Genomic DNA, 144,179 nt, shown 5'->3' on the forward strand with positions numbered 1-144,179 from the left:
CTACAATGTTCGTGGCGTGTAGAACGTGCCGTTCCGACGTCGCTCCCCTCATACGCCGGCCGTTTGATTCGACTGTTGATGGTGGCGACGACGCACGGTTGGAAAACGGTAAGCTGCTGCTGCCAAACATCATTATTATTAGTTACAGCTCACGGAGGTAGGAGGGTATCGAGTACAACATCTCCATATCAACCAAGCAGGAGGACGATCCTCCGCCAAATCGCGCGTTGACTCGAACTCGGACTGTCGTCGTCGCCGTCGCAATGTAGATGTGTTGTGCTTGATGCTGCTGCTATTGTTGTTAATGTTCGGTGCGTTGTTTAGGTATCGCCGTGGGCATTCCAAGTCAGTTTCGAATGGTCAGTTGCGCGGAACTTAGCTCTTCATTATCTTCGATTATCTGTATTGAGGTACGGATGTTCCGGGGAAAACGCGCGCGAGTTATCCATACTTGGTAGCCGAAAATTGTTTGCGAAAAGGTTCAACCACCCGGAAACGACCACGTGTGATGGGGAAATTGTTTCCCATTAATCTTGTGTTTTGAAAGAGGTTGCCACTAAGAAGAAAAAGATCACATGCGTTTCTGCCGGCAGCCAGATTGGTTTCCTGGCAAAAACCGATTGATTTTCTATTAATCGCCGGTGAAGCGAGAATGATTGATTGTCCTTCCGGGCGTAAAGGATTCCGACAGCAGTCATTCAGTGTCTGGAATTGAAAAGGCAAAAGTGTATGAGTGATTTGGTATTTGGCGGATTTTTATGGTGCAAGATGACGGGGATATGAAGAATAGATTTTCCGTCGAACATAAAAGATATTTTACGAGTGCGTCGATCCGGTTCCAAAGCATGACATGGTATTGCATAGTACAGTGTGGCATAGACGCAGGAATAATTCGTGGATGGAGTTGCTGAAAAACATATCTGATATCATCAAAGAATGAAATAATTTTTTATTAGCTGATAAGGAAAGCGCTTACTACCAAAACAGTTTCCATGGATTTAGGTGGTTTTGAAGTATAGTTCACTTTAATAAAAAATTGAAAAACGGTTTTGAAGGGAGAATAAACGTGCTCACCAAATCTCATGCAAAGTCATGTATCGTATTTACAATTGTGCTCATATGAACACGATCTGTCACCATGGCGAATTTGAATCACTGAAGCCACTGAAACAACAGCGGTCAAAGTAAAATATATATGCAATAGCAATAAAAAAAATAGCGAATATGATTCTCAAACACACGTCTGTTGTGCTAAGAGTATTGTAATCACAGTTTTGGGGAACAGAAGAGATTTCTTTTTTATATATAACAAGTAGATGACCAGAAGGACTACTCATTTAAAACTGTAAAAAAATGAGAGGTCAATTTTAAAATGGGCAAACTATTTTTTTTCCACATTATATCATAATTTGAAACAAAATTATTCAATGTACAATTCCCTATTTGTTCAATAATGATAAGCAGGCTCAGTATTTCTGTTTAACGTTTTTTTAGATTTTATGAGCACCTAACCCGATTTTATGCTCTACGAATCTGTTGAATGACAAGCTTTCAAAACTATTACCTCTATATTATATACGCACTTAACAAAGATAGGCAACATTGAATACAGTACGATGAAGAAAAAACAAAAACTGTACCCTCATTTGAAACAAAACATACCATTTGCGTGGATAAAGATTTGGCGATGTTCATGTTTTGTTTTTCCAAAAATATCTTACACACACTCGCCGTGAAAGCGGATTCTTTCATCTGTCATCAAAATCCGTGCCATCCACAAACAATACCCCACCCGTCCCCAAGAGAAAAATCCCATCCACTGCATGCATCTCGAGAGAAAATTCACCCAAAGTGTATTAACAACCTCGCCTGAGGCCACCAAGCCATCCGGTCTCGCTGCTACCTCCATGGCGAACCACCAACGAAATATGACGCGACAACCACCACAACGATATCGAAGAAAAAAGGACCTTTAGACTCCGAAAGACGTAAAGCTGAGGCTGCAAATGGCACAACTTTGGTAAAACGATATCGCAATAAAGGGATTAAGGATTATCACACTTCCGGTGTCTGTTGGGCGGCCGCCCAGAGGACGATGGCTTTTGTGCGATGGTTCATTGTTTGATTTATAACTCACTCTACTGCGATCCTAACGGGGATGGTGCCGAGGTGTTTGAGGGATTTTTTTTCAGTTGCTAAGTGAAGTAATCGTAACGAAGTGCTGCAGACAAAACGATAAGCATTTGATTCGTTTTTCTGGATTCGAATGATAGTGAGACTATGTGCGCTGAAATTCTGAAACGATAGAGATAGCGTCAATACTAGTTGGAAGTTTAAAAAGTGATTTCATCGGTTAGAGAGCCATTGTAAACTGAAAGCAGAGTGAAATAAATACGACGGAAACAATGTTGGTTTTGAAAAGTAGTAACATAACTAAGCAAAAGAAACAACTCGGACACAGAGATTTGACGCACAAATAATGGTGTTCTTGTTTGTTAGTACAAGGAAGGATTGGTGTTGCTCTGCTACAATACAAACAGTGGATGATGAAGGTGGAAATTTATTCGTTCAGGAAAACTTTATGGGTATTTGCGAGAAACAATATTCTGGGACCTTACTTACTTTGGGAAAGAACCTTAATATCATTTGTTGCAAATTATCTGAGCGATGCAAGCTTTATTATATTTAAATTTTAGCAACTTCAGTGAAGAATCAAGATGTTCAATGTACAAATAGCAGAAAGATGCTAACAGTGTTGGGGAAAACCTAAAATATCAAAGCTCATTGATCGCGAGTTGAAACTCACGGAACAAAAAAATAAAAATCAGTTTGTATCATTGCAGGATTTTTAGTCAAAACAGTGGATGTACATTCTTCGCGTAGAATAATGGATATTATTGCACGTTAAAATAAACTGCGGCTCAATCGGCTTCAAGTTCTCCTGGATGCAAATAGATTTTTTGACAAATCTAAGTGAAATGATACGATTTTGCATAACAAATTTGAGTACGATAGTTTTTTGCTCGTTCGTGTGTGCTGAATGCATGAAATTCGTTCGTGATGCATGAAATTTGGAAATGCAATAACAAAACTGATGCAATGTTCCTCCAGTTTCCTCGCACGTTTAGGGTCCCCCAGGTCCGATTCCACCGCGTACAGCCAGTTTTCGTGGCCTTCCTCGAAGTCGCCGGTCCCTATCTGGTTCTCTGTTGAATATTATTTTTTCGCTATTCTTTCTTCCGACATTCGCACTAAGTGACCAGCCCACTGAAGTCTGCCGTATTTTATACGATTCACAACATTTTCTTGTTTATATACTTGGTACAGCTCTTAATTCATGCGCCTGCGCCACACACCATTTTCTAGTTTCTCTCCGAGTATTGTACGCAGGACTTTTCGTTCGAAAAACCCGAAAGCTCTCCGGTTCGCCTCTTTTAACGTCCATGCTTCGTGTCCATAAAGGGCCACTGGTAGAATCAGAGCTTTTTACAGAGCGAAATTCGTTTCCGTCTGCCTGTTGAGGGACCTAAGCTGGTCACGTAATCCGTAGAAGGGCCTATTCGTCTTTTCACTATAAGGAAAACGTCATTGTCACATGTCACAAGCGTTCCAAGGTAAACAAATTCTTCAACAACAAACACATCCCATCAAGCACAACCTCTGCACCAACACCAATAGGTCTTCATCTATCTCTATCTGCCACCATGTACTTTGTCTTGGTAGAGTTAATGGTTAAGCCTATCCTCGCCGTCTCCCTCTTCAGTGGGACAACAGCCTCCACTACTGCTCTGCGATCGATTCCAATGAGGTCGATGTCGTCCGCAAAGCGATCGTGTGATGATAGTGTCGTTCCTCTGCACGCCAGATCTCCTTATGGCGCCCTCGAGTGCAATGTTGAACAATAGATAAATTCGAAAATGCATCACCCTGCTTCAATCCGTCTAGGATCACAAACGAGATTGACACTTCGTCTGCAATCCAAATACTTGAATTCGAGCCATCCTGCGTTGCACGTATCTGTTCATGGTCTAATAAGTTTCGCCAAAAAATCTTGCTAGGACATTATCTGCCACAGCTCATTTCTTTTTACTGAATCGTACGCTGCTTTGGGCCCTCCTTAGCCGTGCGGTAAGACGCGCGGCTACATAGCAAGACCATGCTGAGGGTGGCTGGGTTCGATTCCCGGTGCCGGTCTAGGCACTTTTCGGATTGGAAATTGTATCGACTTCCCTGGGCATAAAAGTGTCATCGTGTTAGCCTCATGATATACGAATGCAAAAATGGTAACCTGGCTAAGAAACCTCGCAGTTAATAACTGTGGAAGTGCTTGATGAACACTAAGCTGCGAGGCGGCTCTGTCCCAGTGTGGGGATGTAATGCCATTAAGAAGAAGAAGAAGACGCTGCTTTGAAATCAATGAACAGATGGTAAATCTGCAAGTTGTACTCCCGAAATTTATCAAGGATCATCCGCAGGCTAAACATCTGATCCGTCGTTGATCGGCCCTCACAAAAACCTGCCTGGTATTCGCCGACGAAGGACTCCTCAAGCGGTCTCAGTCTGTTAAACAGGATACGCGACAGGATTTTGTATGCCGAGTTCAGATAGGCGATCTCTCTGTAATTAGCACACTCTAGTCTGTGCCCTTTCTTATAGATTGGGCACGTGAGGCCATCTAATCTGGATAATGTGGTGGAATGACTGATGCAGGTGCTCACTTCCGTGTTTGAGAAGCTCGAACGGGATCTCGTCCTTCCCAGCAGCTTTACTGTTTTCCAGCTCGTTTAGAGTCTTTTTAACCTCGTCCTGCGTTGGTGGTTCCACAGCTTGACCATCGCCGACTATGTCCATCCTGCTCCTTAATACACCTTCATTTTCACCGTTCAACAAATCTTCGAAGTGCTCCTTCCACCTGCCTGAGCAGCACAAGTCAGACAAAAATGATTGCAGCAACTTAATTATGACTGAATCCGGTTACATATGAGTTGCAGTAACCTTTGTGGAATACGTATGTTGCTAGGGTGGCTGCCCCCATAGTCTTGTCTGTTAGCAAATTCCCCTCTCGGTCATTGCACATGGCGCGCACCGGCGCAGTCTTATGCCTCGCGCCATTGACAGTTGCGTAAAACCTCCACATATCGTTTCTATCCATGTTCTCCTGCGCTTTAGCTGTCACACTCTCTTCGTGTTTCCTTTTTTATGCGGTGGATTCGTTTCTCTTCTGCCCTTGCTACACTGTACCGCTCTCTGTTGGAACGGGTACGAGCCACTAGTATTTGACCCCTAGCAACATTTTTCTCGTCCGTCACTCGCTATCATTCCTCATCAAACCAACCATTTCGTTGGCATCGCTGTGCAGTGTCTAACACTTCCTGCGCTGTTGTAGTCACAGTTTCGTGGATATTTTCCCACAATCTGTTGACGTCGCCAGATCAGGTGGCATCTCCTATCCGCTCGTCCAGTTGCTGGTGGTACTGTTCAGCAACTCCTTCAACTGATAAGCGTTGGATATTGAAACGCATCGTTCTGTTGTTTCGTGCATTCGTGACTCTGGAAAGTCGCGCCCGAATTTTGCAACTATAAGATAGTGATCCGAGTCGATGTTCGGCCCTCTGACGGACCTTACATCTATAACAGCCGGGAAATATCGTCCGTCGACCAGCACGTGGTCTATCTGTGAGCAAGTGTCTCCACTCGGATGTTGCCAGGTGTGTTTGCGGATATTCTTACGTGCGAAGTAGGTACTGCTTATTGTCATCCCTCTAGCAACAGCAAAGGTTACAAGTCGCAGACCATTATCGTTGGTAGCGGAATGAAAGCTTTCCGTACCAATGACAGGGCGAAAGAAACTTTCTGTTCCGATCTACGCATTTGCATCCCCGATGACATTTTTTACATCGTGTGTTGGGCCCTCTCCGTAGGCCTTATCAAGGCTCTCAAAGAACTCATCCTTCACGTCATCAGGCTTATCGTTTGTTGGGGCATAGATGCTGATCAGGCTATAGTTGAAGAATTTGCCCTTCATTCTCAACACGCAAATGCGGTCGCTTATCGGCTTCTACCGGATAACACGCTTCATCTGCTTCTTTTTCACCATGAAGCCAACACCTCGTTCTGCTCTGTCACCGCCGCTAGAGTAGATGTGGTACTTCAATGAAGTGTTCGCTATGGGTTCCACTCCCCGGAATTCACGTTCTCCAGTTCTGGGCTACCGTATTTCCTGGATTGCTGCGACATTCACGCCGACCTTCTGCAGCTCACGAGTCAGGTGCCCAACACTTGCGGGTTCATTCAAAGTTCTCACGTTCCAAGATCCGACTTTCCAATCGTTGTCCTTTATTCGTTTCCGGGTCTGTTGCCGTTGAATCAATCCGTTTGCTCTACTTTTGCCTTTCTTGGTAACTGTAGAATCTTCGGTAGGCTACCTTACCAGGGTTTCGCTACCTACATCGCGTTCAAGGGGCTGCTTTCTCAATGCTGACAGGCAGAGATGCATCCTGAACAGAACATGAGCCAAGAGCGTGCCTTGGTGTTCAAATTTTTGAACTCTGAAAACAGTTCAGTGTGCACTGGGTTGGTACGCAAGCAAAACGATCATAATAACTAAGATTCCTTAGATTTGGAACTATGCAAAACCATACGAGCATGCTTGTTGTTTTCTATCCGTTAGATGCCCACGTGTTCCATTACTAGCCGAAAAATGAGTAGCATGCCGTCGCTTGAGTTTGTTTTCCTAGGATACAAGTTGCTAAGTTCGGTCAGTGCTCTTGAACAGTGTGCAGTGTTCAGAACGTTTTGAACACGAACACGCGTTCTCGTGTTCAGATGCATCTCTGCTGACAGGATGCAACATGGTGTGCACAGTTTAGTTTAGAGTCCCTCGTTGGCACTCGGACGATGATCAGCCGCCCCTAACATGGGGAACAGACGCTGTTGTGAGCCGCTCCTAACCTGGAGAACAGGCGCTCGATCAGATTTGCACCTCCGGAGAGGAGCAAATCTCCCCTTCCCTGTCAGCATACGACCATAGTTCTTACTGGGGTTGGTTACCCGATCTTCCCTAAAGTTGCTCGTATCCCGGCCAGCGCCACAAGGAGGTAGGGATAGGAATTGCTGGGTAAGAGGCTATGGACCGCAAAATGGGGTCTATTTTATACCTTCAGGTATGCGAAGTACCAATGGTACGCTCTACCCAGCATTTGCCGTGCCAAAAAAAGAAACAAACTACACAAAGCAGTCAGTGGCCTAAAGGTTAATTGACAATCATCGGGAGAAGAAACTGCTCAGGGAGATCCGAAGATGTGATACGTTACTCTCAAAGTCTCAATAATCGTTGAAGATAAGCTCCTGTTCAATGATTGCGACGATTTATTGATTCTCACATAAAGCTGCTCAAGTCCTTCACGAAAAATTTGATACACTCAAGATAGAATGTCAGCATTCATTTTAACGAGAGGTTGATGTTGTATACGTGACAATATAGTTAGTTAACTATTTGGATGCATTTTTCTATGTGATAATAATCGATACATGGTTGATTTAAGCTGCTGTGTGTAGTAGTTCAAGACACCCCATAATGCCTCGGGATAAAATATCTTATCGGTATTCCCACATATTATAGCGTTTGAAATGGCCAAACTTGATTCAGGTTAAATTTCAAAAAGTATTTGAATAACAGACTGGAAGTTATTGAAAACTGTATTTTCAACATTTTAAACTAATGATTTTGCGAGTCAATACGTTTATGCAACACTAATCTACTACGTACCGCTGATCTCCACGGATCGTATTGGATGCGTGATACATACGTTGTTCCTTATTCGGAATTTACGCGTACTTTAGAATCTACGCGTTTTTTTACGCGGTTTAAATATACGCGATATGTATCCCCCGTGGAAAAACCTACTCCAGTGTATTTGTTTAGCTCAAACATATTGCTCGTTTATTCCCTAGTGTTTGATGGCCATGAAAAATTAGTTATATTTGAAATGACAATTGTCATATTTACCGAATTTCCAGAGGTTCCGAATCTTTCAGAGGGTTAAGCCCTCAGTCCACTGTTTGTCATAATGACAAATATTTGTCAAGTTGATCCGGACATCTACCAAACCGATTAGAAATCGACATGAATATCAGGTTGGCTTGACAAATATTTGTCATTATGACAAACAGTGTACTTACAGCTTAAGAAAATGTTAGATCGGAATTCAATAATGCCTTTTATTTCAATAGCCAATGCTACATCAGTTTCCTCATTCACATTGCCACATTCATATCTATCCAAATCGCTTCATTATAATTGAGTCTATGGGTTATTATGAGGTGTTTTGTGAACTCTCGTTAGATTATTAAAATGGATGTGTTTTCTAGAAGCAAATGTGTTTGAAGTTGAAGTGTTTAACGTTTTGTCTGAATTGTTGCAAAAATGTATCTTTTTGCAATTATTTTCTTTTATACTAATTACTTAAAACAGAATATGAATAGTTTATGAGACATGAATAAAAGCAACATAATAAATCCCTCTGTTAGCATGGTGCTTCTCAAAGTCATCACTGGTAGTAACATTTATGTTCCAGTCGACCTAGTCCTCGAATAGATAATCTAGCCTTTATATATGCATCCCATACATGTTCCAACAACCACTTTGTTTCCATGGATAAACACATTCCCGTGCACACCGGAGCCAACATTCTTCATTAGGCTTCGTTAGCATCTTTCTCCCGCACATAGAAGAACATTGCAATCCGATATGGTTTACCAGCGGCACCCGCATGCCGGTGCCTGTACCTGCCGGTATCATAGTCACAGTATACCAGCGGAAATCGCGAGGAATGTTCCGAGTGCAACCGCGATCGGCAAGACCAGCAATAGCGGGGTAATAACGTTCCGTTTTATTGCCCATTTGATAGGCAATAATCATAACTTCACCGCGCATCGATCGGGTTGTGCGCCCATCGGGAGAGTGACGCGAGCACACAAAGTATCCCTAACGGACGGTTTGATGGCTGGTTGACAAACAACAATGACGAAATGAATGCTTGAAGTTTAAATGTTATTCGATTCATATCAAACTGGTGCAAACTGGTGGTGTTCGATCGGAACAAAAACAGATTATTCGGTGGTTTTGACAGTTGAATAATGGAAAATACCGCAGAAAATCGGTGAAATAATTACCGAACAAATCTGCTGTTGAGATTTCGGTGAATTGAAGCAAAATTCACCGAAATCTGTGAAATGATTTAAGTGTGTACGAAAAAGCTATTTGAAAGTATTTTGCCTGAAAGGCATATCAGTTTCTTTATAATTTTACCTTTTGAGATTGATAAAAGGCCTCAATATTTTGTTTTAATATCAACAACTCAAAACAAGTAAAAGAATAACTAATTTGAATGATATTTCGACACATGAAATTGAACCAGGACCACATGGTAATCAACACGCTCAATTTATCTGATCCTACTATTGAATGTACAACTTTACAATCACTTTTATTGAAAGTGATATATCCAGTTTTCCGCGAGCGGTAATGGCCGCCAGCTTGCCTGCGGGCTAGTCTCTGATTTGACGTTTCTGGAGGTCAACTGCACCCACCATTCGAGCATTTTAATCAATGTTGTATATAAAAAGGCTTGAATTTACTGAATCAGCACCTTCTTATAAGCCACATCGGTCAGAATGCTCGGAGCGGTGGGTGCAGTTGACCTCCAGACACGTCAAATCAGAGACTGAACCGCAAGCAAGCTGGCGGCCATTACCGCTCGCGGAAAACTGGATTGATGTTCGTTAAAAGGTTTGGGAGGGGGTGGGAACTACCAAATGCTACGCATAACGCGAATCTCACATTGCATAGTGAGAAATAAGAAGTGAGACGGCTCACTTTTCAATCATCTTTTTCCACTCCTCATTTCACACTTCTCAATTCGCACTTCTAACTTATCACAGTGCGAAGGAAGAAATTATTGAGTGAGAAGGGAGAATGAGACGTTTCACTTCTCACTTCGCTCTACTGACTTTGAGGAGGAATTTTTCACTCTATTTTCTCATTTCTCACTTCACACTGTCATAAGTGAGAAGTACGAAGTGAATAGAGAAACGTTTCGCTTCTTACTCCGATCTACTTACTTTTCACAGTGGGAAGTGAAAAGTTGTATCCCTGAAGGAATTTCCGAAAGAATCCCTAAATGAATTTCTAAAAGTATTCTCGATCGGATTTCTTTCAGATTTTTGGGCACAGTTTAACCATCACCAGATAGTGATCATAGTCGATGTTAGCGCCACGATATGTCCTGACGTCGATAATGTCGGAGAAGTGCCGTTCATCAATCAGAACGTGGTCGATTTCTGATTCTGTCTGGAGTGGTGATGATTCGGGAGGCTGTGTTGGAAGTAAGTGCTGCAAATGATCATATTCTTGGAGGCAGCGAAATCAATTAGTCGTAGGCCGTTTTCGTTCGTCAGCCGGTGAGCGCTGAACTTCCCAATAGTCGGTCTAAACTCCTCCTCTTGGCCAGCCTGCGCGTTCAAATCTCCTATGATGATTTTGACGTCGTGGCTTGGGCAGCTGTCTTACTCACGTTCCAGCTGCGCGTAGAATGCGTCTTTATCATAATCAGTGCTTTCGGAGTGTGGGACGCCATATTGAATGAATTATGAATAAACGAATGACTAAAAAAACTCCTCTAGAGAATTAGAAATTTTCCATAAACAATAAAGAAATCAGGGTATAAGAAATAAATAATGCGAAATTTCCATAATTAATAAAGAATACCCAAGTAACAATTTCAATGCTTGTTGGATTTATTTAATTCTTATAGCGGATTTATGACAGCAATCACCAAGACTAGATGTTAAGTTTTATTGGTGTTCTTATTGCTATCAGTAAAACTTTCATAAATCTGCTGAAAAAGCTTCAAACGTCAAGTACTGATTAATCTTATGGGCAGCTCTACGGTTGTGACGGAGAGCATAATAAGTCGTATTCTCAAAACATGATCAAAGCCATAATTTTTGGCCGTAATGTGGTCGAATAAATAACCCCAATAAGAATATTTGCATTGCAACGAGTTTATTACGGTGTTCGATGAGAGCAACATTTTTTCTGTTCGATATGCATGATGGCCATATTGAAAATAGAAAAGCATCTCCAAGTCAGTGAAATTCTTTACTGAAATTCACTTTTAGACAATATTTACACGTCGTAAAGAAGTTTTTTAGCAATTGATTATAATTACAAACATATTGGTGAGGAAAATCAATAGATTAAGTGGATATTTGGGATATCGATGTTATAAATATGTCCAATTTTATGGCCCAGAACTACATAACTTTGTCAGCGCATAGTGCCCAATCTCATTTTTTACTAGGTTTCAAAATAAAACTGAACGCGCAGCTCGTTTCAATGAATATATTTTGAAGAAAAAACCTTCATAAATATATTTTGTTGTTGTCATTTTTGTCTACAATCCATTTTGTTATTATTTTTGTGTGATGTTTTTTCTTTTTTTTTTCAAAGCAACCATTTTGACAGCTGCCACAACCAATTTCCTTTTTTTGTGGGTGGCTTGAAAAGGGTTTCCAAATACTCTCATAATAAGTTTATAGTGGTTATCAAGAGTGGGCCACTTGGTTATATCTTACTCTTATAGTGGTCATCACAAGGTCGTCGTGTGGTAGTGGGCTTTATTGTGAGTTCTTATAATTTGATCTTGAAAACCATTCAAAGAGAGGAATAAAACACTTAAAATGTTACTTGGGTAGTCCACGAAAAAAAAAATATTAGCACTTTTAAAATAAAAAATTGCAATAATAAAAGAAGAATTTTCCGTAAAGAAATAAAAATGTTTCATACAATATTTCCATAAATAAATCAATATTTCTACATAAAATCTTTCTGGGCTTTCAAAAGCCGTTCAAAAGCCAAAAAGGATTCCGTTCGGAAGACCAAAATTAAACCGTTCGGAATCCTTTCGAAATTATTTCGCAAGCCTAAAATAATTACATTCTGAAGTCCAGAAGAATTCCGTTTAGAGGCCAATCATGATTCCGTTCTGAAGCCCTGAAGGATTTCGTTCGTAATCCCAAAAGGATTCGGTTCAGAAGCGCACAATAGTTACATACATTCAGAAGCCTAAAAATACTCCAATCGGAAGTTCAAAAGAAATCCTTTCGGAAACCCAGAAGGATTCCGTTCAGAAATCTAAAAGGCTCCATCGGAAGTCCAAAAGAATTCCATACAGAAGGCCAAAAGGAATCCGAGCGAAAGCGCAAAAGAATTCTGTTCGAAAGCCCAAAATAATTTTGTTCAGAAGTGAAAAAGAGTTTCTTCCGAAATCCCAAAAAGATTCCGTTTCGAAGCCCAAAAGGATGTAATTCAAAATCCTACATAGAAAAATTGGGCTGTTGGAACGTACTTCTTTTGAGCATACGAACGGAGATATTTTTGGGACTTCCGAAAGAAATCCTTTTGTACTTCCCAGCTACATCCATTAGGGCTTCTGACAGGAACTTTAGAAGGATTACGGAAGCTTAAAATAATTCCATTCTAAAGCCCAGCAGGATTCCATTCCAAATCCAAATTATTCCGTTCAGAAGCCCAAAAGAATTCCGCTCGGAAGCTAAAAAAAATGCCACTCGGTATTCTTCCTAGAAGAATTGGGCTCTCGGAAAGTTCTCCTCTTGGGCTCACGAACGGATATCTTTAGAGCATCCGAAAGAAATCTATTTGAACTTTCGTACGAACTGTTTATGAGCCAATGAAAGAAATCCTTTAAGGATTCCGTTCAGAATCTCAAAAGCATTTCGTTCAAAAGCCCAGAAGGTTACGTTCGGAAGCCCAAAAAGATTCCGTTTATAAACTCGAAAAGATTTCATTCGGAAGCCCAAAATAATTTCGTTAAGAAGCCCAAAAGGCTCCGCTCGGAAGTCCAAAAGAATTCCGTTCAGAAGCCCAAAAGTATTCCAATCGAAAGCACGAAAGAATTCTGATCGGAAGCGGAAAATAATTCCATTCAGAGGCCCAAAAGAATTCCGTATAGAAGCCAAAAAAGATTCCGTTTGAAGGCCCAAAACGATTCCGTTCGGATGTTCAAAGACTTCCGTTCAGAAGCCAAACGGATTTCATACGAAAGTCCAAAAGAATTTAGTTGGGAAGCTCAATGTATTTCATTAAGAAGCCCGGAAGTATTCTGATTGGAGCCCCAAAAGGATTCTGTTTGAAAGCTCGAAGAGATGCCATTCGAAATCATCGAACAAAATAGAACTGTCTGAACGAATTTCTTTTAGGCTTACCACCGAAGATCTTGTGGACAACCGGAAAAAAATCCTTTTGTACTTTTGAACGGAATCCTTTTGGGCTTCAGAAAAGAACCCATGAGAAATTCCAAGCCCAAAAGGATCCACTTGAATGCCCAAAAGGATTTCGTTCGGAAGCTAAAAAGGATTCGATTCGTAAGCCCCAGAGGATGCTGACCCGAAGTATAATATAGTCCTATTTGGAAGCCCTAAAGGATTCGATTCGTAAGCACGAGCGGATTCCGATCGAAAGCCCAAAATAATTTCATTCGACCGCTCAAAAGGATTCCGTTTAAAACCCAAAAGGATTTCAATCGAAACCAGAAAATATTCTGTTTGGAAGTCCGAACTGAGTCTGTTGAAAAGACAAAAACCAAAACAAAAATCCAATCAGAAACCCAACCAAAAGGGATTAATTTTGGAAGTTAAAAAAATTCAGTCCGGAAACCTAAAAGGATGGCTTTCTATTCTTAGAAAAATTGGGCTTTCAGAATGTACTTCTTTTGGTCATGAATGGAGATCTTTCGGAGTGGAGTCCTTTTGGACTTCCGAAAGGAATCCTAGAAGTATTCAGCTTAGAAGCCCAATAGACTGCGCTCGGAATTCGAACAGGAATATGTTTGGAAGCCCAAAAGGCTCCGCCAGAAAGTCTAAAATAATTACGTTCGAAATCCCAAAAGAATTCCGTTGAAAATCCCGAAAAGCTTCACTAGGAAGTTCAAATGGATTCCGTTCGGATTTTCCAAAAAACAAACTTTTCGGAAACTCAAATGGATTCTACTCAGAAGCACGAAAGCGTCCGTCTTAAAAGCCAAAAAGATTTCGAAAGCCCAAAAGGATTTCGTTCAGAAGCCCCAAAGAGCTCCACCGAGTCGAAAAGGAGTCCGTTCGAAACCCAAATATATTATGATCAGAAGCCCAAAAGAAGTTCGCAGAAGCCAAAAAAGTCCGCCCGAAAGTCCAAATGGATTCTTTTCAAAAGCCAGCTAATTTCTGAACAGATTTCCGAAGGGATTTCCAAAGCAATTTCAATGGAAATTCTCAAATGATTTCCGTGGAAATTTCTGAATAGATTCACGAAGGTATCAATACAATTTCTTGAGAGTTTCTGAAAGAAATTTTACGAAGGAATATCTAAACGAATTCCTGAAAAAAAATCCGAATAAATTCCTAAAAATTAATGCAAGAGAATTTCTGAAGAAATTTTCTAAGGAATTTTTAAATAAATTTTCGAAAGAACTCTTAGAGTAATTTCCAAGAAATCCTTGAAGGACTTTCTAAAGGGATTCAGAATTTTCTTAGGAAATTCCCAAAGAATCTTTCAGAACAATTTCTTAGGATAGTTTTCTAAATTTGAAGTTTTCCTAAATAAATTTTTGAATAAATTCCTCAAAAAAGTTCCTACGCAAAGGAATTTTGAAAGGAATTTATGGAGGATACTCCGAAGGGAATTCCTGCAAGATTTTCTAAGGAATAAGGAATTTGTTAAAGAAATTTTCGGAACAATTGTTCATGAGCATCACAGCAATTGTACAGAAAGCCATGTAAATAATGTTAGTAATTAGCCATCTATTCTCAATGTACACGTTTCGAAAGATCATGTATATTCAGTCAATAATGGTGCTGTCCACGTCCTTGCGGGCATAGACGATTGGAAGGATAATTAATTCGACTCTCGTTTCTAATGGGATCAAGGACACCTCTGCATTCCCATCGTTGTCTTGAGATTTAGGGGAACTGTTTCGTTTTCCATCTCAACGAAATCGATCTTATGGTAAAACAACTAGCAATCGAACTATTTGCATGGGGAGTGAGAGTCATCCACCTTACCTCTGCTTCATGCTTACTTCTTGTAGATGGGATTATCTATGTTGATCAGTTTATTCAGTTTTTCCATTTTATGGAATGGTTGTCAAAAGAACGATATTATTATTGTTAAATTCATGCGATGCAGGATTGAAACCAGTGTTGTGCTTAACCCGTTTCGGTCTGACCAAAATTGAAATAACCCGTGTAGGCTCATTTTTCGTCCGATTGGCATGAAATTTTCAGGGAAAAAGCGTCAGATGTTCCGGGAACCTGGTTCCCTGGGGTATCCCTGGGGTGGTGGACACTTTTCAAGTGTACATAACCCAGTCTTGCGACATATCAAACTTCATGGTTTTGGAAGACATTGCTAATAGATGAGTTTTTGGGAGGTTTTGGACACATTGGCCACGTCCGGAAGTGTTCCCGGGAACCTGGTTCCCTCAAGAAAGTGGACAAATCTCGATTAGCACCGAAACCCATCTTGCGACATATCAAACTCCATGATTTTGAAAGACAAGCTCAATAGATGGTTTTTTTTAGAGATTTTGGACACATTGGCCACATCCGGAAGTGTTCCCGGGAACCTGATTCCCTCAAGGAAGTGGAAAAAATTCGATTAGCACCGAAACCCATCTTGCGACATATCAAACTCCATGATTTTGGAAAACAAGCTCAATAGATGAGTTTTTGAGAGGTTTTGGACACATTGGCCACATCCGGAAGTGTTCCCGGGAACCTGATTCCCTCAAAGAAGTGGAAAAAAATCGATTAGCACCGAAACCCATCTCGTGACATATCAAACTTCATTATTTTGCTGGACTTTCAAAGACATCGAGTTTGTTACGTCACAAGATGAGTTTTGGTACTAATCTAAATTTATTTACTTCCTTGAGGGAACCAGGTTCCCAAGAACACTTCCGGGCGTGGCCAATGTGTCCAAAACCTCTAAGAAACTCATTTATTGAGCTTGTCTTTCAAAATCATGGAGTTTGGCATACCGCAAGATGTGTTCCGGCGCTAATCGAAACTTGTTCGCTTCCCTTAGGGAAGAAGGCTCCCGGGAACACTTTCGGATGTGGCCAATGTGTCCAAAACGTCTCAAAAACTCATCTATTGAGCTTGTCTTCCAAAATCATGGAGTTTGATATGTCGCAAGATGGGTTTCGGTGCTAATCGAAATTTGTCCGCTTCCCTGAGGGAACCAGGCTCCGGGAACACTTCCGAACGTGGCCACTGTGTCCAAAACCTCCCAAAAACTCATCTATTAGCATTGTCTTCCAAAACCATGAAGTTTGATATGTCGCAAGACTGGGTTATGTCCACTTGAAAAGTGTCCACCACCCCAGGGATACCCCAGGGAACCAGGTTCCCGGAACATCCGGAACCATGTCCTGGTGATTCAATTGTATCAAAACCAGAGCATTAGTGATTAATCATAGATTTAATCATGATTAATGAATAATGGGTTATTTAATCATTATTCATTAATCATAATCATACAAAAAATACGATTCAATCATTAATCACTAATCGTTAATCATAGATTTTTGCATTTAATCATTAATCACTAATCATATTCATGATTATTTTGAGTTTATTCATTATTCATCAATTTTAATCATTGCATACATCGCTTTTATTCATTAATCTTTAATCATAATCATACAATTTCAAAGGTAAAAAACATAATTTGGTCGAACGGTTACTTGATTATTGATCACTATGCAAATCATTTAATTTGATTATTCATAATCATTAATCATTAATCATATCGATCGTTAATCATTAATCATACCCATATTATGTCTACGTTTAATCACGATCGGTAATCATTAATCATACTTCAAACGTTTTATTCATTAATCATAATCGTTAATCATTGTCAAACATTAATTTAATCATTAATCATAATCATTATTCATTGTCAAAAATGAATAAATCATTAATCATAATCTTAAATCATAGAGTTGAATGATTTAATCATAACAAATTTAATCATTCATTGAAAGCTTTATTCATTAACGCTCTGATCAAAACTAACTTCTGATGCTGGTCAATGATGATTGACCACGTTTGCATCAGCATTCTGGTCACTTTCGTTCATTTATCAATGGTTTTAAAAAATGGCCCATTTTTGACTGCATCTGACCCAGGACCCCCCTTAATATATGCCGGATGGGCACCATGGTCAAATCAAGTCATGTACCAAAAAATAGACATGATGACGCTTCTTCCCTGAAAAATTTCATGGCAATCGGACGAAAAATGAGCCTACACGGGTTATTTCAATTTTGATTTCTAGGTCAGACCGAAACGGGTTAATCATTATCAGACGATCATGATTGCAATTTTCATGTGAAAACTAGTCACGTGAAAACAGTAGGCGAGTTGTCGCCGGCGACAACTTCTCAAATTTTGTACTCAAACGATAATAAACACAGAATTTTCATTCAATCATTAATCTTCACTAATATCAACTAATTGTCAGCAGTTCCGTTATATCTTCTATTTGGCGTTATGGTTTCATGGTAGTAAGGAAAAAGAGTTCAAAATGTAACGGTAAATGCTTTAAATCAAGATACGATTTTCAAACGATTCTTAATCGCTGGCGAGTTTTTATCACTTGATAATTTAAAAGTAAAATCGCGGGTGAGTTTGATCATTTTCGATTTTTCAAAAATTTGATTTTTCCCATCCCTGAGTGAAACACCTGTTAAGTTCAATTGAATAAAGTTGAAACAGCGTTGAAATAACAATTTTGAAGATTGAAAAAAAAACTATAGCCGCGTTGTTTGATGCAACAATCGGAATAGTTGTTTCAATCGTACATAATTCTTCTGCGTGTTTACAGCTGAACAAATTACAAAAATTAAAAAAAAGTTAAATTCCTTTTCATTGCATTGCCTTATGCATGCACTTAGCCTTATCTTTATTACTTGCAACATGTTGCATTCGACGCGGAATCCTTCCTATTTTTTAGCAATTGAAAATTGCATTCCAGAGTTGTTAAAAAAAGTTTTTTTTTGGAAAAAAAAATTCAAAACCGAAACAATTTTTTTTTCAAAAACTGCTGCAATGCATTCAAATGAACGCAAATAAATGTGAATTGATGCAAATAACTGAATCCATCTCTGCAATTTTGACCACTCTTATGGGCATTTCTTGTTACTCTTATGTGTTTACTTGTTTTATAATTCGCGCATCATCACCGCTAGGTGGATTATTCTGGGTTTGTATGTAAAAGTGCTTAATTAGTTGATTATCAAATTTCTACTACCAAAAGTTAATTCGTTTTTAATTAACAGGTTTTACATTTTTGTGGAAATATTTTATATTTATTTTTCTATACTTCGCCATGCTAAATTTCAGTGACGTCACTCATGTTTGTAGGTATGCACGGCAGCGAATTGACTCTTCTACTTGTATCATTGTGTTATTCATGTCTTAAAGTAGTGATTTTTCGTTTTTCGTTTGTAACAAGTCATCTGATTATAAACGATATTCTAATTGCAATATTAATGAGAGTAATGCGATTTTGTGAGTAAAATTCGGGCGCGATGCTTTTCTGCAGTATCGCTAAATGCTGTCGAAATGCTGAAGAGTACATATGATTAAAAAGACTAAGGCACATCATAAATTGAAACAAATTATTTCTAAAATTAGGGCCATTTCTTTGTTGATTGTAAAGTAATTGTAAAGAATGTAAAGTAATAGTACAATACAAATAAAAAAAACTTGTTTTTTGTTCTTAAAATCGTGGGTAATTGATCCCTTTCATCTTTCATCTTCATTAGCTAAAGTTTTCCAAGCCAGAAGTTCACGGGGTTTCTAATAATTACCTCTCTGGCGGACCAATCCAACTGGCTGTGGTACAATTGTGTGGCCTCCATTCATCTTCCATTTTGTCATTCATTCGGACGGTGAAATTTACGATAGATCGGGAAATAAAACTCCAAGAGACTAATTACACAATTATATTCCTGCGGAAAGGCACATGCCCTCGGTGAACTTTGTGAGTTGTGAGCGTGATCCCAGCTATTGAGTAGCTTCACCGAGACCGAGAGGGGTCAGAGCCCGGCTTGGTCAGGCGAAAATGTTTACAAAGTCAGAAAAGTTGGTGCCACAGGGAAAAATTCAATGTTTCCTCTAAAGTTTGGTATGTTTCGTGTCAGCCCCAAGTTCGTTGTACCATGCCTCGTACTTGAGGCAAGCCAGCCAGCCTGTAATCAGCAAACGAATCCCAATTGGCGTCCTTCGGGCGGAAATTTGATGCCCCTTTGAAGTGATTGTCGGTTGTCGTACGTACAGAACCAAGGCTGAACCGAGGGATGTTCTTCGGTGTCAAAAAGTGAAAATGCCAAACGAGACCAAATCATCGTACTTTTCGAGGGGGGTGCTATCAACTTCAAACAGGTCGTTGTAGTGATATTCTAGATGATTGCATGTGATGGGCTGAAGTAAACCTTTCCACTTTGTGTTTTCAAACGCAGCCACGATGAACAAATTACAATCATAGGGAGTGAAAAGTGAAAAAAAATCCTCTCATAGTGGAACGTTAAACCCAGTGGAAGTGAGTGAGCGTTGATAGTGTAAAAAAAGACCCACTTTAGCTGGGACCATCGATTAAAAACAGCAACGGCAATAGCAGCACCTTCATCGCTGAGAGATGGTTCAGCGGATCGACATTTCCACCATCGGAGGCGAGAAAATTCTGGTAACGTACCTTAAACTGTATTAGAAAACTTTATTCTTTATTACGTGAGTGGGAAAATTGATTCTGGTTTTTCATGTCCTTAAATTTATATTCGAGGGGTGTGTGATAGATTTTGATTGTTGTCTTTACGATCAAAATTTCTCGTTTTTGCAAAATATTTATAATTTTCAAGTTACTTGTTTCCTTTTTCATACAACAAAATGGAGAGATTATTTTCGGAAAGATTCTATATATTAAGACGATATATGCGTGTTTCCTTGCAACTAAAAGTTGCAATGCATCAGCGGTTCAGTTTCCTGTTTAGAGAGATGTCAAGAAATCACTATATCGCTTACCCTTATCAAACCAACAATTAAAAGTTCACCGCCACCACCGGGGTCACGTGCTGCTGGTGTCGAAGCTTTTTCGCAGCACTCAATCCCGAGGGCCATGCCCAGTCGTGTGAAGTGCCGAGACACTTTAGGTTCGAAACCATGAGCTATGACCGCAGTAGTCGGTGAAGTTTTTAGCAGTTTTGGCACGTTTCGTGTGACGCTGTAAAGCGAATCCGACGAATTCCGATGAACGGCGGCGTTGACTACTTTAGCCATTGGCTGGTCGGTCGTGAGTTTCCCTAAAGAGCAGTGAAATAGGAATGCGATTCGAAGCGACGGCTTGGGGGGAAGGTGGAACTGATTTATCGGTTGGCGGAGTTTGCTAAGTGATGAAGGTCCATATTGAATATTTCCGATTCGTTCGGGTTGATGTGATATATTTATTGGCAGCAGTTTGGCATTGACTTTAATGGCCAATTGTATCACTGATTGTAATCCATAAACGGTCTAAAGAAAGATAACCAACATAGAAAATGCAACATTTAAGGTTTGATTTTCTGATTAACATTACACAAGTATGTAAGAAAATATTTATCTAGCGTTGCTTTTATTGCATATTGAATGGTTCTTATTTTTTCCATAGCGATAATATTTTTATGCCCAGGGAAGTCGAGAAAATTTTCAACCTGAAAATTTTCTAGACCGGACCGGGAATCGAACCCGGGTGACTGGTATTATCTTGCTTCATAGCCGCGCATCTTATCGCACGGCTAAGCAGGGCCCGTTCACCTCATTAGATATTAAAAAATTGCAGGGGTTTAAGGTAATTAATTTATCTTATCCTATTACAGTCGCGTCTCCACATCTCGATATTGAAGGGACCATCGAGATAGGGAGAGATCGAGGAATGGGAGGAAAATTGGAATGTGTACTAGATCCAAAAAAGCCCGTTGCTATGAAAAACGACAACAAAACAAATGCCGTTTCTTGTTGTTGATCTGTTTGTTATTGTCCAAAGATGGTCTAGTAGCCAAAAAATTAGAACATATCGACATAAGGAGAGTAAATATGAACAAAATATGATCAGAGAGATATCGAGATAGGAAGGTTATCGAGATATAGAATGCCCAAATGTATGTAGATTGAAGGGACCGAGGAAACTATGGACATAGGGAGAGATATCGAGATATTGAACATCGAGATGTACACGGAAGAAATAAACTACCCAATAGTGAATTCAATTCACCCAACCTCGAACATCCGTACGGGAAGCTTAAATCGAGTAAATGGGGTCGAAGAAGTTTGCCTTTACTCCCATGTTAAAAAAGTACCCAACGGAAAATTTATTTATCCATCTGGAGGTTTAATTCACTCAATTTTGAGTTCAGGCAATAAACTCAAAGTTGGCTTCTCGTATTGAACTGGCGATTGTTTCTCTCTTATGTTTTTGACAAAAAAAGAAAAAGTAGATGAAAGAGAAGAGAAAAAATAACTCAAAAGTAAGTTAAAAAAACCCAACGCGGGGTATTTTATTTCTTCCGTGTAGAGAGTTGACTGTAATATACTTTACAGTAAGATTTGAAGCAGAGCCGTGGCGTGGACTTCCAGCGCCTTTGGCGAAACCTTTATTAGGCGCCCCTTAATCAGATGTAAAAAAACGTGCTATGAGTAGGAAGATTTTTTTTTTTTTGCGAGGAAGGTCTAATGAATTTTTGCTTTACGAATTCCTAAAGCCTCTATAACCTGCATATGTTTCAAAAGGTAGAGTGTAAGGGCCATTAAAAGACCAGAACATTTCTAGAAACCCGCTGAAGTTTAACGATGTTCTGAAAGATTTAGTAAACTAACGCAAGTAAAAAAAATAGATCCAGAAGTGTGTGGATTCACGGCAAAAAAAAAGGATTTAATTAAGAAAATAAATTAGCTCTCAATTTGTGCTTGCTATTCGATTTTGATTACTATCGAACCTTGTCACATCAAGAAGAACCCTTATATGAAGTGGATGACCATCGGAATCGCCATTAGCCATTTCGATGACGAAAAATTTAATTTCGGAGTGGCTTGGTTTGCAAAAACTACTGATCTTTCAATGAACTTCAACTTTGGAGTAAATTGGTTGATTGTGAGAATAGCTATTGGTCCAAGTCGTATCAAGAACAAACCAATTCCGGAGTGGGTTGATTGATGGCCAGAATAACCAACGGGCCCTGTTCAGATCAAGGTATATGTGTTTTTGGAGTGGGTCTGACGATAGTTCGGTGGCACTGTTTGTTTTGGATGAACCAATAGACTTCTACTTTAAAGAAAGTCAGTTACTGATCTCCCTCCCTCTCCCTAATCTGATTTAGCCATCGTTACTGAAATCCCTCGATGCATATTCTCATATTCAGCATACCATCATTTCAAATACTTTTCCGCTAAAAGCTTTACCAGTTTATAAAGATTATACTGGATCAAGTGCGATCGCATAGTTTGTCAGCATAAAATGAGGGAATTTATCTCAAATTCATACAAATTTCTTATCAGAATATCCGTACATCTATTATTAGATAACGGTTTGCATTTTTAAGTCGCGAACAAAAACTATATGTATTTGATTTACGCTTCGCCTTTGGCTTATTGAAGTCCTTATCTGGGGCTCCTTCCCCAGAAGCTTGTTTCATGCTCCTTCCCATTTGCATTTCCTGTTCCTTCCTTTTCCTTCCACTTTCTTTTCCATCAAGTAAATAATGAAAAAGACATTCCTAAATTAGGGGAGCATGCCGACGTTTTGATATATTGAAATGTTATGACCCCGGGAGTTCCCAGAAAGGGAATAGCCTAGACCCCAAGCTGCTGGTCTGACCAACGGCAGCTTCCGGGGTGGGCGCAAAATGCCTCCTTTCTCCCAGGTGCCAAGGACTTTATTCTTTACACTTTACCTTTATGGTTTATTCCGCGGTATGGGCGGCGATGAGATACAGTGACAATGGCTTGGTCAGTTAGCAGTGGCAGATGGCGTTAGGTACTGGCGCGACGTGTAGCTTGATGGTCGTTGGTCAGATGGTCGTCAGATTCAGATTCAGTCAGATACTCGACGATCTTATGGCCGAGGTAAATTCCGGAATTTTCATCCGTTGATGGAAGGCGATAACACGGCGTTAGTTGTCACGATACGTGAGAAAAGCTGGGACGAACAATAGCTGTCCTGTCGTTATCAGGACTCCGTATGACAAAATGGCGTTCATTGCGTGGTACCGCCCGTAGAAAGTACCTTCAGTAATACGAGAAGTCCCGGCACCTCTGGGCAGAATGTTAGCAACCTCGGTGATTCTCACTTGGCAGGTCTTGCCAAGCTCGGGGACGATCGGCTTCTTCACTACGCACCGCTCACTGGAAGTCGTCTGCCGACCGGATAGCTTTGGTCCACGGAAGTCGTCTCGCAGAACTGGGGCCAACAGTTGTCAACCCCAGAAACGAATAACCAAACGTTGGCCAGCCAAATGGTAATTCATCGCTCCGGAGGTGCACTTAGGCACGCGGAAAACTACCAGCAACAGGACGCCGATTTGCAAGATGGCGTTCTCGTGTTAATAACATCTACAGTTGGTGAGAGGCGTCGAAAAGGCGCAATCACCACACACGCACGTAGCTGGATTCCCACTTAGTTCGTTCCCAAACGTCAAACTATCGGACTGACTATTTGGGCTGATTTACCACTTATCATCAAATTCCGAGTTTCACGAGGAATGGAATAAACTTCAAAGATGCGAGTTGGCTGTAGGTTTTTAGAATCTCGTACCTCTACTGATCGCTTTATTCCTTTCTTCATCGAAGACTCTGGAGCACATATTTTTGATAACCGTATTCATTTGCCACCCACTTTGCCCGTTTTAAAATTACGTTTAGACACTAACTTGACAAATTATTTCCCTGCATTCCAACACCATACACAAGGTGATACCATTCGGTAACAACCTGTATCAGTTATTGTCGGAACAGGGCCTTCCGAAAATACCTCAAATGATTGATTATGTATGTAGTCCCCGAGAGAATCGTAATAAAAGGTTAAATTTGTATCACTTTGAACCAGTGAATTTTTGAATAATTTGCCATCATTTCCTATAGCGGAATTCTGGATTTTAGCGCCCCCCTAAGGCCAGGCGCCCTTGGCGAGGGCCAACCCGGCCAACCACACGCTACGGCGCTGCTTTTAAGCCAATGAGATGAAAAGTAGGCTTTGGAAACAACATAAATCAAAAACAAATCGCCACCCACCAAACGCGGAATTTCAAGTGCCATTTGTTTTCGTGTGGAACGTATTTGCACCAAAAGTAACGGTGCTTTAATTACAACTTGCGAATCATAAAGTAAGATAAGCGAAATTTGAAGAGATCGCTTCTCAAGGTGCGTATTGAATTATTTACAGTGGTAGTATAGTCAATCAGTCTGTTTTAATTTAAATATTTAATTTAAAAAAATAGCTGAACGGGGGCTCTCCTTAGCCGTGCGGTAAGACGTGCGGCTACAAAGCAAGACTATGCTGAGGGTGACTGGGTTCGATTCTCGGTGCCGGTCTAGACAATTTTCGGATTGGAAATTGTCTCGACTTCCCTGGGCATAAAAGTATCATCGTCTTAGCCTCATGATATTCGAATGCAAAAATGGTAACCTGGCTTAGAAACCTCGCAGTTAATAACTGTGAAAGGCTTAATGAACACTAAGCTGCGAGACGGCTCTGTCCCAGTGTGGGGATGTAATGCCAATAAGAAGAAGAAGCTGGACGGATTTCGATTCGGGAGATGTTGATGAAACTTTCTGGACATATAGACTTTTTTTTTACAATGTTCTGAAACTCAGATCAGCTGAAGATTTGAAAAATGTATATGAGGTACCTAACCACTTTCCTTCGATGAGACTCGAACCCTTGACTCTCAGTACGCTAGACTGGTGCTTTCAACCAACTAAGCTACGAAGGACCTCCTTCGGCATTCGCACCTTAGCGGCTACTGAATGAGCCCGAGATTCCCAAATCGGACGCATAGTCCCAAATCAAAATCTTCCACATAATGTCCATATTCACATCTGAGCTTCAGAACATTGTAAATTAATGTCCAAGTCAGGTGGTCTAATGGTGGAAAATAGGCAATAAACTTTGGTTGAACTGATATAGACTTCGTCAAAATAAGCCACTTTGTATACTCAGCTTTTCCAAAAAATGGTTTGGATTATCTTTTAAATATAGCTTTTCTTTCAATTTTGAGTTTTCCAATTATTTTTATTCGAAATTTTAACTGATAATCAATCAAGAATTGTTAAAACAGCCTTAAGAAAGTTTATCAAATGAAATAACTTCTTAACAATTAATGAAATGAACTGAAATTACTGAATCTCAAAATTCATTCAAATTATAATAAAAGACATTTCTTGGAACTTTTGTCAAATGGGCGTAATTGTAATTGACCTTGAAATTAGAAACGGCTAATACTCTCTCTGTTCAGCATATTTTGTTCAACTGAAGTTACTTTCAGATAGAAAGGAATCTATTCTTTCTGTTGGACACATTAGTTGACGAAAATAGTTTTAGTGAAGCGCACATTCGTAGTTCCAAATTCCAAAATTTGAGTTATCACGAATTTATTTATCTGAAATCTGTAGGTATACAATAAATGAGACGTACGTTTACCCATTTTTGAACAAACTTTACAAGCCACTCATGCAATATTCACCAAAAACGTTTGCTCATTTCACTTGCTTGCTTGTGGACAACTTCTGGAAACTGAAACGCAAATAGGCTGGCAATGAATAAAAATTAAGAGTTTGTTTTAGAATGCAATTTCAACTCATAAAATACCAATTTTCATAATTTCCGGCTGACAAGGCCTCCCGGAATGATTTGTCTATGAAGAGATTGAAGGGTACAAGGGTTTATGTCACATTTTGGGGAATTTGTGAATTGAAAGGGAAAATCAGCAACATAATGATTCTTTCAATTCGTTCTCAATTTCTATGGAATAAAATAATAATAGAACGATGCAGTTTGTTTTCTCGAATCTTATGTTTTGTGACATAACCCTCTTTGCATTTTACTGCCTCAATTCAGTTTAATATCCAACCAATCTGTTCGAGTAGAATAACATCCTGCCTGAATAAAAAATTTGCTTGTTAGATTTCCGTTTAAAATGGAATGTAACACACTAACCGGATAGCATATGAAATGGTTCACGGGACCTTGAATGGCATCCAACGTATTTTCGGACAAGACGAGCAAACATCCTGCGTAGGCCACGTGTACGGAAGGTCCTTCATTCGAATGTTTATTGGCTGAACGAGAGGAATCCTTTCGGATGGAGCTCCCACCCGGTGGATATCCTACACCACAGGCAGCAGGGGGTCAATGTCGGTTAGGTAGATTTTCAACGTGACGACAACACGCGACTGATGATGGGGATTATGATGGTTTATCGGAAATGAATTGTGGCATCGTGCCGAGGTGAATTTAAGGCAGTCATATAATATAATGACAATTGGTTAAACGTTGGTTGGTTGGTTGGATGATATCGTGTGCTTCGTTACGTGACATCGCGATAATAGAATCAATATGCGGGTGGCGTCTTAGCTTCGATTGGTAGAGCGGTGTGGTGTGACTTGAGTACCATTTGTCACTTCCAGGTATTAACCCTCTTTTCTTGGCTGATGTGTCTTGATGGGTGCGTTATGTGGGAGGTAAGGCAGGGGAATAGATATTATGCAAACTGAAGTTGTTTACGATTCGTGCGACCTTCGGCGGGTTGTTTTGAAGTTCATGACTGCCGCTATATGGGAGGAAGAAATTTAATATCATGTGGCATATTAGCTTCAGGTGTAGACTTCAAGAACCATTATAGTTGTAATGGTAAGCATAACATGATAATGAAATGGTGGTTGTTTTAGATGCGGTGGAGCCCTGGAGTAAAATGTTTCATACGTAAGATTGAAAATCGCAAAATGTATCAGGTGATAATTTGTTGGGAAAATCTAACCACAAATATATATAAATTTGAGTTATGGTTCATCTCGAGTGTGTTGTGTGGATTTTCTACGCCAACCCACAGCTGCTCCAGTAGACTGGAAACGGGTGCGGGATCCAAACAGTACGTAAAGCCTGTCCACGTTAGATTTCGGACAGTTCGAAAATGCTCAATCGATTTGTCGCCGTTTTATTAATTTAGACGTGAGGTAAAACATGCTGAAAGCAGCACATAAACCGGAGATATTGAGCTGCCATGTCTCTGTTGTCTCCGTGGTTTGTAAAAATGTTTAAAAATCGCGTTGGAAGCTGGGTGTCCGAAAAAAAAATTCATTTCAGGATTAAGACCGATCTTGAATGAAACAAGCGTCATGTTAGATGTGTCTTTTTCCTTTGGAACCAAACGTATAATGTCGATCAAATCTTTTGAGCACAAACAGCTTGATACAATATTTTTCATATCGTCGTCAGTGATGAGCGGGTTCAAACGCGACAGGTGCAACCAAAACTTTTTTGGTGACATTGTGGGCATCAATAATTGGTCGTTCTTCCCGACGGCGCTTCACACTCAGTCTGGGCCAAGATGGAGTCAAATCCACAGATTGATTGTATTGAGGCTTAGCAGCCAAAGTATCCACTTTTCTGCTCAGTTCAGTCACATCATCATGCAATTGCTGAACTTGAGAGGGCAAGGAAGCTAGCGGAGGCAGTTGCATCGTTTGATGTTGATCAGCAACATAGCGACGTATAGAACGGCCCGGCCGTTCAGCTCATCTCTGCAGGATTGACAAATAAATAGCACAACAAAATGAATGATACAACAAAGCCACAAATCGGCCATCTTGGAAACCACGTGCTTTTTTCAGTCAATTTTCAAGAGCACGGATTGAAGGAACCATAATACACATAGTGGTGATACAATCGTAGAATCATTTGCAATCAGCATTGAATAAAGATTCAATTTTCGTATTACTAACTTGTTAATTTTTATTTCCTGTCATTATGAACATATTTCTTCATTGTATCCTATGAACTTTGGTTTCAAATTTGGGATAAATCAGCAGTTACTTTCCAATTTATTTTCCCTCTGCGATTATCATCGCACTTCACTTCTTCTCACCGCGTAGGGACATATTTTTAAACACTTTCCACACAGGAGGACCCCGAAATGTTGATGGGATGCTTTTCAAACTTCGGTAGTGAGTAATTATAAGGAAGTTTTTATTAAAAATCCACGAAAATTGTAACCAGCCTCCACATTAACTTCTATCTCTTGTTAGATTCCATCGTACGCTAGTCTGAGACGTGCTGCGAACGGTCATATTTGTAGAGGACCCGAAATCAATTAGTCGTAGGCCGTTTTCGTTTGTCAGCCGGTGGGTGCTGAACTTTCCCAAAATAGTTCTAAACTTCTCCTTTTGATCAATCTAAGCGTTAAAATCTCCTACGATGATTTTGACGAGTCGTGGCTTGGGCAGCAGTCGTACTCGCGTTCTAGCAGTGCGTACACGTAAAGAAAAAACCTTATAAATTATGGCAAAAACCTATTCGAAAATACTAATACACTTCTTTATGCCACCTAATGAGTAATCCCATTCCAAGAAAACTAATAAACATATTCAAAAGTTAATGAAAAGTATAAGTTTTGGAATGTATGTGGCTTTTGCAATGTGTAAGTTTTTTCTAATACTTATTACTAAGCGTCTTCTTTGGCAAAAAAGTATTAGAAATATTAATAATCAATAACATTTTTTGTTTACGTGTAGAATGCGTCACCATCATTCATCAGTGCTTCCGTAGTGTGGGCTATGAACGTTAAATATGTTGAAGTAAATAATAACTTTCCTTCCAAACGGTGAAGCTGTTCCATAACTCCGCTTCCAAATCACTAAAGAGTTCATGGACTTCCTCACAGCGAGACCGTTCTAGGCAAGGGTTGATCTGAGCAGTTATTTCCATACAAACTTCGAATCTGTGCACAACCAAATTACATAGAAATTTACTAAAAAATCAGGAGGATTATTAAAATGGCAAATGCAATCGCCGCCTCTAACATGGGAACCAGAGCTGTTGTTCACCGCCCCTAACATAGAGAACAGACGATCGATCAGATTTGCACCTCCGGTTCTCACCAGGTTTGGTTACCCGAGTTTCCCTAGAGTTGCTAGTACCCCTTCTGATACCACCAAGAGGAAGGAATTGGAGTTGCTGAGCATGAGGCTAAGGACCGCGAAATTAATCTTTTAGGTACGCGAAGAACCAACGATACGCATTTGCCATTCTCCGAGATAACTCTTCCCTCGGTTTGTATTGTACAAACAATATATGTGGAGCTGTTAGTTCGGAGAATGAGTTGCGAGAGTTCTGCTGTGTGCCCAGTGTTGGGAATTTGGGCTCAGCAGTACTCGTTAAACTATGGAGACGAGCTCGGTGGTCTAGTGGCTATCGCTTCTGCCTTATAAGTAGGAGGTCGTGGGTTCAATTCCAGGCTCGTCCCTTTCCTACTTTGTATTTCTATCTTAGTTCTTTCTGTGTTTCACGCTATACCAAAACGATTCCTACTGTTATAACCTTCCACACAATCCCAAAACCTCCCATGGCACCTATGAGAGGTCGTAGAGTTCTCTGCATCTTTCTTAAGTAGGTATCCAACAAACCATCCTTCCCATTCCTCAGCATTCGCAAGGACGTGGCCAGGACAGATATCGGCTATTGGAGAGTACATTGCTTCCATCTAAGAGTTAGTGATTAGTCCCAAATCAATATCAGTGGTAACGGATGAAAGTGATGCTACTCTCGTACAATAGTCTTGACTTGTATCACCTTCGAATTTGTGCGAACTGCTAAATGCTAATGCTAATGCTAGCAGTACTCGTTTAACTATGGAGGACGACGAAGATCCTATGCAGCTTAGTAGGGAAAGCAGCTGTCTGTGGTCGAGGGTTCAAAGCCCACGGAATGATGGTATCATGCCATTAGGCTGTAGGTCATTAGGCCAATGCCGAATTAAAACTGATAAAAAAGTGTACAGTCAGCTGTTCCTTTTTATCTTCTTTCCTCCTTATTTCTTCTAATTCCTTCCCTTTTCACCTTTCTTCTTTCTCCCTTCCTCCTTTTTTCTACGTTTTTCATTCTCCTTTCTTCTTGCTTTCCCCTTCCATCTTCTTTCTTCATTTTCTGATTTTTTTTCTCCCTTCTTTTGCGTCCTTCATGGGCTTTGTGGCCGTGCGGTTAGCTACGTCTGTCGTCTAGACGCATGTACTATGGAGTGTGGGTTCGATTCCCGCCCTGGTAAGGAGGAAACTTTTCGGTATCGAAAAATTCTCCACTGGTACGTCCTGTCCGTTGTCTCTCACGCTAAGTGTTAAATGTTCAGTCTGTACGACCTCTGGTCGAAGACGGTGTTCCTGTATTTTTTCTTTCATCCTGCTTGGTTTTTCTTCTTTCTTTTTCATTATTCCTATTCCATCTTTCTCTGCTGCTTCTCTTCTATCTTCCTCCTTCTTCTTTCTTCCTTCTTCCTTCATCCTTCTTTCTTCTTCCTAATTCTTCTTTCCTTTTCACTTTCTACTTTTTTTCTTCCTTCAATTTTCTACTTTCTCAAATCTTCTATCTCATTTCTCACTTCTTTCTTCTCATTTCTTCCCCCTTTCTTACAACTCACATCTCACGTCCCACTTCCCTCTTCTTACTTATCATGTCTCACTTCACATTACTCTCTTCTCATTTCTCATTTTTTTACCTTGTCACTTATCACTTACCACTTACTCAATTCTTACTTTTCACTTTTTTTCTTTTTTTCACTTTTTATCTTTCACTTTTCACATTTAATTCACTTTTCATTCCCTTTTCATGCAGTTTTCATTCACTTTTCACTTATCACTTTTTAATTTTTAATTTTTCACTTTTCGCTTTTCACTTTTCACTCTTCCCTTTCACTTTTCACTTTACACTTTTCATTTATTATTTTTAAATTTTTATTTCTCACTTCTCATTAGGCCTAATGACCTTCGAGCTAAAGATTCAGTATTCCGAAGGAAGCGGTCACCTCCAGAGGTGTGCGTGTGTCCGAAAATTGGCAGGACGGTTTTTCACTACGTTGGTTTTTTAATGATTTTTCCTGATTTTTTTTGCGGATTCGTTGAAGACAGTAACGGGAGAATCTTTTGAATTTATTCCCCAAAAATTTCTTTAATATTTTCAAAAATGTTCATTTGGAAATTTTTTTCAGATTTTCCACGGAAGCTACTTCTAAGTTTAAGAATTCTTTTTAAATTCCATAAGAAAATAATTTGATTTCCATAATTTCCATAAAAAAAAAAGTTGCGGTTAAGTTTCTGTTGAGTATTCTTCGAAATTTACACTTAAAATTCCGGATTTCGCGGAAGACTCTCAAAAGTTTGGATTTCAACGGAAAGTTACTTAAAATTTCCATAGGTATTTTTTTCAATTTTTATGGAAAATAGTTCGGAATTTCCAAGGGGAAATATTTGGAATTAGCAACAAAATTCTTCAGAATTTCCACCTGCAATTTATTTTTTCACGAAATTTTTTCCCGGATTTTTTGAAGAATTTATTTGGTTTTCTACGGAAATTCTTGATTGGAAATCATTTTTAAAAACTAGGAAGGGTCTTTTGTTCGAAAATCACGAAAGCCTCTTGTCCGAATAATAAATTAAGCTAGAATTCATCTAGCCGAATTGCATTTGGCCGTAATGAACGTTTGGGCGAAACGATTATACGTTGGAAACGGGCCTACTCACTTTTCACTGTGAGAAGTGAGAAATAAGTTGAGAGAAGTGAGACGTCTAACTTTTCAAACCTTATTTCTCACTTTTCAAATGACCTATTCAGGCAAATGTCCTGCTCGGCCAAATGACATGTTCGGTCAAGTGATCTGTTCGGCCAAATAACTTATCATTCGACCAAATATCCATTTCAGCCATATTTCCTATTCGGCCTAATGGTCTGTTCGGCCAAATGGTATATTCAGCCAAACAACTTTCGGCCAAATGGTGTATTCGGCCAAACGACTTTCGGACTAGTGGCCTTCGTTCAAATGGCATTCGGCCAAAAGACATTTTGCGAAAAGCCACTTGTGCGAATGCCTTCTTCTTCTTTTTCTTCCTATTGACATTACATCCCCCATTGAGACATTGCTGCCTTGCAGCTCAGCGTTCTTTAGGCAGTTCCACAGTTGTCAACTGCGAGGTTTCTAAGACGAGTTACCATTTTTGCATTCGTATATCATGAGGCTAACACAATGATACATTTATGCCCAGGGAAGTCGAGAAAATTTCCAATCCGAAAATTTCTCAGACCGGCACCGGGAAACGAACCCAGCCACCTTCAGCATGGTCTTGCTTTGTAACCACGCATCTTACCGCGCGGCTAAAGAAGGCCCCCATGCGAATGCCGAATAACACGTTAAGACGAAAGTAATCTAGCCAAATTCCATTTCGCCGAATTGCACGTTCGTCCGAAATGGTTGGATCAAAAATGGTTTGACCGGAAACGATATACAGCCAAAGGAACATTCAATCTAGCTGGTGATTTGGCTTGTTTGCCCTAACAGTTCATTTGACTGAACATACCGCTTGGCCGAAAATGCCGTTTTGTAGAAAAATGTCGTTTGGCTGAAAGAGCCATTAGGCCCAAAAATGTCCTTTCTGCAAAACAATCATTTCGCTTAAGCGAATTTTTGGTAACATGACTAATTCAGCCGAACGACACTTTTGGCCGAATGTTCATTTCGGCAAATTCAGCTATTCGACCAACTGACATTTTCGACCAAATAACCTTAGGCTAGATGAGCTCCTTCCAAATGGTTTGTTCGGTCAAACGACATATTCGGCCAAATAACTTTCAGACCTGTGACCTTCGGTCAAATAGGTTTCTGCCAAATGACCCTTCTCCGTTCAAAAATCCTACACCCAAAAAAATCTGCACATTGTTTCCACCTGAAAAAGTATGTAGATTTTTTCCACCTGAAATTCACGTAACTTTTACGTGATGTTTTGATAGAATTCTCATTCTACGTGAAAATCAGGTAAGTTCTACCTTAGTTTTGGATAGAATTCACCGGACACGTAGGTTTCACCTGAATTTTCTGGAGGATTTGCAGCTACGTGTGCACGTAAAATGTACCTGAAAATCCAGGTGGAAACAACGTTTAGATTATTTGGAGTGTACTTCAACAAGAAATTCTTGAGGTTTTTTTGGGAAACCCTTAGGAATTTCCTCTCGAAGTTTTTCTTAGTTTCTACGGAGCTTTTCATGAATTGGTTGGATTGGTTGGTTGGTTTGGATTGGATTTGGATTGGTTTGGATTGGTTTGGATTGGATTTGGATTGGTTTGGATTGGTTGGATTGGTTTGGATTGGTTTGGATTGGATTTGGATTGGTTTGGATTGGTTTGGATTGGTTTGGATTGGTTTGGATTGGTTTGGATTGGTTGGATTGGTTTGGATTGGTTTGGATTGGTTTGGATTGGTTTGGATTGGTTTGGATTGGTTTGGATTGGTTTGGATTGGTTTGGATTGGTTTGGTTGGTTTGGATTGGTTTGGATTGGTTTGGATTGGTTGGATTGGTTTGGTTGGTTTGGATTGGTTTGGATTAGATTTGGATTGGAATAGGATTGGTTTGGATTGGTTTGGATTGGTTTGGATTGGTTTGGATTGGTTTGGATTGGTTTGGATTGGTTTGGTTGGTTTGGATTGGTTTGGATTGGTTTGGATTGGTTTGGATTGGTTTGGATTGGTTTGGTTGGTTTGGTTGGTTTGGATTGGTTTGGTTGGTTTGGATTGGTTTGGATTGGTTTGGATTGGTTTGGATTGGTTTGGATTGGTTTGGATTGGTTTGGATTGGTTTGGTTGGTTTGGATTGGTTTGGATTGGTTTGGTTGGTTTGGATTGGTTTGGTTGGTTTGGATTGGTTTGGATTGGTTTGGTTGGTTTGGATTGGTTTGGATTGGTTTGGATTGGTTTGGATTGGTTTGGATTGGATTTGGTTGGAATGGGATTGGTTTGGATTGGTTTGGATTGGTTTGGATTGGTTTGGATTGGTTTGGATTGGTTTGGATTGGTTTGGGTTGGTTTGGATTGGTTTGGATTGGTTTGGATTGGTTTGGATTGGTTTGGATTGGTTTGGATTGGTTTGGATTGGTTGGATTCGATTTGGATTGGTTGGATTGGTTTGGTTGGTTTGGATTGGTTTGGTTGGTTTGGATTGGTTTGGATTGGACTTGGATTGGTTGGTTGGTTTGGATTGGTTTGGATTGGTTTGGTTGGTTTGGATTGGTTTGGTTGGTTTGGATTGGTTTGGATTGGTTTGGATTGGTTTGGATTGGTTTGGATTGGTTTGGATTGGTTTGGTTGGTTTGGTTGGTTTGGATTGGTTTGGTTGGTTTGGATTGGTTGGATTGGTTGGATTGGTTTGGATTGGTTTGGATTGGTTGGATTGGTTGGATTGGTTTGGATTGGTTTGGATTGGTTTGGATTGGTTTGGATTGGTTGGTTGGTTTGGATTGGTTTGGATTGGTTTGGTTGGTTTGGATTGGTTTGGATTGGTTTGGATTGGTTTGGTTGGTTTGGTTGGTTTGGATTGGTTTGGATTGGTTTGGATTGGTTTGGATTGGTTTGGATTGGTTTGGATTGGTTTGGATTGGTTTGGATTGGTTTGGATTGGTTTGGATTGGTTTGGTTGGTTTGGATTGGTTTGGATTGGTTTGGTTGGTTTGGATTGGTTTGGATTGGTTTGGTTGGTTTGGATTGGTTGGATTGGTTTGGATTGGTTTGGATTGGTTTGGATTGGTTTGGATTGGTTTGGTTGGTTTGGATTGGTTTGGTTGGTTTGGATTGGTTTGGATTGGTTTGGATTGGTTTGGATTGGTTTGGATTGGTTTGGATTGGTTGGATTGGTTTGGATTGGTTTGGTTGGTTTGGATTGGTTTGGATTGGTTGGATTGGTTTGGTTGGTTTGGATTGGTTTGGTTGGTTTGGATTGGTTTGGATTGGTTTGGTTGGTTTGGATTGGTTTGGATTGGTTTGGATTGGTTTGGATTGGTTTGGATTGGTTTGGATTGGTTTGGATTGGTTTGGATTGGTTTGGATTGGTTTGGATTGGTTTGGTTGGTTTGGATTGGTTTGGTTGGTTTGGTTGGTTTGGATTGGTTTGGATTGGTTGGATTGGTTTGGATTGGTTTGGATTGGTTTGGATTGGTTTGGATTGGTTTGGATTGGTTTGGATTGGTTTGGATTGGTTTGGATTGGTTTGGATTGGTTTGGATTGGTTTGGTTGGTTTGGATTGGTTTGGATTGGTTTGGTTGGTTTGGATTGGTTTGGTTGGTTTGGATTGGTTTGGATTGGTTTGGTTGGTTTGGATTGGTTTGGATTGGTTTGGATTGGTTTGGATTGGTTTGGTTGGTTTGGATTGGTTTGGATTGGTTTGGATTGGTTTGGATTGGTTTGGTTGGTTTGGATTGGTTTGGATTGGTTTGGTTGGTTTGGATTGGTTTGGATTGGTTTGGATTGGTTTGGGTTGGTTTGGATTGGTTTGGATTGGTTTGGATTGGTTGGATTGGTTTGGATTGGTTTGGATTGGTTTGGATTGGTTTGGATTGGTTTGGATTGGTTTGGATTGGTTTGGATTGGTTTGGATTGGTTTGGTTGGTTTGGATTGGTTTGGATTGGTTTGGATTGGTTTGGATTGGTTTGGATTGGTTTGGATTGGTTTGGATTGGTTTGGATTGGTTTGGATTGGTTTGGTTGGTTTGGTTGGTTTGGATTGGTTTGGATTGGTTTGGATTGGTTTGGATTGGTTTGGGATTGGTTTGGATTGGTTTGGATTGGTTTGGGATTGGTTGGGTTGGTTTGGATTGGTTTGGATTGGTTTGGATTGGTTTGGATTGGTTTGGATTGGTTTGGATTGGTTTGGTTGGTTGGATTGGTTTGGATTGGTTTGGATTGGTTTGGTTGGTTTGGATTGGTTTGGATTGGATTGGGATTGGTTTGGATTGGTTTGGATTGGTTTGGATTGGTTTGGATTGGTTTGGTTGGGTTTGGATTGGTTTGGATTGGTTTGGATTGGTTGGATTGGTTTGGATTGGTTGGATTGGTTTGGATTGGTTTGGATTGGTTTGGATTGGTTTGGTTGGTTTGGATTGGTTTGGATTGGTTTGGTTGGTTTGGATTGGTTTGGATTGGTTTGGTTGGTTTGGATTGGTTTGGTTGGTTTGGATTGGTTTGGATTGGTTTGGATTGGTTTGGATTGGTTTGGATTGGTTTGGATTGGTTTGGATTGGTTTGGTTGGTTTGGATTGGTTTGGATTGGTTTGGTTGGTTTGGATTGGTTTGGATTGGTTTGGATTGGTTTGGATTGGTTTGGATTGGTTTGGTTGGTTTGGATTGGTTTGGGATTGGTTTGGTTGGTTTGGATTGGTTTGGATTGGTTTGGATTGGTTTGGTTGGTTTGGATTGGTTTGGATTGGTTTGGTTGGTTTGGATTGGTTTGGTTGGTTTGGATTGGTTTGGATTGGTTTGGTTGGTTTGGTTGGTTTGGATTGGTTTGGATTGGTTTGGATTGGTTTGGTTGGTTTGGATTGGTTTGGATTGGTTTGGATTGGTTGGATTGGTTTGGTTGGTTTGGATTGGTTTGGTTGGTTTGGATTGGTTTGGATTGGTTTGGATTGGTTTGGATTGGTTGGATTGGATTGGTTTGGATTGGTTTGGATTGGTTGGGTTGGTTTGGATTGGTTTGGTTGGTTTGGATTGGTTGGGATTGGTTGGATTGGTTTGGATTGGTTTGGTTGGTTTGGATTGGTTTGGATTGGTTTGGTTGGTTTGGATTGGTTTGGATTGGTTTGGATTGGTTTGGATTGGTTTGGTTGGTTTGGATTGGTTTGGATTGGTTTGGATTGGTTTGATTGGTTTGGATTGGTTTGGATTGGTTTGGTTGGTTGGTTTGGATTGGTTTGGATTGGTTTGGTTGGTTTGGATTGGTTTGGATTGGTTTGGATTGGTTTGGTTGGTTTGGATTGGTTTGGTTGGTTTGGATTGGTTTGGATTGGTTTGGTTGGTTTGGATTGGTTTGGATTGGTTTGGTTGGTTTGGATTGGTTTGGTTGGTTTGGATTGGTTTGGTTGGTTTGGATTGGTTTGGATTGGTTTGGATTGGTTTGGATTGGTTTGGATTGGTTTGGATTGGTTTGGATTGGTTTGGATTGGTTTGGATTGGTTTGGATTGGTTTGGATTGGTTTGGATTGGTTGGATTGGTTGGATTGGTTTGGATTGGTTTGGTTGGTTTGGATTGGTTTGGATTGGTTTGGATTGGTTTGGATTGGTTTGGATTGGTTTGGTTGGTTTGGATTGGTTTGGATTGGTTTGGATTGGTTTGGTTGGTTTGGTTGGTTTGGATTGGTTTGGATTGGTTTGGTTGGTTTGGATTGGTTTGGATTGGTTTGGATTGGTTTGGATTGGTTTGGATTGGTTTGGATTGGTTTGGTTGGTTTTGGTTGGTTTGATTGGTTTGGTTTGGTTTGGTTTGGTTGGTTTGGATTGGTTTGGATTGGTTTGGATTGGTTTGGATTGGTTTGGTTGGATTGGTTTGGATTGGTTTGGTTGGTTTGGATTAGATTTGGATTGGATGTGGATTGGTTTGGATTGGTTTGGATTGGTTTGGATTGGTTTGGATTGGTTTGGATTGGTTTGGATTGGTTTGGATTGGTTGGATTGGTTTGGATTGGTTTGGATTGGTTTGGATTGGTTGGATTGGTTTGGATTGGTTTGGATTGGTTTGGATTGGTTTGGATTGGTTTGGATTGGTTTGGATTGGTTTGGATTGGTTTGGATTGGTTTGGATTGGTTTGGATTGGTTGGATTGGTTGGATTTGGATTGGATTTGAATTTGATTTGGATTGGTTTGGATTGGATTGAATTTGGATTGGATTTTATTTGGAATAGAATTGGATTTGGGTTGGATTTGAATTGGATTTGATGTTCAACGATTTTTTGTAAGTCATTTTTGTTACGCGTAAGAGGTTTTAAAAATAAAACTTAAGGACAATCATGAAAGTGTCTGAAAATGGCTGCCATAATTATTGCCCTAGCGTCACATCGTGTATCAAGGGACACTTTCTACATTTGGTAATGATTTTGGCTGTTCAACATTTGACGAGTTACCCTATATCCAAAACGTGAGGACGCATCAATTTGTTGTTGGTTAGAAATTTCTTGTTTCTAGACTAGAAAATACACTGGCTGTGTTATTCAACTTCTATTTGAATGAAACATCCGAATTTTCAAAAATATCAAAGTAGCAATTTTTCAGGCGGTATGTTTTTTAGGGTTCTTTCTAAAATTACGTAACACTAAATTTGATGATTTTGGACCCCCACCCTCCCCCTCGTAACACTTTTTGTATGAAGGGTTTATTTTTTTTGTATGAATCGTAACGCTTGGATTGACCCCTCCCTCCCCCTTCGGTGTTACGTAATTTGTGAAAGAACCCTTAGGCGACTATCTGGCGCTAATTTTCTGTTGCGATTAAAAATAAGCGGAGGAGTAGATTTTTTATGAGCGGTACAGTACTCCCATTGTTGCTAAAACATAAACAGTGCACTAGGTGGTACTGCAAAACGCATTTATGAACAAACACAATCAAACTGTTTTCATCGATTACCTCGTCATCATCATTACCCGCTCTCCTCCCAAACCATTTTCTAGGTACTCTACCTTTTCTTGTTGACTGCTTCGATATGATCTAGCAGAAGTTTCTTGTGATTCCGCTTTGACGGAACTTTTAATTAAAGCAAAAGGTCAAGACGCCGGTCTGTTTTGAATATACTCTATGTCCTCTAGCCACTCAACTAGTGGGAGAACATGGTGATGAAAGCTTCGCCCACACGACCGAAAACTGATAATGTTTCAATTGGAAACTGAAAACATGGCCTGGAGGGTTGGGCGTTTGTTTGTCTTCCAAAAACTATCAGTCGTTAAATTCGTTCTTTCGTTGATACACATGTACATATGTAGATTGAAGTGGAATCTATAGGGAGTAATCAAATTTTGAATTCAAAATAAGTTTGATCCCAAAAATCGTGATACCTATTTATTCGTGACGAAGACAAGGATGCTGTGTTGTTCCTACATTTTCAAGCATTCGAGGATAAATTTTGTTCATGCGTAACCAAATGTTCCGGACCCTGAAGAAGGACATTTCCCTTAAAAAGGGTGAAATTTCACGGCCGGATTGGTAAAGTGACTCAACAGCTTTTTGGGTTTAAGATTCAGAAGACGATTGCACAAATGGTCACTTTAGAGCTCTGTCGAATAGAATATTGCCTCAATAATTTAGATGTTGTCACGTTCGAACATTTCACTGACATTAATTTTCCATCAGAAAAAATTGCTTCTGGTGTGGATTCTACATGGTATCAACTCGGATCTTAACTGATATCCCTTCGGATTATGCCCAGCGATGAAGTTTTTCTCAACATCTCTATCTCCAATCAACTCCTTTCATCGTTCACGTTGGGGAAAAAATTCCCCAATCGCGCTGTCGTCTATTTCTGGTTTCTTCTGAGATTTATAATGTCTAGAGCATATTTCTGGCTAGTAAGCCAGCCAGAAGCGCATTTGGAATCAATATTCCATTGGCTGGCTTCCCCGGTATGCTCGGATCCAGCCGGAATCGAATAAGTTTTACCATTTTGCTTGAGGCGATATTGATTCCAACACGATACCTCAGAGAGCTGATTCATGAAAAATACATAACTCCTGATCAGAGCTGCACTCATCCGAACAAGAAGTAATAACGATGCCTTTCTTTTCTCTCTCCGCTTTCTTTCTTACAGGAATCATCGGGAGGGCGACGCTCGTTGCGACGATGGCTGAACACGTTCCGGCATAGACTCAGCAAACGGGGCCGATCGAAACCGCCCGACAACTTTCTGGACAAATTCTCGTCGACCACCGCCTCCGAAACGCGGTTGCACCAGGCCGCGGTGGCTCAGGCCCTTCCTTCGGATGGGACCTGCAGCCGGCTGTCGGTCGATCCGTCCCTGCCCTCGCATTACCGGGTAAGTGTGTTTGATGTTTTTTTACGGGCCATTGCACATTGCGAATCACCGCAACGGTGTTTTATTGCGTTTCAATATCAAACATTAGCCTAGAAACAACGATGGGTTTATTGTAGTTTTATAGTGCACAAAAAGAGTAGGGCGCTCTATCTTCATAAGTGTTTTATAACCATAATTGTTACTTGGTTAGAGACCTAAGACTGTTTGGGACGATTTTACTTCTTCCATGAGATACAGAAATTTACTCACATATATGTGAAACCAGAAATCTAATTCTAATTCACTTTTACACAATAGGTAATAATCTATTTAAATAAAATCAAAAAGAATAATTTAAATATGTCGCTAATGTGTAGAGGGCTATTTTGACAATGCTCGTTTCTACTATGTACCCAACACAACAAAGTAAATTTCTGTTTAACTTTTTTCGACAACATTTAAAAACTGATTGAGATCAAAATCATTGCAGTGATAAAAGTCCGGGAAACGAACTACTACTGAAATATTCGAATCAGAGACTATAACACAAAGAACTGTTTAGGAAAACACTTTAATATGTCAAAGGCTTATGAATGGGAATAATACAGCTAACAAAAATAAAAGAGTTAAGGTGTATAATAAAGTAATGCATTTCTGCGTTGAATGAAGTCCCCGGTCCTATCTCAATTATCACAGGATCTTATCTAAGATGTAGGATCTTCGTTTAGAGTACTTAGCTATGTGGTATCAATTGAGGCTTGTTGCGTGGTTAATTATTCGCAGCATCCACCCCGACGACTAAGCAAACGATTCTGATTAAAACCCCCAGATAAGAGCGTGCTGCCACGAGACGGAATTCAAACCACATCAAAACATCACACGATGCTGCTGCCAGATTAATCATAATTAAGGCACAGACTTTGACATTTTGATTACCATCCGCATTGCTATGGATGTTTTGTGCAAAGTTCGCTTTGGCGCTGCTGCCCTAACCTAACCAGCGATAAAAGTGACAAGATTGTGATTAATTCAGTGAGCTTGAAACCCGTGACGACGACACGATAGTGATGATGAGGTCTAATGATTGACACGGATAGTGGCAAAACCGAAGATGACAGGAATTGGGCGTTTAATTTCGAGCCATATTCCGGTTCATTGAACTTTCCATCATTATACTGCAATTATTGGGTTCTTCTACGAATCGAATGATGAACATGAATTGTTCATGAACACCAAATAAGCTCAAACTCAAAATCAGGCAAATCTTGAGCCAAAGCACCTTTAAGATTTTTTGTTTTAAATTTCAAAAATAGTTTGAGAAGTCGAAAAATATGGGTTCTTTGGTGTTTTTTTTGGGTAATTAGCGCTAAATTGGATTACTAATATCTTTTCATCAGATGTGGATTGTGAGCTGCCTGTGCGAAATTTTCTCCGACTGTATTGAAATTTCGCAATGAAACTCACACAGTGTAAATACAAGCAGAAGATATCTTGCGCAAAATTTCAAATTAACCAAAAAAGCGAAATGTCATCGACCTTTGATGTAATTTAACTGTAATGTAATTTAAATTCTTCTTATAGGCATTACATCCCCACAGTGGGACAGAGCCGCCTCGCAGCTTAGTGTTCATTAAGCACTTTCACAGTTATTAACTGTGAGGTTGCTAAGCCAAGTTACCATTTTTGCATTCGTATATCATGAGGCTAACACGATGATACTTTTATGCCCAGGGAAGTCGAGACAATTTCCAATCCGAAAATTGCCTAGACCGGCACCGGGAATCGAACCCAACTACCCTCAGCATGGTCTTGCTTTGTAGCCGCGCGTCTTATCGCACGACTAAGGAGAGGCACCCTCCATTATCATTTATAATATTTTGCATAAGTTTCTGCTAAGTTAATCAACTCTTATTTATCTTATGACCTTCCCAACAAAAAAACATCTGAATTTATTTCTGATTGGGATCAAACTTTACTTTTTTCCCACCAATGCCAATCATGCATCTTCTAATGCAATGCAACCATGAACAACATGTTTTTGTTTGGTTACTTGTTTATATTGAACATTCATTGATCGAGAACCTTGATTCCGGTCAGTGCCCCATACTGCCAAATTACCAACATTTTCCAAATGCCTTGTCCGAATCACACCTTTCTCAATCAATCACCGAAATTCAACCCCAACGTTTCCATAACAATATTTATTCTGACTGCGTCGTATCCTTCCTCCCCAAACCGGAGAGGACTCCCACTCGAAACACAGGACAGGATGTCCACTTCCTTCAAGGGATCCTTGTACCATAGCAATTTGTTTTTCTGCCAATTCCAGTAGCGTCATAGCCGATATAACATCCATAAGTATATTTTCCCATCCCATCTTACCGTGTGCTTCTGCTTTTCTTTCTCGATTTCAGTGGCTGTCGGTGGTATCGCTGGCTGTACTGTACAATATAGTGTTTGTGATAGGACGTGCCGTGTTCTGGGAAATCAACCGCCAGGCGCCGGCACTCTGGTGGACCTTAGACTATCTTTGTGATTTTATATACTTAGCCGACACGTTAGTGCATTGTCATGAGGGTAAGTACGGTGATTGCGATGAGTGCGGTGCGGTGCGAACAAAAAAGAAATCACGTTAATGACTGAACCAATGAATGAAATACGGTCGGTGCCGTGGTACGGATACACATTTTTCCCCAGAGAGGTTAGTTAAGACTGAGAGTTTCTTCTGATGGATAAAGGAACATGTAAACGTCAGAGGTGGTCCATCTGGAGAACTTGTCACATACAGATTTGCGTGGGCAAATATTCTTCTGCCATCAATTTCACTCTGGCGCTGTCGTTTCGGTCTGTGATTGAGCTGAGGATCAATCACTTTCCATGCCGAAATTATCCTAGTTTTGTTGCTGTGGGTGTGAAAAATAAGTTCATTTTTCTTACTTCGTTTTATGATTCTTATGTTAGAATAAGCAAAAGCAATCGTCAATTGTACAGCATCGTGTTATTTCTCTGACGTAATTTTCTCACGCTCCAATAAATAAAAAAATATTTTGCCTGAAAAAAAACTTACATGAAGGGAAGCTTGAAAAAAACTGGAAACTATTTTACGTAGCTAGTGTACGGCAACTCAGAAATAGTGAATACCATCTTTCTCATTTCGTCATTTTGTGAATATTGTCATTTCAGATACATTCAAACATAGCAATGGAAGAATTCGAAAATGTTCATTTAAATGAACCTCAATCGATTCTGATGAGGTTCTTGTCAGCCCGGGAACATATTCGACCGCGTAATGAAATGTTGTTCCTCTGCATGTCAAATCTACTGATCGCACACTTAATGCGCAATGTTTAGCAACAAATTTGAATTGTATGTATTAAAAGCTTACAAAGGTGTTATACTCAAAATGGTAAGATTTGTTTTGTGGGTGTGGTTAGAAAACGGTATACTGAATTTATCACAGAAACGAGCTGCTATGAGAATGACTGTGTCTTAGAAATTATCTTATTGCAAGCGTCGTAATGCCTTATCGTATCACAATTCCACTATCCAAAAACGATTATCAGGAAATCATTCATGGCATAGCATGTCTTCTGCAATCAGTACCACAGCTCGCTTATATCTAACTGTTTCGTTCAGATTTGTACACATTGTTTATTTTTTCTCTCTGTACGTCCCACACACTCCTTTTCTTCTGTGTCGTCAACATGTCGACAAACAGTTTGAAACTGAATTTCGAACATAAGTACATGCATGTAGCTATAACCTTTATATCCATAAAGGTAAAGCATCTGGTGGCTGTAACTTGTTCTGCGAATTCAACTTTTTCTCTTGCTATGACTTTTACCCCCAGCTATGCTACCCAGGTATGCCGAAAGATGTACAACATTGTGGGAAAAGGCACTCCTAGGCAACATAGCAGCTATTTTTGGTGTATGGCATTCTTTCAGGATAGAAATTGTTTGCTGGAGTTTTCCAAGGAGGCTCATTCAAACTGTCGGAATGTTGACTGGTTTTCTTTAAAAATAGATTTTGTTTACTGTTTAGTTATATACTTTAGCTAAGAATAAATCTAATGCAGTTAAAATGATGATTCATGTCTATAGCTTAAATCCATACAAATCTTGAATGATAACCATTTTGACACGCTAAAAATCCCAAAACCCCACTCACTGCCGTGAGTGCCAACGGAACTAAACATTGCCACATGGATGCTAAATGTATGATTTGTGGTGGAACCTCTCACGCCAAGGACGCCTGTCCTGTGAGAGAAGATTCCAATAAATTTAATTGTGCCAATTGTGGGGGCAATCATAAATCCAATTTCTGATAATGCCCTTCACGCAAAAAAGTTTCGAATTCCCGTGTAAAATTGATGACAAGCACAATGGGATCCCAGATTCGCCGGGTAAACATGTTTCAAACGCTCAAAATCCGCAATCATTTGCCGGTCGAGCAATTCATTAAAGGGTAAGGAAGATGCATTATTCAACTTCCTATCAGTTCATAATGTGCACGTTGCGATTATAACTGAAACATATTTAAAACCTGGTCTTTTCATCAAAAGAGATCCAAATTATTTTATTTTCCGAAATGATCGTCTTGACAGCGCCTGCAGTGGGGTCGCCATTGTCATTAATAGACGTATCAAACATGAAATATATTCTTCATTTGAAACCAAAGTTTTTGAAACCTTGGGTGTTTTTGTTGAAACAAATTTTGGACAATTCTCTTTCATTGCTGCCTACTTGCCTTTCCAGCGCAATGGAAAGCAAAGGAATTTGTTGAAAGCTGATCTTCTAATTCTAACTCGCAACAAATCATTTTTTTTTTCATAATTAGTTACTTCAATGCCAAACACCGTTCATGGAATAATGCTCAAAGCAATTCCAATGGTAAAATTTTATTTGAAGATTGTTCTGCGGGATATTATACTATTCAATATTCCAATGCAATGGACCAACTTGTTTTTCTTCCAGTCGAAATCCTTCTACAATTGATTTGGTTTTAACGGATTCAAGTCAGATGTGTGGCCAATTGGTAACTCACGCTGACTTTGACTCTGATCACCTTCCTGTGACGTTCGAAATCTCACAAGAAGCCTATTGGGATTTATATAAAACGTATATCGATAGAAATTTTGATGTTGATATTTCTCTCGATACCAAAAATGATAATGACAATGCTCTCGTATGTAACAAATTTAATTCTCGAAGCCAGAGGCATTGGAATTTCTAAATGTGAAATCAAATTCAACTCCATTATTATTCACGACGATCTTCAGCTACTGGTCCGTTTTAAAAATGTGAGGCGAAGGCAATACCAAAGATTTCGCGATTAACTCCTTGTACCCTTAGTATAAAATAGGTTAAGTTTAGTTTAAGTTAAAAACATTGTAATTCCTACATGGTTCAATTCAACCATAGGAAACATTCTAACTGCCAGAGGCAATTGAAATGTATTAATAATACCTAAAACTGTAACATAGCCAAAAAGGATGAGGGTGTTAAGAAAACACGGAAAACCTAGTCTAAGAGATGAATGCATGTATTAGATACTATTAGATATCTTCTATATCTATCTTCTATATAATAAAAATGAAATGGTCTGTGTTCGTATCCGCATAACTCGAAAACGGCTGGATGGATTTTCTTCATTCCTTCAGCAGATATATTCGTTATCGTTTCCGACGGGTTCATGAGAAAATCACGAGTATGGTTGGGGAAATGGGTGGGTTCAATTCCAGGCTCGTCTCTTTCCTCCTTTGTGTTTCTATCTTAGTTCCTTCTGTGTTTCACGTTATACCAAAACGTTTCATACTGTTATAACCTTCCACACAATCCCAAAACCTCCCAATAGAGATCTGTCCTGGCCACGTCCTTGCGAATGCTGAGGAAGGGGAAGGATGGTTTGTTGAACACCTACTCAAGAAAGATGCAGAGAACTCTACGACCTCTCATAGGTGTCTATGAGAGGTCGTAGAGTTCTCTGCATCTTTCTTAAGTAGGTGTTCAACAAACCATCCTTCCCCTTCCTCAGCATATGCAAGGACGTGGCCAGGACAGATCTCTATTGGAGAGTGCATTGCTTCCATCTAAGAGATAGTGATTAGTCCCAAATCAATATTTGTGGTAACGGATGAAAGTGATGCTACTCTCATACAATAGTGTTGGCTTGTACCACCTACGAATTTGTGCGAACTGCTAAATGCCAATGCTAATGCTAATACTAGAAGTACACAAACATTAAAAATCGCTAATTCTAACAAGTTTCCATTGGAGTGAAAAATATTCCTTCCGACGTTATGAAATGTTGCTTTGATTTGTTGAGTTTCCACGGTTTCCACACAAATAAAGAAGACATAGTAAATAAACGACCTGTCAACGAGCTGGCTTCTCTCTTTCAGGTAGCAATAATCGGTTGGTAAACAAACACGCTTCGATACTGCAGTATGTGGGCTGCAACAGAGAGCACTTGCTGGTGAGGAGAGAATATAGATGAGTGTGATTGATCCGTAATTGCCGTAGGGGATTTCATCGTATTTCAAGCTCTATCGGGAATAAGGGCGAATTTCGCAAGAGAAAATTTTCTTCGTCGACTTCCCCTCTTTCAAATAGAAGTGACAAGCAGCGGATTTCTCTGTGGTTTATAACCTCAAAACAATAAAAAACAATGCGAACTTGCATTCTGAGGTGATAAATTACAAAGAAATCCCCTGCTTGTCACTTTTATTCAAAAGAGGGGTCTGTCGTATTCCAGCCGAAAACGGCTGAATGGAATCCGCCGTTGAAGAGCGGTGCGACTGTTCGTTTTTAAATTCGACAACAAACTGACGGTGCAATCTTCGTCGTTGCTACTCAACCCGATGGCGCTAACAACACCATCTCACACTGCGGTGGCAGCAATGCGCTAGCATTGCCATACCCCGCCGCGCAACCTCTCTTAGCCCCTCACAAGCTACCGATTCATTGGCGCACGCTTAAATGAAGCAAAGTTCCAAAGTTCGTCAGTATATTTGTATATTTGATTGCTTATGTTTAATGTACTATCCGCAATAGCAGAATCAATTCATAGTCTAGAATCACTTATACAAACTAAAATCATTAGCCGCTTACTCTGAATACTACAGGGTCGACAAAGAGAATTCTCTCTTGCGACTTTCGCCCTTTACCAGATAGAGCTTGATTCATCACATTACCACTAGGGTAACTTTATGAGGGTAGCATTAAGTTTACCGTAGCGGAGCACTCGTTTAGCATAAGGGAGGTGTGTGGTTCGATTCCCACCGGTAGGCGGTGGATAGTTTTTTCATATTTCATAAATATTCTGTCTTCCAAACATGTGTATGACGAAATTCGATAGCCTAAAACTATTTCAAATACATTTATCACATGTTTGCCTCTCTCGTATACTAAGGCTATATGTTATCGCTCCAAAAACAAACATTTTATAGAAGACCCGGAGACCCATAGTGTTATATTCCGATCGGCTCAGTTCAACGAATTGAGGTGATGTCTGTGTGTGAAAATTGGACTCGAAAATAACGGCATTTAAAAAAAAAATATCACTCATTTTTCGGACACATTCAAAATTGATGACACAGCTGTTGGGGGGGGGGGGGTCGATGCTAAGATTTTGTAACAGTACATGTACTAGGTATACAAAAAAGCGTGTCAGAGGAGGATGAGGGAGGTCTAGAAATCTCAAAAAGGAGTTGCCGTCATATTTGAATTGCCCCTTATGTTTAACCGATTTGCTTGCAAGCAGTTGCACTCAACCCAGAATCCTGTCCCATTGTTACCTATTGAGAATTGGCCAGATCGGACTATGAGCTCGGAAGTTATGGCCAAAATACCATTTTTCATAGAAATATCAATAAAAACTGTTACTCATTTTTCAGGGAATCTCCAACCGATTAGCTCGAAACAAGTTATGACTCGGAAGTTATGACCACAATACTATTTTTTATTTGCACGAGAAGGGCACCATCACCGTCAGGTGGATTAATCAGGGGTTTTGGGTATATAAGCATATCATTGTATTTTTAGAAGAAAAACACTTGTTCTGGGATACTCTGGATTATCGGATAGAAGACAGTTTGAAAACATTTGGGGGTTAGGTCCTATAGCGGACGTTCATTTAGGTGAAAAGTTCATATTCATAATAATGCTGTCCAATGAGCAGCTCTAAGTAGCTCGAAGTTGTTCCCGTTATGCTCGTTCATTTTTGTCAACATATGGGCAAGAGAGGGATGGGAAGAACTTCGAGCTACTTCGAGCTGCTCATTGGACAGCACTACTGTCATTTAAAATTCATGAAGATTGCTACCCTACATTGCCTGGTCCGTTGATTCCATTTTTGGTCGCTATCTCGGGTCTCTCAGGGACCTCCGGAACCAATCACAAAGTGCACAACTGAATTAAAAAAAAAACAAAAATGTCATATTCGCGAAGTCGTTTGAAATTCGAGAACTTTTATATCCATATTGTCTGAATCTGAATGGTTCCATTATCGGATATTGCTCTCAGGGGGCTTCATCCGTCATGATGCATGTGAATAGTGGCAATCATCTTGTGTGAAATTGAGGCAAATTATTATCGTTTTATTCGACAAATCTCATTGTGGTCAAAAAAAATCAATTTGACCGCATTTGACCCAGTGACCACCGGAAATGTCTTTGTGGCCATGCCAGTGTCTTCGGCCACAAAAACAATCCCTGAGGGTCACTGGGTCAAATGTGGTTGAATTGGCCATTTTTCAATGAGATTTGTCGAATGCAACGAAATAGAGTGAGTAACACCTGCTTGGGGAGACACATGAACCTTATCTCAACCGAAGTGAACGTAACAAAGACTAGTCGACAAACATGCGGGAAATTGAGAGAAAAAGAGAATATGTTTAGATGGTACATTTTATAACATTTTATAGGGGGAAAGACGGCTTTGGCAGGGTTTGTTCTATTATTGGCAGGGGGGTTTTTGTCGACCAAATTTTATGAAATTGACCACAATATTCTTTGATATCCAAAGAATTCTTAGGCCAAATTTGAGCCCTAGTCAGACATAAAAACACCCTGCCAATAATAGAACAAAACCTGCCAAAGCCGTCATTCCCCTATTTAATTTTTTCAGACTCGATTTAGGGTTAGGTTTCAAGGTTAGTGTTGGTGCGGCCGATCGGAAACGTTGGGGTCCATTGTTGGCATGCGACAGAATTTAACGTACTTTGTCTTCCCATTGTTGTCGTACATGCTACCTGCTACTAGCTCCACCACTGCTGCACGCTCGGGTTCGGCTCGGTTAGCCAAGATGGGTACGGTATCGGAGTGCGTAAAGGTTGGACGCGTAGACCTTGCTGGCATCGTATGATGGGCGGATGCCCGCCTACTCAGGGCCGGGCGATGGTAATAATTTTGGTGCGGGGTTTCAGCTGGCGGGCTATCCGGCTTGGCCGGATGCAGAACGAGTACGGCGGGAGCCGTTTAGGGGTTTTCTGCTGCGACGTAGATTTGTGGAAGCCCTACCACTTGTCGGTGGCAGCATACGGTCGAATGCGACGAAATGCCGCAGGTGTGGGTTTTTGGTTGGACGCGGAGATCACCGAAATCAAGTGGAACTCGGTGGGGCCCCCAGATATGTTTAGGGTTGGACACGGTGATAGTCGAGCACACGGCCGAATGCCGCGGTTGTGGGTGTTTGATTGAGGTTAGACGCGCGGGTTTTTTTGGTTTTTCCGTCCGAAAACTGTCGCAAGACGAAACGACCGACGGAAGGATTTTCCTGACGCGAGGTTTTCCGCCGGATGACCTCAATATACGGCTGGGAGCCGCAGGAGTAGAAAACCACTGGACGATGAAACTGCCTAAGCCACCACCTGGGATCTCGGCTTACCGCAGTCGTGACAGGCGAGAAGTTGAACACAATGGCGTTAAGCGACTGAATGCTTTGGTCTCCGATCTCGATAGCAGGAGTATCTCTCGTCTGCTCTTTCGACGCCCGTTTTCTGTTCTTTTGCGCCACACAGAACCATTAAACACACGGGGTTTATACCCTTTTGTTGTCGAGTTCAAATGTTGCCTTTTGTGACTATACTGTTGCTTTTTTTTTAATCGACTGACCCCGATCATTCATTTTCCACGTCCCTTGTCTCGTTTTTTTTTTCATCCTCCGCCGCGGATTTTAGTGGTATCGCGAGGCTTTCGCCTCTGTATTCTTGTCCCATCAAGCAGGGGTGTGGCATATGTTAGTGGTATATACACGATCAAACCAGAATACTCATATAAATTGAGGAATTATGTGGGTATTCGTGGTTTAAAAATACTACATGCAAAGTCTTACAACTTTTTGTATATATTTTATTTTTGGTACCGCATATCACGTCAGGTCGTCGACATATTGTTACCATATTCGGTAACACCTGTGTGAGCCCAATGCTGATAATATGAAGAAAATCCGACAAATATTCGACTTATTATTATTGTATTTTGATAATACAATAATAATGAGCTGGCTAAAGGGAAAATGTAGGTTGAAGATCAATTAGGTCCAATGATTACTGGAGAAGTCCGACACTCTGATGTACTCTGTGGAATGTTTGAAATTACCAAAAACGTATTGCTGGGTCAGTACGTGAAAATCATTACTCCTTGCAAAATCAACTTCTACATACAATTTATAATTCAGTGGGATAATCTTATAAATTAATGAATCTAAAATCATCTTATCAATTGACATTAACGCATCCATGAAATTCGAATGGAAACTTTTTATTTCAATGCAAAGGCATTTTTCATCATTCCTAAACATACATTACCGTTTTCTGGGAAGAAAAATCTTCCTCGCAATTCCATTCCTATTCCTATTTCAGGACATCAAACTTATCTTTTTTACACCCACGAATCGTACATTTTACTTCTCCGAATGGTGAAAAATGATTCGCATAAAAAATGAGCGAAATCACGTTCTCATTCCAGGGATCAATTTCTGGTAATTCATAACGCTTTTCCCTCGGGTATCGTCCTTCACTATACCCGTGCGAAATGACCTCTCTCAATTGGTTTATTCTTATCGTTCACGTCGCTACCATCATCATAACCATCACCGGCATCGTCGCCGTCGCATTCGACGGCCATTCATCCCCAACAGCGATACTGAGCCACTTGGTAACAAAGTGCGAAAAATTGGATTAGGGTCGTACCCTGTCTGTCTGCGCTCGGTAACAGCAGCACGGCCAGCTATCGATACCTGACTGAACCGGAGAGCGATACAGACCACATCCTATGCGTGAGTTGGCGGATTTCGAGGATATTATCCTTACCTCGAATTGGATCATCTTTTTCTCTCATTGTCAACGTCGGCGCCATGTGTGATTGAAAGGTGGATACCCTTCTCTGATTTGTAGCTTTCCTTTTCACGATTTTTGACAATTTTTTTTGCAACATGACACGTGTGGCGATTTGAACGATTCGCTTCTGTTCAAATAAACCTACAGTGGCACAACAGTCTATCTTCAAATTTCAGAATGGTTAAATTGTATAACTCCTTTATAACGTTCCTAGTTCCAAACGTGGCTAGGAAACTCCCAGGGTCGTTTTATGCGAAATTGTTGACAGTTCAGTATACATGCAAACTCAGCATAAACGCAACATAATTTTTGAATGAACTTAAAGGGTGTTCATTTACTAGGGTTGGAACTGAATAGCTATCACAATCTAACGTTTTTGAAGACGTCAAGAAGCGAGGGGTGAGAAACTATCTCTTAACGAAGTTTGCATCGAATTAAGGACGGTATTTAGCAAATTGTGTGCCTTCTAAGAAATTCTAATTTCTATCTCCAAAGATAACTAGGCTTTTCTGGGGTAATACAACATGCTGACAAACATTATTTATTTGAACTATTGTTACCTAGTTTTGTTATACTTCCGTGATCACGAATTTTCCTATCATAACTTCTGATACACAATTTGGCTTATTACTAATAAAAATAACCAGCGCGACTTACGGTTTTTTTCCGGATTACTGTGGGTCGTGGACTGACTTATGGAGCTGCTGGGGAACCACTGAATGGTATTGGCGATCGTCGATATCGCCCGCCCTACTGGCGTGTCAGATCGTGCCAGGTCGAAGTAATGGGTTGTTCCTTTGATTATTGATGAGGAACCTCTGGCTCGGCTTGCCGCCCGGAAAGTCGAATGGATGGAAAGCTGATTCGATTATCCGTTTCGCCAGGTGGGAATTCTCGGGATTTCTTTAGTGGTCCGGAACAAGATGGCGTCTTCCACAATGGCGTCGAATACTACCGCTGGACAAACTACTGACCGACACTGGTCTCGAGGTATAGCATTGGACTCTCCCTTGTAATGTCGAAGACCCCTCTTCTGCATTTGCCTCCAATGGAGAACAAGCAGGGTAGATTTCTGGCTCAGGGGAATCTGGGAAAATGGGAAGGTCCAGTCGGGAAGATTTGTCCACGTGGGCCGCCTGGTCTGTGGATTTGGGCCTAAATAAACGGAAAAAGGCCGTGTTTGGCCTATTCAGGTCGGTATTAGTAACCTGACAAAGTACCATTCGAAGGTTTTTTCAAGCATCCTGGTAAATTACCTTTTTCCGCTGGGTTTTATTGCACACCGTTCTCTCAGAAGGCAAATTGTTTCCGTCAGTCACACAGTACCCTATATGTCATACTAACTTTTAGGTTATGTTTTTAACTTTAACAAATAAAATTTAATTTACCTTTATTCATAAATTTTACAACTAACAATTAGTTTTTTTAACAATCGCAATATTTTAAGGACCAATAATCTAAAAGATTTAGAAAAGAAAATTACTAAAAAAGCACACTTATTTTTCAACTTTCACTACCTCGAATTATAACACGCGCCGCGCACTTCTAACTTCTTCGAAGTCTTGAGCCAGAAAGAAGGAATTAGTTTGGTTGAGATAGCAAGAAGTCCCTTTTTCTATAAATCTCTGTTTACATCATTATTCTGACAATCCCTCTATCATCCATATCGAGAATCATATTACATTTTATGAACTGAGATTTCTGTATCCGGTTCACCTTAAAATGCTTCGAAAATGAATTCCCGTGACCTCATACATAGATGGCAGCACCTAACCCATTGGACCAGTGGCGTATAAAGGAGATCACACAAATACCCGCATTTGGTGGAGCCAATGCTTAAATATCTGAAACCATCGGTTACAATACCCCTCCGACCGGGTTGAAGAAAAGTATTGCCTTGATTTTTAAATATAATAAGCTAGATGATCTTTGATTTTCCACTTTTTACTCTGGGTAAAAATAGTAAATATCATACCGGCCCTCTTTAACATCTCTTCTATGTTTTTCTCTTCCGTCTCCAGAAGAGCAAATGAATAGATGAACTTTGCAACTGTCAATCAGAATATCGGAATGAACTTTGTTTTGGAAACAGTCAGTCTCCGCCTTATTTACGTAAATTTCATCAATCCGCGGAATTTCATCACGTTTGAGCGCTCCAAAACGGGTTGGATTCGGTTTAATATTGTTCGCTAATCGGTTTTGATGACATTATTTGTTCGCGGGAATCCAACTACGATAAAGATTCCACAGATCAAGCAATTCAATTCTGACGGTAAGTATTTTTATTCCCTACAAGCGACTGCCCAATATAACTTTCGCTCATTCCTCTTCTCTTCTTTTCAGGTTGTTTACTTTTTATCGTCTCATCTGGTCTGCAGCCCAGTGACAATCAAATATGAATGGACCTTCTCTTCAGCTAAGTATTCAATTATGTGAACGTCAATGATTCATTGACAAAATTGTGAATGGATTCTGCTAATAATCGTAAATTTTTCTTTTCTTTTCAGGTGCCTGGCTTCAAATCGGCGGCGGAGAAGACTCCGAGGGATTTGCCCAAGTCATCGATCAGCTCGTAGGAACTGGTACCCACCCGTGCTTTGATCGTGCAAGGAACATAACATGGTGCTAGTTTGGCGTTGAATTTGTCTATTGCTGAGGACTGTTTAAAGTTCCTTTTATAGACTTTTTGACCAACTACATATACCGGTGCGAGCTTCCTCCTACGCAAATTATAATATTGTGAGTTCTTCCTATACTGTTTGTCTAGATTTTTAATTACCAAATCGCGAATAAACTGATCTATTTGAACTTTGCTCTTCAGCCTTTGCTCATCCGAAATATCTATCATATCCCGATCTACTCGATGTTCGTCTCCTCTACCTATTACCTCATGTCCAAATAGTACTTTGTATGGAGAAAATCCTGTTGAACTATGCGGTGTGGTGTTCAGAACGTGCTCTACTTCAGAAATCCTACTGTCCCATAGAGTTTGATTTGTCCTGACATACGTCCGCACACAAGCGTTTACGGTTCGATTCAACCTTTCCACAGGGTTGGCCTGGCTGTGGTGTCTCGAATTTGCCCAATGTTGAATGCGGTATTTTTCTAAAGGGCTTTAAACTCTTTCGACAGAAATGTCGAAGCATTGTCCGATATCAGACACTCTGGGACTCCATAACGACGAAACCAGCTTTCTTCGAGAATTTTGATTACGGATTGAGTGGAAATCTTGCGAACGGGAAACAGTAAGCAGTATTTCGAGAAAAGATCCATCACTATAAGAAGGTGACAGTTTCCTGTTTTACTTCTGGGTAGTGATTGGATATAATCCAGAGCAATTATCTGGAAGGGCTTCGAGGTCACTCTCTGTTGTCCCATGACAGGATGTTGGGATTGATTGCTTGGCTTACTTTCTTGGCAAATCGTGCATTTCTGAATGTACGTCTTAATTTCTTGAGCCATTTGGGGCCAATAGTATTTCTTACGTATTTTAGCTAGAGTTTTCTCATAGCCCAAGTGAACAGCCTCATCGTGTTCTTCGTATAGAACCTTATCTCGCAACTCAAAAGGAACACAAATTTTCCATTCAAAACGGTAATCTATATCACCAGGGTTGGCAACGAACTTTTTTAGCACTCCGTTTTCTAGGCGGAAGTCTTTAAAACTTTCGGGATCTTCTTCAACCTTGCGAATTAGGTGTCGGTACCAATCTGACTTCGCCGTTTGGACACTGATCTCTTCTACCGCCCTGGACAGAGCATCAGGAACGATATTATCTACCCCCTTACGATGTTTGATTTCCATATCGTGTTTCTGGAGCTCTAGACTCCATCGACATAGGCGAGAAGATGTTTTCCAGCTACTTCGTAGAATAAACGTTAAAGCAGAGGCGTCTGTGATTACGGTGAATCGTGATCCCTCAATGTAACACCTGAACTTCTCAAGAGAACTCAGGACAGCCAGGGCCTCCTTTTCGGTGGCCGCGTATCGCAATTGTGTTGTGCTGAGTTTCTGCGAAAAATATGCTATAGGTTTATCAATTCCGTCATATGGTTGCGTTAGCACCCCTGCTATTGCCGTATCACTGGCATCGCAGTGGATGCTGAACGGCTTAGTAAAGTCAGGGTTTGTCAGAATTGGTGCACTTATTAGTACCTCCTTAATTCTGACAAAAGAGGCTTCAGCTTTGTCATTCCATTTGATCGATTTGGGATGATCTTTGAGTAGATCTGTCAATGGTCGTACAATTTCACTGAAGGTCGCTATAAAGCGCCTATAATAATTGCACATACCAATAAATCTACGTAGGGCCCGAAGGGATTTTGGTCGTTCAAAATTGACAATGGACTCTACCCTGTCCGGGTTTGGACGGAGTCCGTTCTTTCCAAGGATGTACCCCAGATACGGTACTTCAGACACGCAGAACTTGGATTTTTGCAAGTTAATAGATAAGTTCGCCTCTCTTAGTCTAGACGCCAACTGTTTGAGCCGCTCCAGGTGCTCTTCAAACGTGTTGCTTATCACGATTATGTCATCAAGATAAACAAACACGTTTGGTTCCATTTCACTTCCTCCTAAGACCCGGTCCATTAGTCGCGACAAGGTTGCCGGACTGTTCACCAGGCCAAAGGGCATACGAGTAAAATGGAACAGCCCTCTTCCCAACACTGAAAACGCGGTGTACTTCCGAGAGCGTGGGTGCAGGGGTACCTGCAGAAACGCTTTCGAAAGATCGATGGTGGAAATGTATTTACTAGGACCTAACCTACTGAGAATTCTGTCAGCGTGTGGGAGGGTAAGAGTCCCGGATTGTGCGCTCGTTGAGCTTCCGGGCGTCTAGGCAGAGGCGAACTGAACCGTCGGGCTTGTCCACCGGGACCAGCCTTAGAGCCCAATCGCTATACGACCTTTCTATGATACCACATTTTAACATAGAGTCAAGCTCTTGATTGATCTTGTCCTGACGAGCAGGAGATGTTGGAAAAGGATTTATCCGTACCGAAGGAAGCTTCTTGGCTTCATCTGTTAACTCGATCCTATGGTTAATCATTGTCGTGGTTTCCAATTGACCTTCCACGGCGGGTTTAAACAAGGTTTTGATCTCTTCCAATTTTTCTAACTGTTCTTCGGTTAGGGTAGATTCTACCACTTGGTCGTTCATCTCCTCTACTGACATTGGATTTTGTGAAGACATCATCGTGGGTACTATTCCGAACGATTGCCAAAAATCTGATCCCAATATCAACTGCCGTTTGACAGATGGAATCACTAACGCCGATACCATTTTTGTGATAGTGCCAAACGTGATGGGCAACTCTACGCAGCCGGTCACGTCCAGCTTTTGGCCACTGGCAGTAGTTATATCTACATGCACCGGGCGTAAAGTTAATTTACATGCTTTGATAAGTGCATTTGCACCGCAACCTAAAACACTCCTATTTGCTCCACTGTCCAGTAAGCCTACTCTTGGTATTCCTAAAATTTCCACCTTGACAAACGGTCTATCGTCGTTTGCCATTTTCAAGAAATGTTCACTAATTTCAATGTTCGAGGAATGCATGTATTCTTCGTTTTCTACTCGTCTCAAATTGTTATTTAAAATAAAGAATCGACTTCTGATTTTACTGGGGACTTACTACTGTCCTGCACATCCGTCTGCCTCTTTAGACGGGTGTCTACGCGTTTTTGCACACCACGGGCAGGACTTTGTGTCAACTTGGTAGAACCCACACTTGTAGCAAAATTTGTGCTTGGGAGCTCTACACTCGGATTGGTGATGCCCTTCTAAACGACAATTCCAACAAATACCTGGGGGAGGTGGTCTATACTTTTCTATTAGAACCTTCAAACCATCGGTAGGACTATTACCTCCTTTAGCTTTCGTCTGCGGTTCTTCAGCACGGGGAGTCGGTTTGAACATCTTCTCCTCCGCGGGTTTATATGACTCTTTTAGAACTGGACGACCTTTATCCGAACGATTCGCTTCCATGCCTTGTTTTGGTTTGTAGCCTGTCTTCAATTCATTCACCTGGGCCCGATTCTTAGACGCTTGATCGTCCTGATTACGGGTTTCATATTTGAACCAAAAAGTGGCATCAAGCTTCCGTCCGAAGGTTTTGAGATCCGCCAGATTATCTATCTGAGCGGCTACGATATGCCCTTTGTAATCGGCTCGGAGGTTACGAAACACTATTTCAAATTTTTTCTTCTCTGAGATCGGTTTCGTCAGAGAGTTAAATATTTTCTGAATGTCGAAAAAGAAATCCTGAAATTTTTCTTTCGACCTTTGTTTCCTGTCAATCGCTCTGACCTCACTTACGTGGTCATGGTCAGGGCTCAAAAACTCCTTTTTCATTTCCGCCACTAACTCTTGCCAAGTGGTGAATTCTTCGGATTCCACTCCCGACATAAACCACAGCTTCGCAAGTCCGGAAAATAAGTGTATTGCTGAGCGGAATAGTTCCTTCTCGGAAACATTTTCCGACTTGGCATAAAATTCAACTTCTCGTATAAACTTCATCAAATCTCGACCCCCATCCCTACCATCATAGCGCAAGTTCCATTCAGAAACTGGTCTACTCCGCCTTGTATGTGACCTTCGGTCTGGCTTTCGACCTTCTGGGTAGAGAAACAGACGATGAGTCTGAATCTTGTTCTGAAACTTCGCGTGTAGCAGACAATGCAAATCGTCTAAGTACTCTTTCGTGTTCCTGTGAACTGGGACGGCCTACTCCTGATCCCGACGGCTGTGAATTCACAGGAGCAACCAACGATGAAGTTGGCACGTGCTCTAAAGTTGATTGTAGTTGTCGTCTAGGACGATTACTGGTAGGATTCGCATGTTCCTCATTCCCATTATCCTGTTCACCTACGTCTGTATCCTCCGTTTGTGTCTCTCGCGATACGCTCTGTGCTTTAGAGTGTCCTGCCTGACCTAACTGTAGTTGCGATATCGAATTAGTTATCTGCAACATCACTTCCTTTCGAATCTCCTCTAATGGAGTGAACAATGTAAAGTAAGTATTGTACAATTGCCGAACGTTGCTAAGCAATTTATCCAGATCCTCTAAATCTTCGTCTTTTTCTGCGGCGGCTTGAATAGTTAAACACCGGGCAAAATAGTGCACCAGACGTGTCTTCAATGCATCCTTAACTCCTTCAAAGTGTTTTCTTTTCTCTAGATAATCACTAATTTCCTTCACCGACCTATCAATAAGAGCTATTTCTCCGTCAATATTCCGTCCCTCACAATTTCCAAAATCTATGTCGCTCAGGTCTCTTTTATCCTTTTTCATCGTCTCTCTAAGACGTCTTTTAAGTGCTCCTAGACTTTCGTTCTTCTCAAATGCTACTGTCCGAATCTCAAGTTCGAACTCAACCTCTTCCTTCTCCAAATGATGGACGAGTAGGGTCCTGTACTTCGAACCTATCTCGGATTCCATGTCGGGGATTTATCGGATGATTGAAACTTTTCGATGGTAATGAGTGTTCGAATCACGGCCAGATCAACGTCTGCGCCCTTATCAGACTCACTCAGATTTCCACTGTACTCACCCTTCTTCGTCACGATTTTGATCAATCGGACTCCAGGACAGTTTTAAAATTAGCCTCTGTGATTCTAGGGCTCACCAATTACCGTCGAAAAGCTCAAAACACCACGAAAACCACTAAAACCGATCAACCTGCAATTGAAAGTGCTACCAAAATAATGCCACCAAAACAAATCAGCTATTTGATGTTTACGCGGCCAGGGCTTTCAATTCTAAATTTGATAACCTATATTGAATAGCAAGCGTTCTAATTTGACGTTCGACGAACGCAAAGAAAACCTTAAAACAGTTTTATGCTGTTTTTTTCTCCCTCTACCGGGTACGGAAAGATCTGTAACCGATTTGCAAAACAGTGAATGTCAAAACTTTTATGTGGGCGCCAATTTATAACTCCTTTATAACGTTCCCTGTTCCAAACGTGGGTAGGAAACTCCCAGGGTCATTTTATGCGAAATTGAATTTGAATGAACTAAAAGGGTGTTCATTTACTAGGGTAGGAACTGAACAGCTATCACAATCTAACGTTTTCGAGCTTTTGGAAGACGTCAAGAAGCGAGGGGTGCGAAACTATCTCTTAACGAAGTTTGCATCGAATTAAGGACGGTATTTAGCAAACTGTGTTCCTTTTAAGAAATTCTAATTTCTATCTCCAAAGATAACTAGGCTTTTCTGGGGTAATACAACATGCTGACCAACATTATTTATTTGAATTAATGTTACCTAGTTTTGTTATACTTCCGTGATCACGAATTTTCCTATCATAACTTCTGATACACAATTTGGCTTATTACTAATAAAAATAACCAGCGCGACTTACGGTTTTTTTTCCGGATTACTGTGGGTCGTGGACTGACTTATGGAGCTGCTGGGGAACCACTGAATGGTATTGGCGATCGTCGATATCGCCCGCCCTACTGGCGTGTCAGATCGTGACAGGTCGAAGTAATGGGTTGTTCCTTTGATTATTGATGAGGAACCTCTGGCTCGGCTTGCCGCCCGGAAAGTCGAATGGATGGAAAGCTGATTCGATTATCCGTTTCGCCAGGTGGGAATTCTCGGGATTTCTTTAGTGGTCCGGAATAAGATAGCGTCTTCCTCAATGGCGTCGAATACTATGTTAGGTATAGCGTTAGACTCTCCCTTGTAATGTTGAAGACCCCTCTTCTGCATTTGCCTCCAATTGAGAACAAGCAGGGTAGATTTCTGGCTTAGGAATCTGAGAAAATGGGAAGGTCCAGTCGGGAAGATTTGTCCACGTGGGCCGCCTGGTCTGTGGATTTGGGCCTAAATAAACGGAAAAAGGCCGTGTTTGGCCTATTCAGGTCGGTATTAGTAACCTGACAAAGTACCATTCGAAGGTTTTTTCAAGCATCCTGGTAAATTACCTTTTTCCGCTGGGTTTTATTGCACACCGTTCTCTCAGAAGGCAAATTGTTTCCGTCAGTCACACAGTACCCTATATGTCATACTAACTTTTAGGTTATGTTTTTAGCTTTTACAATTAACATTTAGTTTACCTTTATTTTTAATTTCACTACTAACAACTAGTTTTATTTTTAACAATCGTAATACTTTTAAGGACCAATAATCTAAAAGATTTAGAAAAGAAAATTACTAAAAAAGCACACTTATTTTTCAACTTCCACTACCTCGAATTATAACACGCGCCGCGCACTTCTAACTTCTTCGAAGTCTTGAGCCAGAAAGAAGGAATTAGTTTGGTCGAGATAGCAAGAAGTCCCTTTTTCTATAAATCTTTGTCTACATAATTATTTTGACAATCCCTCTATCATCCATATCGAGAATCATATTGCATTTTATGAACTGAGATTTCTGAATACGGTTCACCTTAAAATGCTTCGAAAATGAACTCGTGACCTCATACATTGATGGCAGCACCTAACCCATTGGACCAGTGGCGTATAAAGGAGATCACACAAATACCCACATTTGGTGGTGCCAATGCTTAAATATTTGAAACCATCGGTTACAATTGTTGAGAAAAACCAACGCTGAAATATGAAATAATTAATTTACAAAAATGTCTTAAACATAACCGAGCACAAAAAATATAGTTGGGAACATTTCTGTTTCCATTAAAAACTTGAAATAAAAACTTTTTTTGTGTTCAAAGGTAATTTTGGGAAAATGTAAATTAACTCTATATGATTTTTGTCTTCCCATTTTTAGTGAGATGACAAAATTATTGATGTAATAAATGCTGATTTATCACAATTTCATTAACGTTTTTAATTAGTCATCATCACGAAGTACTTTCCTGATGGCAATTATACGAAGTCCAACAGTCTATCATTAGCCAAGCTAAAGTACGAGTAAATCCAATTTTGCCCTCCTTTTCCCCACTATGTATGGAGAAGACCCATGACTGCACTGTGCGGCATGTGATGACATATACGCGTACTGCTCTGAGAATCCTTCGTCGTCGTATTTAACTCGTTCTCGTTCGTCGTAGATTGGTGACAGTAATGGGAGGACATTGACGTGACACCGAGTCTTGACTAAGGGAATCCTCGTTGCTCGATTCAGACTCTCAGTCAGTCGGGCTTGATCGTTCCAATATATGGAGGCAGCGGGGGTCATTGCATGGAGCCCCGACAGGATGCGGCAGCAGGGGGGTAGTTTGTTTCCGTTTTTCCGATTCTGAAGGCAATAAATCATTTATGGTTCTTTGAGTGGTGGTCTGCTGCACGGTTCCAACTGGTATGGACCGGTTAGGTTCAATATTTGTGTTTCCCAAACCCCAATCAAGTGAGTGTGAGATGATTGTTTTCTTTGCATCGTTTAATGTTTCTGGTTTTCGTTTCTGAAAGCAGGGGACAAAGTGGTTCTATTTTATTTTTATTGGCGCTATGGGAGGTAGAGCGTTATTTCTAATTTACTTTTGTTTATTGAAACAGTTCTTGGAGCGGTGGAATAAGCTACAGATAAATATCTCTTCAGTAAACGAGCGGTTGTTTACTTTGAGAATCTTGCGTATCAAGAAGCGAATGTAGGGAATATAATTGAGAATCATCAGCTGACCGATCCATTCTAGTTGCATCAAATTCACTTTTTGATAATAATTGGCAGATAATATTTGGTGAAGAGGAATACATATTCACTAGCTTCGTATCTAGCAAACATGTTTCAAAACAGTTTTTAAACCGAAATTGACTGAACCTCGGCTAGTACGGAAAAATTTAATGTGTGGATGTAAATGCTTTTTATGAAGGAATAAGGCATCTCTTAATCATGTCGAACTAAAAAACCATTTCACATTTTTGTTTAAATTCTGTAAAAACACGTCTACCTTAGGGTAGCTTATGTCGGTTAGAATAAATTACATTTCTTTTAGTGTAGTTTCTTTTTTATCTTTATTATGGAGACTTTCAGCCCTAGGCTGGCTCGTCTCCGAGTGTTAGTTTCTGGTAAATCCGTTCGATAAAAAAACAAGTGAAAATCAGCTCAAATAATCCCCAGATACAAACATGTAAGGTTGAAAACCTATCTATCGCAACCAAAGATTGATTTTTTTTATTTAATTACTCGTGAAATCTTATCCTTGCAAATACCTGCTGATCTATGTGTTCACTTGAAAGAACGGACGCAGTCGAACCGGAATGCAAAGAGGGAAAATTTAATTTTAATTAGCATCCTAAAAGTCTACCCACGTAGCACTCGTCACCGGGAGCATCGACACAGCGCATTGGCCGTGGTGGAAGGTGATCCCGCACCATGGCTGACCGCCTCTCCGTCAGTACGGATCACTGAGGACGATCCGGGCAGCCAGCATTAATTTATCTTTCGCTGCCTTCTCTAATTGACGGAGATCTGATTTCATCTCCTCCTCATTCCGCACTATAATTATTCATCGGTTTTGCTGCTCTAGTGCAGGTTCTCAATCTCGAAGATAAAATCTTATTTTAGTTCATTTTAGCATTTTTTTTTAAATTTATCTACTTTTATATGCAGATAATATATATTTATTTGTTAATGTGATATCTCTTCATCTTTCTGGTTTTAAGGACAGTCCTCACGAGGGATACGGTCCGCGAAAATCAAATCCGCGTTAATCCCAAAAACCGCGTAAAACTCGATTTTTCACGGTTTTCACGTGTTTTTCGATCTTTTCAAAAAACTAAAAAAACGCGTAAATTACAAAAAACCGTGTAAGAACCGACCTAATTGTAAATCGTTTTTTTGCGATTTTCACGCGTAACTAACGATTTGTCGACCATATTTAAAATGTGGAACAAACTCTATATGCCATGAACCTTGCCATGAACAATAGGATGTGTTCTTAGCATAATTTCTTGGTCATTAAAACCTTAAGATCTACATGCGTAACCAAAGATCTATCAACCAGTTTCAAATATGGTGCATGCTCCTTATGGTACATAAAACATAATACGTATACAGCATAACTTCTTAGCTATACAAAACAAGCTCAGATCTATACGCGTAACCAAAAGATTTGTTTTAACCCTTTTGTTAATGACAAAAAACACCTTTTTACGATACCGACTGGGTACCCACGGACTTGAAATCATCATAACATTGTCAGTTTTCCACTGATTTGAATGACTGCTACGGATTCAGTAACTTGTTCTCTATTCCAGCAGCTCACAACTTTTTTCTTTAGAGGTACGCTGTAATTCAAAATTAGCGTAACCCTCAAGATATATGCAAAACGGACCTGAAATTGCGGATGCACTTGCTGAGCACTTCCATCAATGGCTCTCCAAAAAGTTGTATGAAATGTTCATTATTCCGTGAAACTTTCCCATTCAAATACGTTTACACATGAAGCATCATACAAGACGTTGAGAACTTTTTGAGTCTTAAAAGAAGGCTTCCGAGCATGTCAAAAAGAACCTTCTTGGCCCCTTGGTTGCAAGCCTCTTGAAAAAATAATTCCGAAACTTTTGAAAAAAGAGGCTTCCGAGCCGATCTTGAAAGGAGGCTTCCGAGCCGATCTTGAAAGGAGGCTTCCGAGCCGATCTTGAAAGGAGGCTTCCGAGCCGATCTTGAAAGGAGGCTTCCGAGCCGATCTTGAAAGGAGGCTTCCGAGCCGATCTTGAAAGGAGGCTTCCGAGCCTCTTGAAAGAAGGCTTCCGAGCCTCTTGAAAGGAGGCTTCCAAGCCTCTTGAAAGGAGGCTTCCGAGCCTCTTGAAAGGAGGCTTCCGAGCCTCTTGAAAGGAGGCTTCCGAGCCTCTTGAAAGGAGGCTTCCGAGCCTCTTGAAAGGAGGCTTCCGAGCCTCTTGAAAGGAGGCTTCCGAGCCTCTTGAAAGGAGGCTTCCGAGCCTCTTGAAAGGAGGCTTCCTAGCCTCTTGAAAGGAGGCTTCCTAGCCTCTTGAAAGGAGGCTTCCTAGCCTCTTGAAAGGAGGCTTCCGAGCCTCTTGAAAGGAGGCTTCCGAGCCTCTTGAAAGGAGGCTTCCGAGCCTCTTGAAAGGAGGCTTCCAGCATCTTAAAGGAGGCTTCCGAGCCTCTTGAAGGAGGCTTCCAGCCTCTTGAAAGAAGGCTTCTGAGCCTCTTGAAAGAAGGCTTCCGAGGCCTCTTGAAAGGACGCTTCCCGGCCTCTTGAAAGGAGGCTCTCGAGCCTCTTGAAAGGAGGCTTCCGAGCCTCTTGAAAGGAGGCTTCCAGGCCTCTTGAAAGGAGGCTTCCAGCCTCTTGAAAGGAGGCTTCTGAGCCTCTTGAAAGGAGGCTTCTGAGCCTCTTGAAAGGAGGCTTCCAGGCCTCTTGAAAGGAGGCTTCCGGGCCTCTTGAAAGGAGGCTTCCTGAGCCTCTTGAAAGGAGGCTCTGAGCCTCTTGAAAGGAGGCTTCCGAGCCTCTTGAAAGGAGGCTTCTGAGCCTCTTGAAAGGAGGCTTCCGAGCCTCTTGAAAGGAGGCTTCCAGGCCTCTTGAAAGGAGGCTTCCGAGCCTCTTGAAAGGAGGCTTCTGAGCCTCTTGAAAGGAGGCTTCCTGAGCCTCTTGAAAGGAGGCTTCTGAGCCTCTTGAAAGGAGGCTTCCAGCCTCTTGAAAGGAGGCTTCCTGAGCCTCTTGAAAGGAGGCTTCCGAGCCTCTTGAAAGGAGGCTTCCAGGCCTCTTGAAAGGAGGCTTCTGAGCCTCTTGAAAGGAGGCTTCCGGGCCTCTTGAAAGGAGGCTTCTGAGCTCTTGAAAGGAGGCTTCCTGAGCCTCTTGAAAGGAGGCTTCTGAGCCTCTTGAAAGGAGGCTTCCAGGCCTCTTGAAAGGAGGCTTGAGCCTCTTGAAAGGAGGCTTCCAGGCCTCTTGAAAGGAGGCTTCGAGCCTCTTGAAGGAGGCTTCCAGGCCTCTTGACAGGAGGCTTCTGAGCCTCTTGAAGGAGGCTTCCGAGCCTCTTGAAAGGAGGCTTCCTGAGCCTCTTGAAAGGAGGCTTCCAGCCTCTTGAAAGGAGGCTTCTGAGCCTCTTGAAAGGAGGCTTCTGAGCCTCTTGAAAGGAGGCTTCCAGCCTCTTGAAAGGAGGCTCTGAGCCTCTTGAAAGGAGGCTTCCAGGCCTCTTGAAAGAAGGCTTCCAGAGCCTCTTGAAGGAGGCTTCCTGAGCCTCTTGAAAGGAGGCTTCTGAGCCTCTTGAAAGGAGGCTCTGAGCCTCTTGAAAGGAGGCTTCTGAGCCTCTTGAAAGGAGGCTCTGAGCCTCTTGAAAGGAGGCTTCCTGAGCCTCTTGAAAGGAGGCTTCCAGCCTCTTGAAAGGAGGCTTCCTGAGCCTCTTGAAAGGAGGCTTCCGAGCCTCTTGAAAGGAGGCTCTGAGCCTCTTGAAAGGAGGCTTCCTGAGCCTCTTGAAAGGAGGCTCTGAGCCTCTTGAAAGGAGGCTTCCGAGCCTCTTGAAAGGAGGCTTCCGAGCCTCTTGAAAGGAGGCTTCCGAGCCTCTTGACAGGAGGCTTCCGAGCCTCTTGACAGGAGGCTTCCGAGCCTCTTGACAGCAGGCGTGCGAGGCTTTTGAGACGGGGCTTCCGAGGCGTGTGCCAGGAGGCTTCCGAGCCTCTTGACAGGAGGCTTCCGAGCCTCTTGACAGGAGGCTTCCGAGCCTCTTGACAGGAGGCTTCCAGGCCCCTTGAAGGAGGCTTCCAGGCCTCTTGACAGGAGGCTTCTGAGCCTCTTGACAGGAGGCTTCGAGCCTCTTGACAGGAGGCTTCCGAGCCTCTTGACAGGAGGCTTCTGAGCCTCTTGACAGGAGGCTTCTGAGCCTCTTGACAGGAGGCTTGAGCCTCTTGACAGGAGGCTTCTGAGCCTCTTGACAGGAGGCTTCCCAGCCTCTTGACAGGAGGCTTCTGAGCCTCTTGAAAGGAGGCTTCTGAGCCTCTTGAAAGGAGGCTTCTGAGCTTCTTGACAGGAGGCTTCTGAGCCTCTTGACAGGAGGCTTCTGAGCCTCTTGACAGGAGGCTTCTGAGCCTCTTGACAGGAGGCTTCTGAGCCTCTTGAAAAGAGGCTTCTGTGCCTCTTGAAAGGATGCTTCTGAGCCTCTTGAAAGAGGCTTCCGAGTTCTTGAAAGAGGCTTCCGAGCCTCTTGAAAGGAGGCTTCTGAGCCTCTTGAAAGGAGGCTTCTGAGCCTCATGAAAGGAGGCTTCCTGAGCCTCTTGAAAGGAGGTTTCCAGGCCTCTTGAAAGGAGGCTTTCGAGCCTCTAGAAATTAGGCTTCCGAGACACTTGAAAGGAGGCTTCCGCTTGAGAGGAGGCTTCCGAGCCTCTTGAAAGGAGGCTTCCGAGCCTCTTGAAAGAAGGCTTCCGAGCCTCTTGAAAGGAGGCTTCAGAGCCTCTTGAAAGGAGGCTTCAGAGCCTCTTGAAAGGAGGCTTCAGAGCCTCTTGAAAGGAGGCTTCAGAGCCTCTTGAAAGGAGGCTTCAGAGCCTCTTGAAAGGAGGCTTCAGAGCCTCTTGAAAGGAGGCTTCAGAGCCTCTTGAAAGGAGGCTTCCGAGCCTCTTGAAAGGCACTCCCGGCACGTTTTCTGGAACGTTCTGGAAAACGTGACTGGTGTTCCCGAATCCGTGAATTAAATCACGGTGTATTTTTGCTGGTTCACGAATTCGGGAACGCTTTTTTTGCGTGTATGATCGCTGTCATATTGTACTGTCTAAAACCAATACTCTTGAGGCGGCATCCGTTTACCAAGAAGAATCTTTGCCAAAAATACCAATTTCTCAAACCCATAAAAACTTATAAGAAGGGATTATCCGAAGAAACTTCGGAGAACTTCTGGGTGAAATATTCGGAGAAATTCCTGAGGAGCTTCCGGTAAAATTGTCAAAGGAATCTCAGTGGGAACTTAAAAAGGAATTTCTGAAAGAATTCCTTTAAAAATTTCCGGCAATTTTTTTTTAGATTTTGGATGTTTTTCAAGAGGATTTTTTGGGGTATTATCCGGAGAAGCTATATTGAAGAACTCCTGAGGGAATTAGCGGAAAATTTCTTAGGTAACTTAAGAAAGAAGCCATAATTGGTGAAATTATTCTTGGGGGAAATTAAAGAGGATTTGTTGAGTATCTCCCGTGAGAACTGCTTGCGAAATTTCCGGAGAAGCATCTTGAAGGGGATTTTCTGGTGTAATTTTCGGAGTAATACCTGAAAGAATTTTTGCAGGATTTTCCGCGGGAATTTGAAGAAGCATTTTCGGAGATTTTCAAAATAGATTTCTGTGGGAATTTCTGGATAAACTTCTTGAGGAATTTTCGGTAGAATTCCTTAAGGAATTCCCGGAGGAACTTTTGGGGGAATTATCGACAGCACTCCCGAGGATTTCCAAAGAATTTCTAGATGGGAGTTTTCTTCGAAATTTCTGTAAAAAATACTGGAGGAATCTTAAGGGATTTACTCTTTTTCTTGGAAGAATTTCTTGTGGAATTTCTAGAAGAATGTTTGGAGGAATTCGGGAGAAATTCCTGGCAGAATTCCTGGGGGAGTTTTTGGAGAAATATCTGGGGAAATTTCCGGAGAATTCTTGAAAAAAAAAACATTTTTGTTGAAATTCTTGGGTCGATTTATAGGAGGAGTTTCCGGCATGATTTCCAAAGAATGTCAGGAAAAATATCCAGAGTAGTTTTTTGGGGAATTTCCGCGAGAGCTTTTGGAGAAAACTCCAAAAGACTTCTTAGGGAAATTCCTTATGCATTTTCCGAAAGATTTTCCAGAACTAGTTTTGCAAGGATGTCCAAGGGAGCTTCTTGCAATTGGAATCTTCTGGAGGGTTTCCTAATGGAATTTCAATAGTTATTCCTGAGGGAGTTTTTTGAAGAAATTCCAAAAACTTCCTCCGAAAACAAGACTAAAAGTTCCTGTCGAAATTCCTCAAGATTTTTTTCTGTAAACTTTCCCAAAAATTCCTGTTAATATTACGATGAAAATTATTTCAAAGATTTTCCAACAATTCACCCAAAAATTCCCACACAAATTGTACCGGATCCGATTTGTAAACATGCTCCCGAATACGACCTTTACTTGGATCCCGGGGCACTGCGGAGTGCCTGGCAACACCACGGCTGATTTTCTCGCCAGAGTCGGATATCAAGGCCGGCGATTTGCGTTAACCGTCCCTGTGGAAGACGTAAAACCTGGATTAGAAAGACAGTGCAAGACAACTGGAAAATATCCTGGAGAGATTCTACTATTGGATAGCTGCGGCAAATCAAGATAACCACTTCGGCTTGGACGGACCTAAGCAACTTAAAGGACCAGCAAATCCTCTCTCTGCTCCGAACCGGACACACGCGGCTTTCACACAACTTCGGCGGGAGCCCCTTCCGGATAATTTGCGACGTTTGCGGGGTTCACAACACTGTGGAACATTACGTATGCCGATGCCCCAAATTCCAGGTGCCGAGGGATACTTATGCCAAACCTGCCAGTATCACGGACGTGGTTTCGAATTATCCAGCCAGCATCACTGCATTCATTCATTTCCTCAAAGATGGGGGCTTAATCAGGAACATCTAATCCAAACGGCTCCATGGGCATCCCAAGGGTAATCTCAATATCTCTAACCCAAGGTTGTAAGTCCCCATCCACCCTGTGACCGGGCAACTCGGGAACCTCAACCCGGGCTCTTAAACCCCTTCTCAAGTTCAACCTTGATTTCAATAAGGTTAGCTGGGAGGACCTCCCACATCCCCCATTCCAACATCTTCACCTAACCTTCTCCGTCCATCTCCTGGTCGTTTCTTGCAGCACTTCAAGTTTGAAAATGCTGTCATCGAAAACTGCAATGAATTTCTCCAGCTGAATAACAGCGTTCTGACTTTACTTTGCGTTCGTCGGATACCAGACTGATTTGACTAGACAGCTGTCGGGTAATCCTGCGGTCAATTTAACACAAGTTTTCTGAAGAATCTCCGTTCTAAGCTTACCATTCAACCAGAGGGAATTAGGGGCCAGATTGGCGACTTCTGGGGTATGGTCCTCGCCTTGAGCCTATTTTAGCATCTCCGGAGAGCAGCCCATTGAACGACAACAGGTCCGGCTTCAATACCACCAATGCACAGTGGTTCCCCATAGGTCATAAATCCAAAAACATGACTTTATCGAAATTCAACAAGTTATCCCTAAACAGCTACGTTACAGTATACTATATAAGATTCAATCGTCATTTTTGAAGAATTTGAGCTAATATGATCTGTATAAGGCTTCGATTTGGGGCCCTCCTTAGCCGTGCGGTAAGACGCGCGGCTACAAAGCAAGACCATGCTGAGGGTGGCTGGGTTCGATTCCGGTGCCGGTCTAGGCAATTTTCGGATTGGAAATTGTCTCGACTTCCCTGGGCATAAAAGTATCATCGTGTTAGCCTCATGATATACAAATGCAAAATGGTAACCTGGCTTAGAAACCTCGCAGTTAATAACTTTGGAAGTGCTTAATGAACACTAAGCTGCGAGGCGGCTCTGTCCCAGTGTGGGATGTAATGCCAATAAGAAGAAGAAGAAGAAGAAGAAGGCTTCGATTTGAAGATAATCCAGTTAAATAAACTATACGTGATGTTGGCATACCTCATGAAACTTATGTTTTACCTCGAAATCCCCTACAGAAACATCCTGTGAGTAAATATTTACACTGTAATCTGTCATCTACATGCTATTTCAGCTGGGACCGTCCGCAACCAAGCAAATGGTCAACGAAAAACTCTACTGTTTTTGATGAACGGATTCACAATTTTCTCATGAATTTAATTATTTTCATCCACCAATAAAATATGTTTCCCTTCAGATCCCTCCAGAAACATTTCCTGAGTAAATATTTACACTATTCTCTATCATCTAAAGGTTATTTCAGCTGCGACCATCTGCGACCAAGCAAATGGTAAACAAATAACCTGTTTATGTTTCTTCGACGGAAAAACAATTTTTTCTAAATTTTTTTATCTTCATCCTCCAAGAAAGTATGTTTCCTTCAAATCCTCCAGAAACATCCTCCAAGTGAATATTTACACTCTAATCCGTCATCTAAAGCCTATTTCAACTGCGACCGTTTGCGACCAAGCAAACGGTAAACAAATAACTTTACTATGTTTCTTCGACGGAAACACAATTTTCTTCTAAATTTTGTTATCTTCATCCTTTACGAAAATATGTTTCCTCTTGAAATTCCCTCCAGAAACATCCTGTGAGTAAATATTTACACTCTAATTTGTCGTCTGAAAGCTATTTCAGCTGCGACCAACTGCGACCAAGCAAATGGTGAACAAATAGCTTTACTATGTTTCTTTGACGAGAACACAATTGTATTTTGTTATCTTATTCATCCACTAAAAAAGTATGTTTCCCCTTCAAATTCCCTCCAGAAACATCCTCTGAGTAAATATTTACACTCCTATCTTTCATCTAAAGGCTATTTCAGCTGCAACCGTCCACGAGAAAGCTAAGTGTAAACAAATAACAAAATTATGTTTGTTTGACAGATATCATATTTTTTTCTCAATTTAATCGTGTACCGCTTCAATTTCTTTTTGAATATCCTTTAAGTGTATTCATATTTCTGGCTGCTGCCTAAATGACATTTCAGTTACCACAGTCTGCGACTGAGCTTGGAAATAAATAATCGATGGTAAAAAAATACCAATATCGATGAACACGAGTATTATGTTTTCTTTATCATGGTCAACTTTATGAGACTGAAAAGCATATTCCTCCTCGATTTTCATTCTCAGACATCTCTGAGAAGATATTTAAATTTTAAGCTGTCATTCAAGAGCTATCAGGGTGCAGATTATGAAATAGTATATCGTGGTATAATAGTATTATATTTAACTTTAAATTGATATATTAAACCGTTTTACCTTTCTCATATACTAAGTATACGTTTGTTCCAAAAACGAACTGTGATTAGATGCCCGGAGTATTAGTATTAGATAACAGATGATATATGTCTGTGCGTGTGTATGTGTGCGTATGTATGTGCGCAAAAAAAACTCACTTATTTTTAGGCACTTATACTTCTAGACCAACATTTGGAAAGGGCGTAACAGCAAATATTTCTAGGCCAACATTTGAAAAGGGCGTAAAAGCCAAAGTTTATTCCTTCTGATTCTTGGTCCACATATATAGCTATATAGTAGACGAAGAATCAGGAGAAATAAATTTTGACTGTTACGCCCTTTTCAAATATTGGTCTAGATTTATTCCTTCTAATTCGTCGTCTACATATTTAGCTATATATGTGGACAAAGATTCAGAAGGAAAAAAATTGGCTATTACGCCCTTTTCAAATGTGGATCTAGACTTAACCGATTTGTTCGGAACAAGTTGCGTTCGACGTGGAATCATATCCATTTGTTTTCTAATAAGAATTGGCCAGATCGCACAATGGGTCTAAAAGTTATGGCAAAAATACTATTTTTTCATATACACTAGAAAGGCATTAACACCGGCTAGGTGGATTAATCAGGTTTATTTTCGTTTACTACTATCACAATAACAAGCATCTTCCCACCCACGCATCCTCATCAATAATGTATATTGAACGTTGTTTGTTGGATTTTTGCATATAATACTGAAATCGGCTCCGTAAAGTATGATAAGGACTGAGCTTACCAAATAATTAAAAAATAGGCTGTTTAACCCGAAAAATACTAAAAGTACACCATTTTACCGTATAACTTCCGTAATTTATATTTATGACCGCCCTTCTAAGGGAATGGAACCACTGTGCAATGATTACCTGGACCCCAATTGTACGACTGGTACCGGGTTGCTGGATCAACACTGAAATCGCTCACATATTTTTTGTCTACGTTGCTTTCGTCGACTATTTTTTAACTTCAAACCAAAATTTATTAAAAATTTGTAAGCGGTAGTTATAAGTTTCATCAATGTTAGTTTTTTTTCATTCTTTAATTAAACTTTTCCTATGAAAGGTCCCAAGGTTGGACCTTCGGGTTGCCATTGTTCCATTGTTCCATGCGACGAGTGGAGAACTGATTCAAATATCAAAATTCACATTAATTGTGTGTGTGTGCGTCATCCTCTATCCCTCACCCATCTGGGGCGTTGGTCAAGTAGTACTACGAATAATTTGATCAGATCTCATGATCCGTAATGGTGCCCTTTTTGTTACGAAGACTAGTACTGCAAAAAGGATTCACATCTGAAGCAAGACAGGTTTCTTCAGGGAGTGTAGGGTATGGGATGTACTAGTTGTTCATAACAGGTACAGCAAAACTTCACAAGGACGCCCTTATTCGTATTATCTACTCAGGGAGTAGAAGGCCGAGAAGAGCCACCGTTGCTAACTAGAGCGTAAACCGGATATCTGGGACTCCCACAATATCCGCGGCAATAGCAGCAAACGATGCCCTGTACGTATTTAGTATTATATTTTATGCATTTAGAGATTGGTGAAGAAATGAGAGAAAGAAAACTAAAGAATTGGAACGTGTTCACCAATTTAGTTCGTTCGTCCAGAATTTTGTATTTCCTATCCTCCTTTGCTTTCATTCTTGGCCCAACTATGGCTGATTTGATGAGGAAATGTTCTCATGGGGTTAGCGGCTGTGGAAATTCCGGTAGCTGTTAGTGCTTCAATATCTTCAAATGCTCAGAAATTGGGAACAGTTCAAATATTGAAAAATGAAATTCTTGAAACTGAAAAGATGAGACAAAGCAGGAAGTATCAAATATTGAAAAATATGGGCCTTTGTATGAAAAATTGAATTTAACAATATGTTTAAGTCTAATATAACGTAACATTTCAAAATTCACAGAAATGAAGAGTATCAAACAAACTTATTTGAAGAATTCTTTTAATTTGTCATGTGACATGTTTTGGATTTGTATATACTATAAGTTTAAGAAGAACTTTCATCGAGGGTGGCAATGCGCTAAATGGGGGTGATAAAGGGCACTGTTTCAATACTCTTAAACAAACTGTATAGAAAATAATCACTCGGTCCTTAAAATTAAAAATTAAATTTTGATATGGTTTCGTAAATTACTAGTACCCAAAATGATAACCATCATAAATTACACTAAATAATAATCGATAGATACTTATATAGAATGTAGTAGACAAATAAAATTTAAATGATACTCAATGATTCCAGACTACGGCAAATCTCTGCGTCGTTCATTAAAGTTCTCCATCTTTCAAGTTCTTCTCCATCCATCAAGCCAGATTTCATGAGTTCCGGAAAAGACTGGATAATATGAATGTCAACGGAATATACATAGGGAGCAATGTAACACATTTTCAACAGCACTCTCCACGAAACCACTTTCTTTAATTTAAAATTTTACATTATATACAGTTCTGCACTGATTACCGCCTATTTATTTACTATACATACACAACCGCACATTTCGATAGTACACACGCGCACTTATCTATACATGTGAGTAATATATCCGGTGGTATACGAATATAAGTCCGGAAAACTTCTGGGGTGTAGTACCAGCCGAATTTAATGCTATACGCAATCAAGAGAAAAAAAATCGCTGTCAGAAAATAAAACGCAGCCGTCCGCGCGCAAGGCTTGCTTCGATCTCAATATCAAAATTCACATTAATAAAGAAAAAATAAAAAAAAGTCAGTCAAAAGTTTGGTTTTGGAGTGATCATTTAGCCTTTGCGTTTATTTAGTATACGAGAAAGGCAAAAATTAAATATGTTTTTAAGGGAAAAGCATTTTTTTTGTTATTACACTTTACATTGTTGTTCACAATTTTAAGAAAATATACACCCTTATTCTTGTTTACGTACGAACTAAGCATATGCGGTATTTCGAAAAATTTCGTTTCAGGTGGTTCGAAACGAAATTCCGCGAAATTTCGCGGAATTTGGGCATGGCGAAATCTGATTTCTTGATTTCGTTTCGTTTCGCACAATTACAAAAATTTCGCTGGAAAAACTAGCTTCTAACGAAATTTAACGGAATTCCGTGGAATTTCTAAACTTAAATTTAAACCATACTTTATATTATCAAAAATTCTGGCTGCGCCGCTGAACAAAATCATAAGGCTGTTTTTAAAACTTTAGGTCATAAATTATTCCTATTAACGCTTACTACATAACCCCATTCTTAGTCGACAAATTTGTATGTAGTTTTCTCTATAAAACGTCTTCAGTGTTTCCATGATTCAAACTTAAATTTTGTGATATTTTTTACTATTTGCAAAATATGAATGCGGAATGATCGTGTTGCTGCTATGGTGGGACGGCAGCTAGTCAAGGAGAACGCGAAGTGAAAAAATCTACCTAGCGTACACGCTTAAAATCAATAACACAGAGATGTGTTTGCTTCACACAAAACGGACCTAATGCAGAACAGCACCTAGATGAGCGACAGTTACACAGGCACAAAAATGCCTCGTACGATCGTGATAACGGTCATTTTTAACATGTAAACGTTTGTACAGATTCCTTGTTTCATGAGGAACCAAATACTGTTGAAAATATTGAAATCCAAGCTTCAATAAAACCACACGAGCTATTTTTGTGGCTGTGTAACTGTCGCTCATCTAGGTGTTGTTCTGCATTAGGTCCGTTTTGTGTGAAGCAAACTTATCTCTGTGTTATTGATTTTAAGCGTGTAGCAGAAATTTGTTTAACCTGTGTGTAATCGATCGTGTTGATGCTAGTGTGGGAGAACGCGAAGTGATATAACCAATGTTTGCATAGAAGAGCACAAAATTATTTAGTGTGGAATCGACCGTGTTGTAGAAGATTATTAAACGAAGCACATTGATCTTGCGTTGGATTGATTTGAAGCACAGTTTTCGTCTTCTTGTTTTTCAAAATAACTTCGTTTACAATAAATATTTTGTCGCTTACCAAGGGTTTCACATGAATTACCTTCTCAACTAACTAAAGATTCCTTTCCCGCAGAGCTCAAGAGGATGCAGAGCGTTCCTCGGTCTCTTATAACAATGAGTGTTAAACAAATTTTCCTCTCCTTATCCTAAGTTGACTATAAGCACGTGACCAGCATCGTTATTGGCCATGAATTGGAAACCCGAAGCAAATATACAGTAAGGATAACTTTTTGTGTCCCTAGAATATTATTTGCTGTTTCTCGACCAATCATGATTAGCAACTACTATGTGTACAGTTAATCAAGCTTAATAAGCTCTTCTTTGACTATTTACACAATATGTAAGGAACATTGCAGATTTGTGGGCATTTTTAGATTTTTGCATGGAATTTGCAAAAATCCAGAACGAGTTGAAAGATCATTAAAATTGCTGAAAGTTCTTTACTTATGATTGCTTTCAGCTCATGCTGACCATAACAGCTGTTCTCATATGCCAAGAATACACAGACAATAGCTCAGTTTGTTGAACTAATTGTATATCAGTAATCAGTAATCTGAAATACATATCTTTGTGAATTTTAGAAAGGTGTAGAGGATTCTTCTAGTGAGCAAATGTATGCTATATATGTAGACGAAGAATAAAAAGGAATACCTTTTGGCTGATACGGCCTTTTCAAATGTTGGTCTAGTAATATCAATTCTCTATCTGCGTATACGCCTGGCAGATGTAGATATAAGGACTGCATCGAAAATAAGTTATCCACCTTCAAAGTGTTGCTACTCAGAAACTCATGAAGGTATTGGTTTGTTTTACTCTGCATTCGACGTATTTGTGTGTTAAGTTTCAAATCAATATTTGCTTTTTTTTTTGTTGAAAATTTGTTGTTTCCGATGTATCGCAAATTGAAAGTGATTTGTATTGAAATTCGAGTTTTGGACACATGGCTCCATAAGAAAGGTATCGAGATAGATTATTTGACCAAGCGTTTCGCAATCCACCCCCAAAGGTAAAAAACCTTGGTCAACAAGCTTGGGGAATAAACGTTCGCTAATCTGTTGGAAAAAGAAGAATATCAAAATCAAGTGACCGGAATTTGGACCAGAAAGAAAACATGTTTTAAAACGAGGCAATTTTATGCTGATTTGTGACCAGGAAGAAAAAAAAATGAATAAATGTTGGAATATGGCAATATTCATTCAGTATTATATTTTTTCATAAAACTTAACAAACAGAATTAACATATATTGCTAGACAAATTTTAATAAATTTTAAAATCCATCCGATTTTACTCAAATAAAATAATGTGGATAACTTATTTTCGAACAGTCCTTATAATTGGGTATCCCACTAAATAAAAAATAAATCTGAACATTCATTTTCTAATTATGACTAAGTCAATACTGTAAAACTATGCTGACAAGACAATATTACATAATACATAATTCTTAAGTGAACTAAGGGTTTAAACGAAATTTGAATCCGTATATGAAAAATCCCACAATTTCTGTATTTTTATACTTACTGATATAAAACTGATGAGCTTCTGAAAAATTGTACATTGGATTCCCTGTTAAGAATTATTTATCAGTGGATTATGGATTTTGGCTTGACGATGCTGTAAACTCTTGCCTTAGGAATAGGAATTCTCACTTGCTTTAGGATCAGGAATAAGTATAATTTGCATTTATTTAGTCCTTCTACATCTACTTAGTATAAACTATTATCTCTAAACCTGTAAATATTTTAAAGTTATTTTTTTACGGTTAGTTTTTTTGTTTTCGGAAAATAATTCTCTCCCTAGTATAACGCCATTGAGCATTTTTTCCGTATAATTCTCTATTTCTATTTGTTATATATGTTTGCTAGAAAGATGATCGCATTATAATAATTAAAATTTGTAACAAAATCAATCAGAAAAATTACTGTTTAGTAAAAAATAGATTCCTTTTCACAAATTAGTGTAAATTTTAATTATTGTAAAGAAGCTCATTCCTTTACCGGAAGCGAAACTTCTCGTTGACTTGAACGTGTTTGTACAGCTACCTACTGAATTAGCAATTGCATTTTTTTTTTATTAGGGGGGTCCCGTAGCGTAGTTGGCTACACGTTCGCCTTACAAGCGAATGGTCATGGGTTCGATTCCCAGCCCCTTCCCCAAAACCCTCGTCAGTCGTCAGATGCGCAGCCCATACGGTGGCGTTTGGGAGACGCGCCTTACCGTCACGGCTACCTGATGACGACTGACAACTTGTTCTTCTCGGAGGCATTCCTCCAACGTACCCGGATAAATGGCAACCAAACAATGCAACGATCATTGGACGCACGACATGGACAAACGGACACAATGGACTCACGATGAGATGGACTGGCAACGACAACAATAATGATAATGGAAAAATCTAAAAATAGATTCTGTGTGGATTCTGTACAGCAGAATACCACAGTAGATCTCGGCACAGTAGCGGTTAAGTAACACAGAGTGCCTAACAAATAAAGAAAGGAATATAAAAAAAAAATTTTATTGATTATTATTTACTTGAAAATGGAAGTTTTCAAAATAACACCATATCTTCTGCACGGTTATTATAATGAAATCAAAATGAGGTAGTATTTTAAAAGCCTCGAAATACGTTTATCGTAATTGAATGATTTTTTGTCCCTTGATCAATTTACTGATTTCTATGATATTTTCATGCATTTTGTGTTGAGAGATGACGAGCTTACATGTGCTAGATGTGTACTAACCTAATATTTATATGGATTTATAAAATGCATCCTAAAAATACCATTTTTATAAAGCGACTAGTCGACCCGGCAGACGTTGTCCTGCATAGTAGGCGAAAATGAGCGTTCTGAGCTGCCAATGCGAATTATCTTCATTTTTGTTTTTCATAATTTCTCTACCCTTACTCGTGATTTTTGCATGAAAAAATATCATATAAACCCGTCGGAAACGATAACGGACATATTTGCTGAAGGAATGGAGAAAATCTATCCAGCCGTTTTCGAGTTATGCGGATACGAACACAGACCTTTTCATTTTTACTATATTGATATGTTTATAAATACAATCGATAAAATAATAAGAAAAAGTTGACAATAAATACAACACATGTAGGGTCCTTAAAACCTCTGGCGTTTTACGAATAATAATGATTGTTAGAGTTAATCAAATTTATTCAATAATTATTATTTTTCTGGTCAATAATTTTTTCGGTGTTGCAGCTGGAACAACAATCAAGCAATGTTTTCAGTTAAAATTTTTGGATTCAAATATGAAACTAGACTTTTACAGAAAGTTCGTCTGATTTTTCTACGAGAACTTTTCCGATTTTGAATGAAACAAACTTTTCGAACTGTCATCGGAAATTATTTTTAATTTTTTTTCGAATTTCTTCAGAATTTTTTGGAATTTCGTATACATTTACAATAAGATTTCTTGCAAATATTAACGAGAAATTCATCCAAACTTGTGGAAATTTTGACAGGGGACAAATGCAACTTGTTGCGAGAAAATCGGTTTAAAATTACTATATTAAAAAGTGGCTAATGGTTTTCGGTATCGTGTGCACACACATACACACTGACAGACAGAAATTTGTTCAGCTCGACGAGCTGAATCGATTGATAAATAATATCATGGGTTTCCAAGCCTTCTCTACAAGTTCGTTTTTGGAGTGAAATGATAGCCTTTCGGTACAACTTTGTTGCACGAAAAAGGCAAGAAAACTACAAATAGGGGTCTGTTATTTCAATGTGATTTTTAAATTTTTAAATCATCTCTAAACACATTATCATAATCAAACGTAAATTTATATGTTCATATAAATTCTCACTGTTATTATTAACCATAAAATTGTCGAATTTTAAATTTCATGCTCATATGTCGCTCCAAATATTTTACAGAAAACTTAATTTTGTAAATGTGACAAGATGTTCGGAAAAGTATCCGCTCAAGAGATTCATGGCAATCCAAGATTTGAAGGATGTTTCCCTACGGACTCTGGTCGCAAAACAGTTATTCGAAAAAGTGAAATCAGAATTGCGTACATATTGTAAAACCAATTTAAAAAAATTCCGCGGAAAAAAATTAAAATTTCGTTTCGTTTCGAAAAATTTTGAATTAAATGCACCTTGATTTCGTATCGTTTCGAAGTCTGGAAAGAAATCTATATTTCGTTTTGTTTTGATCCGAATCAACATAGACATTTAAAATTTCGTTTCGTTTCGTTTCGTTAGGAAAAAGTGTGTTATCGCATACCCTTAGTACGAACGCGCTTTCGAACGAATGTTGATGCGCATTCTCGTTTACGCCAGCAAAATCAAATGGGGAAATGATTCGAACGAACTGCATTCGTAAAGTTCCGTTCGTCCGTAAACAAGAATAGGGGTGATAATAATGTATTAGGGTCTGTTCAAATATTACGTAACTCAATAGGGGGTGCGGGGTTGTTTGATTTTTGTTACGCTTTGTTACGCAAAATATAGGGGGTGGGGGTCCTTCGAAATGTTGTTACGCGTAACAAGTTATTTGCATAGAGAAAAAATATTTAAAATAATTCAAAAAATATTCATTATCTTTGAAAAAGCATGAAATAAACAATAGATAATAAGTTATTGCACCGTCCTTCAAATTCTACTTAAATTAAGATCATTTCCAAAAAATAACATTTGTTACGCGTTACGCATAGGGGTGGGGGTGGTTTAGAAAATTGTTACGGATTGTTACGAGGGGGTGGGGGGCTCCCAAAAACAACGTTTTTCGCGTTACGTAATATTTGAACAGGCCCTATAGCATTTAATCAAATTTGTTTTGAAAGCATGATTAAAAATGTTCAATCTCAACCCAGCTGCCGAAAGCGAAATTTTTGCTGGCTAGTTTTTACGTCGCTTAACGTCAAAAACTACGAGTACGATTACGTCGCAAATCACTTATTTTATACAATACGAAGTTACGTCACATTTTTGTGATATAAAATGGTTGTTAATACACGACAGCGATGATGTGATATTACATATTCTACTGTGATTTCGTAGTACATATTTTTTATGACTTAACAGGTCCTTAAGCATTGTCTTTATACTTCTTTTTCTTCGTAATTTCCTCGGTTTATTTTGGACATTTTCGTGTCGTGTCGTCTAGAATCGAGTCGCCTAAAATCATTGTTATGTAAATTATAAACTTTATATACTAAATAATATTATACTAGTCGATTTAATCCTGCCATACCAGGGTTGGGCAGTTGTTTTTCGTGAGAAAATGTCAAATGCAAAGTTGTTAGCAGCGCTGCACTCTAGATCGATTTTGACTCGATTGTTTTGGATTTCTTCACAACTCACCAACCTTAAAAATGTTCATGGTCAAACCAAAGACTAATTAAGACGTAGCTGTAGAGCTCATCGGAGGGACCACTTTAAGTACCGCATTTGGTCCCACGGTACCCAAGTTTGACAGTTATGATGAAAACCCACTTTTTATCTAACTGTATCTAACTTCGGTAAAGTAGTAACCAAACAAACATGCGTACAGAATGTGAAAACCGTGTTTGTTTTCATGTGTCGGTTGAAATTTTTAGCAATTTACTTCAAAACTTTCGTACCTATTATATGTTTGCCTTTCTCGTACAACAAAGTTTAAAAAAAAAAGTTTGACGAAATGTTCGTTAGTAGATTGATTATCATAACATAATTCTAGGTTGCTTCCTGAAATATCTGTTTAAATTTTTTTTTTCTTACATTCATAAAGAATTTATATCTTTTTGCCTTTCTCGTATACTAAGTATACGTAAAGGCTTAATGATCACTCCAAACCCAAACTTTTGATAGAAGGCTCGGAGACCCATAGTGTTATATACCAATCTACTCAGCTCGACGAATTGATCTGATGTCTGTGTGTGTGTATGTGTACAAAATTTTGTAGACACACTTTTTGGAATTCAGTATTGGCCGAATTACTCGAAACAAGTTCCATTCGATTAAGAATCCTGTCCCATTGTTTGCTATTCAACATTGGTCAGATTGGACTATGGAATCAGAGGCTTGAGGGATTGAGGTTAAACTGTATGCAGCGGAAACAACTTTTCAAGCAATTAGTTAAAAAACCTCGGTACCCGGTCCTAGGCTTAACTGATTGCTGGAAAAATCGAGTTGGGGATTTAAATACGTACTAACTCTTCATGAACTGGTGAAAAAATGGTAGGCGCCTTCAATGGGATTGCTCCCTATGAAGGGTCTAAATAGCGGGACCTTGTCATGGTGGTCTTGAGGAAACAAAACAACAACTGTATCGAAACCGATACTGCATTGCTTCTCAATAGCACTGGAGTAATTCGACATGCACTTAAACACTAAGGATACGGGTAACGCAACAATAGATCTAATAATTGGTCGCAGTGGCACAACCGAACAGGAAAAAAAATGGGATCAGAAGTTATGGCCAAAATACTATTTTATATGTGCAAAACCCGCTAAAAAACACTCTCTCATATTTTTCAGTATTTTTTCGCACGAGAAAGGCATCAACACCGCTAGGGTTTTTTTTATATAAAAACATAGCTCATCTCACCACAAATCGATTAGCGAGAAAATCTTGCAAATCGGTCAACCGGTCATTTTTATATAGGTAGATAGAAGAAGAGAGAGATAGATATAAGATGGTTATTAATTTCGAGAACTCACATTTTTTCGTGACTTGTTTTAGAACTTATTCCAAATAATTTACGCTGCCTGGGAACCTCTCGTCGAGACAACACTCCTCTCCAGCGAAATAGTCATTGAGTGACAGTCACTTTACTATTAATTTCCGAGAATCAACCTCTGTGTACGTGCCGCCGCACCGTCGACCAACAACAATTTAATTCACTTGTTCCCAAACACGACGGAATCTAATCCTGCTGGATTTTCTTTTTTTTTTGCTTGTGCTTCTCTTCCGTGATTAATGCAGGGTACCTGGAGCAGGGTTTGCTGGTACGTGACGCGTCCAAACTGCGGAGGCATTACTTCTCCAAAGAGCGCTGGTGGCTGGACGTGGTCTCTATGCTACCCACCGATCTGGCCTACATCTGGTGGGCGCCGAGTTCCTGCGCCGCGACTCGGCTGCCCTGCCCAATAATAGTTAGAATTAATAGGTTACTGCGTCTTCCAAGAATGTTGGAATGGTTCGACCGGACCGAGACGGCCACCGGCTACCCCAACGCGTTTAGGATATGTAAGGTGAGTAGTTCCCGAGCCGTGACGAAACCGAATCCGACACTAATTTCGCTTGTCAACAGGTCGTTTTAGCTATCTTAGTACTAATTCATTGGAATGCGTGTCTTTACTTCGCAATAAGCTACGCGCTCGGTTTCAGCACCGACAACTGGGTGTACAACATCAATGGGGCGAAGAATCTGACGCTGTCACGGCAGTACATCTACAGCTTCTACTGGTCCACGTTGACGCTGACCACGATTGGCGAGACCCCGACACCGGAGAACGACGCCGAATATTTGTTCGTCGTTGCGGATTTTCTGGCCGGGGTGCTGATCTTTGCAACCATTGTCGGTGAGTACATTAAAAATTGAGTGCATTGCATAGGGCTATGGGTTTTTCTTTGTTGCAAATGGATCGTAAAATCTTTAGTGTCTGTAATATAATTGGGAAGTATTCATTTCATTCATATACATGTTAGTAGCATTATGCTTTCCAAGCAAAAGTTTCTGCAATGAGAGGTTAAAAAGATGGAAGCAATTTGCAATTGAATCGTCATAAAATTACAATGATTTTAATGACATGTTTGCATTGAAACATCACACCAAATTTTCTGTTCGCATGGTTTCTGCTCAGATTGTATGGCTTTTAAAATGTTTGATTAAAGATTCTTCAAGCTAGCCGTTATTGATTCGAAGTAATCAACGTGGAAATAATGGTGTAATCAAGATTAAATTATTGAGACGTCACATTTTAGCAGCCATGTTTTCGATATAAGTATATCAATTTACATAATAACTTTGCATTTTATATTTAGCTTCTTCTCTAACGAATCCTTAGAATCCCACCATAGTCACCTTTCTTTCAATGACGCATATTGATAACCTCCATCGTAGCAAAAATTAATGGTTTAGAATCGAATTACAATAATCGTACATGTTACCGCAAGAAGGGGGTGTAAGAACCGTGTAAGACGAGTCACATCACCATCATCGTCATCGCTTGCAACCATCGTTTCGCAGAATTTAGAACGCTTCCATCTCCAGTTTACAGACAGCGTCCTTCGAAAGCAATCTCGTCACACGTTTGTCTTTCACGTATATCGTACATGATGGCGAAACCATAAAGGAGATCCTGTTCTTGGTCATTTGATCCGATTATTTCCTCTATAAAAGCGTTTCGCTGCTTCCCGCCTTGGGGCTTGGTATCGTGCAACGATACAAAAAACCTTCTATACGTGCGACCAACAGCAGGAGACGGTCATCAATCACTTATTTGCCGGTATGTCTCGGTGAAAAATCGACGGAAACAAGCAAATAAATCGCACAAATCCATGCAATCCGATGACCGATTGTAAGGATACGCAGTGGGAAATGCGTCAACGCTGAAATGGATCATCCAAAAACCACTTTTCGAAATGTTGCGAAGCGAGTTGAAGTTTGGAAGCAAAGTAATGAATAAAACAAAAATGCTCATTATTGATATTGATGTTATTCTTTAACGTCATTGAATTTCCCACGATTCAGTATTCCTCAATTACTTTTCTTACAAGCATCAAATAGCTCCGCAACAAATACGACCAGTTTTCTTGTAAAATTTCAAATGTTGTCAATGTACTTATGTACTTATATATTTTTAGCGCTTGAACGCTTCCATTCAGGGAAGGGTTTTCCATAAAAGTTACTGTTTTCATAGTAATTTTCATACAAACTTCAAATCGCATATGCTCACTGAAATTACATAGAAATTAGCTAAAAATTTAGGAGGATTATTAAAATGGCAAATACAATATTCTAAGCATCTGGAAGTAGAAAAGTCGAAATATAAATCAGTCTTATGTTCACCATATAAGCATACAGGCAAATGCAGATGCATGGTGCATTGTTTCGTCAACTTCTTGTGACTAAACTTTTTGTGCCAAAATGAAAAGTTTATAATATTCTGCATACCAGTGGGAGCATATTTGCATCGAGATATGCTCTAAAATAACCCCTGGCCTGAGGTTAAAGTCTACTTGAAGTTTCACAGAGAAAGAATGATTTCTGCTTTGAACAGTAGGAAAATATTTTTGATTAACCTTCTGTCTGTGCTCAAAAAAACTTACTGAGATACGTTACTGAGATACAGCAGTTATAAGATATTTTTTTTAATTTTCAGTCATTTTCGAATTTTTTTCGATTCTATACAACCTAGAATCAAATTTTAATGAACCGTTGATATTTATTGACAAATGCTAGTAATGGGGCAGTGGTTGGTAATTTTCATGGTATGAAGTTGTGGGAAAAATACCTTACGTAGTAAAAAAAACAAATAATTTCCTTTTTCGTAATTCAACCTTTAAGTGAACCATCTTGGGAAGGAATCTTTCAATTATACTAATTTTTGAAATATGTTATAGTGAAAAACTGTTGCACAGTAGGTCATGGTGTGCAAAAATTGATACTAAAAACCAAGAATAATCCACCTAGCGGTGATGGTGCCTTTCCCGTGTATTATAAAACAAGAAAACACACAAGAGCAACAAAAAACGCACATAACCCTAGAAACATTTTGGTTTTAAGCTGGTTTTATAATACTCTTGAAGAGTAAATTATGGTCTTCAAAAGCGTTATAAAACTTAAAATGTTACTTGGGAAGAGAGGTCAAAACTGCACTTCAGGGAGATAAATTCAGTTATTTCCATCAATTCATATTTATTTGCGTTCATTTATTTATTTGTTCATTTGAATGCATTGCAGCAGTTTTTGAAAAAAAATCGATTTTGAAAAAAACTTCCAAGGGAAAAAATAAAATCAATGTTTTTAATAACTCCGGAACGCAATGGCCGATTGGGCCAATTTTAAAAAGCGAAAAATTAGGAAAGATTCCGCGTCAAATGTAACCTGTTGCAAGCAAATCGGATAAGGGAAAGTACAGAAAAGTGTGTCTCACATTTTTTTCTACACACACACACATACATACATACATACACATATACAGAGGCAGCAGGGACTTTGTCCAAGGGCTTGACGACCCCTCCCCATGACCACTGCGAGTTAGACCGGGACCATCGTCCCTAACCCCTAATCCCAAGGCGTCAAGCGACCCGTGCCGAGAGGATGCATGACCAGGGGGTGAAATAATAAGCTAGGCCTTTAACGGAGCCTGTGGGGTACCTGGGCACCCTCCACAGTGATTGTCTCTCGGCTAAAAAAAACGCCGGTAGGGGTTATTGACGGCCCATGGCTTGTGGAGGCGATGAACCGCAAACGCGATGAGCTTTCGGCCTTCGAGGTGTCGACGGAACAGCTGGACGCCATTATCGACTTTGCGTCATCGAAGCATAATATCAGCAAGGACCTCAAGAGGAGCTTGCAGAAACTTCGAAAGTCGGGGCTGGACGCCAAGCTGAAGAGGGTGGTCGGGATGGCCAAGTGTAAACCCGTTAAATCGGTGGAGTCGAGGTCTACCCAGACTGAGGCCCAAGGATTCGTGGACTCGGGCAAAGTCGAATCGACCGAGGGCGTGCCAACGAAGACGATGGTACCAAAGTCTACCCAGACTGAGGCTCAAGTATTCGCGGGTACGTAGGGGGTGACTGCTCCAACGGAGCAGACACAAAAACGGGGGAGACAGTCTCCAGGGGATGAGCTCCCTGGGGGCCGCTCCAAAACGCGGAGGGTTACTACCCGAACAAGGGTAGTGGGGCTGGGAAGCTGAACCACGACCAGGTACCCCAAAACCGGGGGAGGAAGGACCTGGAAAGGTCCGTCCACTCAGGAAAGACGGTGGTAAGGGGTTACGGCAGGCTGAAAGTTCTCAGCCGCACCAGACCAGGGAAATAGAGGGGGATGACGCCTCCTGGACCCTGGTCAAGAACTAGAGGAAACCGAAGACGTCAAGGGCCGAAAAGAAGGCCCAGGCGAATGAGGGTAGCAAGAAGTCTAGGGTAGGCGCCAATCGCTCCAGGGGCGATACCCTAGTCATCACGGCGGACGAGGCTAAGTACTCGGACGTTTTGAAGGCGATGAGGAGTGACGTAAAGCTTGGTGAACTCGGCGCCGACGTACGTCGAATAAGACGTACCCGGATGGGCGAGATGATCCTCGAGCTGAAGCGGGGCGTCTCGCAAAAGGGCGCCCTGTGGGCATATACGAGCAACCCGAAGTTTGCTTCAAGTGCCTGGAACCGGGGCACAAGCAATGGGACTGCAAAGGCCCTGACAGAAGCAATCTCTGCCGACGCTGCGGATTGGAGGGACATAAGGCACAATGCTGCACGAACCCTCCCAATTGTTTGTTTTGTTCCAGCAAAGCTGTGAACAGCAAGCACCCCATGGGGGGTTCGATGTGCCCGGCGTTTAAGCGTGCTGCAAAATCACAGTGCAGGTAACGCAGCTGGCTTGCTCGGCCTCGCCCGAGTGTTTGGTATGCGCAGGTTTAGAGGAAACGGCGGAACACGTGTTGTTCGTGTGCTCACGTTTTCGCGCAATGCGTGACCACATGCTTGCCACATGTGGTCTGGACACTACCCCGGACAACCTAGTTCGGAGGATGTGTAAAGATGAAGTTGGCTGGAACGCCGTTTTATCGGCTATCGCCCAAATCGTCTCGGAGCTACACAGAAGGTGGCGCGTGGACTCAAGGATGGCTAGTTCAGGCGCAAATAAAAAGTGGTCCAAGGGATCGGAGTCGGCTTCATGGGTCATACCGGGGGTCATGCTCTGTGGTCGAACTCGATCCTTTTATCGAACAAGTGGCCGCGCGAAGAACAACATGGTATCGTCGCTTTCGCGGCGATGGTCAACCGGGCGGGTTCCGAGCCCAAGAACGAAAAGGGGTCCTCGTCAAGGCTGGGGCAGGCGTAGGCACCGCGTCGGCAAGTCTCTCTGTGTGCTGGCGAATAGGCCCTATCGCAGAAAGGTCAATTTGGGGTGCACGCGGCATCATCATTCTTGATACCAGTCGTGCAGAGGGAAGCAGGTGCGAAGTCGACCCTTCCCACCTTCCGAGGACATAGGGCGTGGAAAGCCGGCAATGCGCTGGCACGATACCATGGTGTTCTTCTAAAAAAGCGAGTCACGATGTTCGGTGCTGCAAGGACACGCAGCTAACCTCGAGGGTGCGTTGTGCACTGGCCCCCCTTTGAAGCATTACTTTCTGGTTGTATCGAAGGGACTATGGGCTTGGCGGCAATGGAAACGGTTTAGCGGGTCGGGGATGTAGTCCTGCCTCCCTCGGTGATTCCTAACCCCGCACTTCCTGGTCAACCCAGGATGTCTGTTGAGCAGATTCCCCCTCCATTGCTTAGGAAGAAAAAAAGCGTCGAGCTGAGTCGATTGGTACATAACATTATGGGTCTCCGAGCCTATCAAAAGATCGGTTTTGGAGTGATCCTATAGACTTTACGATGTGCTTTACGTATACTTACTAAGTATTACTTAGTATACGCGAAAGGCAAAAATATACAAAAAGACGGATTATCCCCGAAACGTTTATATATCATATAATGATATATGATATTGCAATCAAACGCTCTCCTGATTCCTGAATTATTGATTATTTAGCGTGATGAGTCAATGTTACATCTTATTTAGGCTAACATTACCTCCTGCGACCCTATAGACATTTTCCATACGGTAGAAAATTTCCGTAAGAAACTTTTTCGATGCCATATTTTTTTTCATGTGTAACTGATAAAATTTAATTCCGAAAAATATTGAAGCTTTAAGTAGTGCAGAAAGATTTTCTTATAGCTGAAGATCCTATCTCAAGGACAGTTTGGATTATCCAGAATATCTCAAAATGATGCAATAAACATGGCTGAACACGGCTGAAAACTGAAATAAACTTAGAGTAACGAATAAAAAGCTTTTTTGCAGCTATAGACTTCAAGTCCTGAACTCAAGGATAGTTTGGATGGCCTAGGACGTCCAAGGAAGATTAAAAATAGTTTATTGTATATCACGGTAACTCTACGAATGCGTTTGAATAAATATCTTATTTTGAAACAGTACAACCCGCTGCCAAAAACATATTTTCTTTATCCTAACTTCACCGTGCTCACGACGTTCAAGGCTGTCGTAAGGCCTTGATAACCCGTGTTTGTTATTTTTCACTGATAGTGGAGTTAATTTTAATCAACTTTGCTGAAGACAGCGTTGACTTTAATCCATCGTGCGATTTTATACATCCATTTTTCTGTTGAGTTCATATATTCCCACGTGGGGCTTAAAGTGTTTTAAACGTGTTTTTTTTTCGAAAATGTAGGTATTATTAAACTCTTGAACATTCCTTCTCACTCGCAGGAAACATCGGTTCTATGATATCAAATATGAACGTCACTCGAGTGGAGTTCCAAAATCGAATGGATGGTGTTAAGCAATACATGGCTTTCAGGAAAGTGGGCGGAGAATTGGAAGCAAGGGTAAGAACTTCACCATCTTTTTTTCGTTACATTACTTCTATGGAAACAGCTTAAATGAGCTTAGAATTGATTCTTCTTAGCAAAATGTATGGATAATCATCTAGCTTTATATAACAGAAATTAATCCAAACCAATGAATTATGTACAAATTTGATCATCCGCAGGTCATCCGATGGTTCGCATATACCTGGGCCCAGAGTGGTGCCTTGGACGAGGAACGGGTTCTTGCCGCTCTGCCGGACAAACTGAAAGCCGAAATCGCCATCCGGGTGCACATGGACACACTAAAGCAGGTGCGAATTTTCCAGGACTGTGAACCGGGTCTGCTGGAAGCGCTGGTGCTGAAACTCAAATTACAGGTTTGTTCGTGGCTAGTAGTTGGCAATTGTTAAATCAAACAGTCGTTCAACTTGGTTGCCAAAATTACAGGTCTTCAGTCCCGGTGATTACATCTGTCGGAAGGGCGACGTGGGGAAGGAGATGTACATCGTCAAACGGGGCAGCTTGTCGGTGGTCGGTGATGACGGGCTGCTGGTTCTGGCAACGCTCGGTGCTGGGTCGGTGTTCGGTGAGGTATCGGTGCTGGAAATTGCCGGTAATCGAACCGGAAATCGTCGAACAGCGAACGTGCGGTCAATCGGTAGGTTTTTTTTTCTGATAGTGGACTGGGAACGATAATTATTTATTTCGAATCGACTTCTTTCAAAGGATATTCGGATCTGTTCTGCCTGGCAAAACGTGACTTGTGGGAAACTTTGGCTGACTATCCGGAAGCGAGGGCGTCATTGACGGAACGTGGGTGTCAATTATTGCGTAAGGATGGACTGCTGGACGAAGCAGTTTTTGCCAGTGAGTATCTTCTCTCCGACCCTTCTCTGAAGTTATAATGGACTGAATTATTTGTCACATCCCTCGAGTATGATCCAGTCTGTTTAAGTTAGAATGTTGCTCCATCTGAGGAAAAAAGCGTCCTTCCGACAGTCAACAGATGTTAAGACTAAAGTAAAAATTTAATTAACAGGCGCTCAGCAGCAACAGGACACACTGGAAAGTGGAGTGGCCAAACTGGAGCAAACGGTGGAAAATCTAAACCTCCGGTTGGCACGACTTCTAGCGGAATACTCGGCCAGTCAGGCAAAGCTAAAACAGCGGATTTCCAAACTGGAGGAGAGGTAAGTGTACTCGGATAATCCTATGATAAAGTGACGGGTGGTGGTACACAACTGGGACCCAGTTTACATTTATGCTGCACTATTAGGTGGCAAACAATCTGCTGGAAAATTGGATTCTTTGTTTTTACGGTTGTTCAACTTGTTGTAACCAGCTAGTGAACATGATCAAAAGCAAAATTTCTATTTTGCCTTTATCGTACATCAATGTGTAATGAAAAAGCTATATGTTCACTCTAAAAGCAAATTTTTGTCAAGTCAATCAACTTTTTTATGCCAATCAACGCCGGAATGAGGTGATGTCTGCCTTGCTGTATGAATGTATGCAAAACACTCAATTATCTTTTAGGCACTTAATCGATTTATACGTGACATATTCAACGAGAAATCCTATTTTCACTATTTCCGCTAGGCAGATTAATTAGGGCTTAAAAATTGTAATTGCATTCAATGTCGGCTATGTAAACCACTTCAATATCCGGATAGAGCTTTCACATTTCATTCCGTTCGACACATTGAGTAATCCACCTGTTCTGGGACTACCTCAATATGAACAATGGCAATAGAAATAATGTCTCAGCATTTTGCTCGCAAATGGAACAATCAACAAAGGAAATCCATTTCACAGCTCAGTGGTCAATTCTACACAGCGCTGTTCAATTGTACACGTGTCCATAATTACCGTCCATGGCGTTTCCGTCCCGCACACACCTGGAATAATGCAATGCGACCACAAATTGACCCCTTCTCTCCCTCCTGTCCTAAGAAAATTTCATTTCTCTCCATTTGCTGCAGCCTTCCACTCGATAGCGCACCGTATTTCCTTGGATTCCCTGTCAGAACTTTGTACCTATTATATTATATCCTCACCTTCAAGTGAGGATTTTAATCGCCCCGGTGCTCCCGTGAGAGAAGCAGTTTCTTTTCTTCGTTGCATTAAGCTCCAATTCTTAAATAGTGCCATTAAGCATCATCCCACGGTTGCATGTTGTTCGCAGTTATTGCTTTTACTTGCGCACTCGTCTTCCTATCCGGTCGTATCCCGGGGGAACGTGACTTCAAGTGCAGCCGGAATGTGCTGCACTCGATTTGAGCAGGCATCCGAGGAAAATGCTACACTATTCCGGCTTATCGTGTCGTAAACGGAGGGTGGATTTGCCCTTTTTTCATTACACTTGCTACTTCCTTCCGGATGGAAGCAGAGGGAAAATATTTGCCCTGGTCACGTTCACGAGTGTCGCTCGTTTCGGTTTCAAATGCTTGCGTTTGGAAGCTAGATCTCAGATAGATGCGATTTTTGTACGGATCGTAGATGAGGTGTGGTGAAATTGGTTGATTTAATTTAAAAATCGGAATGTACTTGCATGAAGGGTACAACCACATCCACAACTCTAGGAAGGTATGTCTATAATAGGCTGTTTGCAACAATCAACGGCCAAGTATTAAAAAATGCTCCTGACTTACGAGTTTTTATAAACTTTTTCCCATTAAAATATGTTTGCGATTCAATAAAACTTTGATAAGGCTTAGTAAGGATTTTGGTTTTCTTGTAATAAGACATGACAACAACTTGTCTGACTCGATCAAGGACTCGATACATCTTTCTGGTCAAATTTAAATAGGGGAAAGTGATTGGTTACCGGCACTGACGCGACGGGTCGGTCCTCTTCGTTATTTATCTGCATTTTCTTCTACTGCGACTGGAGCAAATGTGTGGAAGAAATTTAAAGACACTCCTGACGGAATCCAATTTTCAAAGTACTCGCGTTTTCAAGGGCACACCATTCGATACGGAAGCAACGCACCACTGTCATTTTTATTGTTTCAGCTCAAGGGCCTCATACGCCTGTCACTGGCGAACAAAGCTCGTGTACTCTGCATCGAAGCTTAGAACCGGTGTTAGGGCGCAATCGTTAATGTGAACATTTTTATATTCGGTTAGTTACTACAAATAAATTCTTTTTCGAGTCCCTATAATCAAGCAGGTATCTCAAGCATACCACATCGTTATATTGTTGCATAATTGAGTGTTTAATTTTGATAAAATATCGAAAACAAAAGTGTACATAAAAATTGGCTCGCCATAATAAAAAGGTGGTAGAGAATTAACACTGTTGTTTACAGTTTAGAACCAAATCCAGATGTTGCACATGTTGGGGTAGGGATTCAGTGCTCCGCCTTCTCCCTCTGGTTTTGCTGCGTCGCAACATGCGTGAAAAAATAAGAATGACAGTTGTGCGTTACTTCCGTGTCGAATAGTGTGCCCCTGAAAACGCGAGTACTTTGAAACTTGGATTCCGTCAGGAGTCCCTTAATCGTTGCCTATGCAGTGCTATTGTAACCAGTATGAATCAACTGAATGAAATGCGAGATCTGTTTCGGCGTTTTGGACGAGTGGCTGGAGCAATGTTGAACGAAAACAAAACAACGGCGATCGATGTTGGTCAAACCGATTTTCCGCTCACTGTACCTTGGCTACGTACATAAAACAGTTTAAAGATGCTCGGCATAATCTATACAAATGCAGTGAGAGAAATGGTGAGTTTGAACTGGAACACAATTGAAACAAACTTTGAACGGTAGGTTTGGCTTCATTCGCTGCGGATCCTAACAATACATCAAAAGGTGACTTTGCTGAACACATTTCTCTTATCGACGATGTGGTGGGGAGATGTGGGGAGACCGGGGCTGGTTGGTCGAAGGGGCAGATTGGCCGAGTGGCTTTTGTGGAAATGTTTTGAGGCATATTTAAGGCTCATTATAATAATTTGGGCCTATGTCTTCTTATTGGCATTACATCCCCACACTGGGACAGAGCCGCCTCGCAACTTAGTGTTCATTAAGCATTTCCACAGTTATTAATTGCGAGGTTTCTAAGCCAAGTTACCATTTTTGCATTCGTATATCATTAGGCTAACACGATTATACTTGTATGCCCAAGGAAGTCGAGGCAATTTCCAATCCGAAAATTGCCTAGACCGGCACCGGGAATCGAACCCAGCCACCCTCAGCATGGCCTTGCTTTGTAGCCGCGCGTCTTACCGCACGGCTAAGGAGGGCCCTATGTACGGATGTAATTTCAGGTATTTTAGTGTTTCCGTTTTCTCAGGATAACGTTTTTTTCAATGTTATTTTGATGCAGGTGAGTAAATTTATGTTACGGTAATGTCATATTTATAACACGAATCATCAGATTTCTAAAGACGTGAGACGCTGGTATAAATGTTTCTAGGGTAACATCAGGCCTCCTTAGCCGTGCGGTAAGACGCGGCTACAAAGCAAGACCATGCTGAGGGTGGCTGGGTTCGATTCCTGGTGCCGGTCTAGGCAATTTTCGGATTGAAATTGTCTCGATTTCCTTGGGCATAAAAGTATCATCGTGCTAGCCTCATGATATACGAATGCAAAATGGTAACCTGGCTTAGAAACCTCGCAGTTAATAACTGTGGAAGTGCTTAATGAACACTAAGCTGCGAGGCGGCTCTGTCCCAGTGTGGGGATGTAATGCCAATAAGAAGAAGAAGAAGAAGGGTAACCTCACTTTTGTGTTTGTAAATTGTGAGTGTTCTCGAAAACATCTCGTGGGGTAGATTGACCGATTTTTGTGTGGTCTGCTTAGCCGAGTTGAAAACTTAGTAAATACCAATCGACACAATTTTTCACCGATTTTCCAATAAAAGCAGCATTGGAAAAAAATGCTCGAGAGAATTATATCAAAAAGGAAATGAATGTAGCGAGAGTTGAAAAAAGTTCACTTACAATGTTTTAAAAAGAAAAAAGTAAAGAGTTAAGATTTTTCCGTGCCTAAAAATTACAAAAATATGAACACTACATTTTCTCACTTTCAAACAATTCCCACTGTAGTGAAGATGTACATCGTGAAACGGGGCAGCTTGTCGGTAGTCGGTGATGAAACGATTACGAAAAACCCTGATTAATCCACCTAGCGGTAATGGTGCCTTTCTCGTGCATTATAAAAATAGTATTTTGGCCATTACTCTTGAGCCCATAGTCCGATCTGACCAATTTTCAATAGGAAACAATGGCAGAGTATCCTGCGTCGAATGCAACTTGTTGCGAGTAAATCGGTTAAGGATAAGTACCTGAAAATGAGTGACTTTTTTTTGGGTGGGTGCGCACAGACACACACACACACACACACACACACACACACACACATTACACACAGACATCACCTCGATTCGTCGAGCTGAGTCGATCGGTATATAACACTATGGGTCTCCGGGCCTTCTATAAAAAGTTTGTCTTGGAGCGATCATATAGCCTTTACCGTATACTTAGTATACGAGAAAGGCAAAAATCGCCATTTTCATATCGATAAGACGATTTTCACACGTTTCGAGAAAACTATCTAATGCGAGAAGATGAATAGTAAAACAAATTTGCTTTTTTAAAGGTTTCCTCAGCGTCTAAGGTCACTCCTGACAGAATCCAAGTTCCAAAGTGCTCGCGTTTTCGGGGCACACCACTCGATACGGAAGCAACGCACAACTGTCATTTTTGTTGTTTCACGCATGCTGCGACGCAGCAAAGCTAAATCAACAAAAATGACAGTTGTGCGTCACCTCTGTATCGAGTGGTGTGCCCCCGAAAACGCGAGCACTTTGAAACTTGGATTCCGTCAGGAGTGACCTTAATGCATGTAATTAGTAAAGGAAGGTGGTCGGTTGTCGGCACCCTTTTTTTAATTCATAACTTTCGTCCAATTGCATAATGTGGTGATATTTGAATACCAATGGAAGCCAATAGGCATAAGCTAATAACTGGTGGAGAGATTTGTTTTATTTCATTTATTGGAAAAATGTTATCAACAATTTTGTTAAGCGTTGATTTTATGTTAAATATCTTGGCTGTGCATATGCACAGCACATGCTCGAAATGGACAAATTGATATGAAATTTGCGAAAAAGAATCCACGTGTCTTGGAGGGACTCGAACCCTCAACCTCCTACTCTCTAGATAGGCGTAATAACCCCTACACAACAAGACCACTTAAAGGTCACGTTTGCGGAAAAGCCATCAGAATCCTCCACCGCGGTTAGCTCTCTTTTTGCAAATTCAATATCTTTCGGATGCTTGATTTGTCCAATCTCCACATGTGCTTTACTGTTGTATATCCACAGTCAAGCGAGTGCACATTGTTTATTAAACGAGAGAAGCGCGCTCCATGCCCCCCAGTAACGGGCTGGGCGCGACGGCATCGAATGCCACTTCAATCGCACTCTGCTATGCCAAAGGCTTGCTCGTTTAATCAACAATGCGCACTCGCTTGACTGTGGATATACAACAGTAAAGCACATGTGACGATTGAACAAATCAAACATCCGAAAGATATTCAATTTGCAAAAAAAAAGCTAACCGCGGTGGTGGTTCTGATGGCTTCTCCGCAAACGCGACCTTTAAGTGGTCTTGTTGTGTAGGAGGTTATCACGCCTATCTAGAGAGTAGGACGTTGAGGGTTCCAGTCCATCCAAGACACGTGTATTCTTATTCGCAAATTTCGTATCAGTTTGTCCATTTTGAAACATAGCACAGCATATGCGCAGCCAAGATATATAACAACAAATGATTTTCGTACGGCTGAGTTGCTGAATAATATGCAATTAATTGTTGATTTTATGCCATTTTGAAAAAGTTGGTCGGTTGTCGGCACCCTATAATAAACACTCAAAATGAAAAACAATAAAGTGGGAGTGTTATGGCTGGAAAGATCGAGATTCATTGTGTCAATAGCAATGAAATTTATAACACTTGAGTACATTATACACATTTTATCAAGATTTTAAAAGTTTAGTTTTGCTAACAACTTGGCTTGAAGCCTGAAATTAAGCAATAAACTGATGATTTCCCTTGATAATTACCGGGGTGCCGGCAACCGAAATAAGTGATCCTTTTGAAAAGTGAAAATTGCGACCACTACGGAGGCATTAAATTATGAATCACGAAATAGAGTAAATTTGATTTGTAAATAGGGTGGGTGTACCAATTGTCACCATACATAAGAACAACTATTTTCAAAAAAATAAGTAAAAGGCATGTGGGTGGACTTTATATATCAATCGAAAGGTTTTACTTCCTACTCCTTAGAACAGCTGTGAAAACCACAATAAAATGTGTTATTATCATCAAAATTGATTAATCCATAATAGGAACGCATGCACCAGTTGTGACACTATTCTTAATTTTGGTTCCTTATTTGGCAAATCCCATTGATTTCTTATGGGATTGGCCAAATAGGGACCACTAGTGCGACAACTGGTGCAAGGACGTCAAAAATAAGCAAATTCAATTTTTACAATTATGCTTTGCTTGTTTTGGAGAAGATCAAAGCTTTTATTGTATCATATGAATATGCTTTATCGATATGAACTTGGTTTGCGGTGATTTGATTGGCCATTTGGCATATAAAGCACTAGTGCGACAACTGGTGCTATAGCCACAACTGGTGCATCTAGCCTACTCACCATTTCGATCGTTTTACTTCGGTTTATAATACTAAGCAAATGACCAAAAAACTTGAGTGGGTTTTCACTTGACAAAAAAGTGTTTTTTCTGTAAAATGAAACAAAGACTTCTTATGCTACGGGAATGGACACGATAAGATCGTGCTTACATAGCACACGTTTGGCAAATGTCAGAATGACCACATAAGTTTTCTGTCAAAATTACGACTGGGTGCCGACAACCAACCAGTTCCGGCAAACGACCACCTTCCCCTATTATATTTAGGATCTGCTGCCAGTAGATCAAACCATAGAACGAATCAAAGTTAGGGGAACCCAAATCAGTACCATTCGAAAACAAAGAATTGGTGCGCGAATCGTTTTACTTCTCATTTTTGTGATTTTTTAGCGGTGAGCACGCCGGGTAACAACAAAATTCGACAAAAATTAAGCCTATATTGCCTGTTTGGCGAATGTAACTGATATAGGAGCATGTTATTAATAATGGAACAGATACCCTATATAATTATTAAGTTTTTTCAATGAAACAAAGCATAAATATATGAACCTAGGATGTGTTTTGAAAGATAATGAACTAAAATAGCTTCTACATAAACTAGAGTTCGCAGTTGTAACATGTCTATAATGAAATAAGTGAACTTTGTTCTGACGACTCATCTGATGCCTGCAATTTAGATCAAACCATGATTTAATACCCTATATGGATTATTAAACTTCAGTGGGAAATTCTTCTAAAAAAAAATCTGTCGCCTGTATTACCAATTCGAGCGTGTGGTCCATTCGGGCGTATGGTCTATTTGGGCAAATGGTCTTTTCGAACGTTTGGTCATTGCGGGCGAATGGAATTCAGGTTTATGTCATTCGAGCTATTGTGATAGAATCGTTCATATAAATACAACAAGGACTAGGGACGGAAAAACAAATTATTCAAATTAACGATTTGAGAAACGTTATCAAAGCGTAACTTGAAAGTATGCAATTATGCGCAATGTTGAGATTTTTAGTACAATGTCTTCACTTTATATAAGACGAATTATTGTTCCAAGTCCAAGACTTTATTAACTAATCGGAATTAACTAAAAAAGGAAGAATCTAGAAATATGTAGGAATAAAGCTGCAAGCTGGAAAAGAAAGAAATGCCAGATAGAATAAAAGAAAAAGAAAGAAGATTGATGAAAGGAACAGGGGAGGAAGATGAAGGAAAACACAAAGAAAGAAGCACGAAGGATAGCTGTAGGCAAAAAAGGAAAAGAAGAAGGTAGAATGAAGAGCAAGAAGGAAAGGAAGAGAAAAAAAAGTAGAAGGAAACAAGAAATAAAATTTGAGAGGAAGAAAAACGGGAAATTAACGATGAATAAAGAAAAATGAATAAAGACAGATGAAAGTTAATAAAAGGGAAACAAATATTGAAGGTAATTGGTTCTATAGTGTACATAGTCGAACAATACCAAATAAACATGTATAGTGCTCAGCATAGTCCACAGATAAATAAATAAATATTCAACGATCGTAAAAGTTATCAAAATTTTACAAATATACCCAATGCATGGCAATAAGAGGGATAAATTCTCTGTTGGAATCTCTATTTATTGTTTTTTTTTTTTTATATTTTTTCAAATGCTCCAGATGACTTTATTTTTCATGCATTAGACGTGCTTCATGGTGTAAGCTAACAAAGTAGATTTCTTTAACAACTAAATATTCTGAGCACCCGAGTTTTTGCCGTCAACTAGTGTCAGTGAGCAATAATTTATTAAGTGATGAACCTCCTATGAAGAAAAAAAACACTATAATAAAGCATAAAAACCCAGATTAATCCACCTAGCGGTGATGGAGCCTGTCTCGTGTGTTATAGAAATAGTATTAAAGTATTTTGGCCATAACTTTTGAGCTTATAGTCCAATCTGGTCAATTTTCTATAGGAAACAATGGGAAAGGATTCTGCATCGAATGTAACTTGTTGCGAGCAAATCGTTTAAGGATAATTGCTTAAAAAATGAGTGTGTTCTTAGCACGTGTTTTTCGCACAGACATATACACACATAAACACACATACACACAGACATCACCTCATTTCGTCGAACTGAGTTGATTTGTATATGGTGTTGGTCTCCGGGTCTTTTATAAAAAGTTTGGGTTTTGGAGCGATCATACAGCCTTTCGGTACACTGTACGGTACTGTACGAGAAAGGTAAAATGGTATTTTGGAAATAGGTTCCGAGCACATAGTCCGATCTGGCCAAATCAATTGAAGATAAATGCCCGAGAAATGACGCGATTTTAACGTAAAAAAATGTTTTTGCCTTTCTCGTATACAAAGTATTTGTTCTAACTTCCGATCCCATAGTCCGATCTGACTAATTTTGAACAAGCTATTTTACAAAAGGGGTGAAATGGAAACCTACCACTAATATTTACTTTTTATACGGAACACTTGCAAAAACGAGTCGAAATGATGGCGAAATAATGATGGTTGCCATGCAAATTTACCAAAACAAAACGCCGAGCCGTCCACTCAATTGACGGTGGAGTTTCGATCAGCTGATCGAAACTGTCTCATAAAATGGCTTATAGGAAACAATGGGACAAGAAAAACCGTCTAAGACGAATTAAGTACTGTCCATTTAATTCCACCAGTTAATTTTCGTTATCTTTGCAGATACGTATTTCGACCACAACTGTGTGGAATTAAATGGACAATACTTAATTCGTCTTAGTCGGTTTAATACATTCCACTAAAAGAGCTTAATATATTTTTCTGAATGGTACAAGATTTTGCGTCGAATCTAGCGAGCAAATCGGTTAAGGATAAGTGCCTGGGTGCGCACACTCACAAACATTTATTTATTCATTTATTCAAACTAAGGCTGAAGTGGCCTGTGCGGTATATAAGAGTCTTCTCCATTCAGCTCGGTCCATGGCTACACGTCGCCAACCACGCAGTCTACGGAAGGTCCGCAAGTCATCTTCCACCTGATCGATCCACCTTGCCTGCTGCGCACCTCGCCTTCTTGTTCCCGTCGGATCGTTGTCGAGAATCATTTTCACCGGGTCCGACTGTCCGACATTCTGGCTACGTGCCCGGCCCACCGCAGTCGTTCGATTTTCGCAATGTGAACGATGGATGGTTCTCCCAGCAGCTCAGCTCGTGGTTCATTCGCCTCCTCCACGTACCGTCCGCCATCTGCACCCCACCATATATGGTACGCAGCACTTTCCGCACATTCACACACATACATCACCTCAATTCGTCGAACTGAGTCGATTTTTATATAACACTATGGGTCTCCGGGCCTATAGCCTATAGCCTTTACTAGAGTGATTCAAATTTTGACTTTTTTGCCCCCCGATGCTTAAACGATTGCATTTGTCATTTTCATACTCCTCCTAATTTTTTAGCAATTTTGGATGTAATTTGACTGTGCACACGTCATTTAAAGTTTGTATGGAAATTACTGTGAAAACTGACCCTTATGTGAAAGACCGTTCCGTGGGATGCCCTATAAACTATTTATATATAATCAACATATTGCCTACACAGAATACTTTTCTAGCTGAAAAGCAGTTGTTGCGAAGCGATTTTTCGTTTGGAAGCAAAATTATGAAGAAAACAAAAATACTTATTATTGTTATTGATGTTATTGATGATGATGATGGTCCCGCTACATACCCCTACAAGGGATTGAGCTAGACGAGTTATCTTTAAGATAATTAATTGATATGCATTTGATCGGATTTCCAAAAAGAAAAACGATCCGATTTCTAATCACAGAAATAAATTACAATATTTTCCATCACTATACAGCAAAAAATATAAATTAAAAAAACTGATCTTTCCAAAACCACAATCTTTCTAAAGCATCAATAGTGATACATACAGCTGTATGAAAATGCAAAATTTGTGATACCTCTCGCACAGATTTCAAAAGTTTCACCAGGAATCGCGTTTCAAGTCAATTTTCAAGTCTGTGCTAGTGTCGCTGCACGTTTGATGTGTGAAGGCATCGAATATTCTTTTACGTGTTAAATTGAATTTCCGAATATTCTTTTACGTGTTAAATTGAATTTCCCACGACACGATACAGTATTTGCGAGCATCAAATCGTTTCGCAACAAAGACGGCCTATTGCCTTGTTAAATTTCCTATGTTGCCGATGTACTTATATGTTTTTAGAGCTGGAAGGGAAGCGTTGGGGAACGGCTTTCCATGAAAGTTACTGTTTTGATAGTGAATTTCTTACAAATTTCAATACGGTGGGCAAAAAAGTCAGATTTGAATCGCTCTAAGCCTTTACGTATACTTAGTATACGAGGAAGGCAAAAAAGCAATAATTTGCTGCATAATGAATTTGAAAAACAAAATTGTTCACATAAACTTGAAAAAAAAAAAACATATGTCGTAATATCAATAGTTCAAAAACTTATAACTAAGCTATCTATTAAATTTTTTATTCGTTGAGGTAAAAAGAAGTGGCCTGATACTCTTTGTTAATATAAATTCTGAGCCGATTTTACACTGTGAAATGTTGTATTGTGAAGTTATTGAAAAACAATCTCAATGTATTGGGTTTTCCCAATCGGGAAAGATTGAAAGGGGAATACATACTTTTGGCACGTGACTTGTTCTGCAGGAAGGAACGAAATATCGTTTTTTGCCTTTCTTTTTGCTCATAAGCGATGTGGAACTGATGTGTGAATTTGGTATTCTGAGCAGGAAAACACTTCGCGCATAAATCTGTGTCTTATTGGATGGTGGGTATGGAACGTAATCACTTTTGCTAGCAATCGAAAGAAAACTTTTCTGATCCGATATTATTCGAACGGAATTCATCATGGTTATCATTCATACTTATCTACGAAGCTCCATGAATGAAAAAAAATCCGTTTAATCGTATTCAATCTGGCATTGAACATTTTTCAATGGCCATGATGATATCCGTCGTTTGACCTCGCCAACTTCACTTATGTCACATGATACCGTCTCGTCTCGGGATGATGGTACTGTCTGTAAACAGTAGGTCGCCGTAAAGGTACCATTAATCTCATAATGACCACCATACTATATACGTGTACGTGACGTGACAGTGTGTTTTTCTAGGATCGGATAATCAGGAGCTTCAACGTCATCGCCATCATCATCACTGCCATCAAGGATAACAACAGAGTCATTGACCACCAAAGTCCTTGAACTCTTTGCACTTCAAAGTTGGTCAGCTGAGCTGATCCGGATTGTGCAACCACAGAAGCAATTTTGTCGTGTCACCATCCAGCTTTGAGGATGTATCTGATGTTGGTAAAAGCCCTCCTTCGCTTTTTTTCGAAGCATGTTGAAGTTTAGGACATATTGACCATTTATCGTTAAGCGAGTGTTTAGAATACACTTTCACAGTTATTTATTGTGAGTTGCCACCCTCAGAGAAATCACATTAAATTTGATCCTGAAATATTTGCTTCGTATACGGGAAATCGAACCCGCCATCTAAAGTTTCGTAAAACCATGCCTTTACCGATTGGGTTATCTAAAGAGTCTGCAGCGCTCCTCGACACGGATTTTATGACACCATCACTAGGAGCAGTGGCTTCCTATCGTTCACACGCCCATTCTGTGAATGGTGGTTTCGGCCGGTCGTCAAACACGATAAGATAAGGGTAAATGTCCGCAATCGGCGATGCAGAAATGGTTTTCTGAAATAGACAATGAAATGGACGATGATATTTACAGCGTTTTAGCACTAGAACACTGCGACATGCTGGAGCTTTGTGTTAATGGCTTTCAACTGTGAAATGACATTTGGTGTTGGAATGCGGTGTGTGACCTTGAAATATGTTTTTTCTCTTGCCTTTTTGTTGAAGTTTGTATTAAACTAAAATTATTTTGTTTGTTTGTTTAAATGTTTAAAAATGATTAAAATTCAATTTTTCATAACCGCGTATTTGTATATATTCAAAGGTAACTATATACCTAACAATAAAAAAACATTTTAATGTATATTATAAGGACTGCAAAACTTACAAAATGTAATCGCCTTTTCATCCACCCTGTTATTTTTTTTTAATGAAGCAAGGAAAATTGTTTATATCTATCGAAGTTATTGGATATGAAATTAGAAATCATGCACGGATAAAATTTTGTAAATTTTAATGTTATAACTCTTAAGAGAAAATTTAATTTATGATCATCGTTGCGGATTTATAGGTGGCATAGGAATGTATCAAATTTGAGCAATGCTCCAATATTAGCCAACACGTTTAAAAAATTGAACAGTCACAGTTTGGGAATATGTATTTCATTTTTTATACTACATTACATTCGAATTCATAGATCTCAAGCTTGATTATGTGCATTTTCAACGCCATAAAAGAGCAATCTTTTCTCCCCGTTCAATACAAAAAGACGCCCCACATTCGCCAGAATCCGGATGCAGATGACAATCAGCACCTCGTTCCATACCTACTACAGCCCGATGAAAATGCAATCATTCCTAACCTACATTTTTCCACTCGAATCGCAATATATTCATTTCATGTCGTTCTCATCTTATTTCTTTATCCTTCTTTTTTTTCATCCGCAGGTCTATCACATCGCCAAAACGACGCTCCAATAACCATAGTTCCCCCTTCGGCGGTACATCCTCAGCTTCCGGCAACAATCGCGCCCAACAGCCTCGATCATCGGCCCAGAATCGACGCAAATCGGAAGCAGCGCCATCGACGACGATGGCGACGAGAGGAGAGGCCAGCTCGCCGCAACCATCGGGCCACATGGCACCTCCATCCAGCAATGGCAATAGCAACAGCAGCAAGCAGAACACATTATGAATATGCAGCATTCACCGTCGTCATTCTTCCGCTCCTCCTGGCCCGTGGTCATGGTGGTATTGGTGGCAACTTGACGTTTCGGCCGTGCCCTTGCATATCCTCTGGTGCTGGACTTCCAACTCCTTCTACGGTGACGACGATGCAACGACAGCCCCTTACCGGCTTCGGCGGTGGGTGGTGGCCTGACGATGGGCTGGACGTGACTATGACGACATTCATTTTGTTCTTCAAAAGCGCACAGATGTCACCTCTCGGAAGGACCTCATCATCCGACACCCACAGCCATCGTCGACTTTCATCGTCCTGTGCTGATCGTCGTCACAAGAGGGGGGGGGATTCAAATCGTGCCTCGATTCGGTCCGAGACGGGGTCACAACAGATGGCGGCCTACGGTGGTGTGTTCATGGTGAAATGGTCCATCATTACACGAATATTTATATCTATTCTTAAGAAGATGTGTGCTGTGAATATTAAATTTTGATAGCACACTTGAAAGCCAAGCATACGGGAGAGAATGGTTGCTTAATTCTGAAATGGAATGTGGGCAATGCTTCGCGGGTACACAGTTTGAAACAATGTGGTTTATTCAAAGCGTTAGTGTGGTAAATGTTGTTTCAGTTGAACACTAATTGTGGTATTCATCAGTGTTTTCATTGCGGAATAATGGAATTTTCGGGGCTTTGTCGAATTGTCGAACAATTAGTGGTCGGATAATTGTTCTATCGTTGCTGAATAATTAATTACCTAAGTGCCACATCCTTTGAGATTGGTTATGAATGTAATTTGGCGATAGGATAATTACCGTTGCGTTATTTATGGAGCACGCTACGTTTAGAATGCTGCAACTAAATTGTTTGCACAGCACCTGTGGTTTCGCACAAAAGCCATATTTTTAGTTGAAAGAATGTCAATATTTTTGGGATAACGGGTTTTCGTATTGTACCATGGGGTAACGGCAGGCTATTGCGCTTCGGCACACTCTTCTAAAGCCACATTACATCTTCGAAGTATATTTCAACTAGCTGCTGTGTAAGCTCTCGAGTGAGCACACACGATTACGGAGGAGTTTTGGCATAATAACGTTTCTATCTTTTGAGGTTTTTGAGCCTGTGCCGGAAATGGGACTTTGCCGGGAATATCAAAGAAAGTTCCAAAGAATGTTCAAAAGAGCAGAAACAATAGGAATTGGTGTTCATGTGGTACCATAAACGGGGAGAGGCTGTAAATTATCTATATATTTTATAGGCTTTTCGATGTTTTGAATAAAAGCGGTTGAACGTTAACAATTTCTATTTAGATTTGACAGTTCATCAAGTTTGTGAATCATATTTTATTCTCTATCAGTCATACGGAAGCGGCGATAGTAAGTACAGACATACCTCGATAGTGCGTACCCTCGATGGTACGTACCCTCGATTGTCTGTACATTTTACCTCGATAGTACGTACATAAATTTTTTTTTTTTCGTTCGATTTTCTATACGATTTTAGTAAAAATTTGAATATGCTTTGATCATGGCACATGCGGGGGTCCTTCATATGTTACGTAATAATTTCACAACTGATTTAAACACCATCGTGAGCTTATAACGAATTAAGTAGCAAAACTTTTAAAAAGCAGCGTGTCATAAATGTTTGCAAGTCCAGAGCGTAAAATAATCGAAATTTTTTAGTGAAGTCCATTTTTCTTCATTTGTCAGTTCACTTCCGACACATTCATAGTCGGCTCTGGACAGTCAATATTCGGTAGAATATTAGTCATTGAATATTAATGCACATTTTACAAATTAATAAACTATTTGAAATCTGAACACGTTTCAAATGAGTAGAGTAATTTATTACACAGGACTGAATCCGATTTTCATCCGCGAGGCACTTTCAGCGGTAAACATCAACATAAACAATGATAATTATGTTTTTTCTGCACATAGTAAACACATTCAGTGACAGTCGAATGAAGGAGTTCGTGGAGTAGTCGTCTGACTATGTCATTCTATGTTTTGAATATCCATGCGATGTTTGTCAAAATTCGGACTGAAGTTGCTTCATGAAGATGAATATTTTAGGCTCTGGTCTTACGTAACACCTATTATACTATTTTAAACAATTGAAGGAACATCTGAAAAAGCTGAACGATGCGGAGCGCGTCCAAGCCCTCATAAAGCAGAATATCAGCAAGAGGAATTCTTTTGTCTTGGACGCGTTCGCACACGCACTCGCGTGAGTATGTCAGCGGCATAGGAGTGTTATCAGCAATAATTGAAATTTTATGGGTATGATTTTCTTAGAAAGCAGATAGACGAGCTCGGTGGTCTAGTGGCTACCGCTTCTGCCTTATAAGCAGGAGGTCGTGGGTTCAATTCCAAGCTCGTCCCTTTCCTACTTTGTATTTCTATCTTAGTTCTTTCTGTATTTCACGTTCTTCCAAAACGATTCCTACTGTTCTAACCTTCCACACAATCCCAAAACCTCCCGTGGCACCTATGAGAGGTCGTAGAGTTCTCTGCATCTTTCTTAAGTAGGTGTCCAACTAACCATCCTTCCCCTTCCTCAGCATTCGCAAGGACGTGGCCAGGACAGATCTCGACTATTGGAGGGTACAATGCTTTCATCTAAGAGATAGTGATTCCAAATCAATGTCTGTGGTAACGGATGAAAGTGATGCTACTCTCATACAAGTGTCTTGGCTTGTACCACCTACGAATTTGTGCGAATTGATCAATGCTAATGCTAATGATTTTCTTAGAAAGCAGATTAGCTATCCACTTAATTGGACAATGAATCGACTGCTTTGAGCGTGCTTACAGCGGCACACTAGGAGTTAACTTTCTGAAATCAGTATGGCGAAAGGCATCTAAGGTTCGATTTCTCAAAATTAAGCACTTTAATCGAAAAAATATTTGGTAGGCGTAGTAGCGCACACCATCCCCCATAACCCGTACCAAATAGTTTTTCATTAAAAGTTCCTAATTTTGAGAAAACCAGCGTTAGATGTCTTTCGCCATACAAATTTCTGGCGGTTAACTCTTGCTGGCTATTTTGTGCATATACTATAGCGCCTGGATGTGGCTGCGGCGAGTAGAAAATCAGCCACTGCCAATAATTCATTATTATGTTTATGAATTATTTTATCTATCAAGGAAATTAGTTCCAGTTCTAGAACCCCTCCCCATGCATTAGTTCACCTGATAGACCAGGAAATATTTCCCCGAGGAGGAAATTCATTCCATCATGAGAATGATGATAAAATTGAATTTTCGGCAAGATATTTTACTGTTTAATTAAGTTTACATTAAGTTTTTTTCCATTCTATCCACTTGTCGGTAACATTTTTTTTCTCGAGAAACAAATTAGCAGTGTTACTAAAATGCGGAAAATGGAACATTAGTTTCTCCCAAGGGTTCTTCTAGGGATACCTAGGTAGTTTGGTCGAAAATTTCATACATGATTCAACTTGATATTCTATCTAGACCTGTGCGCCGATTGAAATTTTATCGACGGTGAGTCAGTGGCAGTGGCGTGGTGGTGATTGGCGGCGGCGTGAATCAACTTCGTGTATTACAAGTTTTCCGGAACTTATCTGGATGTTCCTTCAAGAATTCCTCCGAAAGTTTCTCCGGGAATTCCTACGGGAGTTCCTCTATGAATTTCTCCGCGATTTTTTACGAAATTCCTCCGAACATCTATCTTAAATTATAGCCAAATATTTCTCCGTTAATCCTTCCAAATATACCGTCAGAATTCCATTATTTTCTCGATAATTTCTTCACCAATTTACTTAGGAATTCTCTTATGTCGAATTCGTTTTTAAACCTGGGTCAGTGCCAACCCGAACCCTGAATAAAAAAACATTTTCAGTTCCATCTGTCGTTGGATATGTTGGTGTGCGTAGCATCGTGTTTGTTTTGATTCGAAACATATGATCCAGGACATCCAGTGCACTGGCAGTGCGTTGGCGTTGACTAATCAGATCATGATAAACAAATATGATAGTGGAATTTACTTTTGGGTGGATATAAACAGGGAAACTGCTCCTGGAATTCATCTCATGGCTCCGATATTCATCCCATCAAAAACAAAGCAATGGAAAAGAATTTGGATTGTTTATTATTTTTGGGATTTTTCTCAGCAGTGAGCACAAATGTTGACAAAAAGAGGCGACGAAATTGGTGCTGCATTTCTTTGTTTCCCGTTGAGATGAATATATGTTGAGTGAGATGGAAAACGGATCAGCTTCCATATTTAATTATATTCAATAATCCTGTGCACATTTTTATACCAAGAATTCCGTATTTTCCGTATTTCCGTAAATTCATCTATTTCTGCAAGTTTTTTTTTCGGACAACACTCAGAAGCATGTAATAAAAATTCTCCAGGATTCGCTAATTTTTTTCCTCGCTACCTCTCTTGATAAAGGTAGCCTCACACCTCGGGAAAATTTTCCCCCGGATTTTGGGCCCCGTGCATTTTCAATTTTCAAGAATCTTCCGGAAGAATGGCTCAAGGTACTTACGGGGGAATTTATGTACGAAACTTGCGGATCAATTCCTGAAGGATACTTCGAGTAAGTTCCTGTATTCTAGAAATATTTCCTGAAGGAATTATATTGTAGGAATTTCCAAATTAGTTCCTGGAGCAACTTCCAGAGAAAATCCTGGAACAGTATTCAAAGATATTCCTAGAGGAATTTTCAAAGGAATTCATCTCGAAAGGATCCCTTGGAAAAAATATGGAGGAATTCTTGAAAGATATCGCCAAAAATTCAAGAAAGAATTATTGAAAGAATTTCTGAAGTAATTTCTGGCAGAATTCCCGAAGAAAATTTTGAAACGCACGAAAAAGAAATTTTGCATAAGAAATAATTCTATTTGGTATTCCTCAAATATATTTTTCTGACAATTTTTAGCGGATGTTGTGAACGGGTTTCAAGGGGAATTCCCAAACTACATAATTCCATCCACCGACCTAATTTAGGACATCATCTGTGAGAAAAACTGAATGAACTTATGAATACATAACTTTCCTAACAATTATTTTTAAAACTGAATCTAGACAACATTGCCGGATTAATTTCATTTTAAACTACAATAACAAATATCACAAAATTCCTCGAAAAAAGATTTTCAACGCGCATTTTATTTTAATAAACAGATAGTTTCGTTTCTTCCTTCTGCTTGTTTATTCCATCCAGTCCCACCCACCCACGTGGTTTTGACAGTTGTAGTACAGTTGTATTGGTGAACCCGGTGCGAAACCGTGAAACAACACAGTGCGAACCCGACAGCTTTGGGGTTGGAACTAGTGCGAACCTAGTTCCAACCTGAGCGAATAAAAAAACACTTTGACAGCACTTAGGTTGGAACTGGTTCCAACCTAGGTTGGAACTTTTTAAAAACGAATTCGACATTAGAAATTTCCACATACTCTTTCCCAGAACTTTCACTAGAAAATCATTCAGAAATTCCCATGTAAACTCATCCGGGCATTCTCTCTGGAGTTACTCCAGAAATTCCATCAAGATCTTTTCATTAATTACTAAAAGGTCTTTCAAGAAATTCTCATTGAATTTCTTCAGAAACTCACGTGGAAGCCCTTGATACTCACGCCCGGGAATTCTTCCGGAAATTCCTCCAAGAACTCTCCCGGAAATTTGTTCCCATTTTTGACGTAAACTACGTCTAAGGGAAGACTCGGATACAGGGGTAAAATGAAAATTTCCAAATTGAGGACCGTCCGTCACGAAATCATGTAAGATCTGTAACATTAATAGGTCCTTCAACTTTCAATGGATTTTAATGATTTATATATTCGCAAGCTCTCCACCAATTTGCTAGTAGTAGGGACACGGCAGGTATTTTCGTCCATCGTCATAGGAGCTAAAACCATCGAAAGGAACGTCCTTTAGCTTGAACTCCACTATAGCAGAACGTATCTCCTGAGCTTACGATTTGATACGGATGAGTTTGTCAAAAAAGTTTCTCTTTCATTGGTTTTCGAGACTATGACGAAAAGACGAAAATACCTGCCTGAACCCTATTGAAACTTTTGATTATCAACGCTAAACTATTGAAAATTTTAGTTCTTTCATGCATCATGCATCCCCTATACAGCGTGTTCCAATCCTTGGTAATTGCCTACTTTTAGGGTATTATCAATTATTGAACTGGGGTGTATGAATGGGGTGGTCCAGCTGCTAGACAGTGGAGTCCCTACTCCCTCACAGAGTGGGAGGGGCTGTTAAAACTAGGTAGTAGTGTCGGTGGGATGGTTCCTTCTCTTCTATATAGAGCGGAATGACTTGTTCAGTTTACTGTACATATGTATTTGGTTTTACGTAGTTTACGTCGAGCAGTCGTGTCCTGTATACAACTCCAAGATTTTTCTTCGGGAATTCTCTTGGAAATTCCTTGTAAAATTCGTCTGCAAATTCATTTGGCTACAAAAATTTAATTTCGTCAAAACCAGTGCTGGAAATACTCGCTTCACGAGAGTGTAATTGGGCCTACCAAAAATGCCATACTCGCGCAAACCTACTGCCTGTATTTTTTCTAGCGCTTGTTTTGTTCGCGAGTACCGTGGGGCATCGAAATCCGTACACTTAAGCACCTTAGTATATGAAAAAGTCATTAGAAAATAGGAATCGAATGTAAATAAAACATTTGTCATCAACATAGGAGCATGAAGGCTTCTACTTTTAAACTGTTTCACATTTACTCTTTAAAAACTACGAAAAACATGATAAAACAATGAATAAAATCAACTACTCCTGACTCGAAATCCGTCCACCGTGGACGGATTTCGAATCAAAGGATCAAAATCCGTACACCTAGTTTTTAACTAAATATTTAAATTGAAACAGTCTAATTGACTGAACTATCACTGTAAATAGTTCGATACGTACCTTGAAAAGCGATCCCTTCGATTTGTATTCCGCTGATCTTATGTAATAATTCGCAATAAGCAATAGAAACACAGTTACTTTTGGTGCAATTATGCTCTACCCGAAAACAAAATGGCGGCACAAACTCCGCGTTTGGTGGGTGGAGATTTGTTTTTAATTTTTGTTGTTTTAATTTCAAAGCCTTCTTTCCAATTCTATGCCCTAAAAGCCTAAAAGCCTACTGCCAAGAATCTGAACAGGATAAGATAAATTATTTCTACATTAACTACCTCTAACCCCTTTAATTGATTGATATCTCATGAGGTGGACGAATTTCGGTGCTGTACGGATTTCGGTCCCGCACGGTACGGGTAGAGCAAAGACAAAAGCAGGGCAGTATTTTTCGTGAGTAAAATAACGAAAAAAAATATTTGTGCGAGTATTTGTGGTTACTTCGAATAAAATGGATAAATTTCACTTAACATAAACACAATAACAATGAACAAATGTGTTCTTGCTCGAACATCCGTGAGAATCATGTTCCGAGGTTGGTTTATGACATTTTGCAAATTAACCCAAATGACTCGCGAACGCTCCACGAACATTTTTCGGGATTCGCTTTTCTGTTTTCTCTGCGAGTACACTGACCTCACAATCATGGGTCACACAGTAATGCGGGTCGTTTCCATTTGATCAACGTGCAAAATGGAGTGACTAATAATTGTTACAAAGTGACCCATATATGTGGGGTCAGTGTAGTAGGTAGGCAAGAAAAGGCAAAACAAGTGTTCGCGAGTATTTTGGATGGCCTACTTCTTGTTTTATGAACAAGGTTTACAGATTTCCATCACTGGTCAAAACTCTTTCGGAATTACCTACAAAAATTCCCCTTGGAATTCCTCTGGAAATTATTTGAGGGATTCTCCCGGAAGATCCTGCAGCCATTCTCACTTAAAATTTCTATAAAAATCATCCAAAATGCCCTTCTTCAGTAATTTCCGAGATTTTTTTTCCAGGAATTCGCAGCAATATCATAAAACAATAACCCCGAAAATTCTTCGAGAAATTCTCCCACTTTTTATTCCAGAAATTCCTCCATGTATTCTCCCAAAAAATCCGCCAATAATTTCCCCGGAAATTACTTCAAGAACTTCTTCAGAAATGTCTTTTAAAGTTTCTCCGAAAAGTTCCTCAAGAAGTAATCCGTTTCGGGATTCCCACAGAATTTTCTCAAATTATTCTGCAGAAAATTCCTTCAAAAACTGATCCGGGAAGTTCCTTTTTCAGAAGTATCCGAAAGGATTTCCTGAAGAATTTCCTAAAGTATTTTTTGAAAAAAAAATTCGCTGTGGATCTTGGTTTGAGTTTGAGTTTCGAAAATCTCGATAAATTTCCTGGAAAAAACCCTATAAGAATATCTGAAACAAATCTAGGAGAAATTTGGAAATAAGAAGTTTATTAAATGAATTTCTTAAGGAATTTTCAGTGGAAAATATTTATGAATGTCAAAACAAATTTGAAATAATGTTTTGAAATAATTTCAAACTAAAACACGAAAAAAATCAAACTAAAACACACCATCCAGCACCATTTCGCTACCACCACCACTAATGAACCCACGTTGATTGCCAGCGACCATGTATGTACTTCGTTTTGCTGGTATTGATCGTGAGTCCAATCCTCGCTGTCTCCCTCTTAAAAGGCACAAAAGCCTCTTCCACGGCACGGCGATTAATTCCGATAATATCGATATCGTCCGCAAATCCCAGGAGCATATGCGATCTTGTGATAATGGTACCACTTCTTTGCACGCCATCTCTCCTAATCGCTTCCTCGAGCGCTATATTGAATAGTAGATTCGAGAGTGCATCACCCTGATTTAATCCATCTAAGGCAAAAAACAAGGATGTTATCGATCATTTAGTAATTTGCGTTCGATCATTTAGTAGTTTGTCAATAACTTATTCCAGAAGCTGAATTTCAAAATCTGCTGTATGGTGGACTTCTAATGCGAAGGTTTTTCTACAACTCTGCTAAATGGTTTGTTGTTCGAATTCCACTAGTAACGGAGTTATAGCTAAAGCTTCAGTAACTTAGACTAAATGATAACAAAATTCCAATCATTTAGTTTAAGCTACTGCAACTAGCGCTACAACTCCGTTATTAGTTGAATTCTAACAACAAACCATTAGGCAGAGTCGTAGAAAAACCTTCGCACTAGAAGTCCACCATGCAACACATTTTGAAATTCAGCTTCTGGAATGAGTTATTGGCAAACTACTAAATGATCTAACGCAAATTACTATATGATCGATAACATCCTTGGTAACAAATGACGTCGATATTTCATCCGCAACCTTTACACTTGATTTCGATCCGTCCAACGTTATACGAATCAGCCGTATCAGTTTCGCCGGAAAATTCATTCCGTTTCACTGAATCGTACGCCGCCTTGAAATCAATAAACAGATGATGTGTCTGCAAGTTGTACTCCCGGAAACATTTGATCCGTCATTGATCGGCCCTCATGAAAACCTGCTTGGTATTCGCCGATGAAGGACTCTTCAAGCGGTCTCAATCGGTTGAACAGAATACGGGACATAATTTTGTACGCCGAATTAAGGAGGGTATTGCTCGGTAATTGGCGCACTTCAGTCTGTGCCTTTTTTTAAAAAGAGGGCAAATGAGGCCGTCCAACCAGCTAGCAGGCATTTCCTCGTCTTCCCATATTTTCGACATAATATGGTGCAGAACTTCATAAAGCTGCTCACTGTCATGTTTGAGAAGTTAACCCGGGAGCTGGTCCTTCCCCGCAGCTTTATTGTTTTTCAGCTCTTTAACAGCTTTTTTAACCTCATCTAGTGTAGGCGACTCTACAGCTTGTCCATCGTCGCTAATATTTATTCTGTTCACTTCCTCACTTCCACTATTCAACAAAGTCTCGAAGTGTTGCTTCCACCTGGCAGCCACTTCGGTTTCTGTCAACAAATTCCCTTGTTGGTCGTTGTACATGACGGGAGATGGCGCTGTCTTTCCCCGCATGCCATTGACAGACTCATAAAACCTCCGCATATCGTTCTGCTCCATTTTTTCCTGCCCCTCACTAATAACTTGTTCTTCGTACTCTTTTTTCTTCCTGCGGTGGGTTCGATTTTCGGCTGCTCTTGCTTCCTTGTACCGATCTCTATTCGATCGGGTACCCGACACCAACATCCGGCAACGTTCTTCTCGTCTGTCACTCTCTGACACTGCACATCGAACCAACCCGTCCTGGGTCGCCTCTGTGCAGTGCCTACCACTTCTCGTGCTGTTGTGCTCACCGCTCCATGGATCGACTCCCATAGATCGTTGGTGTTGTCGCTAACGTTGATTGCACTTATCCGTTCGTCGAGCTTCTGGCGGTACTCAGCCGATACTCCTTCCGCCGACAATCGCTGGATATTGTAACGCATCGTTCGCTGTGATCTTTCGTTCGATACAGTTGACAACCGTGATCGAATTTTACTGACAACGAGGTAGTGATCAGAGTCAATGTTCGGACCTCTGAATCTGAATGTCCAGACATCGATAACATCCGAGAAATTCCGCCTAGCTACCAGAGCATGGTCTATCTGGTTGCAAGTTTCACCATTAGGGTGTCTCCAGTTGTGCTTTCGGATGTTCTTTCGTGCAAAGTAGGTGCTACTGATGGCCATCTCTCTGGCAGTAGCAAAATTTACTAGCCGTAGGCCGTTGTCATTGGTAGCGGAAGTGAAGGCTCTCCCTACCGATTATGAGACGGAAAAAGTCCTCTCTACCGACCTGGGCGTTAGCGTCTCCGATAACAATTTTCACGTCATGCTCTGGGCACTCTCCATAGGCGTTATCAAGACATTCATAAAACGTGTCCTTCACGTCGTCGGATTTATCGTTTGTCGGTGCGTAAACGTTGATTAGGCTGTAATTGAAGAACTTGCCCCGTATCCTCAACACACAGATTCGTTCGCTAATGGGTTTCCACCGCATCACTCGCTTCATCTGCTTGCCGATCACTACGAAACCAACTCTATGTTCTGCTTTTTCACCGCCGCTATGATAGATGTTATACTTGAATGCAGTGTTGGTCGTGGGGTCCACGGCTCGGAATTCACGTTCTCCGGAGCTGGGCCATCGGACTTCTTGAATAGCGGCCACGTTCACTCCAACCTTCTGCAGTTCGCAAGCCAGAAGGCTCACTCGTCCAGGTTCGTTTAGGGTCCTGACATTCCAGGTACCGAGTTTCCAATCATAGTCCTTATTTCGTTGCCGGGTCGGTTGCCAAAAATAACGTTCTCTTTTTCTTCTATCTCCAAAAAAAAAACGCTTCGATAGTACACCCAGGTTTTTTACACGGTTTGGTTTTAGTCGTTTAAGACCTTCAGCGTCAATAAAACAATTAGTTAATCCCACGAAAAAAATCAGAAAAAATCAAAGAAAATTCAGGGGGTATTTTAAAAGCTGTGGAAATTCAGGTTGACCGAGAAATTAATGAATTCCAACCACATAAAAAAACCTGGGTGTACGTACACTAAAATTACGGAGGTGTACACACTTAACTCATTTCACTGTATTCGGTAAATTTTACCGATATCTCAACAGCAGAACTGTTCGGTAGTTATTTTACAGATTTTTTGTAATTTTTTCCATTGATCAACTGTCAAAATCGCCGATAATCAGTAAAATTATTTACCGAACAGTTCTGCTGTTGAGATTTCGGTAAAATTTTACCGAATTCGGTGATTTATTTTAAGTGTGTACGTACTACGAGGTATGCCTGTATTCGAACTACACTGTGTCAAACAACTGTCCATTTATAAAACACTAGCAAATCGGGCCCTACGTTGCTCGGGATAGCCACTATTGCTTGTCTAAGACGAGTTTAGTAGGGTAAAATGCCCAATAGTGGACCCCCTGGTGGCAGAATTTTGCTCTTCCTGTCATGAGGCTTAGAAATTTTCAACATATTATCTCTTCTCGATATCTAACAACAAGCTTTGCATCCTCTCTTCACGATACATACATAAAACTAGGGTATGCGATAAGACACTTTTTCCTAACGAAACGAAACGAAACGAAATTTATAATGTCTATGTTGATTCGAAACGAAACGGAACGAAATATATATTTGCTTTCGAGATTCCGAAACGATACGAAATCAAGGTCCATTTAATTCGAAATTTTACGAAACGAAACGAAATTTAATTTTTTTCCGCGGAATTTTTATAGAATTGATTTTACATTATGTACGCAAATCTGATTTCATTTTTTCAAAGTCAAATAACTGCTTTGCGACCAGTAGAAGAAGCAGTCTGTGATAAATCGCCGCGTTCCGGTTTACCATTGGCGATAAGGCAATACCCCAAAGGAATTTATCGTGGAGTCTGTGCTCCCGAATCTGATCAATTTTATATCAGTTCAGCTTTATATCAGCAAAATATGTTAAAAACCGTATTTCATTTAAGAATAATGTGATTATGCTGAAACATATTTCATATTGATTTATCAGCGTGATTTTATGGTATTGAGCTAACTCAAAATCAGAAAATTAATGCAAAGATTTTATTTTTTATCTAGGTGGATACTTATTTATATATTAGCCAGACGTATGCACAGATAGAGAATTGTTAATAGCATACATTTGCTCGCTAGACGAATCCTATGCATCTTTCTAAAATGCGCAAAGATATGTATTTCAGATTGTGTTTCAGAAATGTTATCGCAAAGTTTTTACGGCAGCAGTTTGCCAGGTATGAAGAAATATTCTTTCCTTTCTCATACAAAAACTTATAGCGAAAGGATATCATTTCCTTCCAAATTCAACCTTTTTATAGGAAGCTCGAAGACCCATAGTCTTATATAATATACAATCAACTCGACGAACCAAGCTATTGTCTGTTTGTCCTTGTATATGTGTTTGTGCATATGAGGCATGCAAAAATTGTTGACAAATTTTCATCCTTAACCGACTTCAATTGAGTGCACGAAACAGCTGCTATGGACAGTATGAGCCGGTCACGCCCTTACAGTCAATTCAGGATTAGGAGGGGAAAATTAGTTTGACACTCATTATTATAAGAGACCGAGGAATACTCTGCATCTCCGTTAGTGCCACGGGAAAGGAATCTTTGGTTTGTTGAAAAACGTAATTCATGCAAAAATATATTAAGCTCTTTTAGTGGAATGTATTAAACCGTCTAAGACGAATTAAGTACTGTCCATTTAATTCCACCAGTTAAGACTGGTGGAATTAAATGGACAGTACTTAATTCGTCTTAGACGGTGTAATTCATGCGATGACAACACCTTGGTAAGCGTCTAAATATTTATTGTAAACGAAGTTATTTTGAAAACTCGTAAACGAAAACCGTGTTTCAAATCAATTCATCGCAAAATCATGTGCTTCGTTTAATAATAATGTTTTCCTTAGGGCCTTCTTAACCCTGAAGCGATGCTTAGTCATGCGCTTGAACATGTTTTAAGGTAGACCTGCCCAACTTTTTCAAGCCACGGGTCAATTTTCAAATTCCAACTTGTTGGCGGACCAAGAAATACTTTTCAAAATAACCAAAGTAATTTTTTTCTTCAGAATGGCATTTAGTTTTACAGCTATTTTTTTAAGAAACACTAAACACGATATTATTGCGTTTGAACTATTTTTTGTGTGTGTTCTTATTTTCTTTTTCTTTTTACGTAACAGGACATGGAAATGTTGACTTCTTTCCAATACTCGATGCATATTGATTTCACAATCGGTGATCGAATTTCGCAAGCAGATAAGGAAGATCAACAATTACTTTTCACTGCTTTTATTCTTGATAAGAGATGTGCAAACAGATATGGACTTCTGAAGAGAGAATATATCTCTAAAGAGATGTGTTTTTATGAAATTTAGATTTGAGTTTGTTGTTGCATTTGAAGTCAATTAACTTCTGAAGCGGGCTTGGTAGTCATATGGCTACTGCTTCTGCCTCATACGCAGGAGGTCGTGGGTTCAATCCCAGGTCCGTTCCATTCTCCTACTTTGTATCTTTCTCTTTATTTCTCATGTGGACTTTGGACTTTCATACCGTTTCCATTTTCATTCCTATACCTTCAACTTGAGTATTCTAACAGTAATCTGCTAGAATTGGAAATGAACTATAGAGCTCGTTTCCTACATCCAATTAGAAATTCCATCAGTTACCTTCTCCTATCTGTCACATTGGCAGCTCGTTAACCAAGACGGACCTCTGCCTCTCCAACCTAACCCAGAAATTCCAACAAATTCCGCATGAACGCGGGGCAAGTGCAGAGGTATATTCGGCTTGCAGTGGGCGAGTGATTGCATCATCATTTCCTCCCCCTTCCCTACATTGACTTGAATTCTGACGTGGCAGGCGCCAGTATGACCTAACAAATGAGATCACCAGTACTTGTACATTGAAGATGTGTGCTAGTCCCAAGCAAACATCTGTTGGTTCCCTGTGCAAGAACAGCTGATCTGGTGATAATGGAGTAGCAACTACGAGCAGTCAATCAAGCTCAAGCTCAAGCTCAAGCATTTGAAGTCAATTTACTTCATTTGGAACTTTCCATCTACATTATTTACATCAGTAAACGATGCTAAGGAACTGTGTTCTCAAAAATTAGCGAAGAGATAAAAAATACTGTCGAAGCTTCGATTTTAGCATATTCAACAGATTGGCAGGAACTGTTTTCTACCGGATTAGAAAAATGTATCAGTTTAAAAAAATCAATTATGCCAAATTGTTTCAATTTTGTTTAATGTGACCAGCAAGCGTCCTGCGAAACGCGGGACACCTATCTGGATTGCGTCACTGACTTGAAACTGGATCCTCCAAAAGTGCATTTCGCATAGATTTTGGCCAAAAAAAAGGAATAATATTTGTAAGGCTGTATGAATTAATAAATTTGTAAAACGAAGTTTTTTTCACCATCATATGGGGGGAAGATGATCATTGAGGCGAAGATGATCATATGATGTGTCAGTTAAACGTGCTCAATTTTTTCATGAAACGGTAGTTAACAATATTATCGGTTCCGCTGGGTAGAAAATATTAGTTTTTCGATTATTATCATGAAAGTGTATTTTGTAGAAGAAAGAGAGAGGTAGTCATAAATGGCGCTATTTTCGTTTCAAATATGGACTTCGTAGACTTTACGTAGTAAATTCAACATTCATACAAATAACCTAGTGTATTTTGACGGTTAGGTCATAATGATTTTAGTAGAGCTGTCTTGATCAACTTCACCCCAAACCAGATTACTCAAAAAATGTATGATAATTTAATTTATTTTAATAAATGCGAACGCATTTCAGAAAACTAAAGTTGTTGATTTTTTGCAACGTATAGCAGTACATGTTTGAAAATATTTGTTTCGATTTGAAATGTAGACACACATTGTTATTGCATGTTTTGTCTTAAAAATGATCATCTTCCCCCCAGTTGACGGAACTTTATTAATGTGATTTTTTATCTTAAAAGTTCATCAAGGTCTAAAACGAAGTTGAAAAATGCAGGACGTCTGGTCAGGAACTAATAATAGTTCCTGGTCTGGTCATATTAATTTTGTTTCAATAGTTTTCTCTGCCTAGTAGCTTAATGTTCAAGTCATTGAGATGTTTGGCGACATGTACTATAAAAGCCAGCTACTCACCAATTTGGCTTAGGCATTGGTTTTGCTTTATCTTGTAAAAATAGTGTGATTTTCTTCGCTCTCAAGTTAGCCAACGAATTAACACAACAAATCTCCGTATTCTGCTTCCATTTTTGTCAACATAATTTGAAATTAGTGGTGGTTGAGTTTCCTCGCGTAGGTAAAATTGATTTACTTGATAACGAGCGACGCTACATCACGAATATTAATCGTTTTTGTACATAGATCTTTTTTGGTGAAAAATACAATGTGCAGAGAAATATCACAAATTAACTTTTGCGGCTGATAAACAATTCATTAACAAATAAATAAATTGCTTTAATTTCCAAGTGTCACAACGCCAGTGTTCTTTCCCGTCATTGTCGGAGCTCCATCTGTTGTTAGTCCTTAGGTTTTCAAAGAAGAGTTCAAGCTCCTTCATACAGGTCTTAACAGCTTTCCCCAGGTCGATACCGGTAGTCGTTTCCTTCATTGGGATCAAAGCTGCTATTTCCTCTGAGATTTGAAGATGGTCATAAATTCCCATAATGAAGACAGCTACATGTGCTTTTTTTTTTTAAATTAAGTATTTTCATCGATTGCGAGTAGATAGAATCTGAAGCAGGTGGCTTTTTCATGTAACGTACTTTTCAAATCTTCTGTGAGAACTTTAACTCTTCATCGTACTTTACGAGAAACTAATAGAAACTGAAGAAGGCTTTTCTTTAGAGCACACGATATTACCAACAGCCGATATGCATTCCCTGACAAGATCGCCGTCCTAGAAAGGTTCCAACCGTACTGCTAAAATCTCATTAACAGCAAAACTGGACCGTGTTCCATTAATCGACTCCGTTCCTGCCCAGATTTGATTTTTTGATCAGTAATGATCTACAGTATACAGGATTCTGTTTTTACACGATTTTTCCAATCGTATTTTTGATCGTGTGGCTTTAATTTACCACAAAAATCTATCCAACATGTTCATAAAAATCTCGAACAATTCAAAGAACATTCAGATGGCAACTAATGTACGGTAAACCTTTAAGATGGTCGCAAATCTGAGAAAATGTAAATATAGTGTAAAAACATAATCCTGTGTATTTAAAAATAAATAATAAGAAGTAGAGTTAAGTAAGAGACACTGAAGACGAGCTTACTGTTGAGGTCGAAATACGTATCTGTCAAAGGTATAATCAAGTGGTGGAATAAAATGGAATTTCACGTACTCGTCCTTTGGGGTCGTACACTAATTACGTAAGCACTTATGGGGGGAGGGGGTCCATTTTCTTACGCTCCATATAATAAAGTAATAGTAAAGATATCCCACTAAAACCACAACATAATTTTCTTATCAATAAGAAGCAGCTTCTCGAGCCAGATAGAAAAGATTTCGGGCCGATTATGAAGTATTTTTTCTTACATGGCGTTGAAGAGAGGTCCTTTCTCGCCCAGGACATGGAATTGAAACTTGGTGAGAGAATTCCATTATATATTTACCAAATTATGTTTAAACTATATGATTATATGCCATAAAAAAACCATCAGGGCACCCGATTGAAGCGATTTGGGTAGGAAGAGTGGAATCGCCAACTTTCTACTGTTAACATCTCATGGATAAAGGGCGGGCTCTTCTCCCCATCTATTGGGTCAATCTGGGAAACGAGGGCTAGATTATAATATTGTATGTACGAACTTTCTTCTGGAAGGAGATTCTCTATTCATCCCGTGGATTCGCATAAGTGTCTCTGCTTATGGAACCACCCCATCCATTTTTGGCCCTTCATACAGGAGTCTGATGAAATACAAACAGTAGTATAATCATGATCAAATCGTTTGTCAGATATGGCCAGTGCTATCGGCAGGTGCCTTGCTACAATAGATGGTAGTATCATCATCATCATCATCATTATGAAGTATTTTTACTTACACGCCGCGGGCCACCAAAAAAGGAGCCAATGGCCGCATCCGGCCCGCGGGCCGTACGTTAGAAATACTTCACAAGGGCCTCAGGAATCCACGCCACGGCTTTGCTTTTTTGGCAACGTTGTACCGATCTGATTCAAATCTGATTACAGAATAGAATAGTTAAAGATATTTTTCGTTTTCTGTTGGACATTTCTAACAAAACACTGAAGACGTTTTGTAGAAGAAAACTAAATACGTATTTGTCGACTCAGAATGGGTTTATGTAGTAAGTGTTAATAGAAAAAAATATATAACATTAAGTTTTGAAAACAGCTTTATGATTTTGTTCAGCGGCGCAGCCAAAATTTTTGATAACACGACCGTACGAGACAGTATGGTTTAAGTCTAAATTTCTTTCGAAATTCCGCGGAATTCCGTTAAATTTCGTTAAAAGCTAGTTTTTTCTAGCGAATTTTTTGTAATTTTACGAAACGAAACGAAATCAAGAAATCAGATTTCGCCATGCTCAAATTCCGCGAAATTCCACGGAATTTCGTTTCGAACCACCTGAAACGATTTTTTTTTTAAATACCGCATATGCTTACATAAAACACTCAAGTACACGACGTTATTCGTTGGAATTAACATTTTAAAGTCTAACTGAATTCGCCCTATAGTAGACCCCCTGGGGTTCCATAATAGGAAATTGCTTCCCTATAGTCGACACTTCATTTGATTTTCATGTCCCGTTTCGGGACGTTCTTCTTCCATATTATGGACCCCCCAAAATATTCCTATAATGGACACTCTCGTGTTTATTTTTTATAGAATTGTAAAAGATCATCTAATTTTACTTTCCACAGCATGTCCAATGCATGTAATCAAATCATAGAACTGTAAGGTAGGTTCTCCCGATAGAATTTCATAGCAAAATGTTGACATTGTGCAGTAATAATGCAAAAATGGCTGGAGGGTCCACTATTGGTTGGAGGTCCACTATTGGGCACTTTACCCTATAGGTATTCTAAAAAAAAATATCAACTTACTTATCACAAACAATGATGACTGAATGAGGAGAAGATATTATCGATATATATCGTTATTTTGATGTAATTATTCTTGAGCAAAATACATGGGCAAGCGGTGGACCAAATCTTCGCTCAGGATCAATTGTGTTTTACACCGATAGACATTCAAATATTTGCATAATGTCTGACAGTCAAGCAGCATTGATTGCTTTGAAATCAGCAACATGTAGATCTAAACTCGTTTGGGAATGTGTTCAGTCACTCCAAACCTTGGGTAGTCGTAACAAAGTGAACCTGTGTTTGTGGCATTGAAGGCAATGAAAAAGCTTATATGCTGGACAGACTTGGTTCATCTCGACAATTCATAGGTCCCGAACCATTTTGTGGTGTATCTGCCTGTTGTCTTCGAATGGAACTCAAATCTTGGGAACATTCTAAAATAGAAGACATCTGGAAAAACACCTTGATTGCGAGGCAGTCAAAACGTTTCATCACACCAAACGTATTTATCACTCGCAAAATTTTAGATCTTTCAAAAAAGATCTTAACACATACACAGGTCTTATAACAGGCCATTGCCCGAGTCGATATCACTTGAAGCTGTTAGGAAAACTTCAAGATGATGTATGTCGTTTCTGCGGCATACATGTAGAAGACTCGGAACATCTGTTATGCCATTGTCCGGCAATTTTTAGAAAGAGATTACAGTTCTTCAACAAGGGGCTGATAGAACCCTCAGAAGTTTGGGGAACAAGTCCCAATATGGTAGTACGATTCATCAGAACCATAATACCGCATTGGGATAACGCTGGTAGTCAAGGTAATGCAATTGCTCTAAATAGTAATGATGCGTCAACTTGACAAAGCTAGATCAAATGGGGCATATATCACAATAGATCTAACAAATGGTCGCAGTGATTAAAATACCCAACAAGGAGAAAAAAAAGGGGCCAATTAAAATTTTTTATAATGATAATATTTCAAACGCACTATAACATTTACGTGTACTTATGCGGTTGAGTCCAAACAGTAAAAGCATCAGTATTAAGAGACACGCATTATGGATACGTTTGTGCTTTCTCATGGGAAAACTGTCAAAACGTATGTAAACGTATCCATTCTGCTTGGCTCTAAACGCTACATTTCTATTTCAGATTAGGCAACCTTCTTCTTTCATGAGCATAAATGTGTGCAGAACAATTTTTCGAAATCTTCGGATGCGGCAAATGTTCTAACATGGCAGTAGAATCGAAAATGTAGCTAAAGTGGAAAGCAAAAAAAGTGTACTAACGTGCCTCGAAAGTATTTTAATTTTCAAGATTTTGTACTTACTGATTGTGATAAGATGACAAAATAAGAGATGAAACAGCAACCAAGCTCTAACGTCTAAGTTAGTGCTACAATGTGAAACCAGTGAACAGCGGAAACTATAATTACCAGTAGGAATTGAGCGTAAAACCAGAACGATATAACAAAATAAAGCCTAATTGTTCTAACCTAAGTTTATATACTACTGAGGTAGCGATGGTCCTTAGAATGTAATCAGACAAAAACCAGAAAATGTTTCTTATATATCGTAACAGTAGAGGAAAAAGAGAATAACAAATTTTATGGAATGTTAACTCTTTCAGAACACTGAGAAAGCCAAGGAACCCTTACTATGTATAGAGCGTATATAAAAAATATTTAAGCATAAAGCATTAAGTAGGAAATAAATTTAAACATTCTCCTCCCCACTGTAAGAAAACAACAACAAAGCAAAGCATTTCTCTAAAGCGAAGTCAACCTTTGAAAGCACGGATCTGCTCCCAGGGAGCAGTCGGTCTTATTGTCGAACGGTTGAGTTTGCCATTATGTTAGCCACATTGGACAATGACCCCTTAGAAGTTGTATGCCGTAATTTGACTCAAATCTATCCAAGCAAAAGTACTTTCTCTGCGATAGCAAGCAGTATCGGTTTTCCCAATAATTGAATCAGATACATATCGTTTGGAAACAATTGTTAGTATTAATCGGAATACAATACGAAAATGTCGAAACCGCTTTGATAAAAAAAACAAATAAACAAAATTAGGCGAAAAATGTGATGTTATTGAGTTTAGAATTGGCATTCTTTCATAACGAAACCTTTGCACGTCACTCGTTCATTGTTCTGAGTTATACATTTTGATGTTCCTTATAATCGAACTGTGCACAATTTTCCATAATTATCCTGTTGTAGAGTGTTAATGTTACCATAATACCGTTAACTAAGACGCCTGAGCATTACATTACCTTGAATACCAAACAGATTCATACGATTGTTAAACATTTTGGGAACCCTCGAAGTAAACACGTTATCTAACCTTACCACTATTTCTAGTTGAGCAGAAACAGTCAAATCCATTCTCGTTTTTCACCCCTCTATGGTCAGTTCGTGGGAAGAATGTGGCGCATGTGTGCCCTACAAAAAAAAAGAATAACCTCCATTTTAAGGATCAATCTTATATAGTCATTAGAAAGTCGAAAACAAAGTGTTACCTAACTGTTTTTAAGACAATTGAAGATAAACATACATACGAACAAACTAAACGTGTTTGAACTATGGAATACCAAAACTTATTTAGGAATCTGTGGTAATCACAACACTAATGAATTTTCATGATTTCAATAAACTGCTTCTGAAAGAAGTATTATAAAACTACTGATTGAATTAATGGAAACAAACAAACAAATGTTTCATTCATTATAGCTATAAAGGAAAGATCTTATTTATATACATTTTAAAAATAAAAAAAACGCCAACAAAAACACAAAAACGGTGCGAGTTAAACTACCACTAACTAAACTAATAGAGATAAAAGAAATGGAACACGGGCATAAAATCGTTGTAACACTAAGATGAAAAGAGAATATATTATACCGTATTGAAAGAACGAAAACAAAACTAAACGAGAAACTTGAATAATTTAAAATACCAGTGAAGTATGTGTTGGAAAAAATAATGAAGATAATGTTCTTCAATCTAACAGATGGGAAATGCGGAAGAAAAATAATTTAAGCGAAAAAACAAAACAATTTTATTATAAAACCAAAAAAAATGGTTTGCAACATAACCGAAAAGAGAAGTGAACTCAAACGAATGTAAACTTTTAAAGTGAAGAATGAAATACAAAATGAGTTGATGACTAGTTCGCTGTACTTATGATGCCGAAAATCACTCTTCTAGAATGTTATTCTATAACGTTGTTGGCAATGATCCAATTCACTCCTATGGCGAATAATTGTTTTCATTGTTTTGTTACCCTTTAGTTTGCGTGAAACGTGTCCTCCTTTACAGTCTTTCCACACAACAATATCCCATAAAAAAGTGTCCGATTGTGCGTTTTTAAAAAAGTACGTATGGTACCTACGTTAGGTATGACACGCCACAAATACCAGATGAGAATTGTTGAGTGACACTTTTAACGGTGTTCAAATCAAAAAGTTTTTATATACTCTAGGAGAACCGAATCAACGCTGTCATTATAGGATCGAATAATTCGAAAGAAAATAATCAAAATTGATGATTTGCATGCCTCTCTACCTATCTAACAGGAGCCCACAAGTTACCTAACATCTAAGCCAAATAATGATCTAGTTGGCTGGAATCAATTTAGTCTAGTTTTAATTTCAAAATTGTAATGTCCTTTCTAAATTCTTCCAAATTATGAGTTTTGTTGTCAAATGTGCAGTGTGTAAGCAAAACCTCCCTTACACGCATTCACAAACTACAGTTCTGGTGGAGCATCTACTGGAAAGTCATCCAGAGCAGCATTTCTCGATATCGCGTGTCATCAAAGAGCAAGTTCGTGAATCTTCAGAAGAGCACTTGCTACCAAACGTCATGACCAACGCACCTAAATCTAAAAATCGAAAACTCTCGCAAGACTCAACAAGAAGTGAATTCCGGATGCATAGAGCGAAACGAATGACGGGCAGCGGTAAGCTAGCCGATGAGAACCTTCCGGATAAGCAAGATTTTACTACACGACGGCCCAAAGGAAGGAAAATGTTTTACAAAACCAGTGGTAAGATGAGTATCAGGGCGCTTCACATATTCAACGAAAAAAATTTCATTTGTTTTCTCGTTTTAGTTGCCACATGGCGTCCGGCGCGATGCAGGGCTGTTTGTCCCCATTGCGGCGAACTTCAATATCCTACAATCCGCATGACAGCGGATCGCTATTCCCAGTCCGTCTACGGTGCCACGTGGATTATGACCTGTTGGCCGTTTTGCTTTTTACCGTGCTTGTTCACTGCTCCCACGAAGCGCCATTTACACTGTTCCAAGTGTAATGCCTACCTGGGACTGTACAATCCGAACCAGGAGGTTGTGACCACATGTAATACTCGCCGGAAATCATCACCACCTGGTGGAAGTCATTAAATAAGTGCTTGCATGGAGCGAAGCTCGTTAGTTTTTCACGAACTAGGTTTGGCTTGCTTGAAAGTGTTGTAGAAAAATTGCATGGAATGGAACAAGTTGTGTGCAATAATTTGAGTAAGCCATCTGGCACTCGCTAGATTCGAAATTTTTAACCAAATGTTGACTGAGCTGAACCAAATACATAAAGAACTGTGAAGGTGTGGTGAAATTGTAATATCGTTACAATCAAGTAGAAAAAAAAAGTTATCAATTATGGGAATGATAATGACAAGCAGGGTTACTGATCACCACATAGCATCATCTCTCACTTGAGACGTTACTCAATAATTAATGTTGCTGCTTTCCGTCGTATTTGTTCGTCTCACGCGAGAGCGAGAGAGTACGAAATATGTTGGATCCATCTCATTTGTTAATATGATTCTGGAATAAAAAGTTCTCTGCTTAATTTGTGAGATTTGTATGAATGTATTTTGTTTAGGTTTCTGACGACTACATCCAATTTTTAGTGGGCTTATCATTTGATGAATCTTTTAATTGTCCGTGAGCTTTGCTATTGGTGTCTTCGGACATGATTAAAAAGATTGATTGCGCAGAGCAGTGTGATGGCACTAATAGTGCCGCACTGTGATTCAAAAATGTTACACGGCACAGTGTTGCTTTTTGCCGATTCCGTGCGCTTTTAATAGCATCGTTTCTGTTGATTTTTTCGCTGTAGTTTGTTTGAAGAAAACGTTTGATATGGAAAGCAACTGTTTTTGAGAAAATATTTGAACTGATTAATCCACCTAAGAGTGAGATAAAAATTTTGCTTATCCATCGAAACCAGATATGAGTCTAGTGTCTTCGGAAAAATTGTAGCCGGTGGTATTTTCTTGTCAACATTAACACTCCTCCGACCGTGCCTCCCAAACAGTCGGAACGCTATTTTCAAATCGCTATATCTCAGCCGTTAATGAACCGATTTGAACAATTTAGGGACTCACAAATTGTCCCGTCCATCAAAATTTGTTTGAGTTATTGAGACCTCCGATCAGACCAAAAATGACCTTTGTGGACCTCCAAACGTCGGAGCAAGTCGTAATTTTCATACAAATTGCGTGGTTGGTGCTCACCAGCTTGATGTTCATGCTAATATTAGTAACATATTTCGAAATCCGTGAGATTTAGAAAGTTTCCGTTTTCTACAATTTTGTTCAGGAGGCCAAAACCATTCTGTCGCTGATTATATTATTTCGAACTCGTCCGCTTGGCGGCGCTAGTGTATATGAGAAAGATCGCTGGGTCAAATATTTCGGAATCCGTAAGACTTAGGAAGCTGTCGTCTTTTACAATTTTGTTCAGAAGGCCAAAACTATACTGTTGCAGATCATATTATTTCGGAACTCGTACGCTTGGCGGCGCTAGTGTATATGAGAATACTCATTGGGACAAATATTTCGGAATCCGTAAGATTTAGAAAGCCGTCGTCTTCTACAATTTTGTTCGGGAGGCCAAAACCATACTGTCGCAGATCATATTATTTCGGAACTTGTCCGCTTGACGGCGCTAGTGTATATGAGAAAGATCGCTGGGTCAAATATTTCGGAATCCGTAAGATTTAGAAAGCTGTCGTCTTCTACAATTTTGTTCAGGAGGCCAAAACCATACTGTCGAAGATCATATTATTACGGAACTCGTCCGCTTGGCGGCACTAGTGTATATGGGAACACTCGTTGGGTCAAATATTTCTGAACCCGTAGGATCTAGAAAGCTTCCGTCTTCTACAATTTTGTTCGGGAGGCCAAAACCATACTGTTGCAGATCATATTATTTCGGAACTCACCCGCTAGGCGGCGCTAGTGTATATGAGAATACTCGTTTGGTCAAATATTTCGGAATCCGTAAGATTTAGAAAGCCGTCGTCTTCTACAATTTTGTTCGGGAGGCCAAAACCATACTGTCGCAGATCATATTATTTCGGAACTTGTCCGCTTGACGGCGCTACTGTATATGAGAAAGATCGCTGGGTCAAATATTTCGGAATCCGTAAGATTTAGAAAGCTGTCGTCTTCTACAATTTTGTTCAGGAGGCCAAAACCATACTGTCGAAGATCATATTATTTCGGAACTCGTCCGCTTGGCGGCACTAGTGTATATGGGAACACTCGTTGGATCAAATATTTCTGAACCCGTAGGATCTAGAAAGCTTCCGTCTTCTACAATTTTGTTCGGGAGGCCAAAACCATACTGTTGCAGATCATATTATTTCGGAACTCGCCCGCTTGGCGGCGCTAGTGTATATGAGAATACTCGTTTGGTCAAATATTTCGGAATCCGTAAGATTTAGAAAGCCGTCGTCTTCTACAATTTTGTTCGGGAGGCCAAAACCATACTGTCGCAGATCATATTATTTCGGAACTTGTCCGCTTGACGGCGCTACTGTATATGAGAAAGATCGCTGGGTCAAATATTTCGGAATCCGTAAGATTTAGAAAGCTGTCGTCTTCTACAATTTTGTTCAGGAGGCCAAAACCATACTGTCGAAGATCATATTATTACGGAACTCGTCCGCTTGGCGGCATTAGTGTATATGGGAACACTCGTTGGGTCAAATATTTCTGAACCCGTAGGATCTAGAAAGCTTCCGTCTTCTACAATTTTGTTCGGGAGGCCAAACCATACTGTCGAAGATCATATTATTTCGAACTCGTCCGCTTGGCGGCGCTAGTGTATATGAGAATACTCGTTTGGTCAAATATTTTGGAATCCATAAAATCTAGAAAGCTTCCTTCTTCTACAATTTTGTTCATGAGGCCAATCGCAGATCATATTATTTTGGAACTCGTCCGCTTGGCGGCGCTAGTGTATATGAGAATACTCGTTGGGGCAAATATTTCGTATTCTGTAAGATTTACAAAGCTGTCGTCTTGACCGACTATGTTCAGGAAGCCAAAACCATACTGTCGCAGATCATATTATTTAGGAACTCGTCCGCTTGGCGGCGCTAGTTTATATGAGAAATATCGCTGGGTCAAATATTTCGGAATCCGTAAGATTTAGAAAGCTGTCGTCTTCTACAATTTTGTTCAGGAGGCCAAAACCATACTGTCGAAGATCATATTATTACGGAACTCGTCCACTTGGCGGCACTAGTGTATATGAGAATACTCGTTGGGTCAAATATTTCGGAACCCGTAAGATCTAGAAAGCTGACGTCTTCTACAATTTTGTTCAGGAGGCCAAAACCATACTGTTGCAGATCATATTATTTCGGAACTCGCCCGCTTGGCGGCGCTAGTGTATATGAGAATACTCGTTTGGTCAAATATTTTGGAATCCATAAAATCTAGAAAGCTTCCTTCTTCTACAAATTTGTTCAGGAGGCCACAACCATACTGTCGCAGATCATATTATTTCGGAACTCGTCCGCTTGGCGACGCTAGTGTGTATGAGAATACTCGTTGGGTCAAATATTTTGGAATTCGCAAAATTCAAAAAGCTGTCGTCTTTTACAATTTTGTTCAGGAGGCCAAAACCATACTGTCGCACAGAATGTCCTACGCTCAGGGAAAAAATTCTGCTCTTTGGTTTTACTCCATCTGAACGATTTTATAGTCATAACTGAGTAAGTTTAACTAATAGAGAGATATTTGAATTTTCTAAATGTTATAGCAAACTGTTAAAAATTCACACCAGGAATTCCTCCGGAAGTTCCCCTGAGGAGTTCCTTCGGAAGTTCCCTGAGGAGTTCCTTCGGAAGTTCCCCCAGGAATTCCTCCAAGAGTTCCTTCAGGAATTCCTCCAGAAGTTTCTTCAGAAGTTCCTCCAGGAATTCCTCCGAAAGTTCATCCAGGAATTACTCCGCAAATTCCTCCAGGAACTCCTCCGAAAGTTCCTCCAGGAATTCCTCCGGAAGTCCCTCCAGGAATTCCTCCAAAAGTTCCTCTAGGAATTCCTCCGGAAGTTCCTCCAGGAATTCCTCCGGAAGTTCCTCCAGGAATTCCTCCGGAAGTTCCTCCAGGAATTCCTCCGGAAGTTTCTCCAGGAATTCCTCCGGAAGTTCTCCGCTACTGTATATGAGAAAGATCGCTGGGTCAAATATTTCGGAATCCGTAAGATTTAGAAAGCTGTCGTCTTCTACAATTTTTTTTAGGAGGCCAAAACCATACTGTCGAAGATCATATTATTACGGAACTCGTCCGCTTGGCGGCACTAGTGTATATGGAAATACTCGTTGGGTCGAATATTTTGGAACCCGTAGGATCTAGAAAGCTTCCGTCTTCTACAATTTTGTTCGGGAGGCCAAAACCATACTGTTGCAGATCATATTATTTCGGAACTCGTCCGCTTGGCGACGCTAGTGTATATGAGAATACTCGTTGGGTCAAATATTTTGGAATTCGCAAGATTCAAAAAGCTGTCGTCTTTTACAATTTTGTTCAGGAGGCCAAAACCATACTGTCGCACAGGTTGTCCTACGCTCAGAAATTCCTCCTTCAGAAATTCCTCCGGGAGTTCCTCCAGGAATTCCTCCGGAAGTTCCTCCAGGAATTCCTCCGGAATTTCCTCAAGGAATTCCTCCGGCAGCTCCCATAGGAATTCCAACAGAAGTTCCTCCAAGAATTCCTCCGGAAGTTCCTCCAGGAATTCCTCCGGAAGTTCTTCCAGGAATTCCTCCGGAAGTTCTTCCAGGAATTCCTCCGGAAGTTCCTCCAGGAATTCCTCTGGAAGTTCCTCCAGGAATTCCTCTGGAAGTTCCTCCAGGAATTCCTCTAGAAGTTCTTCCAGGAATTCCTCTGGAAGTTCCTCCAGGAATTCCTCCGGAAGTTCCTCCAGGAATTCCTCCGGAAGTTCCTCCAGGAATTCCTCCGGAAGTTCCTCCAGGAATTCCTCCGGAAGTTCCTCCAGGAATTCCTCCGGAAGTTCCTCCAGGAATTCCTCCGGAAGTTCCTCCAGGAATTCCTCCGGAAGTTCCTCCAGGAATTCCTCCGGAAGTCTCTCCAGGAATTCCTCCGGAAGTCTCTCCAGGAATTCCTCCGGAAGTTCCTCCAGGAATTCCTCCGGAAGTTCCTCCAGGAATTCCTCCGGAAGTTCCTCCAGGAATTCCTCCGGAAGTTCCTCCAGGAATTCCTCCGGAAGTTCCTCCAGGAATTCCTCCGGAAGTTCCTCCAGGAATTCCTCCAAATCTCCCTCCAGGAAGTCCTCCGAAAGATCCTCCAGGAATTCCTCCGGAAGTTCCTCCAGGAATTCCTCCGAAGTTCCTCCAGGAATTCCTCCGAAGTTCCTCCAGGAATTCCTCCGGAAGTTCCTCCAGGAATTCCTCCGGAAGTTCCTCCAGGAATTCCTCCGGAAGTTCCTCCAGGAATTCTTCCGAATTCCTCCGGAAGTTCCTCATGAAGTTCATCCAGGATTTTCTCCGGGAATTCCTCCAGGAAGTCCTCCGAAAATTCCTCCGGAAGTTCCTCCAGGAATTCCTCCGGAAGTTCCTCCAGGAATTCCTCCGGAAGTTCCTCCAGGAATTCCTCCGGAAGTTCCTCTAGGAATTCTTCCGGAAGTTCCTCCAGGAATTCCTCCGGAAGTTCCTCCAGGAATTCCTCCGGAAGTTCCTCCAGGAATTCCTCCGGAAGTTCCTCCAGGAATTCCTCCGGAAGTTCCTCCAGGAATTCCTCCGGAAGTTCCTCCAGGAATTCCTCCGGAAGTTCCTCCAGGAATTCCTCCGAAGTTCCTCCAGGGATTCCTCCGGAAGTTCCTCCAGGAATTCCTCCGGAAGTTCCTCCAGGAATTCCTCCGGAAGTTCCTCCAGGAATTCCTCCGGAAGTTCCTCCAGGAATTCCTCCGGAAGTTCCTCCAGGAATTCCTCCGGAAGCTCCTCCACGAATTCCTCCGGAAGTTCCTCCAGGCATTCCTCCGAAGTATCCTCCAGGAATTCCTCCGGAAGTTCCTCCAGGAATTCCTCCGGAAGTTCCTCCAGGAATTCCTCCGGAAGTTCCTCCAGGAATTCCTCCGGAAGTTCCTCCAGGAATTCCTCCGGAAGTTCCTCCAGGAATTCCTCCGGAAGTTCCTCCAGGAATTCCTCCGGAAGTTCCTCCAGGAATTCCTCCAGAAATTTCTCCAAGATTTCCTCCGGAAGTTCCTCCAATAATTCCTCCGGAAGTTTTCCCGGAATTTTCCCAGAAGTTCCTCCAGGATTTCCTCCGGGAGTTCCTCCAAGAATTCCTCCGGAAGTTTCTCCAGGATTTCCTCCGGGAGCTCCTTCAGGAATTCCTCAGGGAGTTCCTCCAGGAATTCCTCCGAAGTTCCTCCAGGAATTCCTCCGGGAGTTCGTCCAGGAAGTCCTCCGGAAGTTCCTCCAGGAATTCCTCCGAAGTTCCTCCAGGAATTCCTCCGGAAGTTCCCCAGGTATCAGGTATCAGGTATCAGAACGTCGGCTCAGGAGGCACGTTCCCCTCAATTTGGGAGATTTGTGCCATCGCCTTCATTGGCCTTTCTCATCATTTACCTGACGGAAAAGGAAGTGAAAAGGGGAAAGGAAGAGGAAGTGAAGTTGGAAAGGAGAATGGAACCATTTATAGGAAAGCCAATTATGTAGACTCACACGCATTCAGCTAGGGACTAAAGAGAGATCACAAAACACAGAGGACGTAACAATGGACAAACGTCAAAGACGAAACACAGAGTGCACTGTGAAAAACGCATAATGCGAATCCATATAGGTGACAATCACAAAGTACATTGTAAAAATCGCATAAGGCGAATCCATATAGGTGGCAATTTGTTGAAAACTAAGTAAAACACATATTCATAACCCCATTCTTATTGAACCTCATGTTGAGATTGAACAAGAGTAGCCGAACCCGAACGTCAAGAACGAAACACAGAGTACACTGTGAAAAACGCATAATGCGAATCCATACAGGTAACATACACAAAGTACATTGTAAAAAAACACATAATGTGAATCCATATAGGTGACAATTTATTGAAAACTAAGTAAAACACATATTCATAACCCCACTCTTATTTAACCTCACGTTGAGATTGAACAAGAGTAGCCGAAGCCGAACGTCAAGGACTAGACAAAGAGTACACTGTGAAAAACGCATAATGCGAATCCATAAAGGTAACATACACAAAGCACTTAAAAAAAAAAAAAAAAACGCGCATAATGCGAATCCATATAGGTGACAATTTGTTGAAAAACAACTAAGTAAAAAAAACATTTTCATAACCCCACCCTTATTCAACCTGAAGTTGAGATTAAACAAGAGTAGCTGAAGCCGAACGTCAAAGACAAAACACAGAATACACTGTGAAAAACGCATAATGCGAATCCATATAGGTGACAAACACAAAGTACATTGTAAAAAAATGCATAATGCGAATCCATATAGGTGGAAGTTTGTTGAAAAACTAAGTAAAACACATATTCATAACCCCACACCCACGTTGAGGATGAACAAGAGTAGCCAAAGCCGAACGTCAAAGACGAGACACAGAGTACACTGTGAAAAACGCATAATGCGAATCCAAATAGGTGACAATTTGTTGAAAACTAAGTAAAACACTTATTCATAACCCCACTCTTATCTAACCTCACGTTGAAATTGAACAAGAGTAGCCGAAGCCAAACGTCAAAGACGAGACACAGAGTACACTGTGAAAAAACGCATAATGCGAATCCATATAGGTAACATACACAAAGCACATTGTAAAAAACGCATAATGCGAATCCATACAGGTAACATACACAAAGCACATTGTAAAAAACGCATAATGCGAATCCATATAGGTGACAATTTGTTGAAAACTATTCTATATATAAAACACATATTCATAACCCTACTTTTATTTAACCTCACGATGAGGTTGAATAAGAGTAGCCGATTATCTCGGAGAAGTAAAAAGTCAACTACGCCATAGCTCCAATTAGCGCAGCGAGGGCTCAAATACTGTGAAAGGGGCCCTGGTGCTTCACAGGCTCCGTTTGCGGTTAGGTTCTTATTAGACCCCCCTAACCATTCATTCGTAGGCACGGTAAGCATAAAGCCGCATCACACCGAAAATTAGGGGTCACCTGTATGGTGGACTTTTACCACTGGAACAGGCAATCCGTAATGTTATTCTTAGCCAGATAACCAGCTGCCGACACCACACGGCTATCTAGGCTGTTCGTGGAGAGAAGTTGACATTGACTTTACGTCAACTCTCAATGTGGCCGAACAGCCGAAGAAATTCCTCCGGAAGTTCCTCCAGGAATTCCTCCGGAGGTTCCTCCAGGAATTCCTCCGGAAGTTCCTCCTGGAATTCCTCCGGAAGTTCCTCCAGGAATTCCTCCGGAAGTTCCTCCTGGAATTCCTCCGGAAGTTCCTCCAGGAATTCCTCCGGAAGTTCCTCCAGGAATTCCTCCAGAAGTTCCTCCATGAATTCCTCCGGAAGTTCCTCCAGGAATTCCTCCGGAAGCTCCTCCAGGAATTCCTCCGGAAGTTCCCCAGGAATTCCTCCGAAGCTCCCCAGGAATTCCTCCGAAGTTCCCCAGGAATTCCTCCTGAAGTTCCTCCTCCTCCGGGAATTCCTCCGGAAGTTTCTCCGAATTTCTCCGGAAGTTCCTCCGTCCTTTATCCAGTAATTCCTTCAAAAGCTCACCCAGAAATGCCTCCAGAAGTTCATCCAGAAATTCCTCTGGAAGTGGTGTGGCGCGGCAGCTAAAGGTCTAGTCCAGTTTTGACCTACTGAACAAATTGAGCAAATTTCAACTTTCTAAGTTTCACGGAATCCAAAATATCAAACCCAATGAGTATTCCCATATACACTAGCTCTGTGTAGCGATGCTGGAGCTCGGACCGATGCAGCTGCCGCTGCTAGTCGCTTGTGCGGCTGTAGTGGTGGGAGTATTGGAATCGCACGACGACGAGTCGGGAATGGCTGGAAAGTTCACCTCGTTGATTACATGAACACGGTTCTTCTTCGGAATGGTCCTGGTGGAAGCCTTCTTCCGGATTTCCAGGAATTTGGCTCGCTTTGGGCAGCCCTTTGGGGTGGCCCGATGTTTATCGCCACAGTTGGCGCACTTGGGATCGGCCACCTCCATTTTGTCGCACTCGTCAGTCGGATGGGGTTCGCCACACTTGTTGCAGCGCGGCTTCATGCGGCAGTTCCTTGTGCCGTGCCCGAAATTGAAGCAGTTTGCGTGACATCGCGGTGCACTGGCCGATATCGCTCCCAGTCAACGACGGTGTAATTTATAACGCCAACCAGCTTCAGATCCTGGATCAGGTAAAGCTGGTAGCGATATCTCCTCGCCTTGTCGTGACGAGCGATCTTGTGCACGGCTACTGGCTTCAGTCCGCAACTTTCAAGCTCTGCTTGGAGCTCTTTCTCCTTCATGTCGTGGAGTCCTCGCAGCAAAGCCTTTAGCGGCTTCGTGCCGGGGTGGTCATGAGTGTAGTACTTATACTTGTGGACCTCGAGGAACTCCACGACGGATTGATGATGGTCCTTGTTTGCCGGCATCACTTTCACGCCCTCGCTGCAGAGCCGAAAAGTACATTTCAGCCCCTTAGCGATCGGCTGGCGAATTTTCGAGCGCAAATCCGGCGGATCGCCTTTCACAAACACGGGCGGGCACTTCTCCTTCCGCTCCTGTTACACCTGCGGCAGCTCCGATTGCTACTTCTTCCTCGTTTAGGAAGATCCATTAATTACATAGCGCGAAAATTGAACATTTTTAACCTCCCTCCTCCCTATGTCACTCTTTTTGTATGAATCATCTGAAAATTTGGTATGGATCGTCACACATTGCTCAACCCCGCTCCCCCTCTAAGCGTAATGTAATTTGTGGACCCTCCCTTATAGCGGATTGTCGGCGTCATCAAGCGGCAACGGCGAGAACACGTTGCTCTGAAAAAGCTGCTTGGAGGGGTTACCCGCGCCTCCAAGAGCAGTGCGCTTAGGCACTTTTCCCGCGACCGAATCGGCCACCGAGTCTCCGGGAGAAAATAACGCCAACGCGACGAAGCGAAAACGTAAACAGCGAACGAACGAGAAAAAACACTTGGAAAAAATGCGCGAGCAAGAAACACGTTCGTACGTGCTGCTGTCTCAAACTGGAATCGATCGGATCCCTTTGTTCTTTGTATCCCAGCGCCTTCTGGTGAAAATGTCATACGAAACATTGTTTCGTGTAACATGCTCGCAAGGTGGTGGTAGAGGAATTGAGCGATCGATTTTTAGGAAAATGTTCAAGCTGTTACGTCTGTTCGTCTGTGGTTTTAGCCTCCTGAACAAAATTGTAGAAGACGCCAGCTTTCTACATCTTTCGGATTTCAAAATATTTGACCCAACGAGTATTCCCATATACACTAGCGCCGCCAAGCGGACGAGTTCCGGAATTATATTATCTTGGACAGTATGGTTTTACATTCCTGAACAAAATTGTAGAAGACGTCAGCTTTCTAAATCTTTCGTATTCTGAAATATTTGACCCAGCGATCTTTATCATATACACTAGCACCGCCAAGCGGACGAGTTTCGAAATGATATGATCTGCGACAGTATGGTTTTACACTCCTGAACAAGATTGTAGAAGACGGCAGCTTCCCAAATCTTACGGATTCCGAAATATTTGACCCAGTGATCTTTCTCATATACACTAGCGCTGCCAAGCGGACGAGTTCCCAAATAATATGATCCGCGACAATATGGTTATGCACTCCTGAACAAGATTGTAGAAGACGGCAGCTTTCCAAATCCTACAGATTCCGAAATATTTGACCCAACGGGCATTCCCATATACACTAGCGCCGCCAAGCGGAAGAGTTCCGAAATTATATTATCTTTGACAGTATGGTTTTACACTCCTGAACAAAATTGTAGAAGACGTCAGCTTTCTAAATCTTTCGTATTCCGAAATATTTGACCCATCGAGTATTCCCATATACACTAGCGCCGCCAAGCGGACGAGTTCCGAAATAATATGATCTGCGACAGTATGGTTTTACACTCCTGAGAAAAATTGTAGAAGACGTCAGCTTTCTAATTCTTTCGTATTCCGAAATATTTGACCCATCGAGTATTCCCATATACACTAGCGCCGCCTAGCGGACGGGTTCCGAAATAATATGATCTGCAACAGTATGTTTTTACACTTCTGAACAAGATTGTAGAAGACGGCAGCTTTCTAAATCTTACAGATTTCGAAATATTTGACCCAGCGATCTTTCTCATATACACTAGCGCCGCCAAGCGGACGAGTTCCGAAATAATATAATCAGCGACAGAATGGTTTTGGCCTCCTGAACAAATTTGTAGAAGGCAGCAACTTTCTAAATCTCACAGATTTCGAAATATCTTACTAATATTAGCATGAACATCAAGCTGGTGAGCACCAACCACGCAATTTGTATGAAAATCACGACTTGCTCCGACGTTTGGAGGTCCACAGAGGTCATTTTTGGTCCGATCGGAGGTCTCAACATCTCAGACAAATCTTGATGGACGGGAAAATTGTGAGTCCCTAAATTGTTCAAATCGGTTCACTAACGGCTGAGATATAGCGATTTGAAAATAGTGTCTTTCGAGGCATGGTCGTTCGTGTAAGTAAAACCTATCACGGTCGGAGGAGTGTTAATATTTGCAGCATATCATAAATATGACACAAATATTAAAACGGCCAGACCCACCGTGCAGGCTTGAAATTGGGAGATAATTCAAAACTCACCGGCAGTCAGATTATTCAATAATGAATAACATGATTAACGCAGAGTTTTGTATTCACGAAAGGAAGAAACGGGGACACCCATACCAACCGTTCCATATTTAGGGTGTATATGAACAGGTGACGTTGGGAGGGACATTGCTAAGAAGGTTGGTGTCCCTCCTTGCGGATCCAACTTCCAGGGATGGGACACAGGTATTTCTGCCATATGTCCTGGCTCTTATGCCTAGGTTAAAGCGCCATTACTCGCTCTCTGGAACGAGTTGAAAAGAATAAAATAAAATAAATTCGATTCAAATAAAATTAACAAGAAAAAATAAATTTACAAACCTTAATCACGTATTGCTAATAACTCAATCAGCATTCTAATAATTGAATCCAGCCTGACACAGAATGAATTTTGAAACACAAACATGATACAATTTATGCCCAGAAAGCTACCAGCTTTCATAGATGAATATGATGAAATGGTTGATTAAAATTTATATTTAGAAATAAATTAAAATGGTAATTCATCCATAAGGTATATGTAGTTAAAAAAAAGTTAAACTATCCTGTATTCCATATCGATTCCAGTTCGAGAGTACTTTTTTAAAACATTGGTTTGAAGTTCTCAATTGTTCATCTCTGCCTCAATGAACAAAATAAACAATTATTTGCATTAAAACCAATTAGCAGGAACGAATAATTTGGAAAAATAGATTGTCCAACCCAGAATTTAATTGAAATTTTATTTTGTATACAAAAAACGAAGTAAATCATTTCCTGTTCCGGAAAAAATGAAAAATGTAATTAAAAGTTTATTCAAAACTATTCTACCGATTTAACGATTTGCAATTTGTCATACGGAACATTGAAATTCCTTCATTTGACTAATAATTATCACTTTGGGACTAGTTTTTATTCGATTATTGTAAATGCTAATTCAATTTTTAAAAGCTACATCGAGTAAGCATCATAATAGTGAAATTGAAAACGGAAAAAATGCCAAGTGCTGGAGAATCCATTGTGGCATGGGTCCAAGATAACAAAATTGATTAGTTGTTTAGTAATAGGTACAGAAATAAAAATAATTCACTTCCGTCTATACTACCCGCTGGCTTCAAATAATGTACAGATGTTCGTGAGGAGACATCAGGTCGGGGGCATCTGTTCATCAATTAGTGACGGATTCACAGGGTTTCACTGAGTTGCATGATCGATTGAATAATAGGTAGATGACTTCCGGTTCTTATAAATCCTTCCTGGTTTTATAAATCCTCCGGAGTGACATGTTATTGGTCTGGTTCAAATTTCTTCCTGTTTAAATGGAACTCGTTTGGCTTGGAGCTTCGAAATATGTTCAGTTTCAGTTTTCCGAAATATGTTCAATTTTTATATCCTCTTCTTCAAGTTTTCACATTAAACCTTTTTATGTATTTTGACGCGTGGAAAACAATTTTGCATCCGTATTGAAACATGGTTTACTACCGCGGAAGGTCCCTAAAATCAGTTTGAGCAAAACTTTTTTTCTATGTTTCAGGTACTTTTATAAAGTTTTACAAAATTATTTGGCTAACAAGAATACGCATTCTTGTAGAACATTTCAAAGGTCTATATCTTAAGATTGAAAAGTTATTTGAGAAAATGTGTTTTTTTCTAAGGGTGTTTTAGAATCGTGTAACTTGATCCGGTGCAAAATGGCACACACATCATTGTAGTACAAGCTGCTGTATGCTTTCCCTTGTCTAGCGTTTGAAGCTTGTGTTTACACGAAATTACACGTGAGTTATATAGAAGTGTGATGTAAATGCTATAGGATCACAATAAACAATAACCTTTGATAGGTGGCCAATATGCCCACACTTGGCAACACGATGAACTGAGCTGATGTCTGTATGTGTGTATGTATATGTGTTAGGGTGCAAATGGAATTAATGTATGTGAAAAAATTTGTTGTCAAATTTCAAAAAACGACATTGCTCACAAGTTTCATTACCCCAACCCATGCAAAATTTAAGCTCGATCGGACATGATTTAGGGGTGCCTAAAATTCATAAAATTTTTGAAATTTTTACCCTTGAAATTTTTTCCAAGGGAGGGCAAAGGAAAACTTCAAAATCTAATTTTTGTTTTTGATACCAAATGACTTAGAAATGCATGAAACGTCAATATATGATGTTAAGGTCAAATTTAGCATAGAGGCATATTTGAGGGCTTAGGAAATGTTTGCGTAACGTCCGGTTTTTAGTTTTGATGAAAAATTCCATGAATTTTCCAAGTCCCAAAACAGTAGATTTTTTTTTTAAATATTCTCAAAGTTTCATGCATCCTTTGGCATCAAAAACAAAAAAAAAATTTCCACCTTGTGAGAGAAAAAAGATTTGATTAATTTCGAGCACCCCTTGTCCCAAGTCCCAAAAATGTTCTAAGAGTAAATAAAGTTTTTTTTTCAATTTTTTCTTTCAGATTGCCTGAGATCTTAACGTTTCATGCATTTTTAAGTCATTTGGAATCAAAACAAAAACTCGATTTTCGACTTTCGAAATTCGAAATGTTATTTTCATTGGCATAATACACAATCATTACCTTGTGCAAGTAACACTTTAAGGATTTGAGCAAATGAGTTAAACATTCATAAGTTTAAAGCGAGCGTAAAATATTTTTAATTTGTAGTTCGTTCATTTTTTTCTCTATTTTCTTATGATTGTATCATGTTGCATAAAAAACGACCAAACCACTCAAGCATCATATTCTCATGTAAAACGTTAACATTCAAAATTCGCGCACATCCTATTGCAGAATGTATCTGTAATTGGGTAATTATCCCCCAAAAAGCAGGAACAGGAAAACTTGTCAAAATCCATAGTTAAAAATTGGATGTCGGTGCCGTGATAAAAGTTTTTATTTGAGATAAAAAGATGGCCTTCGGTACAACTTTGATGTACGAGAATGGCAAACATATTTCTTTACACCTGCAAACTGTTGCCATGAAAACTTTGCGATCACATTTTGAAATTCCTATCTTTGACATTTTAACCTTCTTCGGATATTAGAAAAAACTTACGAATAAGATGTTGGGGTCATATTGACCCAGAAATGTAAATGCTTATAAAACAGTCAAATTATAACCGAATTGCAAAGTTTATATACCGTTCGAAAGATAAACTCATCAATTTTGTGGCAATGTGGTGATATGCTGGTTCTGGAGACAATGGCCACCGGGAAACGACTTCCACGGGGACCTTGTCGGTCATATAAGGGGAACATAAAAATCGCTCCATATGTGCCATTCGATCGCTAATTCCTCATAGATTCTCTTAAAACGGTAATGTATGGTCCATGAGAGGGCTTCCGATGAATGTGGCCACTCCTGGTACATGCAAGGTGCCCCGGGGAACCCGCAGGAGGGGACATTTCCGTTTTAGCACCAAAATATATGTGCGGCGGCTCTTTCGTCATGATTTTCCACCGAACAGATGGTTATGCGCGTGAAATCGATAAGTGATCACATTGGCCACTCCTGGTACATGCAAGGTTCCCCCGGGGAACCCGCAGGAGAGGACATTCCCGTTTTAGCACCAAAATATGCCGTGCGGCGGCTCTTTTGTCATGATTCTCCACCAAATAGATGATAATGCGCTTGAAATCGATAAAAGACCACATTGGCTACTCCTGGTACATGAAAGGTGCCTCCGGGGAACCCGCAGGAGGGGACATTTCCGTTTTAGCACCAAAATATGCCGTGCGGCGGCTCTTTTGTCATGATTTTCCACAAAATATATGATAATGCGCTTGTAATCGCTAAGTGACCACATTGGCCACTCTTGGAGCCTATGAGGTGCCCCCGTGGAACCCGTAAAAGGGGACATTTCCGTTTTAGCACCAAAATATGTCGTGCGATAGCTCTTTTGTCATGATTTTCCACAAAATAGATGATTATGTGCTCGAAATCGATAATTGACCACATTGGCCACTCTTGGAACCTATGAGGTGCCCTTGGGGAACCCGTAGAAAGGAATATTTCCGTTTAAACTCCAAAATATGCCATGCGGTGGCTCATTCGTCATGATTTTCCACAAAATAGATGATTATGCGCTCGAAATCGATAATTGACCACATTGGCCGCTCTTGGAGTCTACCAGGGGCCCCCAGGGAACCCGTAGAATGGGATACTTCCTTTTTAACACCGAAATATGCCGAGCGGCGACTCTTTCGGTGTGTTTTCCCACCAAAGAGATGGTTATTCGCTCGAAATCAATAAGTGATCACATTGGCCACTCTTGAACCACATTGGCTACATTTGAAACCTATGAGGCTCCCTCGGAGAACACGTAGAAGATGACATTTCCGTTTAACACCGAAATATGTCGTGCAGCGGCTCTTTCGTCATGATTTTCCACAAAATAGATGATTATGCGCTTGAAATCGATAAGTGACCACATTGGCCACTCTTGGAACCAATGAGATGCCCACGGGGAACCCGTAGATGGTGACATTTCCATTTTATACCGAAATGAATAAGTAGCATAGCATAGCATAGCATATGTGATTGTACAAATCGTGAGTGACTACAATTGAGCAATCTACTGTATATTGTCGCAAATTGGTACTTGGGATTAGTACCTTTTCCTATACAGTAGCAGTTGTATACCTGGCCACGTCCTTACAATCACGGAAGGAAGGAAAGGAATGTTAGTTCAACATCTACTAGTGAAGATGCAGGGAACCCATACTACCTTCATAGATGTCTCGGGAAGGAAAATTTGTGTTAGTGGGTAAGGTGAATAATAGGGAGCTCTATTCGACAATATAGAGCGTTTGTCAATAACAGTAGGTATATGCTGAAAAAATATTAAAATATATTCATCAATTTACTTACGAACCGTCCAAAGGAGGAGAAAGTAACCTGGATTTTACAAATGTTTCGCATTATATACAAAACACGTTCAACCGCACACTTATTCACCGAATATTAAAATCAGAACCAAAAACTCGGATTTTACGAATGTTCTAAATCCTACGATCACGCACCAATTGTTTACTCACTCGGCCGCGCGAACTATCTGCTTACTGAGCAGAAACACGACAAAACAGGCACTGACGGCCGCGCAATGCAGAACACAATATTTCGGCAAATCGCGCGATCGTTCTGCTGTCCGAAACAAGAGCCAACACGTACTGAACTAATTAACTTTATTACCGGCCGCGCAATGCATAACACAAAATTTCGATAAGAAAATTATTTTGAGCTTTTTAGTGGAATGTTTTCACCTGTCATAAGACGAGTTTATACAATCCCATTGAATTCCACCACTTAATTGTATCTTGACAGATACGTATTTCGACCTCAACAGTAAGGCCGTCTTCAGTGTCTCGTACTTTACTCGACTAAGTCGAGTAAGTAGACCACATTTTCCATTTTGGAACCTATGAAGTACCGCCGTGGAGCTCATAGGAGAGGACATTTCCGTTCTTACTCTTACTCTTACTTAGGGCCGATGCCCACGTAGCGTGTTTTCAAGCTGCGTGCACGCCGCGTCCACGCAAGGTATCCGGCATCAAATGTAGTCGTGCACACGTTTACGTGTGCATTACTCCATTTGATGCTGGGTACCTTGCGTGAACGCGGCGTGCAAGCAGCGTGAAAAAACTTTACGTGGTCATCGGCCCTTAAAGACATGCCGTGCAGCGGCTCTTTCACTATAATTTTCCATCAAATAGTTGGTAATGCTCTTGAAATCTAATATCAACCCGGGGGAACCCCAGGCCCAATTTCGGTAATTGTGGAGTGCCATGAAGAATTAATTGAAAGTGTCTGTGCACACAAAATCTAACTCACTCTTGAGGAACTTTTCCTCAACCGAATTGCTCGCAGTAAATAGCATTCGACGAAAATCCTGCCCTATTGTTTCCTATTGAAAATTGGCCAGATCGGACTATGGGCTCCGTAGTTATGGCCAAAATACTAATTTCAGCAGCTACATGGGAAAACCACTTTTCTGGCACTTATGCTCATCCGATTGGCTTGCAATAAGTTGCGTTCAGCAGAAAGTTTTAGAATGCAAATAAACAAATATGAAAAATAAGAGCTATCTACCTATTAGTGTTATATTAGACTTTTCTTATATATTTCTCAACCCTTATGAACGAACGATAAAGGCGCCATCACCACTAGGTAGATTAATCTTGTTTTTTCTATCAGTTAGGTCATTCATTCTGAACTTAATATATACAACCTACAAGGTACCCGCAGGAGTCTCAC

The 144,179-nt window shown here is 40.3% G+C and overlaps 2 protein-coding genes across 2 annotated transcripts; both read left to right on the plus strand.

The window, feature by feature from the left end:
* Nucleotides 1–26,823: 26,823 nt before the first annotated feature.
* On the plus strand, nucleotides 26,824–103,845 carry LOC134210008 (cyclic nucleotide-gated cation channel subunit A). The gene is made up of 11 exons (XM_062686034.1): nucleotides 26,824–26,832; nucleotides 39,968–40,192; nucleotides 42,586–42,748; nucleotides 82,243–82,511; nucleotides 82,571–82,841; nucleotides 88,774–88,892; nucleotides 89,057–89,251; nucleotides 89,322–89,532; nucleotides 89,601–89,741; nucleotides 89,914–90,064; nucleotides 103,119–103,845. Exons 1-11 carry the CDS (start codon nucleotides 26,824–26,826, stop codon nucleotides 103,363–103,365), a joined length of 2,001 nt encoding a protein of 666 aa, XP_062542018.1. The 3' UTR covers nucleotides 103,366–103,845.
* Nucleotides 103,846–125,447: 21,602 nt separating this feature from the next.
* Nucleotides 125,448–126,576, plus strand: LOC134216994 (uncharacterized). The gene is made up of 2 exons (XM_062695750.1): nucleotides 125,448–125,884; nucleotides 125,951–126,576. Exons 1-2 carry the CDS (start codon nucleotides 125,524–125,526, stop codon nucleotides 126,241–126,243), a joined length of 654 nt encoding a protein of 217 aa, XP_062551734.1. The 5' UTR covers nucleotides 125,448–125,523; the 3' UTR covers nucleotides 126,244–126,576.
* The last annotated feature ends 17,603 nt before the right edge of the window (nucleotides 126,577–144,179 follow it).

The sequence above is a fragment of the Armigeres subalbatus genome, chromosome 2 (genome assembly GCF_024139115.2).
Source record: "Armigeres subalbatus isolate Guangzhou_Male chromosome 2, GZ_Asu_2, whole genome shotgun sequence".
Classification (NCBI taxonomy): Eukaryota; Metazoa; Arthropoda; class Insecta; order Diptera; family Culicidae; genus Armigeres; species Armigeres subalbatus.

What these genes read in the sequence shown, in the direction of transcription:
- LOC134210008 (XM_062686034.1), top strand. An exon ending in GATCTTTGCAACCATTGTCG is followed by an intron (nt 82,842 to 88,773) that starts GTGAGTACATTA and finishes TCTCACTCGCAG; the next exon opens with GAAACATCGGTTCTATGATA. An exon ending in GGACGAAGCAGTTTTTGCCA is followed by an intron (nt 89,742 to 89,913) that starts GTGAGTATCTTC and finishes TTTAATTAACAG; the next exon opens with GCGCTCAGCAGCAACAGGAC.
- LOC134216994 (XM_062695750.1), top strand. Translation starts at nt 125,524, where the DNA reads ATGAGTTTTGTTGTCAAATGTGCAGTGTGTAAGCAAAACCTCCCTTAC. An exon ending in AATGTTTTACAAAACCAGTG is followed by an intron (nt 125,885 to 125,950) that starts GTAAGATGAGTA and finishes TTCTCGTTTTAG; the next exon opens with TTGCCACATGGCGTCCGGCG.